The sequence below is a fragment of the Nelumbo lutea genome, chromosome 5 (genome assembly GCF_056320005.1).
Source record: "Nelumbo lutea isolate HS-2025 chromosome 5, American lotus-T2T, whole genome shotgun sequence".
Taxonomy (NCBI): Eukaryota; Viridiplantae; Streptophyta; class Magnoliopsida; order Proteales; family Nelumbonaceae; genus Nelumbo; species Nelumbo lutea.
This window is the reverse complement of record NC_142688.1, coordinates 20,867,668-21,011,846: the sequence shown is the minus strand read 5'-3', so window position 1 is coordinate 21,011,846 and position 144,179 is coordinate 20,867,668. Positions and strand designations below refer to the sequence as shown.

The 144,179-nt window shown below is 38.6% G+C and overlaps 4 protein-coding genes and 3 pseudogenes across 9 annotated transcripts; 4 read left to right on the top strand and 3 right to left on the bottom strand.

Annotated features, from left to right (window-relative positions):
* Positions 1–1,503: 1,503 nt before the first annotated feature.
* LOC148850876 (3-ketoacyl-CoA synthase 4 pseudogene) lies at positions 1,504–3,056 on the top strand (annotated as a pseudogene). Its single transcript, XR_016099528.1, has one exon. The product of XR_016099528.1 is annotated as a 3-ketoacyl-CoA synthase 4 pseudogene (transcript).
* A 9,359-nt stretch (positions 3,057–12,415) lies between these two features.
* On the top strand, positions 12,416–14,592 carry LOC148850875 (3-ketoacyl-CoA synthase 4 pseudogene; annotated as a pseudogene). The gene has a single exon (XR_016098907.1). The product of XR_016098907.1 is annotated as a 3-ketoacyl-CoA synthase 4 pseudogene (transcript).
* Positions 14,593–34,573: 19,981 nt separating this feature from the next.
* Positions 34,574–36,979, top strand: LOC148850874 (GATA transcription factor 18-like). Its single transcript, XM_088946490.1, has 2 exons — positions 34,574–36,243; positions 36,438–36,979. The coding sequence occupies exons 1-2, from the start codon at positions 35,788–35,790 to the stop codon at positions 36,738–36,740; spliced, it is 759 nt and encodes a 252-aa protein (XP_088802616.1). The 5' UTR covers positions 34,574–35,787; the 3' UTR covers positions 36,741–36,979.
* Positions 36,980–42,628: 5,649 nt separating this feature from the next.
* Positions 42,629–70,505, bottom strand: LOC148850873 (sugar transporter ERD6-like 6). Of its 2 annotated transcripts, none has more exons than XM_088944635.1 (19): positions 70,366–70,505; positions 69,118–69,373; positions 68,954–69,016; positions 68,765–68,854; positions 68,613–68,672; positions 68,452–68,517; positions 68,294–68,359; positions 68,089–68,164; positions 47,882–47,946; positions 47,699–47,791; positions 46,784–46,864; positions 46,218–46,302; positions 44,774–44,820; positions 44,594–44,656; positions 44,450–44,509; positions 44,246–44,311; positions 44,088–44,147; positions 43,099–43,213; positions 42,629–43,012 (listed from the first exon to the last, which is right to left on the bottom strand). In XM_088944635.1, the coding sequence occupies exons 2-19, from the start codon at positions 69,319–69,321 to the stop codon at positions 42,900–42,902; spliced, it is 1,473 nt and encodes a 490-aa protein (XP_088800761.1). In that variant the 5' UTR covers positions 69,322–69,373; positions 70,366–70,505; the 3' UTR covers positions 42,629–42,899. The 2 variants fall into 2 exon arrangements, with proteins under 2 accessions (XP_088800761.1, XP_088800760.1); XM_088944634.1 differs by lacking the exon at positions 70,366–70,505 and adding an exon at positions 69,604–69,746.
* Positions 70,379–70,726, bottom strand: LOC148850872 (luminal-binding protein 3-like). The gene has a single exon (XM_088945652.1). It carries the CDS (start codon positions 70,724–70,726, stop codon positions 70,379–70,381), a length of 348 nt encoding a protein of 115 aa, XP_088801778.1.
* Positions 70,727–70,887: 161 nt separating this feature from the next.
* On the bottom strand, positions 70,888–72,194 carry LOC148850871 (heat shock 70 kDa protein BIP1 pseudogene; annotated as a pseudogene). The gene is made up of 3 exons (XR_016099405.1): positions 72,147–72,194; positions 71,164–71,938; positions 70,888–71,037 (listed from the first exon to the last, which is right to left on the bottom strand). The product of XR_016099405.1 is annotated as a heat shock 70 kDa protein BIP1 pseudogene (transcript).
* A 25,775-nt stretch (positions 72,195–97,969) lies between these two features.
* On the top strand, positions 97,970–130,336 carry LOC148850870 (uncharacterized). Of its 2 annotated transcripts, none has more exons than XM_088943375.1 (2): positions 97,970–99,823; positions 129,780–130,336. In XM_088943375.1, exons 1-2 carry the CDS (start codon positions 98,529–98,531, stop codon positions 129,799–129,801), a joined length of 1,317 nt encoding a protein of 438 aa, XP_088799501.1. In that variant the 5' UTR covers positions 97,970–98,528; the 3' UTR covers positions 129,802–130,336. The 2 variants fall into 2 exon arrangements, with proteins under 2 accessions (XP_088799501.1, XP_088799499.1); XM_088943373.1 differs by lacking the exon at positions 129,780–130,336 and adding an exon at positions 114,678–114,970 and having other exon boundaries at positions 98,009–99,823.
* Positions 130,337–144,179: the final 13,843 nt, after the last annotated feature.

Below are 144,179 nucleotides of genomic sequence, written 5' to 3'. Positions count from 1 at the left end.
CAACAAACATTATGAGTACCCAAAGAAAGTGAACGAAGCAATAAAAACTTGGTAGGATCGAGTTTCATTTACATTTCAAGCTCAAAAGCAGGGTCCGGCTGAAAAGAAACCAGCACTAACCAGTTTGCTTTTGGTATCTTAAATAATCTTCAATTAAAAGTTAGGAATTGTAGATGCATAATAATAATTAGAAGATCCTTGGGAAGTTGGGATGTAGCCTCATGCTATTACGAGGTGTTACCAGGTGCTACCAGATTCGTGCATCAAATGTTTTTTTTCCCTTAAACAAAAATTATTCATTATTTTATTATTTTTGTCAAAATAATTAAAAATAAAATATAATAAAAAAATAAAATATAAATGAGTTTCAATTCTTAGGGCTGTTCATAAGAAGGCCCAACCCGATCAATCCGAGTCGGCCGCGTTTTCATCAGTATCGGTTGGTTTCGGGTTGTACAAATTCATAAACCGATGGTTCGAGTCAGTTTCGGTTTTCTTGTGTGAAAATCAAATCCGACCTGACCCGACCTAACTTAGTTCCTACTTAACTAACTTGTCTCTATCCTAATTCCTAATTACAACCTAACCTAGTCTTCTAGTTAGAAATAACATTAATGACAAGTATTGTAAGACAACTAGACAAAGATTTTTTTTGGAAAAGTTTAAAGAAAAGAATCAAAGGATCCTAGTTTCTATAGTTTTTTACACCAAATAATCAATTAAAGTTAGAATTATGTGTCATTTTTTACTTAGATTAGAACTTAGAAAGTTTATTGAAATATACAAATTTCAGTCTTCTTTCTCTAATAAAGTTTGACTTTCTATTTTCTTGATAACTTTTGTCTTCTATTCTAATTCTAACTTGGTCCACCCCCTTAGCCGAAACTGATCCAAACCGACCCAACCCAACTCAATTCAAACCGACCAAGTCGGTTTTACTTAATACTGGGTCGATTTCGATTTCCATCTCAGGTAACCTGACCAGGTTAGATCGCTTGGAAAAACCTCATTAAACCAACCCAACCTGACCATAAAAAACCCTATCGATTCCCAATATGTTTAGATTTTCCTTTTTCATTATCTTTATATTTAATTATTTTAATGGCATTGGAACATATGTCACACAGCCACTGAGTACTCACTCATTGTACTTACCTAACATGCCTACTACATACGTACCCGCAATGCTTTAGATTAAAGTGAATTTGCAAGATATCCCATGTAACTCTCGAATTCTGAATTTCGCACTAAAGGTCATATACTTCGACTACATGCCGATGGGATAACTAATTAACATTTTTTTTTGGAAGGCAATAACTAATTGACTTTCGGGTGACTGTTTACAGTACGACTATTAAATGGATTCACACTCCACGGAAGTGGTGTTCATCAAAACCATCGAAATCCAGAAGAGATCTATTAAATTTAATTTGTTAGCTAGTAATCTTGAGGTACGTGAAGCTTGGGTTATATAACTTCATTACTCACATCTTAACATTATGTGTCATCGTCCCTCTCATTCTCAATCTTGTAACTCTCAATCGTGACGAGGTAATCTCGCAAATGAACTTGGAGTTTGTTCGCCACCTTTGGCTCTACCTCCAGCACAAACCGGGGAATGCACTTGTTTACTTAGCTTTGGTTCTATTGATCAGTTACTTTATTGTTTATATGATGACTCCCCCTCGCCCTGTCTACCTTCTGGACTACTCCCTCTATAGCGCGCCTCTGGCCCAGAAAGTTGGGTTCCATCGGTTTAGGAAGCTGTTGGGGTTTTTTAGGGAGTTTCATGAATCGTCCATCGAATTCCAGGCCAAGATACTTTCGCGCTCTGGGATAGGGGAGGAGTCCTACGGCCCCGACGGACTGCTACGACTGCCACCCGCCACTACTTTAGCCTTATCCAGGGAAGAGACGGAGCAAGTTGTATTTGGCGCCTTGGACAATCTCTTTGCCAACAACTCCTCCGTCAAGGCCGAGGACATTGGAATCCTCGTCGTGAACTGCAGCCTGTTCTGTCCGTCACCTTCAATTTCCTCCATGATTGTCAGTAAGTATAAATTACGAGAGAGCATCAAGAGCTTTAGCTTTGGAGGTATGGGATGCAGCGCTGGACTTATTTCCATTAACGTCGCTCAGGAGTTGCTGAAGGTTTGTCCAAACACCTACGCCCTCGTTGTTAGTACCGAAAACCTTACACAGAACTTTTACTTTGGCAACAACAAATCTATGCTAGTGACCAACTGCTTATTCCGGGTTGGTGGGGCAGCTATTTTGCTGTCAAACAAGTCGATTGACAAGCACCGGGCCAAGTACAAACTTGATCATGTCGTCAGGACCCACTCTGGGGCCGACAATAAGGCATACCTCTGCGTGCAGCGAGACGAAGATGAAGTAGGCGGAGCTGGTATCTCCCTATCCAAGGATCTCATCGCCATCGCCGGACTATCACTCAAGGCCAACATCACCAGATTGGGCCCTCTCGTCCTACCAATCAGTGAGCAGTTTATTTTCATAGCCACTCTGCTGGCTAAGAAGGTGTTCAGAACCAAGATCAAGGCTTATGTTCCAGACTTCAAGCAGGTGTTCGACCATTTCTGCATACATGCCGGTGGAAAGGCCGTGATCGAAGGGATGGAGAAGAACCTGCAATTGCTGCCGATAAATGTAGAGGCTTCACGGATGACCCTGCATCGTTTCGGCAACACATCATCGAGCTCCGTCTGGTATGAACTAGCCTACATAGAAGCCAAGGGTAGGATGCGGGAGGGCCATCGCATCTGGCAGATTGCGTTCGGGAGTGGCTTCAAGTGTAACAGCGCTGTTTGGAAAGCTCTTCGGAATGTGACGCCCTCACGTAAGAGTCCATGGGAAGATTGCATCGGCAAATATCCTGTCCAAGTAGGTCCTTAATTAGTCTCGTCGGTTATTAGAAGCCATGAAATTAAGGTATCCATATATAGTATAATAAGGAATAATAATTCTGAATCCCATGAGGTGATTAGTTGGAGTTGTTTAATTCGTATAAATGGCTCAAAGAAGTCTATCTTTTAGATGCATATATCTTATGTTCATGTATTTTTTTTTGGAAGATGCTTTTATTCTATTTTGGCCGTAAGGGCAATTTTAGGCCCTTGTACCAATAAAATTAATATTTTTAATATAAAATTTAAAATAGTTTAATTTTTAAAAAATATATTAAATAAGGGCAAAAATACTGTTCATCTTCTTCCTCCTCCAAACCACTTCCACCCCAACTTCATGAACCTTAATGACCACTATCCATTAGCACGCCGCCGTCTCCGGCAACCTCCGACAATGCCTCCGCCCACCTCCTCCTCCGTCCAACGCTGTCTCCTCCACCAACCTTCGGCAATGCTACATCTGCCCACCTTTTCCCCAGCCCTGCAAATCTCAATGACTACCATCCACCACTGTCGCCTCTACCTCCGCCCACCTGACATGAGGTGGACGGTGGCGACAGTGCTGATGGATGGTGACCCTTGAGGTTCATGGGGCTGGGGCGGAAGTGGTTTGGAGGAGGAAGAACATGAACAATGTTTTTGCCCTTATTTGATATATTTTTTAAAAAGTTAGTCTATTTTAGAAATTATATTAAAATGCTTGCTTTTATTGATATTAAGGCCTAAAAATTACCTTTATTAGCTATACTCCCTTTTCTTTTCAATGAATGCATGGCAAGATACATGTTTCCCACCACTAAATTAGGTGTAATGCCTTATATATCTTTTAATAAAGCTTATTACGTAGGGCTGAATAAGTGAATATTAATAAAAATGTTGGTTAGTATTCTAATTTGATCCGTTTATATATAATTGGGTAAAATATGGATCACTGCTATCTATTTCATTTCTAGCCCGGCTCAGCATGGCTGTGATATAGTTACATACATACATGCATGTACGTGGTAAAAATGAGAGAAAGTAGACTTAAATGATTTGTTCACATGCATACCATCAACAATACCCATAAAAAGAAGTTATTTGTTGCAATTTGAAGGCACTAAAAGGGCCGGGTTTAGAGCAAAATAGGATTTGGATAATAGTAAAAAAACGATTTAAGCACCATTAGTTCAATAATGGATTGGATTTTTGGCTTTGACAGCCCTTGAAATTTGTACAAAAAAAGTCGCTTTAGAGTCTAAAGAATTAAAAGGGCCATTTTCACACTCAAACTATGATAAAAGGACTATTTTAAGGCAAATTTGATGACACGGGATCTCCTGCTCACGAGAACTCTGTCCACATCTACTCACATCACACTACCCCTATGAGTTATGAACATCTCCCCCTGCATAGGATGAAACATTCCCCATATGTGGTTGCGATGCTATGTGGGCAAACATGGGTAGAGTATTTGTGGGCAGGAGATCTGAACTCAAAATTGATGACATTAGAGATGTCATTGGAAAATTCACTAATTAAACAATGAATGAAATAATAACAGCATAGCAACGCTCATGTTTGAAAAGGCCACTTTAGACCCCAAAGTTTGAAAAACCCACTTTAATAAGGCTAATTAAATAAATTACTTAAATGTCTATGATGGTATAAAGTTAATTAAATAAATCACACTAATTTAGATAGTTAAGTAAATTAATCCAACTATGTAAATTATATAATTGATGAATAAGTAAACTAAATTAATTAAGGAAACTAAATTAATGAAGTAATTAAATAGACAACTCTAGTCGACCTAAATAAGAAAATTAAGACAATTAAGTGAATCAACTAATTGATTAAGTCAATTATGTAAATTGGACTAAGTAAATAGAGTAACTAAATAATCAAAGCTAATTGAGGTAAATAAGTCAATTAAGTTATTATTAATTAAGAAAATTAAAATAAGTACATAATGTAATTGTAAAAATTAAGTAATTTAGTTTAACTAAGCAAATTGAGTTACTAAATTATGGCCTAGTTGGCTCATTAGCTGATTTGTTCTAGTAGAGACGTGGGTATGATTCCCACTAAGCAGAGCAATTAGTGTGGTGTTGCGCTACTCAGTGGCCTTTCCAAGGGATTTAGACATATCACCAAATACCCAAAAAAGTTAACTAAGTTAAATAAGCAAACTGAGTGATTGTTAATTTATTATTAGTTAATTAAGCAATAATATGCTCTTAATGTTGTTAATTGTTTACTATTCAATTAATTATTGTTAAAAATCTTTAAGTAATTTTCAAGGTGTATCACACCCCTGGATCCTGTAATAGAGCAGCCCATGGGCTTGCCCAATTTGCTCTAAGACAAAACCGATCGCTTACTTGGTCCTCTATTCCAGATTGTGTCCGATCTATTATTTTAGATGAGATGTAACATTTGAGTTGAAAGTTAAATAAAACTCTTGCCTTATGGCTTAAAAAAAATCAAGGTTAATAAAATTTATTTTTTAACATCTAAAATGACTTGTTCAAACTTAAGTAGTGCCACATGAGCTTTTATTATTTTATTTTTTACGGATTCATTGACGACATCTTAACATTATCTATTTTAGCTTTAAAGTGGCCTTTTAATCATAAGGGCCTTAATGACCCTTTTAATTCTGTATAATCTAAAAAATATACATATTTTTTAATTCTGTAAAGTTCAATGATTGTGAGAACCAAAAATCCGTGATAAATTTGATTATAAATAGAATAGAATAGTGAAATAAGATTCATGTAGCCAATCCTAACACTGTTCCAACAACCATTACTAACATCTTCCCATAAATGACAAGAAAAATATTCTTAATGTGCGGCTGCATTGGCCTATTGAGACAGTGTTGGGAGTGTTTTGTTGGTAACAGATCCATACCCGACATACAGCTCATGTGCTCCTGGTATGTGGCTTCATCCTACATCCTCTAATGTGTATACATTCTTGATTTCGCATGCCAACAGGAAGGCTAACAGACTGGCCCACGTCCTGGCCCAGTATTCTATGAACCATGTTGGGCCATCTACTTGGCAATTGGACCCTCCACATTGATCCGATTTAAGACAATAACCAGAGTCCCTCAGTCCTTATGCCGGGTTGGGCTGGCTTTATCTCAGCGTTGAGGTTGAATGCCATTAATTTCTTTTTCAATCTAGCTGCTAGTGAAACAACGAATTATGCAACCCTGGAACAAGTTCTCTCCACAGGCATTGTTAGAACCATAAAAAAGGCTCTAGAAACAAAGTTGTATAATAAGAAGAGAGAAAAGACAGACTTGGAACCAAAATCTTCTTGATTAATACATGCGTCATCGTTGGACTCGTCTGCGGAGATCCTCAGTCTCTCAGACATGTACCGGTCGGTTTGGCCCAAGGGAAGTTGTATAGTGTGTTCACGGAGAGTGTAGATATAAGGTGTGGGCACAAATGTGCAAACCTGGTTAAATTATCAATTATGCTTAACTGAAAAACCGACGAACCAAAACGATAGTTAACCGAATCGATCAATTGGTTATCAATCAGCTTCGGGAAACTGGTAATATCGATTTAATTTAAAAAATAGGCCCACTGAATTATGAACACCCCTATTGAGAGAGGATCCATAACCATGGCAATACGGGTTTCAATACACTAGCTTTGGATTGTACCCATCCAAAACAAAATCAATTTTGATAAATTGTACAAACTAACAAGGCATATTGAATTGGACCAATTCAGACATAATGATCCAAAATATTTATTGAATTGGATTGGACCTGGTCCATCTATAATGGATTTATATTGGATTAAATCGGATTGAATCAATATATGGTCAATTGATAGAAGATAAGAATACATGTATCAATGGACCAGGTTTGAGTTGGAACAAATTTGAACAGATTGAGCAGTCTAAACATTAAACTGAACTGGTCCAATTCAGACATAATGATCCAAAATATTTATTGAATTGGATTGGACTTGGTCCATCTATAATGGATTTATATTGGATTGAATCGGATTGAATCAATATATGGTCAATTGATAGAAGATAAGAATACATGTATCAATGGACCAGGTTTGAGTTGGAACAAATTTGAACAGATTGAGCAGTCTAAACATTAAACTGAACTGGTCCAATTCAGACATAATGATCCAAAATATTTATTGAATTGGATTGGACCTAGTCTATCTATAATGGATTCATATTAGACTACTGGATCAAATCTGGTCCCAATAGACGCCCCCTAAAGCTCCATTTGATTTGTGGGAAGATTTGGGTGGGATGGGAAAGTGTAAAAATTTAATTTTTCATTGTTTGGTTTTACATGAGAAAACAGTAGGAAAATTACCCAATACAAAACAGATATCTCGGATGTTCAATCCGTAGAGATCAATCCGCTCTCATCACCGGTGAATGCCTACCAAGGATTGTTATCAACGGTGTTACCTCGTGGGAAACTGGAATTGCCAGCAGTGGCGATTCCCAGCATATGCATGAGGGAGGATGAAGATGAAACCATGCATATGCTTTACCAGCAGCGGCAGATTTGGATTCCTAAAACCATTTGTTGCCGATTTCCTTATACAAAAGGTAGAAGGGCAGCGACAGATCTGGTTCCTGAAACCATCAAGTTCAAACCGTCTTCATCCTCATGCATATGCTTTACCAGCAGTGGTAGATCTGGGTTCCTGAAACCATCTATTGTCGGTTTCCTTATAAAGAAGGTAGAAGGGCAGCGGCGATTACCAGCAGCGGTGGTGGTGATTACCAACAGCGGTGAGGATGAAGACGAAACTCAAGTTTTCTCAAAATTTTCCACCGGGGTTGCACGGTTTTAGTGCGACCCCGATTACACAATTTTGGAATTTCACATCCCACTTTTTTCTCATTCCATCTCCTTTTTTTCCTTGAAACAAATGAAAAAAAAAGAATATTTTTAGAATATTCCCTTTTCCTTATTTCCATTCCACAAACCAAACGGAAATGGCAAGAGTGAGAAGTAAAAGATTCAAATAAGCTCTATTTGGTTTGAAAGAAAAGGTAGGAAAAGATAGGCTTTAATGTGCTTTTACCACCACCACGACCAAGAATTAGAAAACCAGTCCTAATTTCCGATGCATGATTAATCTGTTAAACCGCTAACCACCAGTATTCCCCAACCTATAGGCAATTAAAGAAGAGACGAGACGTAAAGAGAAAGGCACATACCAAAAGAAAAACGTATTTAATTAAACGATATATATTTTTAATTACATTAATTAAACAAGATATATCTTACCCAAATAAATAAATAAATAAATAAACAAATTATACACGAAGAAGAGCTGATTGACTGACTGAATTCGTGTGGATTCTCTACCCTCAATCAAGCCTACCGGCCATTAGTTAAACAATCAAGCCTACCGGCTCAACCCTCAATTAAAAGAATAGATGGAAGGAAAAGTCACATTCGTAAGAAACCAATATATCAAGATGGGTGTGGATTCTCTAATTCCATGCAATAATGAGTGAAGTTTGGCTACCGAAATATAGCTAATTCTAACACAAACAAGGAATTAATAAATGTCCTATAGGCTGTATTTGTTTGCTGCAGTGCAAATCTGATTTGATTAATTCATCCTGACTCCGTTTTTTTCATATAAAGAGGGTATTTATTTCCTATTTTATGCAATTCCATGCATTTATGCAACTGCAAATGAAATTTGCACGGCAAATAAACTGAGCCATTTGTATAGTTTTTCTTCTTATATAATTTATTTGTTAAAAACTAGGGGGTCCAACTAAAACCCTATGAATAAACTGCCAGCGCAAGTAGTTTATGCTAAGTTTGGTTTGAGGGAAAATAAGAAAGAAATTAAAAAAAAAAAATGAGGGAAAGTTATCGAGGAATGTTGGAGAAACCAAAAACAACCTAAATGTTTCTTCTGCAATATTGAACCAGTGTTATGGAAACGATCTTATCTCCCTCTATCTCGTTGTAAATCTTCCAAATTTCCTTTTTAAATCTTTTGTTCGTTCCAATAATATATTTGATGTTTGCAACCACCAGGCAGGGTTAAAATCTCTTTGACACAATGTTGAGTTTTTAGATCCCACCTTTACTTATGAGTTGGTGCAAAACCAAAATATTGCTGCGTTTGATCTAAGTATAAACAATCGTGGTCATAAAAAAAAGGGAAAATTCTACTTTATACCCTGAATTTTGGGGGTAGTGTTAAGTTAATATCCAAACCTACCTAAATTTTTAAGAGGTGTCAAGTTAGTCCCTGCCATGAACCGGTTGAAAATGTCAAAACTATCCTTCAAAAGAAGACAGGGTTTATTGTCTTCTACCTTGAGATTAAACCAGTTATTTTCAAAGAAAAAGAGAGAAAAAACATGAAATATGATAGAAGAAAATAATAAATGAAAGCAAAGAAATAACTAGATAAGAATGTTTTTCAGATCTAAAGGTAGAAGACAATGACTTCAATAGTCATCTAAAAGTAGAAGACAATGACTTCAATAGTCTACAATCTTAAACACCTCAATCGGTCAGTCTCAAGATAGAAGACAATGAACAGTGTCTTCTTTCGAAGGGTAGTTTTGAGATAACTGATGGTCGGTTAACGGAAGAGACCAATTTTGACACTTTTTGAGAGTTTTGGTACTGCAGTGACGCAGTTGAAAATTTGGGTACTAACTTGACACTACCCCCAAAGCTTAGGTACTAAAGTGGAATTTTCCCTAAAAAATTTTAAATAATTAAGTCAAGGTATCAAAGTTCACCACAAATAGATTTCAATAATAACTATATTTATTTTTGTTACAATTTCTTTGATTTAGTAAATGAATTCCCATTGCCAACATGGAGAACACTGTAAACGAAATTGTTAGGGGACTTTTGTAAAATCAACCTAAATTTGCTTTCACAGAAACATGTAGGTGTAAATACAAATACTGATGGGAACATGTAAATCTGGACATATGCAATATAGGATAGAGCAAAAGTCCACCCTTAAAGATAGGCAAAATAATAACCTACACTAAACTAATCTATATATTATCAAAATTAGAAGTTAGAAAAGTGAATTACACTATTTATATAAAATGGTGATATTACCCTAGTCCCTATATGGTTCCTAGTAAGGCCCCATTTGCTTATTGGTAAGTTAGTTATTCGGGTAAATGCAATTACGGGTAAGTTTTTTTTGAGAAACATTTATCCGGGTAAGTGCATTTACCCATATTCTTTTATTTCCCATGTAAATAAAGTAATGACAATTTTAGTCATAAAAATCCATTATTAAAAGGGTATTTTTGTTCCATTCAAGTGTTAGAAACTTTCCCCCCAAGTGGGAAAGTCATTTACCCAAAGTCATTTACCCACCTAGGAGATGGGTATCACTTACCCGGATAAGTGATACCCAAGAAAATAAACTATCCCTAATACCCACAAAAAACTGAAAAATGAACATAGGAATCTTGGTCAATGGGAACAAAAATCCCATTGACCAACTTTCCCCCCTCTCAAAATCCAAAAAAAGAACACCCCCTAATTGTTAGTGAATTTTCGTTTAGTACCAAAAATGATATTACCCTGTATGATTTTATTTGTCTAAAAACTAGATTAATGGTATATTCAAAATGCACCAACAAGAAGGTAGGAGAGAGAGAGAGAGAGAGAGAGAGAGAGAGAGAGAGAGAGAATAAGTGGATTAAAATTTTCATATGGTGGTTTGGACAGGAAACCGGGGCAAATGCATGTCCATATTATGTAATAAAGACGTGATATGTCGTTTTCAGTTTTCAAAGATGTGTTATCGGCTATGATATAGAAAAGATATGATATTTGAAAAACTTCTAACCAGTCAACTGGAATCATAAATGTGACTTCCAATCTTGTTTTATTTATCAAAATTCATGGGTGGGTTTTGATTGGTCAAAACTCTTTCCATGCATACCATATCTTTTCCGCATCATAGATTTTCCCTTTGTTTATATGCAAATTCCAATAAGATCTTATCCACTGGATTTATATAAGATATAAATGAATTTGGATTAAAAACAAATACGGAATAGTATAAATAAATTAAATAAAAACTACTCAAAAATATTATATTTATATATTATTAATTAATAAAATTAACTACAAGTCTACAAATGTATCTGATATTGTATTTAATGAACAAAATGAAATGAAAATTACTTTTATGGCATGGCAATGTAGTAAAATGCACTTTCAAAATGCAACTATCAAATTGGATTGGATAGGGGTGGATTGATTCATTGATATTTATCATATCACCTTTAATGGGATTAAATTCAATTTCAAATTTAAATTCGGACAATCAAGATACCGGTCGTTTGCAGGCCTAATAAATTTAAAATCCCTCATTTTTTTTTTATATTCTCATATTCTGTTGTAAGGTTTTTCTTCCTCTTTCTTTATACTGATTGATTACATTGTAATGTTTCATAAAAAATGTTAAAATTCTTGAAGGAGTTAATAATTTTTCTTGGGTGGTGGGAGTTGGAAGAGGAGCATTAATTGTCAAAACGTTTCCACATTCATTTAATAAAAGATGGCTACAAGCAGTGAAGAAGATAAACAACACGCATGCACCAAACATGCAGCATATCCAAAAGTGCAGTGGCGAGGAAAGTTTTGCCAGTCCCAGTCAATTGGATCGGGGACAAAACTATAATAAAAAATGGCCGAGAACTGGAACCGTTCTGTTCACTGGTTTCCGATCGAAGGCTGATCCAAATGGAAGGCCTATTCTAACAAAATAAATTAAAAAATAAAAAATAATTAAAATTTAAAAATGATCAAGAACTGTTGAATGAGACGAATGAATCAATGACTTGATCGTTTGAATCAATGAATTATTAACTAATTGAATAGTTTTTGATGAAGAACCAGATTTAGAATAAAATTGTACCAATTATCTAAATTATTCCTAAGCCGAACAGTCGAACCCTCTGAATCAACGACAGTTCAAAAACCATAATTTTGCCTTTCCTTCTCTTGTTAGTTCTGATCGACAGATAGACAACTGAATTTATAATAATGACGAAACCAAGTTCAATATTTGGCTATGAAGTCAGAAGAATTTATAATAATGACGAAACCAAGTTCAATATTTGGCTATGAAGTCAGAAGTAGATATACCCGACAGATGAAATGAATATACTTTCAAATCATCAAATCGTATCTACAACTACAACCATCTACTACTCCAAGAGTAGATACATCTGCCTTTACCAATCGAACATCTGATCTGGACCACTCGGTGATATCTCTTTCGGATGAATGACTACTGCCGTCCTCAACACTCGCCTTGTCCACTAAAAAATCATCAAATTTAATTGTTTTTCAAGACTTCAAGTGTTTGTGTAATAGTTGCATTAACTGTTTTGCGTGCCTAATTAATGAAGATGGTTGGAAAATTGAGTATGAATTTTTGATATCTATAAATGTTTTTAAGAGACGGCGGGGATGTGATGTAGAACGTTGTGGGGGCAATCTTATTGGGACAATATCTATCAACTGTATAACTTTTTGACCACCCAAAAACACACCCTTATAAGTTGGCGTTTTCCTATTTCTTTTTCAGTTTTTTGAATGCCATTTTGAAGCTTGGAAGGCTTTTGACCTTTTGTACTCTCTCGAGTCTCGAACACTTGGGAATGTGCATAGAGGCTCGAGCCATCGTCTCTTATGGATTGCTTGGTCTTGCCATAAAATTTTATTCTTCCAAGTTTGTCTAGTCATCGTCGTTGTATCTACCCCTCCAAACCTCTCTCTCTCTCTCTCTCATTATATTATTGTTATATTATATTTCTTTCTTTCTTTAGTTTAATCTACTGAACATCCTATTTAATCCCATGCACCGTATCCCGTCTCCGCAGTTCAAGCATTAGAATTTTGTGTTAGAGCCTAAGACAATTAGGCTCATCGATCACCATTTCATCATGGAAGGAGGAGGAGCACAAGTCCAGAATGGTGGCGCCGGTGAAGGAACAGGCGGCGTTCACGTCCGGCAAAACGTAAGACGCAAATATGTGAAGTTGGGCTACCATTACTTGATGAAGCATCTAATGACCTTCTGTCTTGTTCCTATCGTGGCTATGACCGTGGTCAAGGCCGGGCAGATGAGCTCGGATGATGTCCTTCATCTGTGGCTCCACCTTCAGCATAATTTGGTGACCGTGGCAGTCTGTTCAGCTTTGCTGGTATTCGGTGCCACAGTCTACGTCATGACCCGTCCGCGTTCTGTCTATCTCGTCGACTTTTCCTGCTACCTTCCTCCATCTGATCTCAGAGTTAACTACAAGGATTTCATGGAGCACTCCAAGGCCACCGGGGACTTCGACGATTCCTCCCTCGAATTCCAACGCAGGATCCTAGAGCGCTCCGGGCTCGGCGAGGAGACTTACGTCCCTGACGCGATGCGCTACATTCCCCCACGCCCCACCATGGCCAAGGCTCGGGAAGAGGCGGAGCAGGTTATGTTTGGTGCTCTAGACAATCTCTTCACCAATACATCCCTCGATTCCAAGGACATAGGGATACTTGTCGTCAGCTGTAGCTTGTTCAATCCGACTCCCTCGCTCTCGGCCATGATCATCAACAGGTACAAGCTGAGAGGTAATATTAGGAGCTTTAACTTGAGTGGAATGGGATGCAGTGCTGGAGTGATTGCCATCGATTTGGCCAAGGACATGCTCCAGGTTCATCGCAACACTTACGCGGTTGTTGTGAGCACTGAAAACATCACCCAAAACTGGTACTTCGGTAACAAGAAATCCATGTTGATACCGAACTGCCTATTTCGCGTTGGCGGCGCAGCGATTCTTCTGTCGAACAAGTCCTCCGACAGACGCCGTGCCAAGTACAAGCTTGTCCATGTCGTGAGGACCCACTGCGGAGCGGACGACAGGGCGTTCCGCTGTGTGTACCAGGAGCAGGACGACCGTGGTAAGACAGGCGTCTCGCTGTCTAAGGATCTCATGGCGATTGCAGGAATTGCACTCAAGACCAACATCACCACACTAGGTCCACTCGTTCTCCCCATCAGCGAACAGGTTCTTTTCGTCCTCACCCTGGCGGCCAAGAAGCTGTTCAATGCCAACATCAGGCCTTACATCCCGGACTTTAAGATGGCATTCGACCACTTCTGCATCCACGCCGGAGGAAGAGCCGTGATCGATGAGCTGGAGAAAAACCTGCAGCTGCAACCGAAACATGTAGAGGCTTCAAGGATGACATTACATAGATTCGGCAACACGTCCTCGAGCTCTATCTGGTACGAGCTGGCCTACACGGAGGCGAAAGGGAGGATGCGCAAAGGCCACCGTCTCTGGCAGATTGCGTTCGGAAGTGGCTTCAAGTGCAACAGTGCCGTGTGGGAAGCACTCAGGAACGTGAAAGCATCTCCCAACAGTCCCTGGATGCAGTGCATCGACAGGTATCCGGTGGAAATAAAAGGCTAATTAATTCTTCATTGATGGTATATATAATTAGTGCTGAGAAAATATCAACCTGTGCTGCGTTTGATTTGTGATTTCATCAGGTCGTTGTTAATTTTGGGGTTTTCATGGAGGTCAAACTATTGTTTTATTACCTTGTGAAGAATTTCTGTATATGTTGGCAATATGATACGAAGAAAGTGTGCATTATTTCTTAGTTTTCAGTTGTTTCTGGGAAATCCTTATGTTTAATCCCATTAATTTGAACGATAATTCCATGTTAAATACTACTCAGATATATATGGAGATTGAGATTGAACGTCTCTCTCTCTCTAGTCCAGAGGCTGTACACGTGAAACGTAAGTCCGTAATTGAGCCATGCCTTCAGCACTTTTACTGTTGCATGGAGTTTGATCATGTTAATTAAGCGAAAGAAATTAAAACAACAGAGTTCCAACTGCTGTCTGGTGTGCCTGTGCAGACCCAAATCGAGACCTTGTTCGATGGACTAATAATTCTCTGGAGTCTGGATAGCAGGCTTCTTCAATCACTGATTTTAACTCCATTTATTGCCAGGGCACATAATCCCTGTCCAATTTCAAGCGTCGGATATAACTGCCAACAGAAATCGCCTCTTTTTCAAACTTTTCATTACGACAAGTTATTTGTTGTAATAAATGAGATGACTGAGCACTAAATCGGCGAATTTTAGACCCAAGAAATTAGACCTGTAAAGAATAAAACAAAGAAGATGGCGCGGTTGGCAGAATAAACAAAGGCCTTGTTACGTCTGCATCTCTCTGAACCAGTTCCGCCCTTGCTTTCCAATCTTTCGGGATATTTTTATTATAAAAATAAAAAACTGAAAAACCGATCAACCGATTAACCAATCGACTTTGATTCGATTTTCAATTACCGATTTTCCATAAACTAATACTATCGGTTAATGGGCACTTACCGTCATACATAACAAACCGTAGTCCAAGTTATTTGTATTTATGGGTCAGTTAATATGTAGAGTGCAAAACCTTAAATTTTATATTATTTATTTGTATTCTTACTCTTTCGCCTATATTGCAAATGATTTGGGTGCTAATTCTGATTTATTTTTATTTTAAGATTTACTTTATACTGCCTAATTACAATATAAATAAAATAAAATAAAACCTGAAATATAATAAAATAAAACTCAAAATAAAATTAAAATTTACATTTTTCATTCTCATTTAACCTTTCTTAAAGAAAAAACGATTTAAAAGGGCAATTTCGATATTTCCAAAACTTAAAATATCACATGATGCACATGACTATTGTCTATCCATTTTCTTGACAGAATGCTAATTAACAAATGTGGTTATTTAAAACTCATGCGAAAATCTGAGGGGAGGTATTTAAAATTTTTCATAGTTGAGGGACGTGGTCCTATGAACTCTTAAGGTTATGTTGGTTCTGCAGGGAAAGAAAAGTTGAGCAAAGAAACCCCAATTATGAAAAAATTTCTTAAAATGTTTTGCTACAACTACCGACTCTGAAAAAAAATCATATTTTGTTTCTCTACATTGCAATGTGCCACATGAGATGCCGTATTATCCCAAAACTCATATAGGGCTATGCTATTACAATTGTGTAATCTATTCTGATAAATAAATTAAAAAATAAAAAAATAATTAAAAATAAAAATGATAAAAAATCATTAAATAGGTCGATAGTTTGATAATTCAAATCAATGTATTATTGAGTTTTTCAACAGTTTTGACCAAAAATCCAGTTTTGAATAAAACAGAAATGATTGCTTAGACGGTTTCTGAACCGAACGGTCTGACCGTCTGGATCAATAGCGGTTCGAAAACCTTGCTCTAGGCAATACTTTGTTTTACTGTGTCAAGAAACAAGAATTTTGATACTGATGACTGATGAGACACATTATAATTATTTAAACACAATGACGAAGAAATGCACATGGATATGCCAAACACCCTCTAATAGAATTAAAAAAATACAGCAATGCTAATGCCTCTTTCTAGCTTGCTTAGTTTCTACGTTTTGCCTTGTGGAAAAAAAAGGTATTTTTTTTCTTAAAAAAATGTATGATATGAAACTGGAAGAGCATAGAACAATCAAATCTTACAGTGAATTTTGGTTAATATAGGTTGATACATCAGTTAGGCTTATTTTTTTTTTTAGTTTTTTTAGGCATATTTTTGTTTTTTTTAGTTTGTTTTTTTCAAATTGGTTCGAGGGATCGGTCAATACAGCGTGATACATATCGAAAATTTGAACCTCGATTACAAATTTTTTTTTTTTTTTTTTTTTCAGTATCACAGTCGAATTAAAATTTATTATTGACAACTTGCTGATCTCTATAACCATGGCTCATCTTTCCACTAATATTGTGTTTGGTTTGAAGCAAAAGGTAAGGAAATGAAGGAAAACCTGTACAAATCTGATATAAGTTTCACTACCTTTCCCTTCCCCTACCTTTTTCAAATCGAACACTGCCTAAGAGTGCTGCAACCATGCAAACTAGTAAAAGTTATACTTGCCATTTGCACAGAAATGTGTTATTCTTCTCCATTAGGGTTATAGATGTACTCGTTTGAACTTGGCCGAGGCCAGGTAAAGGTGGCAATTTCTCACCCAATCCGCCCATTTATTTGGTGGGTTGGAAATGGGTTGATCACCCATTGGGTCAATTTAAATGGGTTGGGTTGGGTTGGGTTGTGGATAACCATTGGGTTAACCACTAACGAAACAAGTATTAATTCTTTAGCTTTTTTTTTTTCTTCATTTGAGTGAAATAATTTATAACTAATGTATCAAATTTTTATTAATTGTTGACTAAAATTAGTTTTGTCTCGAATCAACACACTTCACCCAAATCGGCATAAATCCAAATTAATCTGACCCAAGTCCGGACTAGTTCAACTCAGTCTAAATATGATCAGACTCAATCACCTCGGTTCGCTTCATTTAGGCCAGTCAGCCCAGACCCAAACCTGATCCAGATCAAGCTATTTTGGGCTAACTTGAAGTCGAAGCAAAAACGAATGGGATGGTTCGGTCTAGACCTGACGCGATTGACCCAAAATCTGGACCAGATCATTCGAGATGACCCGTATTTGTACAAATAGACTCAATTCACTTCCATTGATCCGCTTTGGACCAGCCGGTTCGATCCCAAACCCGTGCACAACCCGATACGGCCTGATCCAAGTCAATCCGCCATTGATTGAATCGATCCAATCTGGTTCGACTAGACTAATCCGAATCCAAACGATTCAACCACTCTTGATGTGGTTAGCTCAAAGACAATCCAATTAGATAATTCAAGTTGGTCTGAACGGTTTGAAGCTACGTGATCCAATCAAACCCAAAACCCATACATAGTTAAATGGTTTCACCACTTGTGTAAAAATAACATCCATATAATGTGATTTGAACCTTCACCACTTGTGTAAAAAACAACTACTATTACCAACAAGCTATGACTAACTTATTAGTGAAATGGAAGTTAGTTGTTTTGTTTTAATTACATAAATATAAGATTAATGGGTTTGGGTATGTTGGATTAGGTCAAGACGGGTTTGGGTTGAACCAAACCCATTTAATTTATATAATTGGGTCATTAATGGGTTGACGGGTTAGATGAATTGGGTTGAAGTTAAACCCATTTAATTTTATATAACTGGGTCGTTAATGGGTTGACGGGTTAGATGAATTGGGTTGAAGTTCAACACAAACCAAACCCATCCCAACCCACCCAATTGCCACCGCTAAGGCCAAGTGTGGTTGAACATTTTTTTTCTTTTATTTTTTTTAGAATCTGACAATCCTATGTTTTCAGAACAAGGTTTTGAATTGAACGTGACGTTGTTGATGGTGGGTTGGGGTTAAATGTATACCCATTGTTTTTTCGGAGAAGTACGGATAGGCTCATTGCAGAATTCTGATTTCCACTGCAGATCTACAACACTTTGAAAGGTCAATTGCCCCCATCCTATGCACCAATGCCTGTCCGTGAATTGGCATCGATTTCGAGCTGAACCGTCATTCTCCCTTATTTTTTTAATGGTGTCATTCACCTATCTGCGATAGGGGTGAAAGTGTATGATGACAAGCATGGTTTTCAAAATCAGACCGAAAAGAAAATCATTTTGACCATTGGTTTTTGGGTCAAATGGTCCCACCGGGCACTGATCCAAAACCTGGGTTAGATGGTTTTGGGGTCCAAAAAAACCAGACCCCGACCCATGAACAGTCTTGGATCAACCTGTCCAACCATCCGGTCTGGTCGAATTTTGAAAACCATGATCAAGAGATGTGGTCATCACCTTCATTGAGCTAAAAATAAGGTAGTCAAAGACAGTTAAGCCCAATTAATCTCTTTCATGTATTTAGTCCATGTCTAAAATTTCTTCATTTTTATAAACATGATTGATGCTAATTAAAGATGAGATGGTATAAGAGTATCTATGAATACTGTTATTCCAATGTAACGAGTAATAACCCATGGTTACAACCGGTCCAAGCCCGACCTAAAAAATGGAGCTGTTTTTTAGAGATGTAAATTGGGCCGTGCTGCTCGCGGTTGTGTCAAGGCCGGTCATGTGGGCCGTGTTGGAGCTGGGGTTTTAGATCCACAGGTTGGTATGATATGGCACGACCAAGCGGACTGTGCCACCCATAGGCCATCACGGCCCATTTTACACCTTGTTCTCAATTCAAATTGGACTAGTTAGGGCCTATAAATTGGGTTTGAGATTGTTGCAATTGATTCACTTAGGTTGTGTTTTGCTTGAAAGAAAAGGTAGGGAAAGGAAAGTAAAGGTAAGGAAATTTGTATATATGGGTTCTCCTACCTTTTCCATCAAACCAAACACAGCCTTGAGGTTCATCGAGAGATCACTTTCTTAGTTATATGTTCTCCATTCTTAGGTTACCTATCTGCTAAAAAAGCAAACATAGGTGATGGTTGGTACAAATGTCGATTATTTCTCTAATGAAATTTCTCATAAATTACCGATTTATGAGATCACTGATTTCTAAAGAAATTATTTATTTGGTACCTTCGATGCCATATCATCCGATTTTAAAAAATAACAATGAATTTGTTTGGTAGTAATTATTAATAATGATTTTTATTCTATAGACATTATTTCCTTTATTCACATCAGATGCCACATTATCCAAAATAAAATCAGAATTGGATTGAAAAGAGGAGTCATAAAAAATGGTTATTCCTCTTTTACACCCAATTTAATAATCGTTTTTTGAGTGTTTTGCCAATTTCTCAAAAATTGGTCAACCAAATAGCAAATTCATCAGCGATTTTTGAATCACCGATGTAGTTTTGACGTGGTACCGGTTTCTGATAAATCAGCAATGGTACCATACATCACTATAGAACCTGTTAATTTAGAACAGAAAAATGAAATATAGATCCTCCCCCTAAATATCCCATACGTAATCCAAATGTTATTATCAGGCGTAATGACTCCAGATGTTTTACCTACGATAACTTTGTTCATGTCTACCCACAATACACTACTCCCATAAATTGGGAATATCTCCCCCTCCATAATACATTAATACTATATGTAGGAGAATGAGATATTCTCCATATGTGGCTGCAATGTTATCTAAATAGATGTAGACAAATTTTGTGTGGGCAGGAGATCTGGACTGGTTTCGGTGAAACCAAGAGACAATACTATGGGGATGTGTTTCATGAACGATTTGAATATTCTGATTAATTTTTATTGCAATTCATTTTAACTTGGTTTAAATTATAAACAAAAAGCATTTACCAACATTAAGATGGGGATAATACACAAGAAGGAACGAGAACATTTAACTCAGGCTGGAACCACAGATAACTGAACTAACAGAGTTGAAAAATTCTCTTAGATAAATAACAATAATAGGCTAAATTATTACATCTGTCTCATTAGTTAGCTTGTTTAATCAGTATTAAAAGTCATCTGACTATACCTATCTTGTTTTAGGGTAAAATACAAAAACCTCTCCTAAGTTTTATTACATTCCTATAAATCTCCTCTATGTTTTCATATGAACAGAATCATCCCTTATAGTTTTGAAAAATGAAGCATATACCTCCCTCCTATTAGTTTTTCTGGTCGAAAACCCTAATGTAATACATTAATTTTCTTAAAATACCAAATTTACCCTTGAAGTGGTAACCGAAGCAAACCACTCTCATACCCTTGTTTTTTTCCACTTCTCTGTGTCGATTGAGCTAACCAATCGTCACTCATTTTTTTCTCCTTTTGCTCTGTTTTATTTATTTTTCACATTTTCTTAATTTCTCGTCTCTTTTATTCTTCTTTATTCTTTTTTTTTTCTTTTTTTTTTCTTTTCATTTCTTATTTTTTTTCCAGGTGATAGGAAAATAGGAACCACAGTCTAGAGATTTCATGGAGATGCCTGTTAAATGGTTCTAAGTGATTCCTTTTACTATTTAAGTAATTTAACAACCATTTCTCAGAACTATTTAATCTACCCAAAAGGCTTCAACCGTACTGAACTCACCTTTATATTGCGTTCATATGATGTGCGTGACAGTACTCCAAGTGTTCAAAGAAATTCCTAACACTATCTCAAATCATAAAACAGAAAAAAAATAAAATAAAAATTCAAAGTTCTATTAAGTATTAAGCGCCAACCTATTTCTCTCAATCTTACATGGATTGTTTTATTAAATTTAACATGAACAAAGTCAAAGGCATTGCCTTCCACATGGATTGATCCCCTAGAGCAAAAATCTTGACAAACTAGAGAATCCAAATTAAGATTATCATCTGCCTGTTAAAATCTTGCTGAAACCTACGGGAATGTTGCCATATTTTAGTAAATTTCTCTTTTAGGTTAACGAAACTTTAATGGAAGGGAGGTATTTATAACTTTTTTCAAAACTACAGGAGAGGATTATGTCAAAATCAAAACATAGAGGAAGTTTATAAGATTGTCTAAAAATTAGGGGAAGTTTTTATATTTCACCTTTCTTTTAATATTCCAAATGTTTTAACTAGGATTTGTGTTGCGTCTAATGCGACGTTACTGGTAGAAGTGTAAATCGGGTTGTGCCGCCCGTGGGCCGTGCCAAGCCCAACACGATGGTTTGTGTTGTGCTGGGTTGGGGGTTTGTAGTCCACGGACCGGCATGACACGACACGATTATGTGTGCCGTGCCGCCCACGGCCCACGTGCTGGCACGACTCAGCCTCCGGAACAGCCCGCAGGGCCCATAGCGGGCAGTGCTAGTTCCATTCGAAAACTAGCAGTCTAGCTCGGTGGCCCCCTCCCCCAATGACTAGTTTCAGCTTTTTTGGGGGTTTCTTACATAAATACTCCCCTAATAGCTATAAACAACTATATAGTAGGGGTATTAATGTATTTTGCTTATGGTGGGGAGAAAAATGACACAAATGCCCCCCAACAACTATATAATAATATAACAACTACTTTAGGGGGATTTTTGGGTAAAGTTATAATAATATAATAAATAACTTTAGAATGGCCAAAATACCCCTCCCAACAACTAAAAATAGTTTTAGGGTATTTTGGGTAATTGAATTATTTTCAATTCCTATAAATAACCCTATCCTCCACCATTCTTCTCATCACACCAATTCAACATTCAAGAATTCCCTTAATCTCTTCCCTCTCTCTCATACATTCTTTGCAATCCGAGTGAACTCTAATAGTCTGATTGGTTGATTGTCTGATTCTACAAGTTAGCAATTTGGGAGGCTTGTACGTTGAAAGGCTTTAACCATTGAAATCAAGTTGGAATTCTGAACCAGCAATCCGGGTAAGTCCAATTAAATTAATTTTATTTTTTAGAATTAAAAAAATGGTCGGCTTTTCCCAAAACCCCAAGTTTAGTAGCTTGACTTGGAAAATATTTAAAATAGAGGATGTTGAGGGGAAAGTGAAAAGAGCGGTTTGTCGAAAATGTTGAAAATGACTTTAGCTATTGTAGCAAGGGAGGTACTGGCCATTTGAGAAGACATTTTCTCACACACGAGAAGGAAGAAGAAATAACCCACAATTTAAATAAATTGTTGAAATAATGGAAAATAAAGGGGAGAACATTTCTCCCCTTTATTGCTTAGCTACAATATTAGATCCTAAGATTAGGAAAGATGGTTTTGATATTTCACTTGAAACATATTGTGAAAATATGAATATTGAAATTGGAAATAAAAAGGAATAAATTAATAATTTATTATTTAAAATGTACAGTTTATATGAATCTGATCATGTGAAGCAATAGGAAATAATAAGTAGAAGGCAAAAATCTGCTACTTCTACAACAAGTTCATTTCGTGAACTTAATTTATTTACAAGCAAAATTTTCTAGTTTAGGTGAGAGAACAAATAATTTGATATTTTAGCCTGGGGGAGTGAACATTCAAAAAATTATCCAGTTCTTGCCGCCATGACACATGATCCATTAACCACTCCGTTGTCTACATGTTACAGTTCCATCAGAGTTTTATTTTAGTGCAGGTACCACTGTACAGGGTTGGGTAGATGCAGTCATGCAGAAGATAGATTACAACTTTACAAGACAAAGGAGGACATGATGCTACTATATACATCGGATATTTCACCTGAAACAGATGATGAAAGTCATGATTCATGAACAATAGCTGACTAGTTGTATAGTTTTTTTTTTTCAAATTATTGTAAATTTTGTTTTTATTTTATTTAATTTATTTGCTATTAATGTAATTTTGTATTTTCAATTTATAACTATATTGTATTTTTTTTATATTTTATTAATTTATTCCATTTTCATATTTCATTCATCCCAATATAAAGTATCCAACCAGTGTATATTTGTATGCTTTATAATTTGTATCATTTAAATTTAAATGAAATAAAATTACTATTTGAATTGTCTTATTTATTTATCTTTTGGGTAATCCATTCAGTTTAGCCCGGTTCGACCCAGGCCTAAGGCCTGCCCTGTGTCCCAACCCGGCACGACCCAAGACCATGCCATGATACAACACAACATGGGCCCGCACGAGCATGGGCCATGGGCCATGTCGGGCCAACCTCCAAAAGTTTCACTGGGGAGGGCTGCATGGCCCACACTTTGCACGGGCCGCCCGCGGGCCATACCATGCGGGCCTGGCATGGCCCACTTTACACCTCTTGCTACTGATACTTAAATTGGAATATGGGACAAGTAGCAAGTTGTGGGAGCATAGACCCAATTGCATGTTCTATGCTTTGCCCCCATACCAATTACCAAAAGTTTTAATAGTTAATCTTTGTGCATTGTAGTTAGAAATTAGGAGGTCCGTTAGTTAAATGGGAATAAGGTTTGGAATTGAAATCGCAAGGGTCTATATTGATTTTAATCATTTGGTCGGGTGGAATTAAAACTTCATTCTCATTTTTGCTAGAATAGCATTTTTCCATTTGAGAGAATGGTTATCCTTTTTCCCCTTGTCCATTACAACTTATTTCGATTCTGATTCTAATTATCATCTGCATCAAATGAGGAGGTGGAATAGATCATTTCAAGTTCAAATTCTGACAGATTTCGATTCTGATTGCAATTCGAATTCAACTACGAATCAAATGGACCCTGAATCAGGCCCAACCACTGTATTCAAGCATTTGCTTAAGTTGGCGTTAGAACAAGCAAGGGCTTAAAGCTAGCTGGTTCAATCCACTTATTGCCTGGCTCTCAGTTAACTTTACCTTAGCCCCAGAAAAGTGATGGATAATCAAGTTACCGAACATATGCTGCAATGACAGCATGTCAACTTAAAATCGACAAAAAAAGGATGAGAAGATGCCAGATGGCTTAGATGGAAACATCAGTGGCTCAAAAAGATGCCAGATGGGATTGAATTTGCCTCCGCCATCCCCGTCCCATCTACAACTTGACTAGAAAAAAAATGAAAAAATAAAAAAAAAACCTTATACCAACTACATGTGTCAAGGGGTTGCAATAGTCCAAATTAAATTGGTCACGTGTGAATTAAGGAATTTTAGGTCATGTTTGGGAGTGGTTAAATTAAAAATAAGTGTTTAGAAACAAGCGCTCATTCTAATAAACATTATTTGAATTTGACACCCAACATTTTCAAGTAATCACTCATGGGTGTTTGTTAGTCCTTTTCTCTAATAAGCACTTAAATATGCATTTGTGACTATTTTATTTTTCATTTTCATTCAAAATTTCAAAATATACCATTTGAAAGCACTTTTATTAAGTCACTTTTATAAAACCACTTTTATGAAAGTGCTTTTATAAAAGTATTTTCATAAAAGTGATTTCGTAAAAGTACTTTCATAAAAGTATTTTTATAAAAGTACTTTCACAAAAGTGCTTCTATAAAAATACTTTCTTAAAAGTGCTTTTATAGTAGTACTTTCTTAAAAGTGCTTTCATAAAGTTACTTTTTATAAAATTTAACTAGGGATACTTTTATAAGTGGTATTTTAAAATTCAAATAGGGATAATTTTGGAAGAAAAAAATTGAATAAGTGCTTATTGTATAAGCACTTAAAAAAAGCTAGAAATTTGGGCTTAAAATATAAGCCCTTATTTTTAAAATAAACACTTATTTCGGGCTTATTCCCCAAATACCAATAAGTGCTTAATGGCCAAAATAAGCACTTATTCTTAAGTACTCCCAAACATGGCCTTAATAGTCCAAGGTGGTCCCATGAAAGGTGTTTCTTTTTTTCTAAGGATTAATCTTTAATGCCGAAAAAACATGACACCGGAATAACTTTGACTAACCAAAACCCCTTATTTGCATGGAATTCGACTTAGGTCAGTGCAAAGCCTATTTGAACAACTTTTACAGCCTTGTATTGGGAATATCTCCGTACTTATTTGCTTTATTTTATTGGGAAATATTTCCAATGGAAGTTTGCGAGAGGCTATTCGAACGATGTGGAACGAAAAAACAGCCACCCTCCAGTCAATTTTGATGAATACCATGGTACCACCTAATTGATTACCACTTTTATGATACCGATTTTTTCTAAATACGTATAAGGCATTCTTATAATATTAGTTGATTGGTTAATTGGTTATAAATTATTCTTATATCATGTCTTTTCGATATCATAATTGAAAATTTTTTGAGTAAGTTTTTAATGCCTTAAAGCATGATATTGGAAGAACTTTGATGAATATGATAATGGTTGACAATAGTATTTCAAGTGTAGGGATGTGGGAACAATTTGTGAGTAGTAGATCTGAAGTGAAAGATGAATGGGCTCCCCACATAATTAAGGGGAAGCATATGTGGGGAGCGCTATGTGAGATGGCCATCCAAACTCCATCTTGTGCCCTTAGGATCTGCTATGCACGAATTGTTCCCACATTTCTACCCATGGAACACCACTATAGTGTATTGGGAATATCTCCCCATGAATGATAAGGAAGATATTTCAAGGGATTCTAACACACAAGGGCAACATTTTGCCCCGAATAGCAACAAAAATAACTTTCAAGGTAGCTTTTTCTGAAAAATATCATATAAGAGCACTGACTTACAAGGTCTTTATACGTATGGGATGCAAATTGTATTCATATCTTTTTGGACAAAATTACCCTTCTCATTGCAAAACGCTCTCCCTTTCTTAATCTTTCTTTCTCTCGATCAAAATGAGATGACCTTAGTCACCATTCAACTCTTTCTCTCTCCCTCTCTCTCTCTCTCTCTTGGAGAAAAACAAAAACACATATATTCGAGCCGGCTCGCAAGCCTCACGAGTTGAGTTCTAGTAGGCTCGTTTCATAATCGAGCCAGTGAGTTGGGCTCAAGCTCGGTTCAAACTAAGCCGAGCCGAGCTCGAGCAGCCCATAAAAAGCTTGGCTCATTGCCACCCCTCAAGGCACTCTACCCCATCCTTGGCCTATTCCTGATGGTGGGGCGGGTTCAAGGCGAGGGACCCATTCCCTATTAGGGATGAGGAATCCCCAAAATTTCCCTGCTGTGAGACAATCATCTAAAAATAATCTTATTTGTGGATATTTTACAAATAGGATTGTGGGAATTTTGGGGCATTTTATGAATTGGCTTATGACAATTTGGGGGTATTTTATATATGGAATTGAGGGAACCTAGGATTATAGGAATATGAGGAAAACTTGAAGATATTTTAAAAATCAATATTAAATCTATTGATATTTTACTAATTTACCATCGTGTTTGGGAAATTATATGCAAACCCCATCCCTGATTTGGAGCAAAAATATTTTCCCCATTCCTATTTAAAATTCAAAAAACTTACCCCATTTGGGGTGGGATGGAGTAGGGTCCTAATTTTACAATGAAAATTGCTATCCTTACAATTCTAATAATTTTCTATAATTAATTAACTTAGAGTAAATTAAATAACAATAAATTACAATATTTTCTGATAATTTTCAAAAATTATTGAAATCGTTGCTGATTAACAAAAATGTATAGTAAAACAATTATTTACAATAACAATAGATTAATGTAAATTATTTACTTTTTAAGCCTAAATTATTTACTATTAATCAAAGTGATGTAATTATAGTAAAATAATGTAATTATGGTAAATTACATTAATTTTAATTAAAAGTAAACCGTTTGTTGTTAATTAATGTAAAACCAAGTATGGTTGCAGTCAACCAAGTGGTCTAGATCGGTGTTGATAGATTTAATAATTTTCCTAATTATTTATTAAAATAATAATAATGGATTGTTATTTAAATAAATATGAAATAATTTCTAATAGATTAATTTCCTAATTTAATTTTCCTAAAACTTTTAATAATGATTTAGTTGAATATCCCTAAATTATTTGATAAATGTTAACTATAATTATCGATTTTATGGAAATTAGTAAACTACGGTAATTGGTAATATCATTTATGAATAAATAATTGTTGTAAAATTTTAATGAAAATTTACTAAAGTGCATTGATTAACGTAAATTATGCTAAACATTAAAATTTTGAACATTTATTAATTAACCAATGGTTAGTTTTCACTAATGGTTGGTTAGTTTCGAGTGACCAACTCCCTAACTCGACTAGATCAGTTTGGCTAGCCAAACAATCTCCAACTAAACTAAATTGCATAGTGAAAACTCCTAATTTCTGCTAAATTAATAGTCTAATCTCTAACAAATAATAATAGTTTAACCTCCAATAATTATTGAAAATTTATAGCAAAAATACACAATTGTTGAAAATATATTTATAATGAATAAAATAAATAACTAATAAAATGCTTTAATACCTCTAAGTTATTTAATGTAATTCCACTATATCAATAATATTTATTTATTTTTCATTTATTTATATTTTATATTCTTATTATTGAATATTAATAGATCTATTATAATTAATTTTATGTTTTTGATGATTTTTTAAAGTTACTATAGAATTGTGTTCTTTAACCTATTTTTTGTTTTTAAATAATATTTAAAATATGATTTAGTATTCAATTTTTTATATTGAAAACATTTAAAATTTATTTAAAAAGTATATAAAACATAATTAATACCCCGCCCCACCTCGAATAGGGCAAGTTTTATCAAATCATAAATAGGGATGAAGAAGAGATAGGGTGGAGGTGGGGAAAATATTTTTGCCCCAAATCAAGGACGGGGAAAGAACAGGGTTTGCATATAATTCCCCAAACCCGGTGGTTAATTATTAAAATATTAGTAGATTTAATATTGACTTTTAAAATATCCCTAAGATTTTCCTCATATTTTAATAGTCTTAGGATCCCACAATTCCATTTATAAAATACCCCCAAATTTCCATAATCTAATTCCTAAAATACCCAAAATTTCCATAATCCTATTTATAAAATATTCATAAATTAGATTATTTTTAGGTGGTTGCCTCATGGTGGGGAAAAATTGGGGATTCCCTATCCTTGATAGGGAATGGGTGCCTTGCCTCAAACCCACCACGCCTCCAAGGACTAGGCGGGGATGGGGTAGAGTGTCTTGACTACGGGGGCATAGAGTAGGGAGGGGTGCCGCATCCCGCGCATCGCACAAGGCCCCGCTAGTTATAATTACTTTAGTGCTTTTGATAATTATTTTAAAATTATAACATAAGTTTGTTATTTGATCTATATTTTGTTTTTGAAATAATAGATAGGATATGATTTAGTTATTAATATTTAAAGTATTTAAAAATTTGTTATTTAAATAATACCTTTATTTAAATTTTTCAAAATTTATTTATTTTTATTAAATTTAATAATCCATGAAATTATAATTTATATTATTATTACATAATTTCATTATTAATTTTGTAAAATATAAAATTATTATTAATTCAAAAGTTATAAAATCTATTATATTTATTATTCTATTCTTAAGATTTTTTTTAAAATTTATTACATAATTTCATTATTTTAACTATTTAAAATTTAGTTATTTTAAACATTTTATTATTTAAATATTTAAATAATATTAAAATATTTAACATTTTTTGTTATTTAAATTTAATTTTTTAAGTTATTATGTAATTTTAAATATTTTGTTATATAATTATTTAGATATTTTTAATATTTTGTTATTTAAATAATTTTTTATTTATGTTTTTAAAACATTATTTAATTATTAAATTGAATAACCTATAAAATTATAATTTATATTGTTATTACATTATGGATTTCATAAAAATATAAAATTATTAATAATATAAATATTATTAAAGCTATTATAATAATTTTTGTGTTTTTAATAAATATTTTAAAGTTATTACAAAATTTTATTATAATTTTTAAATAATTGTCAAATGCTTTAATTGAAACTTTCTTTATATATACATATATGAAAAGTGTGGGAGATGATAAATTGGAATTAGAGATAATTTAGGAAATAATGGGGTATATTTAGTTTCCTAATAAAAAGGAGAGGAAAAAAAGGTGATAAACCATGTTAGGTGGCAAATCCTAATGATTCTAGAGGGAATCTTGCACCCCATATAGAATTGCTTTGTTTGGGTAATGGAGCAAAGAGATCATTGCTGACATGGCAAGCTCTACTTTAGTGTGTATATATATATATATATATATATATAAGCCAAAAGTTCCCCTTATGGACTAGAACCCCTATTTCCAATGCACAGTTGTAATATCCTGTAGGTAGGGATGTGGAAAGAGCTTATGGGTGGCAGATCAAAGCCCCATCTGGTGTAGATCAAATGAACAAGATTGGAGTAATGTTCTCCGACCTTGGATCTCCTACCTATGCTTATCCACACGACACTACAGCTGTACATTGGAAACATCTCCGGATTCATGTTCTATCCTCTGTTGTACAACATGTAAGGGAGTGGCCGTTGGGTGTTGAGGACCAACATCTTGGGCTGTTGAGAACGTTATTAAGCATGACACATCAATCCATCAATCTGCTGCTTAGACCAGATCTGCTCCTCACAGAGCATGTCTCACACTGATCTCACAGGCACATCCCACCGTGCAGTGACAATATCTCCCATGAATAATAACATATAAGTGCGGAAGATGTTCCCGATATATGATGAGATGTGCCCATAAAATTAGTGTGAAGTGCGCTGTGTGAGGAGCAGATCCAGTCTCGTCTTATTGGTCAAAGGAATATTAAGGGCAATTACCTTACGTCCATGGTACTGTCTCATGCCCAAAAGAAAAAAAAAAAAGAAGCTTCCAACACCCAAAGTTTTACCTTTGCCGACTGAATAGTAGCTGGACCCTTTTGACTCCTCTATTGTCGTAGTTTAAATTAAATTTAATCTTATTTTTAGGCTTAAAAATATTTTCAAGAAATTTATTAAGGGTATGCGTGGTTTATAGAATATGAGAGAGAAACAGCCTTGATAAATATAAAGTTAAAGGGAAAATTCTTAAGGTTCTGTTCTATCCTATTTTCTATCATACAAAACATAGCCTAATAAAAAGAAAATTTAGCTGGACATAACCCATTTTAATGCAACTATGGATGCGGGGTAAAAGAGTAATTACAATAATATTTCTTTTAAGTTTTAACCCGTGGGCTTAGTGGGGTAACGTGCCATGCGATGGAAATAGTCCAACAGCCAAAATGTTCTTATCATCGTAGGCATTGTTTAGCCATTGCAAATGTACTCAAGTAGAGCATATACCCAAGAGGGGATTCGACAGTGGGATACCCTCTGGCTTCATGGATTCTGTCAAGAATGGTAAAGATAAAAGAGAGAACAGGAATATTAAGTTTTCAAAAAGCTGCATCCAAACATGTCCTTACCTTCTTTGTATGATTGTTTCCTGTCTTGTTTTACCTAAGAAATACATGAAAAAAGGTGAACTGAGATAGGGTTGTGGCAGAGTGTACTGAGAGGAACGCTAACCACTATATGTGTATTGTACATGTACCATGGTTCCAAAATTCTGCCCAGTTGAATTGTCCCACTCATCTAAGGAAAATAATGGGTCGCCCCTTCTGGCGTTTCAATTTGCAATAATTCCCTCTTTCACAAAATCCAAACATTCAAGAGTTGGTGCAGTCAGGAACCGTCTGTTTTCGTATGCGAGGTCGTCAGTGCTCAGTTGCTAGAACTTGGACGGTTAAAACAAATACTTCTGCTGAATTCCAAGTCTCTCAGTAGTCAGTACCAACTTTTCTGCATATTTGATCAACTTGGGAATACAGATTATTTAGCTATCCTTATTAATAACCCAAATGCATCGTTCTTAGTTAATATCTTATCATTGCCAATCCATTTGATGTTGGTTCAGTCAGGAGTTGGGCGTGTTCAAATAAGGGATGATCATGGGTTGGGCCGGGTCAGGGGTTGAATTTAGTACATAAATATTAATATTACATTGGTCCAAACTAGGTTGGGCTTTGGCTTGGCTTTGGAGCTATTAAAAAAAAAAAAGGGTATGAACCTCATTTTAATTCCCTAGATTTGGTTTGGTTTGATTTATGCCTTCTTTTATAAATTAAGGCCTTGCGTAAAACGGCAATTTTCATACATGGGTTGGCTCATGTATCAACATATCAACTTATGAATATAATATGAAATTAAATTTGTTATATAAAATAAAATAAAATAAAATATATTTGTATATATAATATATTATTATTATTATTACTATTATTATTATTATTATGAAAATTGTTCAAAATTCATCAAGTCAATCAGTTTTTAATTTTCAAAATTCACTATCCATTAGAGCACTCTTAAAGTTTATTGACCCAAGTTGTAAAATGAGTCGAACATAAAAGAAGAAAAAATAATAAATTAGCAACATCTGTTAGTGAAGTTAACATTATCTTATTGATATGGTGAGTTTTAGATGTTTTAAAAAGTTACCATAAATTTAAGAGAATTGGTAAAAAAATCATGGTAAATTTTAGATAATTTCCCTTATTATGATAAAGCAAACTCTCCACGTTATATGTCACTAGGCTCGGATTTAACAGTTACACATCATGATCCATTGTTTTATTCAAGTTGTCCTAGAGATAAAAACATATACAGTTAAGCAATTGAATAGTAAAGGGCTTGGAAAAATGGAATACATTTATAAAAGAATCCTCCCTTATTCTTTTCTTACTATACAGTAGTACATGCTTATTTATCACGTACCGGTACCGGAACCTTCTGGAATTTTTCGCATCTGTCTCTTCACGCTTATCTCTCGTAATCGTATATCCTTTTTTTTTTCCTTTTCTGGTCTTGCTTGTGATTGGTTAAAGCGCAGGATGATATAAGTTTTTGGTCTTTCAACCGCATGCCATGCTCCCTATTTATTTGCTTTTAAAAGCTGGTGTTTGAATATTTGCTTTTGCTTTTAATTTCCAAGCAAGACCAGCCAGATCACAAAACAACTATGTGCTTAGGTGTATATAATTCAATAATCATGTAAAATTACATGTTCACGATCAGCACTCAGCAGTGACTCCAACTTATTTTTATATCATCATATCACTCTTCTTTTTGGCTAATGAAAGCGATGTTAATGTTAATGCAAATGACATTTTGTAAATATACAGGTTGCAAGGGTGTACTTTAGTAATTCCAATGGTGATTAAGGATGGTCCCCACTCCCAGTCAGTATCCTAAAAATGTTTTGGGGAGATGATCCAATGGGCCGGGTAAAGAATATTGCTAAAGGGCCCCATCTCAAACCCTGATGGACCAACCTGTATGCGTGTGAAATCGGTTAGCGGTGGAATGGTGGGTGTGGGTTGGGGGGGGGGGGATTGTTTGATGGATGGGCCCTCTGTCCAAGAGAAGAAGCATGTATTGAATGGAAGAAGGGTTGGAACTTGGAAGCCTCTAACCCTTCAATTCCCAAGGCTTGTCTCTGTCCATTTCTTACCAGAACCTCTGAAAATCCATAGAAAAGTTGTCTAAGCCGATAGAAGCCCATCTGACTGAGTAGATAGATTGATGGGCCAGGTGAAGGACCCCTGAGAGAGAAAAAAAAAAATGGCTAACTGCGCTGACTAACTGCTGCTGAGTGCTGATACACACAGCCGCGGAGTGTTGATTACAGGGAAGAATCAAGAATTGGTGTTGGTGGTAGGGTGATGGCGTTGTTGAATTATTGATTCATCAGTCAATATCAATAAAAAGATTAAAGAAAGGGAAAGAATGGGGAGAGAGAAGAGAACAGCACACCGTCCCGCCACTAAAGAGGAGACAATTAGAGGTTTATAGCGTGGTAGCTAGACGTCATGATGCCAAGTGGAATATATCTTTGATTACATAGGACGGCTTGTTGGTGGGTTTTCTTTCCCCATCCGGCGCAACTTTTCTAGTCCTTAGTCCTTACTAGATCTAAGTCTAAGAAGCAGCAACGGACTGTTCAAATGTTGGCCCTGTTGGCTGTTTGGGGTCTTCGTTGCTTGCTTTATTGCCGTGTCTACTGTCTACTTGATACACCTTCATTAAAATATTATTACTTTAACATTGTCTGGCAGATAAAGATAACGGTACATAATCACTGGACCAATCCCAACCCTTTTCTTTCTTTATGTCTTCAAACAGAGCGAGAGGGACTGAGATTCTGAGAGATAAGGATTTAATAGTGAGCAACTATACACACATAACAGTATGTGTAAGTGTAACCCCATTTGGGGGCTTTTGAGGAGAAGAATGTTTATTTATAATTATTGTTTCTCACAATTATTTTAGCGTAGCCTGGTCAGGTCTTCTGCTTCTATAGGCCCCAATACATCTGCATGCATGCAGGAGGGATCCACATTATGTACACGTGGCACGTGGATTGGTACTTATTATTTTATTATTCTGTTTGTCGGTCCAAGCCGACACCATCGGCTTATCTCGGAAAGACGAGGTGTGGGCTCCACAGAATCCAACGAGCCACATAACATCATGATTAGTCAGCATGTACCGAAAAGGGTGAGGACACATGGTGGGGGTTTTGGCTTCTTTTTTTTTCTACGGATGAAACTTGAAAGAGATCAGAGATGTCTAAGCAAAGAAAATCGGCAAATCCCATAGAATTATGGATTACTTAAGATTTTCTAGACACACGAGCTATCATAATTAACAATATTTTAAAATAAACAAATGGGGTACAGTAGAGAATATGGGTGTGTTTGTCTAGGGTTTTTGTCTTGGGTAGATCGTCGTTGGTCGTAGTTTACAAAGCGAATGGTTGGAGAGCATCTTTGGGAAAGCGGTAGTATTCCCGTTTCTTTGTCGAACCAGGGACGCCAATCTCTAGACGATCTGATTCTTTGACAGACAGAGTTTTGATTTTTGAATCTTTTGGGTGGATCGAATCTGTCGACATGGGAGAAGGAGAGAGAGGAGGAGGGGGCCGGGTTTGGTTTTGGGTGGGTTACTTTTGTTTATTATTTTTTTAATTTATTGTTTTTAGCTTTTCTTTTATGAATTTTGCTTTTTTTTCTGTCTTTGACTCGAGAAGGATTTTTTTCCTTCTTTCGCTAAACCCATGAAGGGATGTTGCTTTGATGATTGCAGAGTATATTTCGTCTTGACACTTTTGTTTTTTCGTTTTCCAATCAAAATCTCCGGATCTTCGATCAATCCAGCTTGTGATGAAGTCTAGATTCGTGGTCGAGGTGGCGATGATGACGAACTGACTGGACTCTGATAATACGGGATGAGATGTAACGAGTCACGTGATTAAGCAGTACGGAAATAAGCTTAAGACTGGCCATGGGAGAAGACTGAAGACCGAAAGAGCGGCCATGGTAATGTAATGGACCAAGGAATGGTAGGGAGGACTGGAAGTGTTTGGGATTCTGGAATGCAGTCCAGAGACAGACAGAGACAGTGCAGACTCAGAGAAAAGGAGAACAGGGGAATTGCTTACTACTGGTAGATCGATAGAGATGGAGTGGAGATGGAGATACAGAGAGAGAGAGAGAGAGAGACACACACACATGGAGATGAATGCATATATTTCCCTTTTCCTTGGGAGGCTGGCAGTGACAGCAGAGCAGAGATACGGATACGGACAGCTACGCCTCGTGATCGGAGAAGGCAGATCCCTGGAAGACTGTTCCCGGGAGTCACGTGGGTTCTTTTGACTACCCAATGACCAACCCATCTGCCTCTCTGACTCGCATTGTTTGCTGCGCCTCTACTACTCCCTTCTCTCTCCATCGCCATCTCTCTCTCTCACACACACACACAAGTGTATACATTTGAACTACTTCCACAACTACAAATTAGTAATTACCTGTATTACCAGTGGCAGTGTAGCACTAGTTATAAATACTTGGCAAGCAAAACAGGGGCCGAGGGGCGGAAGAGACCTTCTCACTCATCCTCACACAGACTGTTTCACTGACTGCCCACCTGACTTGTCCTTCTCTGTATATATTTACATGTAGTCCCGGCAGTTTTCTTTCTCTATCTCTTCCTCATCACTCCCTACACATCTCCATCTATAGTTTATTCATTTGTAACCAAATCACGACAACGTGGATGACTGGGAGTGCTGACTGGTCTTTCGCCATTATATTAGCTTTTAAAGCTAACAGACAACACTGATCTCAGGCTCTCTCAGACCTCTCGTACACTCTCACTCTCTCTTCCTATCCTTTTCAAAGCTTAGATTATTACATTATTTGTCTGTCACTGTGTTGCTTTCTTGTACTCCTGCTACCGCTACCATAACTTGACTACAAACACTTGCTTCTCGTTTTTACTGGTACTACTTATTCATTCCCTCTGCTTCTTTCTTTAAATCCCTACAGCGGTTTCTATTCTCATTCTCCATCCATTTTTCATTCGAACTCTCCCTTATAATGCATACCCTTTCGACCTCCCTTTCTGTACTTTGAACTTCGAGAGAAAAAAAGGAATACCCATCAAAACCCAATACCAATATAAGAGAGAGAGAGAGAGAGAGAGAGAGAGCAGAGAGGTAAACGAGAGATGCATCGGTGCAGCAGCCCTCACTGTAATACGACGGTCGGTCCTTGCTCATGTGGTGTTTTCCACCCTCATCAGGGAAGCTCCTTCTCCATGTTATTCTCCATGGCAAACCACAATCCAATCGATGAGATGGACACATACCCGATCACTTCCTCTTCAGCTTCTGTGGACTGTACTCTCTCTTTAGGAACACCATCCACCCGCCAAACGGAAGATAAATCGATAGGTCGTCACCGACGGTCTGGCTCGTCGTGCATGTCTAATCTTTGCTGGGATATATTTCAGACCAAGCAGCCTCCTCAATCATCAGTGACCCATAAGAGCAGCCGAGGAGGTAGCAGCAACACTGGCGCTGTACTCAATAACTTGAATGGGGATCCGCTCCTGGCTCGAAGGTGCGCCAACTGCGACACGACATCTACACCACTTTGGAGGAACGGACCCAGAGGCCCCAAGGTTAGTCTTTTTCACTGGTATATCACCGATATTTAATTGTTTTCTCTTTTTTCTTTTCTTTTTCCTTGTTGATCGTGTTCATTGTCTGCTTCTTTTTCTTTTTCTTTTTTTTTTATTGTTTTATATTCGAATTGTGAATTGTGATCTTTCGGTCGTTCTCCGGGTGAATATCCAACGATTGTATTTTGGTGCAGTCGCTTTGCAATGCGTGTGGAATCCGTTACAAGAAAGAAGAAAAGCGAGCAACAACCACGACAAACAGTACTGCTGCTGCTTCTGCCCTGCTCATGGAACCACAGCAGTTCATGAGCCATCAATACCACTCATGGACTCACCACGTCCAGACCCAGAAGATAGCATCCATGTCCCCGGCACTGGGTAATGAATTCAGGTTCATCGATGACGACGATAGAGATTCCAGCACCACTGGTATTCCTTTCCTTTCATGGCGTCTCAATGTCCCGGATAGGTCAAGCCTCGTTCATGACTACACATGAAGATGATGATGCCAATGATGGTCATCGTATACTTTTCATTCTGTTTTTTTTTTCTCCGTCCTTATAGATAACAGATGGAGTGAAATAGCCATAATTCTATGATGTTGTTTAACTTCTATCAGTTCTTTAATTTCTATTGGGTCCATATTACCTTTCTTGCCTGCTGCTCTTGTTCTTCTGGATCGATAATCCTTCCATTGAGCGAAATCCTATAATATATAATATTTCTTGTTCTTGTTCTTCTGGGTATTAACGTGATAGGATTAGAATATTTATGCACACGACTACTGATCTACCAGTCGTTGCGGAGAAACTGAACTTTGTTCGTTTTGTTCATTCACTTACATGGATGCAACTTAGCTTACCTCTGTTCTTTTTTGGTCCTTTTTTTGTGGAATGGTATTGACCAAACTCTGGGCGCTGGGTCGAAAACGACTCGCAGATGTGATTGCGATCTGATCCTACTAAACTGCTTTGGTAATTGCTACAAATTGTAAATCCAGAGGCTCAAAATGATGAAAAGTCCACACCAAAATACTGCATCAACATACGACTACTCTCAGTCTCTAAGCCATCTAAAACTTTGGAAGAGTTCCACTAGATCTTCTGAACATGAACAACTGGCAAGCTAAACTTTTGCCTTTGGAGAAATGATGGTCGAGTACTGGGGTCCCTCACAGAAGGCCTTACTTTTTTGACATTGGGTTGGAACTTGGAAGCTAAATACGCCATATCCCACCTTGAATGGCCCAAGTCCAATATGAACCAATCCAATTGTTATGGGGCCTCTTAAAAGCCATCAAGTCTTTGACTCCTTTGCTTTTTCTTTTCCCAATTCTTAAGATTGGGCCTACAGCCGTGTATGGATAACGGGTTTGGGCTCCAATTACTTGTACTTCCACATGTCCCGTGCTAAAAGGCTGAAACCCAACGTTAAATAAGACCCACTGCGTCAAACGGATAGTCTCGGATCCGAGATTCACCTTGGGCTCCAATTACTTGTACTTCCACATGTCCCGTGCTAAAAGGCTGAAACCCAACGTTAAATAAGACCCACTGCGTCAAACGGATAGTCTCGGATCCGAGATTCACCCCAATTCATCTGCCAAGGATATCTTACTATAACCTCAATTCGATGCAGCATAAGAGCAACATGGACCTAGCCTTGTGTTCATACTCTGTCTGATAATCAATCAGCATGAGTAAGTTGGATTTACCAAAATAATACCCGTAGGCGATGTTTGGTTTGAAAGAAAAAGCAGGAAAAGGTAAGGACTCCATTGCAAACACAGCTTTAGGTATTCCCCAAATGGACCTCATTGCGGCCTGTATGATATAGAAACTAAGTTCGAATCGTCCGGGAGGTTGTTGAAAAACTCAGTAGCCAGTAAAGAATTGCATCCGAATAAAGAAAAGGCTTTGGTAAATGGATAGCGGAACTAAAGGTTTTTAATTGCATGAAAGCTTGGCTTTGCTCTAAAATTGTTTAATTTTTTTGGGTAAAAGAATTTGCATGAAAATTTGGCATTTGATTCAAGTTGATTTTTTTTTTCTTTTAATTTCAGAGGTTTCAGTAATCTTTAACTATGTAGTCTACTTTTTTGATAAATTATATGTATAGTCTACTTAACATATATTTATATATAACATTCAATTAAATTTGTTCCATGTGCACTAAGGGGTGTTCTAAAACATGAATATTTTGTCTTCATTTATTTTTTAAATTGCCACACTGCCCACACCGGCAAAAAGGCAAAAACACATATTTAAATGTACTTTTGTTTATTTGAAAAGCGAAAAACAAGTTCATTTTATTTCAAAAAAAAAAAACAATACATGATTTTGAAACCATCAAAATAATAGTTTTTTAAAACATAAATAAATTTTGTTGTATATAAATTATGGGGTGTATGCCTATGTGTATGATTTTGTTTTTCAAAACAAAAAAAAAAAAACAACTGCAACATCAGCAAAAACAGTCATTTTTGTTTTCAAAAAACAAATCAACCATGTTGCCAAAATATTAAATAGTTAAATGACAATATGCTTCTTAATTAAACCAATAACCAAATGCGTATTTTTTTCAAACCAAGAACATGTTTTCTGTGTCTATAGTTTTAAGAAACAATTTTTTTGAAGCCGGTTTTAAGAAGCAATTTATTTGCAAACCAATTGGTTTTGTTTTATTGTTGGAACTCGCAACTAGAAAACAATTCACATTAGAGAATACCCATCTAACATTTACTTTTATTATTTTAATATTTTAAAAATCATTTAGCTGAATTTAAAAACATGACCCACATTACCTCTGTCAAGAGTTGGCTTGGATAAACTATCAAATTTACGCTTTATTATTATATTTATTTCAAAGTCAACAAAAGGTTCTATAAAGGCAAATGGTAGTATGCGAAAATTTATGATATGAGGAGTTGAGACTGTGGTTTGGATTTTGGAGATGCAAATTCATACATATGATCAAATGAACCCTAAGATAAATCAAAACGAAGTATCTTGGGTTTGGAATTTGGGGATGCAAATTCATACATGTTGACAAAACACCTCGTAAATGATTATACTTTATCTGATCATAACTGTTAAAGAACATCTATGGTACTGAAAAGAGATAGTATTAAAAGAGTTTTGACCAATATAACCACTCCCGTGAATTTTGATGACTATAACTGGATTGGTCATCTCTTTTATGATACCGGTTGATTGACATCATGTCTTTTTGGTATATCATAGTCGAACCCAACTAGCTAACATTGTAGGCATTATGTTACGCAAGGAATAGTTTTGTGGTTGGTCCTGATCCAGGAGTTCCTCCTAATACATAACATTGTATGAAGGCCTCAAAACACATTGTTGGATTGTTTTACTTTCTTTCTTTCCTTTTTCTTTTTTAAAGAGAGAGTGGTGGTAGTCATAGGGATTTCAATACAAACCTATTAAAAATTGAGAACTCAATTGATCCATGACCTGTAAAAAACAGGATCTCCCATTAATTGTCCATTCATTATTTTCCTAGGCAATCTACCCCATGGTGCTTGATCATGATTCCCAAGAGCTTAAGGCTATGATAGGTTTAATAGAAAATGGACAAGAAACAAACAGTTGATAGAAAGTATTTTCTATCAAGCCAAACACGGCCTAAGGGGTAGGAAGTGGGATTTCCATGTCTAGATGTACAATTCCTAGAATTTTACCCTAGAAATTAGATTTCACTAAGATTTTCTCTTGAGAGTAACAAAAGATCTTTTTTTTTTTTAATTGCTCCAAATTCTCCTAATTCAAGAGAATCAGGATCCAAGACACATCACTTAATAGGTGTAGGGATGCAAACGGATTGGATCAGATTTGAATCGTGGCATATTTGAATTCAATCTGATCGGATCTCACAAATATTGATTCAAATCTGAATCTGTTAAGAATGTCGGATATCCAAATCTGATCCAATCCAATTTACTTTTTTTAAAAAATTAATCAATTATTAAAAGAAAAGGAAAATATAACAGTTTATATAAAGAAAAACAAAAAATACAAGTATTCTTTTAACTATTTCCATCATATATACATGTGTTTTTTATAAAAACAAATTTACAAAAATGAAATATAATTATATTTACAAATACATAAATCACATACACACATCAGATTCTTTTGGATTGGATAGGGGTGATCCAAACTCGATCCAATTAAAAATTGGATCTATCCGATCCAATTCAATCCAAAAATACGATAAAAGGATATTCAAATTCGACAAAATATAATCAGATTTTGGATTGGATCATTTGCATGCCTAAATAGGTTGTCCGGATTTCCTACTAACTTTAAGGGCAAATTTCATAAACTATCCCTAATGTTTAGAAAATTGACTAACTATACCCCTATTGTTTTAGTATTGTCTTAAAGTATCACTATTATTTTTGACAATTGTCGCTATCGTTAAATCGTAACAGAAAAAAAATATCGAATTTGCCCTCCATTGTTTCTCAAATTTTCAAAATAAAACCCAACTCCTTCTAACCAGTCTATTGTGGGCAACTAAAAAAAGGAGAATGTTTTGAAACTTGTAGCATGGGTAGGAATGTTTTATGGGTAACTAACAAAAAGGATTTATTTTAATGGAGGTTAAGATTTGATGAGTTGTTGGAATGTTAAATCTCATGCAACATGGGTAGGGATAGGTGGCGTATTTTAATTGGATTAACAGAGAAGAGAGCAGATTACAGTTAGTAGGAAAGGTGACCTAATACAAAAATCAACATGCTTTGGTGCTCAATTGTACAAGTTAAATTGCACCACTTCTGAAATGTACCATATACACTCGTCTTACGAACAATCGTGCAAATGTGATTGCAGGCAACTGGGCGAAATGGCTATATACTAAAGCAATAAAGAAGGTAGGTCACCTGGTTCATATGGAGTGGCCCTGTTTTTTAATTTCTATAACAGACAACTCAGAAGAGTCCTTGCCTCCGATTAAACAGATGAAACCCAAAAATGAGTGGCCACCCTATACATCTCCCATCCATCTATATCATAATTTTCAAGGCGCTAAGGTGGATTAGGGACAAAATTTTAAGTTCTTATTGGTTCAAGTTTTGAAGTCTTTAAAGGTATAATACAGCAATATAGAATGTATATATTGATTAGACCCTAATAAATAAGAAAATAATAAAAAGAAATTAGTATATAAATATACAAAAAATGAATATTTTAGTTTAGAGAAAATTTCTAATCAATACCCTAAACTAGACCCTAACAAATAAGAAAATAATAAAAAGAAATTAGTATATAAACATACAAAAAAATGAATATTTTAGTTTAGGCCGCGTTTGTTTAAGGTGTAAATGAGAACCGGGGTAAACTTTACACCCCGGTCCGCTTTTGCTAACATTTGATTGAGGTGTTGTTTTACATCAAAGATCAGTGTAAAACTCCGCTCTAGGCATGTTTTACATCAAAATTCGGTGGAAAGTTATCACCGATGAAATCGATGTAAAACTCATCTTCTCTATCAATGTAAAATTCCCTGCTCGCACCTCCTCTCGATCGCTGCAACGGTCAAATAGCACTGACGTTTCCTCTTGGCGACGACACAAGTATGATGACTCTAAAATGGCTTGCTCTACAAGATTTTGGTACTGGGTCTAAGTAAGGGATGCCTATCAGTATCAGATTTGCGCCATTGAAGAAACCATCGTGGCGATCTCCTCTTCTTCTCTAGAGAAGCCAGCAGAAGCCAAAAAAAGTAGTCGAAGAAGCCCTTGCTACCCTGACTGAACCAAAGAAGAAAGAAGTTGTCGTTGTCCCACTTCCACTACATGAGGAGGTCTCCATCTGGGGGATTTCGCAGCTCAAGGATGAGAGGAGCGATGTGATTCATGTGTGAGACAGACAAAATCTCCATTGTTTCTGTTTTTGGTTTCTCTTCATGATTTTAGCCGATCCATGCTAATCATGTTTTCCTCTCCTTTGGTCATCCCTAACAGCAATGCCTCTATCAGAAAGCCTGTTCTGGCACTCAACCTCAACCATTTTGCTGAGTCTATAGCGAAGTTCGGACACACGGCCTGAAGCATTATTTGCCTCTTCCTTCTGTCCTTAAAAACCCTTTTAAGATTGCTAAAGGTCCTCTCAGCTCTGCTGCTGGAAACCCAAATCATTTTCTCTGAAGCAAGAATACTTGTTTACTTTAACAAGATCTATGCTTTTCAATGTAGTCGATTGGTTTTGCTTTGTTATTCAATTAATCAAGGTGAGCCTCCAAGGGTGCCTTATGGCTTAGGTGTCACCTTGACAAGTGACAACTATGCTCTACATGTACTCTGCACACAAGTCTACATTTTTAGAAGTAAAGATATAGGCCAAGAAGAAGAGGAAGATGAAAAAGAACTTATTTCCATAATTTTAGTGGTCACTGTTGAATTGATTTGCATGAGTTTAATAAAAAGAAAGATTGGCCAATCTGTTATTCATGGAATACTCATCATACAAATGGATTACAGAGCTGGATTGTAATAGATCAACACTAAACGCTTGGACTTGCATACAGTGATTGATGTAAGATATACTATGCCAGATCATGAAACAAGTTTTCTTTTACACACTATGTGCAAGCACAGGTCTTCAAAACCCCGATTTTCCAACAAAAACTCACCTGAACGACCACTGGATTTCTTCCAATGTTCTCCCTTTGGTCTCAGGCACCCAGAGTACCACAAACACTACAGCGAAAGCACTCACAACTGTGTAAATGGTGAAGGTTCCTGTTCATTTCAGTTCAAATTGACAATAATGAGCAGATCAGCAAGAGAGAGAGAGAGAGAGAGAGAGAGAGAGAGAGAGAGAGAACCTCCACTGCTCCAATTTAGAAGCAAGTTTGCAGTCATTGTGATCGCCCAGGATGTGAGCCAGTTGGCCAAAGTTGCTGTACTACCAGCAAGACTCTTAATATTCACCGGAAGTATCTGTCATGTAATATTCAAGATACAGATAAATCATCGTTTGATTGCAACGTCTACTTAATCAAGAAAAGATAACAATTGTGAACAGTGAGCCAATATGGGTTAGATTAACTGGCAAAGGCTGTTAGTGCCAACACTTCATACTTGAGTACCTTTATTATAATTACCCACTAAGTGCTTGGACCCCCCTCCCAAGAACACACATACACACATGGGAACACAAAAAAGGTACAAAAAAAAAATGTAAAGAATATTGTCTGGTAATTGCAGAGGGGTTGTAGACCAAACAAGAAAAGTTTTGTCCTGATCTAACCATGTCAAAGATGTTTTGTTTTTTTTTAGGTTTACCATGTCAACAATCTTTATGGCTGGGTTCACCTTGAGTTCAAATGTGCATTATAGATAGAGGCATTCAGAGTTCCATGCTAGTTGGGCTTAAGCATAGTGTGATGGAGCATCATTGTTTTAGTAAGGTGGTTACTGGAAGGTGGCAGCACAAATACAACCTGTATAATGCATAGGAACTCCTAACTAAAATTAAATATAAGGTCCATGGTAGCCCAGAAATTCTGTTCGTTCAAAGCATGGAAGAGCAACTGTGTCAGTTCCTTGTTGATCAGGTAATATAGGACATCAAAAATGGTGAAGTATCATCATGACTGCTGATATAATTAACAAATATCCAACTTTAGCTCGGTGCTTCCCTGGCTGCACGTGGCATCCAATCTGACAATGACAACCCCACAGGCATAGAACTTGTGTTCAATTCCATTCTAAAGGTTGATTCTTGTTTCCAGAGAAAGGTTATGTGTCCCATCAAGTTACCAAGCTTATTCTTCTTGGTATGGAAAACAAGGCTTATGAACTATGCCCATACCTCAGACATAATAACCCATGGAATAGCTCCCATTCCAAGAGAAAAGAAAACCACCAACGCCTGTAGAAAAAAATGGTTAAACAAGCTCAGAATACACTAACAAAGACACATCAAAAAAGAATAAAACGTTACGATATTATTTGTAAAAGAAGACATACCACTAGTCCAACCAGTGACAATATGCCCATCAAACTATGAAGATGGGAATCTTCAGATATACCAGTCTGTTCGGTAGAAAAGGAAAATCAGAAAGCAATTTAGACACTCTCTCTTATGCAAGATCACGAAACCTCAAAAATACTAGGCAAGAAGTAGATATCCATAAATCAAATGAAACCACATGGGGCCCATGAATGAGTGACCTTTAAATAGAAGACAACTGCAACAAGGAGAAGGCTAACAGTCATTCCAGAAGAAGAGACCTGTGCAGAAAACGACAACATTTTTTATTTTTTCTATTTTAATATCAATAAGGAAAGAGACTTTCTTTTTTTGCTCAAACTTACTATAAGAAGAAGCCGACGACCAGCTTTGTCAACCAACCACGTTGTAACTCCAGTTGCAATAACCTAAGCAGAACATAACCAATTTTTTTCCTCATTAAATGGACGACATGCATTGCTCATGAACGTTAGCATATAAGTTGCTTGAAGAAACATTTTGAAATATAATGTTTCATATGGTACCTGAATTACACCAAGTCCAAGGGTTGCAAGGTTGGTTGATGAAAGACCTGTTAAAATTTGAAAAAATAAAAATAAAAATGTCTAAAATGGTTGAACATAACTTAGTAAGTATTAAGAGAAGCCTAAATCATTGCTTCAGTCAACAATTTAATAGAGTCCAAGAATAGTGTAGCAGTGTTTTAAGTTTTAAAGGCATTGGAAGCATATACCTAGAAGCATGTTCTAGGCAAGGCACCAAAAACAATGCCTGGAGGCACATAGATGCTTGAAGCATATGCCTCCAGCATAGAGGCATACACCTCTGTTGTGCTTAATGTTGGAGGTATATGCCTTATATTCTCTTACCTTTTATTTTAGAATTTCATAAATGTTATAAATTAAAGTGAGGCCACCATTTTATCATGCTCTACAGTCTCCATTATAATATTAACATACAGAGGATGAGAACCATCCAAATTTGTTTATTGTGATATTATAATAAAATGTTATGAATAGAATGGGGCACCATAGCTTGGATTTATTTTAATGCATTATGTTCATTTGAATATAAGATGACACACTTGTTGTGCAATTTATGTGAATTTTTAATTCTGAAATTTTGATTTGCAACTTTGCAAGTGATTTGTTGATGGCTAATCAAACTTGTATAATTATGGATTATGATACTTCATGCAACAATACTTCAATTCTATATTTATATGCAATGGTTTTATTATTAGAAATTGCAAATATGAAATTTTCTAATTTCTGATAAATTTTCCCATTTATGGGATATTTATTGTATTCTTATTTATTTTATCTCATTTTGGTTATTTATTAAGTAAAAAATCCATGCTCGTGAGGCTTATGCCTCTTGCATTTTACGCTTCATCCCTTAAGACAGTCGAATGCTTTGCATCATGCCTCCACACCTTAGAACATTGCACTGTAGAAAGGAGATAGTTGAAATACAAAGAATACCCATGTAGGCAAAACCAAATAACCACTAGCTTGTGTGTGTGTGTGTGTGTGTGTGTGTGTGTGTGTGTGTGTGTGAGAGAGAGAGAGAGAGAGAGAGATTATACAAAAGAATGAAATATAATCAAGAAAAAGATGATGTCATATAATAAAGAACTAGTGATTAGATAAGAATTAACACCACCAAGAACCTTATCCACATGGAAATTTTCTCCAAATAATTTCAGAACATACAACCTGAAAAAAGGATATGTTGCTTCTTGCATCTACATCTTTTATTATCTTACAGAATTGACTGTTCCTTTTTCCTTTAGGTAAATAATTGAGTATTCAAATCAATGGATTCCTAATGAAATGAACACCACAGCAGATTCCGAGTAAAATAGGCTAAACCGAGCATACAAGAAAGCGAAATAGACTAAACCAGCACTATCAAATGCTTCACTATGAGGTAAGGTGTTCAAATTTAATGAGATGCTGAGCTTACCAGCAGCTTTGAAAATGGTGCTAGAATAGAACAGAACACCATTGATTCCACTCAGTTGTTGCAGCACAAGCAATCCAATTCCTACCTGCAAGATGGTAATGATCCAGAAAACTATTACTTAAGCCCAGTTGCCCAGACACTTTAGCATTGCGTCACCTATGCATGATTTCAATATCCAATACAAGAGGTTGTATTCCATAGAATCTTCTCTTCACAAATTTTTGCCATTTTGTAGGTGACAATTGCACTTTTGAGAATAATAGAAATTCAGAGGCCAATATCATAGCCAAATTTTCTAACTTGCTATATTTTTTAACACCTATTTTGGCATGATTTAAGGGATAGTAATTCCATAACTTTTAAGTTCATACTTGCATTCATTTCCTCTCCCCATTTTAATTTATAGATTTGAGTTGATGTACAGCTGATCATGTACACTTACCTTTTACTAACTAAAGAAAAAGGAAAAGGTCAAAGAAAATACTATTTCAAGGTTGTCCACTTTCAAGATTGAGAGAACACCACCACAGAAATGAAAACCAGAAGAGTCGGTTAAATGTTAATACCATCAAAGGATACCAATATCTTTTTCGCTTAAGATCTGAAAACCGAATGGTAGTTCGACGAGTTGTTGATGCTACAGACCTCTGCAAAAAGAGAATTTGAAAGAAAAGATGGTGAATGGCCATATAAACAAACAAAAAATCAGCCATATCTTTCACATGCTTTTACTTTTAGTCTACTTGTATTTAGTCAGCTAGTAAACTGATTTAATAAAAATTGGAGGACAAATGTGAAACATTCAGGATGGATACATGTGATAGTGGTGAGCGTTGCTAATCAAGCTTTATTCAAAGGTTTAGAGGGATTGGCTAGTTGAAAAATCCATTCCCATGGCACCTGAGATTCATACAGGATTAACTCATACACCCATATTATTCAATATCAAATATACTTCTTTGCATCTCCATAGATGCCACAATCCAAAAATCATTCCTATGATACTTGAGAGACTAAGACTCAATATTCATATGGACACCACTCTTTGGCATATTCAATCAGGCTCTTTATTGAATTAATTACAACTTCCATTGAATAACTTGTTTGATTTCTCAATCTTTAACAGAAGATATAGCCTCGAATTGAGTAAACTTTCTTTCTTTTTTCATGCCAGGGCCAGGGGTTTCTAGCGAATCCAACTTGTATAGGATGGAACAGATGATGGTACTGGTGGCAGTGGTGGTGAGGAGAAGGTGGCCAATGACTAGGATTATGAAACCAGGAAGAAATATGGATGGTTTCAAGGTTATCAGATGACTTAAGTAGTCTTAAGTCTTTGGTCATTCTATTGAATTGGTTCATATGAACACAGAATTGATATATTGCCCTATCAACCAAACAATTTTCTTACAATTGATTATCTGCTTGCTTACTAGCTTGAGAGGGAACCACATTGAAGTTGAAGCAATTTAGCTTGGTACCTTTATCTCACTAACTTCAACAGAAATATCTGTATCAAATCCCCGTAAAACTTGCAAAGAAGCTTCAAAATCTTCCATCATACCCATTTTTGCCTGGATATAATGAGAAAGAGAATATTAAAGACTAAAACAAAATTTCAACTTTGATTGCTAAGGATTTATTTCATGGTAAATGATATTCACCAGCCATCTTGGAGATTCAGGGATGAAAAATAGGCCAGGAATCAATATTGTGCACGGTAAGATTCCTGCAAATGAAGGAGTCAAAGTTCCATCAATTCAGACAAGGTTCAAATTGGATTAGTAACTTCTGTTAACTATTTCTGAGTCACAGAACATGAGACCAAAAGCATCCACAGAAATGAGCTCACTTGGCACCATCAACAAGATATGCCTTAAAGCTCACTCAAATTCTTATGGTTTGTGTCAGTTTACTGGGATTCAATATTCTAAAACTTGAGAATAACTGCACTTCACCCAGAAACTGAACTGAGTAGACAAGATGATGAAAGTTTTTTTTGTTTTTTTGTTTTTTTGTTTTTTTTTTTTTTTTTTTTGGGGGGGGGGGGAAGAGAGAGAGTATATTTGCACTATTAAACTCAATCAAACCATGGCCACCGTAAGGGAGAATGAAAACTTCTTGAGTGTCTATGTAATCAAAGATAAGAGGTACTAACAGGTTAGGTAGCAGGGCTAATTTAAACTCTATTGAGGTGCTTGGCACGCTTCACTTGTATAAAGAACATTCTTTTTCAGAAATCAATAATTATTTACTAAGTCAACAAAAAAAACTTGGGGTGGTTCTCTGTCAAGATTTGATCAAGTGTATTAAAAACTTAAAGATTTGACCAAGTATTTGAGAAATCTGGCAAACCTTTTTAAATTTCAAATATCTCTATTTCTTTCATTAGATATAAAGTAGTGAATGGGGCTAAAATAAAATTCTGGACTGACCTTTGGTGGGGGGAAAACACATTAGCTAACAACTTTCCCTGCTTATTTAACCTCTCCCAAGACAAAGAAGCAACCTTAGCCTCTTGCATTTCAGACTCAACCCTTGTTTCAAGCTGGAACTTAAACCTAAGAAGACCCTTAAGGGATGTAGACATTGATGATCTAGCAGATCTATTACATGCCTTGAGAGAGGTATATCTTTCCCTTTCAAACCAAGACAGCAAGACCAACGAATCTGGAAGCTCCATCCTGCTGGTAAGTTCACAACTAATTCCTTTTTCAGAGCCTTGGTGTCGGGTGACACAAGCACAGGGTTCCCTTCTAGAAGAGTATGGATAGCTCACATCCCCTCTAGAGTTTCTTTTTTGTGTGGGAGGCTTGCCTGAAAAGAATAAACACCTGTGGTTTATTACAGAAGAAGCACAAAAGTAGGTTGTGCATCTCTCCCCATTTTGCACCCTATGCTTCAGTAATGATGAATTGGCTGAACATCTCCTTTTACATTGTCCAGTAACAAGGAAGATCTGGCTTTATTTTATTAACCTAGTTGGTTACAGCTGGGTTTTCCCAGAACATATTGAAGATTTCTTAAGACAATGGCAAGGAAGAGGATTAGGTAAAAGGGGGAGAATTTACTGGCACACGGTGGCTCAACAGTATTGTGGGATGTTTGGGAACTTGGGAAGAACAAAACAATCGCATTTTTTACAACAAAGCTAGAACCTTTGCAGACCTGATTTCTCATATAACTTACTTGTGCAATCTGTGGGTGCTGAATTCGGAGAGTTTCAAAGGAATTGCTTTGAACATGCTTCAGCAAAATATGGTGGAATTGTTATTCTCCTCTCCCAGTCCTTCAAAGAGTGAAAAGGCTCCCCCAATCAGGAGAGGAGAAAGATGTGATTCTGTACTTTGATGGAAATGCAATTGGAAACCCAGAAACGGAAGGAATTGGTGGTGTGTTTAGGAGGAGGGATGGATGCCCTATGTGGGCTTTTAGTGGACCAATTGGGACTGCAGATTCCACAATGGCTGAAATTTTAGCTGCTTTAACGGGTATCCGTATTACAAGATAGCTAGGCTTGACAGAGTTAGTAATCAAAGGGGACTCCAGCAACACAATAAAGTGGCTTGGGGAGAAGGAAGGAGGACCTTTGGAGATTGGCTCACTATTTGGATGAGGCTATAGATCACTCTGTAGAAAATAGTTTAGCAAAATCTGGTATACACAGGGATAACCTGCGTGTAGTCTGCTTTGTACATCATCTCATGTACTTTTTTTCTATCCATAAAAAGTTAACCTTTCTCTCAAAAAAATCAGCCAGCTCAAACATCTGATATTTTAAACACCAGAATATTCAATTTTTAGAGATAATGCACATGTAGACCTAGCATTAGGGTCGGGCTGGGTTCATGTCAGGTCAAGGCAATTTTGAGTCATTTCATTTTTGGGTCGTGTCAAGTTTCTTTGTTTTTACAAAAAATATGGGTTTAACCGTCTGGTTCAAACAATTCAACAATTTGGGTCAACACTGGTTTGAAAAGAGATGGCCCGGACCGACCCGACCTGAAAAGATTTCAAGTCGGGTTGGGTCAGGTGGCCTTCGAGTTCGGATCACTAGGTAGGGAACCCTAACCCGCTCTTTTCAGGTTATGCTGGGTCAGGTTCACAGGTTGAGTTAACTTTTTGCCAAGTCTATGTACATGCATTGTATTATAATAAGGGAGCATGTATAACAGGATGCAATACAGTGTAAGTATGACTATACACTTACACAGAACAACCCTCTAATGAATATATGGCTAAATAGTACAACTCTCTGAAAAAAAAAAAAAAAAAAAAAAACTCATACATATAGTTTCTGTTAGCGTAGGGGTATTTCTGTCTTTATACTTAGATTAAGGTTGCTGATCTGTAATATTGTGTTAGAATCAGTGCTCCTTACTTAAATAAGGGCACATGTCTTTTCCATTAATTTTAATAATAAAAGCACATGTCTGGCCGAATGGGAGTCAAGTTCTTTGACTTCCAGTTCGAACCAGATTTTCTTCTTTTCTCTCTCTTTCTTTCTTCCACCTTTCTACCTCTCTCTACGTGACTGATCTCAGACAAACAGAACTCCAAGGTAGGCCGAACCATAACATGGTATCAAAGCCACTCGAATCTGCCTAGATTTCTATTCTCTGCGCACCCTATCTAGGGTTTCTCTTGATTTTCCTGCATTCAACTGGAGATAAGGGAAAGGGCTGAAAAGGAGTGATCTTCCCTTGGAGGTTTCTATGCCTCCAGTCGTGTCTTGTGTGGTTGGTTGCTGTGGTTTCTAAGATCGCCCTCCCCTAATCGATGAAGAGAAGAGGGCCGATCTGTGTGGTGCAATGGTTGTCTTGTGTGGACTGATTTTCTGCTCGTGTGGTTGTTCCTTCAGTGATAAGGTAAGAGATTTCCCTATCTCATTGCTCAGCATCACAATCTGTCACCCTTGGTAATAGTTCCACATCCTCAATTTGTGGTGTTGGTAATGTTGACCTAGACCCTGTATCCCTCTCCTCAGTCTTGTATGTTCCTAAATTGCCTTTTAATCTTATGTTTGTTAGTAAGCTGACCAAATCACTTAACTGCTCCATTACTTTTTATCCCTCTATGTGTTTTTCAAGATCTCAATACGGGGACGAAGATTGGTGGAGGGCATGAAGCTGGTGGACTGTATTATCTTGACGGTGGTGGAAGAACTTCAACAGCTCTCCAGTCATCCCTTTCTCCTCTCCAGTGGCACTGCCGATTTGGTCATCCGTCGCTAAAAGTCTTGAAGTCTTTAGTTTTGTCTTTGAGCCAACTTTTTGTTTTGGATTGTGAGTCATGTTAGTTTGGGAAACACCATCGTGTTCCCTTTAGTTCTAGGGTTGATAACCGTGTGTCGAGTCCTTTTTTCTTTGATTCAGTCCGATGTTTGGGGTCCTTATAAAGTGATGTCATATAATGGATATAGATATTTTGTCATTTTTGTAGATGACTTTTCAAGGATGACGTGGCTCTATCTAATGAAAGAAAGAAGTGAATTGTTTACCATTTTTTCAGAAATTTTATGCTGACATTCGTAATCAATTTGGTATTCACATTAAAGTTTTCCGTTCTGATAATGGCTGTGAATATTTATCCTTATCATTTCAAGAATACCTGGACCAACACGGCATTATGCATTAGACCTCATGTACCTACACCCACAACAAAACGGGGTGACTGAGAGAAAGAATCGCCATCTCTTGGAAACAGCACGATCCCTCATGCATCACATAAATGTTCCCAAACCCTTTTGGAGTGATGCGGTGCTTACCTCTTGCTTTCTGATTAATCAGATGCCCACGTTCATCCTTGATGGTCATTCTCCGTTTACGATCTTATTTCCCACCTTGTCTTCGTTCCCTCTTATGCCTAGGGTATTTGGGTGTCTGCTTCGTCCATAATCTGGGTCCCGGGAACGACAAGTTCGAGGCCCATTCTCTCAAGTGTATCTTCCTTGGCTATTCTCGGACCTAGAAAGGGTATAAGTGTTACCATCCTAGTTCTCGACAGACCTTTGTGTGTGCTGATGTCACCTTCTTTGAGTCTACTCCGTTCTTTTTGGGATCCGGTGATGCTTCTTCCTCCTCATCACCTCCTCCTCTTCCACTTCCCATTGCCAACCCTCTTCCCCTTGTTCCAGTCGTGACCAAATCCTTGCCTCCGGTGCCACCACCTGTTGAATGCCCACCTATCCGTCATGTGTATACACATCGCCCACGCGTACCAGCTACTACTCCTCCGACTACATCTCCGTCGCCAAATCCGGCTCCAGATCCGAACCCAGCATCTGAGCTTGATCTCCCCATTGCCTTGCGGAAAGGTAAACACACTTGCACCCTTCATCCTATTTCTAATTATGCTTCACTTACTCACCTTTCCGCCTCCCATCGCCAGTTTGTCACCTTGTTATCATCAGTTGTTGTCCCTAAGGATGTCCAGGAAGCCCTTGCCTCTCCAGGGTGGTGCCGTGCGATGGAAGAACTTTCAGCCCTTCATCATAATCATACTTGGGATCTCACCATTCTTCCTCCTGAGAAGCAAGTTGTTGGTTGTAAATGGGTTTATACAGTTAAGTATCTACCTGATGGTAGTGTTGAACGCCTGAAAGCGCGATTGGTTGCAAAAGGGTACTCCCAAACCTATGGTATTGACTACACAGAGACCTTCTCACCAGCTGCTAAGATAGGGTTAGTTCGTGTTGTGATCTCTCTTGCAGCTATGTATGATTGGCCGCTATATCAGCTTGATATCAAGAATGCCTTTTTGCATGGTGACTTACTCGAGGAGGTCTACATGGAGCAACCTCCAGGGTTTGTTGCTCAGGGGGAGGATGGTAAGGTGTGCAGACTAAGGAAGGCTATATATGGGCTTAAATAGTCTCCTCGAGCATGGTTTGGTAGGTTCAGTGAGGTAATAAAGAAGTTTGATATGAAACAGTGCCAAGCTGATCATTCAGTATTCAGTCATGACTCTCCGAGAGGAAAAATACCGTTGGTGGTGTATGTAGATGATATTGTTATTACCGAGAATTATTAACATGGGTATTGACAGGCTGAAGACTTATCTACAGGATCATTTTTAGACAATGGATCTTGATAAACTGAAATATTTCTTGGGGATAGAGGTAGCAAGACCTAAGTATGGTATTAATCTGTGCCAGAGGAAATATGTGTTTGATTTGCTGGAAGAAACAGGCTTGTTGGGTGCTAAACCAACTGAAACACCTATGGACACAAATACTAGGCTAAGCAGTGATATGGGTGAAGTGTTTGAAGACCCTGGCAGATACCGGCGACTTGTAGGTAAACTGAACTACCTAACCGTTACTAGGCCAGACATCTCATTTGCGATTAGTGTGGTGAGTCAGTTCATGCAAAAACCTCTGATTCCTCATTGGAATGCAGTTCTGAGAATTGTGAGGTATTTAAAAGGGGCTCCAGGTCGCGGTTTGATATACAAAAGTGGCGGAAAACTTAAAATAGAAGGGTCTTTTGATGCTGACTGGGCCGGTTCTATCTGATAGGCGGTCTACCACAGGCTATTGCACTTTCTTGGGAGGTAACCTGGTGACATGGAAAAGTAAGAAGTAGACAGTCATGGCAAGAAATAGTGCAGAAGTAGAATATAGGGCTATGGCGCATACTGCTTGTGAATTAGTGTGGCTAAGGAATCTTCTACAGGAAGAAGGGTACAACATCAATACTCCAATGAAGCTCTACTGTGACAATCAGGTTGTAGTTCACATTTCTTCTAATCCGGTGTTTCATGAAAGAACCAAGCACATTGAGGTTGACTGTCACTTTGTGAGGGAGAAGGTGCTGAATGGAGAGCTAGACATTGCATATGTTAATACAGGAAACCAGTGGGCAGACTTATTTACAAAAGGCTTGAGTCGGGGAAGAGTTGACTACATATGTAACAAGCTGGGAGTATATAGCTTGAGAGGGAGTGTTAGCGTAGGGTTATTTCTGTCTTTATACTTAGATTAAGGTCGTTGATCTGTAATATTGTGTTAGAACCAGTGCTCCTTACTTAAATAAGGGCACATATGTCTTTTCCATTAATTTTAATAATAAAAGCACATGTCTGGCCGAATGGGAGTCAAGTTCTTTGACTTCCAGTTCGAACCAGATTTTCTTCTTCTTCTTCTTCTTCTTCTTCTTCTTCTTCTTTTCTCTCTCTCTCTCTCTCTCTCTCTCTCTCTCTCTCTCTCTCTCTCTCTCTCTCTCTCTTTCTTCCACCTTTCTACCTCTCTCTACGTGACTGATCTCAGACAAACAGAACTCCAAGGCAGGCCGAATCATAACAGTTTCAAAATGTTAGAAATGTCTTTTCTCCTTTGAAGAAGGTATAAATTAGTATGACTGAAACAAATATTGATCAGGACCCATGTATAATAATGTTCTATACTATAGATCTGTACTAAAAAACAGGGATGCATAGGGAGCTTCTCTGAAATGTTTCTGTAGCAACAGCTATGATCTGCGTGTCCTGAGAGCTCTCTGCTGAAATTTGTTTGGAATTTTGTCAAACATATATCAGTTTCAACTTTCAAGCCCTATTGGTCAAAGCCAATAATAAATATATTTTCTCTTTAGAAAGACAATATGTAGCGGTCATCATTTCCAGCCAGGTCTGGCCCAGCCCACAGATTCCGGTCTTGGGCCTGGGTTATGTGTTCAGGCCTGGACTGAGACTGGCCCAGCTCCTCCCAAGACCCCAGTTAGTTGGGACCAACATTGGGCAATGGCCTTGTAAAATGATACAGATAAAATATATATAATATTTTATATAAACTATAGGATACATATTATACATATTTTATATGTTGTAAAATATAAATTATTATATGTATTTAATAATATATGTGTTCCCAGCACCCTTTCTACCCACCAGCCTTAGCTAGCCCCTATCATACACAATTTACATAACCCCATCTTGGGGATTATACCCAATATAATCAATTTCTAGTTGCTCCCTGTCTAGCCAGCCCATCAGCTAAGAAGTTGGTTGATCTCAGAATCTACCTGTAAACTACATGTAGCTTCAACACACAGTTACATTCAAATCTCCTTGCAACATAATTATAAGAGGTTGTCTAATTTCTAGTAAGCCACCCTATAGTAGTCGCCTTCAACCACTAGACCCGTATGGTTTAGAGACAGCCTGACAGCCATTTTCAGACCCTGACAAACTGCAAGTAGTTCACCCTGAATAGAATCATCATGACTCATAGGTCCCAAAAACAGTGCCAGTATGTCGCCATTAGCATCTCTTAAAACTTAACTCACAGATTCATTGAACTGCAACCATCAAAATTTAACTTGATGGTTGTTTTCTTGGTGCTGAGATGGTATGATTCCAGAACAGAGAGAAGAGAAGAAGGAGAACGGAACAGAGAGAAAAGAGAGGAGAGAGACAAAAGTCAACTGGCAGCACCAGTTTATTTGGTATTTATACTAGGGTGACCATACAGAGAAAGAAAGGATAAAATTAGAAAGGTGCCCTTATGGCACTAAACTTAAAATAAACTAAGTCATTTCAACACTCCCCCTCAAGTTGGAACGTAGATGTCAATCATGCCCAACTTGTCACATAAATCATCGTTCCGCGAGTGATGTAAGCCTTTTGTAAATATATATGCCAGTTGCTCTTTGGAACTCACATATGGGGTGCACACTTCTCCATTAACAATTTTTTCTCTAATGAAGTGTTTGTCAACCTCTATATGCTTAGTTCTACCATGAAGAACTGGGTTGGCTGCAATATTGACGGCAGCCTTGTTATCACGATACAAGGACATAGGGCCATCAACAGGAAAACCCAGTTCGTTCAACAGATTCTTTATCCACATCCCTTCAGCCACCCCATGGGACATTGCTCTATATTCAGCTTCAACACTAGACTTAGCCACCACATTTAGTTTCTTGCTTCTTCATGTGACTAGGTTCCTCCCACAAAGAAACAATACCCACTAGTAGACTTTCTATCATCAACTGATCCATCCCAATAGCATCTGTATAGACTTCAATCTTCAAATGACCATTCTTTTGGTATAACAAACCAGCTCCAGGAAACCTTTTTAGGTAGCTGAGTATTCTTTCTACTACCTCTAAGTGTGTGGCTTAGGAGCGTGCATGAACTGACTAAGAACACCAACCACATAAGCAATGTCTGGCCTGGTCATGGATAAATACAGGAGCCTTCCCACAAGTCTCTAGAATTGTTTTACATCTTTGACAGCTTCACCACAACAGTCACCCAGTATGTGATTTGGATCAATGGGAGAGTCGGCTGGCTTAACCGCTAGTTTTCCTGTATCCTGTAACAGATCTAGGATATATTTCCTCTGAGAATTGAAGATCCCCTAGATCCTTCACCTCAAATTTAGTGGCTAAGAAATCTTTCAGTCTCTGAATTTCTACCTTCTAGTCACTTGTGATCACTATGTCATCAGCATACACTATCAAGGCTGAAATCTTTCCTTCCCCTCTTTTCACAAATAGAGTATGGTCAGTCTAACATTGTTTGTAGCCAATCTGCTGTATAGCCAGATGAAACTTGCTGAACCAGGCTCTCGGAGATTGCTTCAAACCATACAAAGACTTCTTTAACCTGCACACTTTCTACTCTTTGCCTTGAAGACTAAAGCCAGGAGGTTGGACCATGTACACCTCTTCCTCAAGGTCTCCATTCAGGAAGGCGTTTTTAATGTCTAGCTGATGAAGATCCCAATCAAGATTTTCCGCAAGGAAGAAAAGGACTCTAATAAGGTTCATCTTGGCTACTGTGGCAAAAATCTCTGCATAATCTACACCATATACCTGGGTAAACCCTTTTGCCACCAACCTAGCCTTGTACCTTTCTATTGTGCCATCAGCCTTGTGCTTTACTGTGAACACCTACTTGCACCCTACCGGTTCCTTACCTTCAGGAAGATCCACTAATTCCCACGTACCATTTTTATGTAGGGCATTTATCTTTTCTTTCATCGCATTTGTCCATTCAAGTACCAAGAGAGCTTCTGCCACATTTTTTGGGATAGGGACACTGTCAATGGAAGAAATGAATGCACGAAAGGAGGGTGAGATGTTCTCATAGGTAACAAAATGGGTAATAGGATACTTGGTGGTACAAGACCTAACTCCCTTCCTTTTTGCAATGGGAATGTCAAGATCATCACCAAAAGGAATATCTATGGCAAGAGGATCAAGAACATCAATAGGAATGATAGTACTTGGTTGGATATGATCTGTCCTCGGTGAATCTGATGGTGTTGGCGGTACAGTTTCAAGTTGCTCCACAGCTCTTGAATTTAGCTGGCTCTTGCGACGATGAAAAACACAGAATGGAGGAGGGTCAGGTAAAAAAGGGAGAACCTGAACCTGAACTGGTTTCTCCTCCACCTTACTCTCCCCTTGAGGAGAAACCGGGAAAAAATGGTCACTTTCAAAGAAAGGCACATCCATAGAGACATAGTACTTCTTGGAAACAAGGTCAAAAGATCGATAGCCCTTTTGGGAAGAAGGATAACCCAAGAAGACACAAGGAATGGTACGAGGATCAAGTTTTCCACAGGTAGGAGAAAGGTCCTAGACGAAACAACGACAACTAAACACATGGATAGGAATAGAGAAGAGGGGAGCCTTGGGAAAAAGGAGCTGATGTGGGGCCTTGTACCCTAACAAGCGGGATGGCATACGGTTGATGAGATAGGTAGCACACAACACAGCATCCAAGCAGAAACGTTTAGGGACATTTATGTGTATAAGTAATCCGCGAACAACTTCAAGAAAATGGCGATTCTTTCTTTCAGCAACACCATTTTGCTGGGGGGTTCTAGCGTAAGAGCTACGGTTTATGGATCCATACGAAGCAAAAAACTCCGTAAGATCACTATGGAAATATTCTTTGGCATTGTCTGATTGGAAAATTTGGATTTTCGTTTGAAACTGAGTGAATATCAAGCGTTGGAAATCTTTAATGATTTTTGGTACTTCATCTCTGGACCGCATAGGGTACACCCATGCATATTGGGAGTAGTCATCGATAAGTATAGTGAAATATTTATAGCTACACAATATGGAAAGGAAAATCAGATTTATTATTTCTTGAAGTAAAGTGATTTCAACAATGTTTGCTTAACTGACAAGTTTGACATGTGAAATCCGACACTGACACTAATTTAAATAAATATGGTAACAAAACTTTCAATGACTCAAAAGATAAATGACCCAAACGACTATGCTATAAAAGGACTTGACTCTTATTAGACGGGCTCTTAGACTCAATAGCCCCAAGACAGGCTTTATTCTCCAACATGTAAATACCATCTACCGTACGACCTCTACCAATCGTCTTCCCCGAGGCCAAATCCTGTATCACACAAGAGGAAGGAAAAAAAGTGAATGAGCAGTTCATCGAATTTGTTATACTGCTAACAGAGAACAAATTTATGGGCAGTTTAGGAACATGTAGAACATCAAAAAGGGTGAGTCCAAGTGGAAGGGAGATGGTTCCTTAATAGCTATGGTGGAGAAAGAACCATCAGCAAGTCTCACCTTGTCCCGTCTAGATAATAGATGATAAGATTGAAAACAATCGGACTTACCCGTCATATGGTTCAAGGCTCCAGAATCTATTATCCAAGGGGAGTCTGAGGGATGAGAGGACACATGGAAAGCTGTGGCAGAGTTACTGTTACCTGATGTAAATGCAAACAAAGTCGAGGGTGGAGAGGCAGAATCCATCTAGCGGATTGCCCTCCCATACAATTTCAGATGGTCATGGAAAGAATTAATGATATCTTCCCTCGGGTTAGTCCCGGAAGGACTCATAGTAGTGGTAGATGATTGAGGCTCTTGAGAGGCTAAATTTGCTACATTAAACTTTCTCTGACCTTGCTGTCCTGGCTTCTTATTCTGATTCGGCTTTTTACTCATTTCCCGAGCCCACTTTGGCTTCCTATGAAGCTCCCAACATGTCTCCCGAGTATGCGTAGTCTTCTAACAATGTGTACACCATAGCTTATCTTTGTCATCATCTTTCTTTTGGGAGTCACTCTTCTTGAAGGAATTTCCACCACCCGTAGCAACACCCCCTTTAGCTGCTAAAGAAACATTCTCCCCCTCAGGATTATTCATCACATTCCATCTACTCTCTTCTGACTGTACTAGAGCATATACTTCTTGTACTGATGGAAGGTCTTTACCCCCCAATATTCTTGTATGCTTTGGCATCTGCATCACATTTCCAACCTATATTCTGATAGTGATATAGTTCCTTCCAAACAAAAGTTAGGTCTAAATAGTAGGTGGAGAGACTCCCCTCCCCCTGTTTACAAGTTGAGGAGGCAGCCTGCAACTGATATATTTTAGCATAATGCCGTTGTTCGGAGTATGTAGGATGTACCTGTTCCCATATCTCATGAGCTGTTTCTGCCCACATGAAGGTCTTTCTCACTTGTGGCAGCATAGACAATAACAGCCATGATATCACCATGCTGTTTTCCTGGTCCCACCTATCATGTTCCACACCACTAGACTAGGGTTCTCTAATTCTGCCATTGATATACCCCGCTTTCCCCCTTGCAGTTATGTAGAGCTCGATTCCCCTTGACCATTTAGTAAACCCTAGTAGATTCTAGGGTTGAAGTAGAGAAGAAGAAAGAAAAGAGAAAGAGGAAGAAGAAGATGAAGAAGAAGAAAGAAAGGTTCAGCCAGACTAGAAGAGAGTCAAAAATCTCCCTTCCCTAGCTGACCCACTTGTATTTATTCAAAAACATAGAGTTACAGGAAAGACCATTTTGTCCCTCATAGAAGATGGGACACATAACTTAAACACAGATACAATAGACCTTTCACTCTCAAGAAAGATAATCCATAATGACCAAAATACCCCTGACTCGAGCATTCTAACACCCCCTCAAGCTGGAGAGTATATATCATATAGTCCCAACTTGTTACAAATGTAATATATTCTCCCAAGACAATCCCTTTGTGAGAAGATCTGCCCACTGATTTCCTGAGCTCACATGAGATGTGGTTATCACTCCACTTATCACTTTATCTCTTACAAAGTGACAATCAACCTCAATATGCTTAGTTCTCTCATGAAAGACGGGATTGGAAGAGATGTGAACAGCAGCTTGGTTATCACAGTATAGTTTCATGGGTTTGTCAATTGAGAATCCCATCTCTTGAAGCAAGTTCTTCAGCCATACTAGCTCACATGTGGTATGGGCCATAGCCCTGTACTCTGCTTCTACACTACTTCTTGCCACCATTATTTGTTTCTTGCTCTTCCAAGTTACAAGATTGCCACCAAGGAAGGTACAATACCCTGTAGTTGATCTCCTGCCTGATATAGAACCAGCCCAGTCAGCATCTGTGTACCCTACTATCTCAAGAGTTCCTCCACTTTGGTATAACAAACCACGACCTGGAGCACCTTTTAGGTACCTAACAATTCTCAGAACAGCTTCCCAGTGAGGAACCCGAGGATGTTGCATAAACTGGCTCACCACACTCACAGCAAATGATATATCTGGTCGGGTAATGGTCAGGTAGTTCAATTTGCCCACCAACCTTCTGTATCTTCCAGGATCATCAAACTCTTCACCCGCATCAACACTCAGCTTGGCATTGAGTTCCATATGAGTCTCTGTTGGTTTAACACCTAACAACCCTGTCTCTTCAAGTAGATCAAGAACATATTTTCTCTAACATAGGTTGATCCCATGTTTTGACCTCGCAACCTCTATTCCCAAGAAATATTTCAGCTTCCCCAAATCTTTCGTATTGAAGTGATCCTGTAAGAATTTCTTCAACCTGTTGATTCCATTGCTATCACTCTCAGTTATAACAATATCATCTACGTACACAACTAATAAGATTTTCCCATCCTTTGAGTTATAGCTGAACACAGAATGATCAACCTGACATTATTTCATCCCAAAGGTTTTCATCACTTCACTAAACCTGCCAAACCAAGCACGTGGAGATTGTTTCAGTCCATAAATTGCCTTTTTGAGCCTACACACTTTGCCAGACTCCCCCTGAGCAACAAACCCTGGTGGTTGCTCCATATACACCTCCTCAACTAGATCACCATGCAGGAAGGCATTTTTGATGTCAAGTTGTACAAGAGGCCAATTATACATGGCAACTAATGAAATCAGCACCCGAACTGAACCAATCTTAGCCACAGGAGAAAATGTCTCCATATAGTCCACACCATACATCTGAGAATAACCCTTGGCACCAACCTCGCTTTCAATCGCTCCACACTGCCATCAGGAAGAAACTTTACTGTGTAGACCCATTTACACCCAACTGTGTGCTTATCGGAAGGAAGATCGGTTAGTTCCCATGTGTGATTATGTTGTAGAGCAGAGAGTTCTTCCATGGCTTGCTGCCACCCTGGGGAGGCAAGAGCTTCCTAGACAGTCTTGGGAATGGGAACAGATGAGAGTAATGATATAAATTTGCAATGAGAAGCAGAAAGGTGAGCAGTAGAAACATAGTGTGAAATGGGGTGAGAAGTACAAGTGTGTTTACCTTTTCGCAGAGCAATAGGAAGATCAGGATCTGAAGGGGAAGGAGCAGTAGCAGGATCTGTCGACAGGGGCTGAAGTGGAGGAGGGCCCGATGCACTTCTGCGGGTATACACTTGAGTGATTGGCGGTTTCTCAGTAGTAACAGGCATAGGATGTGCATCTACAGTAGAAACAGGAGCTACTGGAAGGATGTCCACAACGGGTACCGAGGGGGAACCACAGAGGGAGAGGAAGAGACCCCAACATCTGAGAAGAATGGAACTGACTCAAAGAAGGTGACATCAGAGCACACAAACGATTTATAGGATTTTGGGTTATAACACTTATACCCTTTCTGAGTCCTTGAGTAGCCAAGAAAGATACAGTTAGTAGCTCAAGCATCTAGCTTGTCTAACCCAGGCCCCAAGTGTTGAACAAAACAAACACAACCAAAGATTCTTGGGGTAAGAGGAAATGGAGATAAAGTGGGAAACAACACAGAGAAAGGGGATTGACTTCCAAGGATAGACATGGGCATCCGATTGATCAGAAAACGGGATGTGAGAACAGCATCACTCCAAAAATGTTTTCGGACATTCATATTAATCATCAAGGATCGAGCAATTTCAAGAAGATGTCGATTTTTTCCTTCAGCTACATCGTTCTGTTGTGGGGTGTAGGCACAAGAAGTTTGATGAATGATCCCATGATGTTCTAGGTATTGCTGAAATGGTGAGGAGTTGTATTCTTTGGCATTATCGGAGCGAAGAATTTTAATATGAACACCAAATTGAGTGCGTATTTCAACATAAAATTTTTGAAAAATAGGGAACAACTCACTACGATCTTTCATAAGATAAATCCATGTCATCCTTGAAAAGTCATCAACAAAGATTACAAAATACTTATACCCATTGTATGACACCACTTTAATTGGACCCCATACATCGGAAGGACTTGAGACACGACTATCAACTCTTGGACTAAATGAGACTCTATGATGTTTACCCAATTGACATGGTTCACAGTCTAATGATGAAAGATGACTCAAGGAAGGAGCCAGTAACTTCAAGGCCTTGAGAGAAGGATGACCAAGTCTGCAGTGGCACTGAAGAGGAGTAAGAAATGACTGAAAAGCTACTGGAGGACCACCACATCAAGGTAATATAATCCACCTGTTTCATGCCCTGCACCAATCTTCCTCCCCGTCTTGAGATCCTGAAACACACAAGAAGAAGGGTAGAAGGTTACAGAACAATTAAGAGACTTGGTTAATCTGCTGACAGACATAAGGTTAAAAGGAAACTTAGGAACATATAAAACAGATGATAAAGACAAGGAGGAGAGATTAACATCACCAACACCATAGATAGAAGATGTAGAACCATTAGCAAATGTAACTGTTTGGGGTGTGGAGGAGTGGGAAAGGGAGGAAAATACATCATGAGTCCCAGACATATGGTCCGAGGCCCCAGAGTCAATGATCCAGTGTGAGTCTTTGGAAGCTAAGCAAGCCATACCTGAATGGGCAAGTGTGGCGGTGTTCTGCTAAGATGTTTGAATGAACTACTCATATACTTCACGTGGTACACTCACCATTTCCTTCTTAGAAGCACAAGTAGATGTGGAGAGGATTGGGTCAGTTTGTTGACTTTCAATAATTGTGTCACTACCCTTAGTCCTAGCATGGTTAGCCCAAGTGTTGGGTGCACCATGCAAATCATAGCAGAAATTAACTGTGTGCCCCTCTAAACCACAATGTGTACACTTTCTCTGAGTATTACTCCTTCCTCTTCCCAGACCTCCCCCTGAGTCTCGGCCTCCAGTCCGGCCACTAGCCCTGCTAAACATGTGACCACCACGGTTGCTTGGGAGTCCACTCCTGACACCGCCACTTCTATTTTCACGACCACCCCCTTTAGTCACTACCAAACCAGATCTGTTAGAGAGGGAAGAATGTTCTCCCGACTCAATAGATGTCCTCTTAAGACGAGCAAAGACTTCTTCAAGTGAGGGAAGAGCAGATAATCCCAATATTTGTGCTCTAGCAGGCTCATACTCAGCCTTCAACCCCACAAGAAACCTTGTCACATCAAGCTGCTCACGTTGCTGTTGTTGGATCTGAACATCTGATGTTAGAGGATGATACACATTAAACTCATTACGAATGTTCCTCAAACTTGCATAGTACTCTTCTAAGCTTTGACTCCCTTGCTTCAAATTGAAATACTCTTGGTACAACTGATACACCCTAGTTGTATTGTCTTGTCCAGAGTATAACTTCTTAGCATGATCCCAGATTTCCTTAGCTGTATCTAGGAACATGAAGTTCACACTAATCTTTGGTTCCATGCTGTTCCAGAGCCATGTCATTATCTGTGCATCTACTTGTTCCTAGTCACTGAACTCAGGGGTATCAGAGGGAGGTTTCTCCTCTCTTACATGTTTTACCTTCCTCTTGGCCTTCAAGAACACCTCCATAGATTTTGCCCATGGTACATAATTCTCACCATTCAACTTGATGGATGTCAGTTGAACACTTAAATAGTCTGGAGAAAGCATGGCACCTGTTTTGTTATCATCCCCATTTTCAAATGAAGCCATCTTAATTATTTCACCTTCAAATATACAGCACAATCTCACACTCTTTCACAAGACTTATCTCACTTATAACACCACCAATTCCAGCTTCTTTAAATACACATTACACACCACACACTAAGGCTGAAATCACTCAGTCTTCACATCAAACACTTGGGCTGCACATTGCAGGACCATTCACCATCAACACACTAAGACTGAAATCACTCAGCCCTCACATCAAACACTTGGGCTGCACACTGCAGAATTGATTACACACAAGGTATAGGAGATTACTTTTAAATATTTTGAAACATAGATGCACCAATCACCACGACACAACCACCACAAATCTACTGTTGTTGTGAACTTCAGCAGTCGACAACTCTTCTTTCAACATACATACGAAGAGAAATGCAGAGGAACACGACTGAGATCCATATCAGTCACACTGAGCACCACCACAACCAACTTTTGAAACAAAAGGAAGCATTCGCAGTTCCTTACTTGGACAAACAACAGTAGTGTTCATACCTGTACACATTCAGCCCTCTTCGACACTGAATAGAGGGTTTAGTATACCACTCCAACGACCACCACAGCAACAACCGGAGGCATCCTCACCTCCAGGCCCACAAAACGACAGCTCCTTTTCAGCCCCTTATCGAACCTCCACTCAGATCAGTCGAAATGGAAGAAGATGACTGTGAAAGTTGGCGGCGAACCCAGAAAGAGAACAGCAGCGAGAAAGAAATGATGATACGACCTTACGGTTCTGATACCATGTTAGTAAACCCTAGTAGATTCTAGGGTTGAAGTAGAGAAGAAGAAAGAAAAGAGAAAGAGGAAGAAGAAGATGAAGAAGAAGAAAGGTTCGGCCAGACTAGAAGAGAGTCAAAAATCTCCCTTCCCTAACTGACCCACTTGTATTTATTCAAAAACATAGAGTTACAGGAAAGACCATTTTGTCCCTCATAGAAGATGGGACACATAACTTAAACACAGATACAATAGACCTTTCACTCTCAAGAAAGATAATCCAGAATGACCAAAATACCCCTGACTCGAGCATTCTAACAAGGTAATTGAGGCCATCAAAGGGAATCACATCCATGGGAAAACTCATATCAAAACCTCCGCTCATCCCACTCTGAATAGAAGTAACACCAGACATACCAAAATCTTCAGAAGACAGAGAAGCTGAATCTGATCAGTCACAATCCAGCTAGAGAAGAAGTTTTCAATTCAGTTCAGACTCACAGTACAGTCAAAAGACAGGTTGCCGTCTCAATTCAGTCACACTTCTGGACACAAGAAACTTGTTCTCACGCAAAGAGATCAAAGCTGGTCACACACCATTACTGTTCTCAAGAGTTTTTTTTCCTTACTGAACCGTTTTAGACTGATCACACACCATTTCAAATGTGGAAGGTATATCAAAGAAACAGATCTGACCATTCCCTCTAGCAATAAACCAACTTTCACACAGTAACTTATGTTCAGTGTAAATAGAAGGAAATAAACTGTTGTCACAGCAGTTACAGATCTGCAGTCTTGAAGAAAACACACCTTTCAGGGCATAGGAAGGATCAATCGATCCACATACATTGAGAGAAGAAACTCTCACACTAGCCGCACATAACCCACTGATCTGGGTACAAAAGGATCAGTTTGATCCACAGAACTGATGAAGAAAAATAAAAAAACTCACAGTATTCGAAACTGATTCACAGCATTCGACTTTTCTCTCCCTTGATAATTTCTGGGCTCACGACCAAAAGGAAAGAACTGTCTTGCAGTGAGCTTCCTCACACGTCCACCAAAGATCTTGTTCTTTGGTTTGATCAGCAATAGACAAAAAAGGAAAGAAAAGATTGGATCTGCCGCCCTGGTCCCAAGATTGGATCTGCTGCTCTGATACCATGTTTTCTTGGTGCTAAGATGGTATGATTCCAGAACAGAGAGAAGAGAAGGAGAAGGGAGAAGAGACAAAAGAGAGGAGAGAGACAAAAGTCAACTGGCAGCACCAGTTTATTTGGTATTTATACTAGGGCGACCATACAGAAAAAGAAAGGATAAAATTACAAAGGTGCGCTTGTGGCACTAAACTTAAGATAAACTAAGTTATTTCAACAATGGTTTTACGGGCTGAGGGAAGGGATGTTTTTAATGTTCCATGTCATGGAAGAGCATGCCACGACCTTCCAATTCCTCATGGAAAAATCATTAAACACTTTAACACCAATAAACAACCTTAAGAGCAATATTATCTATAAGAGTTTGATGTAGGACCAGCTTAGTTCTAGTCGTTCGAGAATGTTGAATGGTCTTCCGATCAGAATTTTATGGCTGTTGATGGCTGTAATGGCTTCTTGAAGGAATAAGAGAGAAAGTAGAGAGAGAAAGGAGAGGGAAAATACCTGGAATCACTCACAGGGTGCCTAGAATCACTCTAGGGCATGGGAATCACTCACAATAGCTATCATAAGCTGAAGAAAACTCAATAAACTTCATTTCCTTTGTGTAAAACGTCCATACATATTTATAGACTCTAAACTCATAATAATCCTAGGAGTCAAACTGTTAGACTCATAATAGTCTTAGGAGTCAAACTGTTAGGCTCAACAATTCTAGTAGGACTCAAACTAAGCTGTCATATCCTATTTCAATTCAAAGAAGACTCAATAACTCTAATCCTACTTACGCAATGACTCTGAAATCTTAAACATAAACAAACTATAACTAGACAAATTAAACTCTATCAATGGACCCCACAGAAAATTGCTAAATAACAAAAATACCCCTACTGTCCAAAAATACAAAAAATACAATTTTTCATAAATTCAATTTTGACTCTTCTGCTCCTGCATCAAAGTTACTTCATTGTTTGACCTTTCTGAAAAGATTCTAGCATCCCTCTCTTCCCAAATACACCATGAGATTGTATCCAAAACTGGCATATTTTAGCACTTTTTCTATACAAAATTTCTGATATTTCCAACATATATCCTATTGTTAGGTGATTGACATTTCCAACAACACCAATATTTTAAACCTTGCGAAACAGAGTCTTTGGTAGCCCTATCCATGCTCAATTAACTAAATCATCTGCCATTGCATTCATCACCCTAAAATTCCACCTAACTAGTGCCGAGAGAAATGTAAAGTTTCACTTAAGGTAGTAAGCTTATCCCCATGAACTCCCTCCTCCCACCCCCATGCCCACCCAGGAAAGATAATCAAAACCTTCATTAGGGTATTTGCATCACCTACAGGGCTGCTGAAAATCCTAAGAAATGCTGCCATCCCAATTGAACACCAGTCTTAGAAGGCTTCAGGTTCCCTTATGAGCTGCCACCAAACTATAATTTGACCTTCCCATCAATCAGAAAAAAGGTGTGGGCCTCTCACAAATGGGAAATTAGGAGAAAATTGGAAATTTTCTAAACCAGAAATATCAAGACAACTCAATCCACAATTACCAGTGGCTGAAATCATCTGAACAGAATTGAATTTCAGGTACTATATATGCAATTTCTTCAGCAGTGCTATGGGAAAAGAGGCCAGAAAAGAACGATGAACACCAGTCAAGTGTGAACAAGAAAGTTTTCTGGTGCAAAATGTATCCATATGCTAATTTAAGCTAAAGATGCAATGAGTAATGACTGACATTTAGTAAATATTCTAAGACCCAACAACAGTAAGCCTGTCTCCTTACACAAATAAAAGATTACCAATTTGGATCATCAAGATACATACCTAAAACTGCAAGAACTCTCCAGTGAACAAAAAGCCCCAGAAGATAGGCGAGCATCATTCCTATTGTGACAGAGAGCTAGATAGGGGAAAAAAAGAAATGGAAAAAAAGGTTATTTTGCCGATTTTAGGGGAAAGTGAACTGGAGATTAATAACCAAAGCACTTTCTTCGGTACTGAAATTGTAAGCCAACGAAACTTAGTCAACCTGATTCACGGACCCAAGGCCCCCTCTCATGTTCTGAGGTGCTATTTCTGCTATATACACAGGAACCTATAGAATTTCAAAACGGTAAATAAATACAAAGCTTCTCATATACAGTTTGAAATTGAGCCAACAAAGACAAGGAGGAACTTCATGCTTACAGTATAAGAGATTACTCCTACACCGAATCCTTCCAACAATCTTCCCATGAACAGGAACGAAGAATCCTATAAACAAGCGAAGGGGAATGTAAGAATCCCATCAAAGACATGAATGAAAGCATTAAGCAATCTAAAGGAATACACTGCTGAAAATTACTCACTCTGGCAAAAGATATGGCGAGCCACCCGATGATATTGGGAATGGAAGCAATCATCAACGACTGCAATTTCACATTATCAGAGCATAATTAAAAAACAGAGAGACTAAACTACTGGGACAAATGGAAACAATAAAAAATGACCACTTAGATACCCCTTTTCGCCCAATGTACTCTGCAATCTGACCACTGGAAATTGCCCCAACCATTGCGCCAACATTTGATAGGGAACCAAATACAGAGAACTGCAATTAAGGGAAAGAGATTAAAAAAAAAAAAACAACAATTAAACTCAGTAAAAATATTTTCAATTTTCTTAATGAAAAAGAGACAGAAGTTTCAACCTCGGATAGTGAAAGCTTGAGATCGCTGATTATATCGGATTGCGTAGGGGAAGAATACCCACCCTAAGAGAAAGAATTAAGAAATGAACTGAATGAATGATTGAAATTCGCCAAAGAATGACGAAAAAAAAAAGAGAAGAAGTGGGAGAGGAGAAGAAACTTACGGTGAAGCCAAACTGAATAGGACCCAAGGCGACGATGAGGACGCAGAGAACAACAGAAATAGAACTATCACGAATGACGTAAGCAGAAGAGCCGAGCTTGTCCATCATACTAGATTGCCTAGAACTCATCCGGTACCAGCTCCCTGTGTGGAGGAACGGCTTGCGAAGATCCCTCCCATCATCGTTTTCTTCTCTGAAGCTCATGTCCTCGTCCTTCTCGTCACCACCACCGCCGGCGATGTCCAACAGGGAACGCCTGTAATATAATAGTGTAAGTAATTGGGGAGCTAGCTTCGGCTGAGTAGGTTAGTACGAGTGATGGAGATTAGAGACCGGAAGGGCTGAGATTGAAATTACGGTGATCGAAGAAATGGTAGATTGTGTTGACGAGTGAAGGAAAAACTAATGACGATTAAGGAAAGAAGAAGTGGATGAGGCTAGAAGAAGAAGAAGAGTATGGACGGGAAAGGAAGAAGTGAGACAAACCGAAAATAGACAGAACCAGAGCCATGGCCCATGGTAAGCGGGTCGTATCGTATCGTATCGTATCATTCGGTTCTGTGCTTTGCTGGATCTCCTAGGCACAGTTGGTCAGTATTTAGATAGGAACGCGATCTGCTACTCACACAGGAGCGCCTAATATCTCCTCTAAATAATAATTTATAAGTATGGGAAATATTCCCAATGCATGGAACGATGTGCGTGTGAGGCGCGAGTGAAGCGCGCTGTGTTCGGAGCAGATCCGGTCACACTTAGATAAGCCTTCAATCATAGAGAGAAACTTGTCCTGAAAGTGATTGAATATCATCCTACAAGCGAATTGAAGGCATTCAAAAGGACACGTGTGGCATAACTATTGATGTGTTTACTGACTGTACACTGAGTGTGCCTGGAGACTACGAGTTCGCATCTCCGCCCTACCGCCCCTCGCCCCACACGCCGAGTGTCCGCCATCTGTTCTTCCGCTCGCGGTCGGTATTCTCGCGTGTTAGCCCAAAACCGAGTCAAAACCCTCTAACCTCCCCTGACCCCGTTCTTTTCCCCCTTAATGCATTCTCTTATATAGACCAATGAGACGATACCACGTCAACTGATCAACAGGGAGATGGAGATATAAGATTTTAAAGTATTCCGAAATTTCCATTTTCTGATTTCCAGGTTTTCTACTTTACAAGAACCAGAACAAAAAAAAAACAAAAAAATGAAGAGGATGAAATCGTGAGAGACGGTAAGTGAAAGACTGTCTACTCTGTTTCTGTATCTACAACTCGTCGTTGGCTTCATCTTCATCTCCCGACCTTGAAGAGCTTCCACCACTCTTCTCGTATACTTGTTTTATGATCGGATTACACACTGCTTCTACCTCCTTCAACTTCTCTTCGTAATCGTCCTTCTCCTTACTCTGGTTATTGTCCAACCACTCCAGCGCCTCCTTCAGTGTGCTCTCGATCTTCTCCTTGTCATCGGAATCGATCTTATCAGAGAGCTTGTCCTTGTCGTTGATGGTGCTCTTCATGTTGTAGACGTACGTCTCCAGTTTGTTCCTCGCATCGATCTTCTCCTTCACCTTCCTATCCTCCTCTGCGAATTCCTCTGCTTCCTTCACCATCCTCGCTATCTCCTCCTGGCCCGGACGCCCTTTGTCATTTGTTATGGTGATTGATTCTGATTTCTTGGCCGCCTTGTCCTCCGCCCTCACATGAAGAATACCATTCGTGTCCACCTCAAACGTAACCTCAATCTGTGGAACTCCCCTGCAATTCAAATTAAAACACAAATCACTTATAATTAGTTCCTGAATTCTTCATTCCTATCCATATGTTAATCTGAGTAATGCTTTTAATCACCTTGGAGCAGGTGGAATTCCCGAGAGATCAAATCTTCCAAGCTCATGACAATCCTTGGTTAGGCTCCTCTCACCTTCATAGACCCAAAAAAAAATTTCCCGAAACAGAGATTCAATCAGTTCTGCCAAAACAACTAACAAAACCTGTTGCTCAAATGAAAAAAAAAAAAAAAAAGAAAAAAAAATCCATTTTTCCCTACCTTGATGGACACAGTCGTTTGCTGGTCTTCGTAGGTCGTAAAAACCTGAGATTTCTTGGTGGGGATAATCGTGTTCCTTGGGATCAATTTGGTCATCACCCCACCAACCGTTTCAATCCTTAGACCAAGTGGCGCAACATCGAGCGAAAGAATGTCTACAACGAACAGAACCAAAATGCTTAGGAAAAAACGACAGCGCCATAAGCAACGGCTTCACTAGGATTAACACCCTTGTTGGGTTCCTTCCCGTCGAACATCTCCTTCAGAAGCTGCTGGACCTTGGGAATACGAGTACTGCCTCCAACAAGCACAATCTCGTGAATATCCGTCTTTTTCAGACCTGCATCCTCTATACCTTTTTTCACGGGACCCATCGTCTTCTTGAACAAATCCATGTTCAGCTCTTCAAATCTCGCCCCCGTCAATGGCTCCGAGAAATCGACGCCATCAAAGAGGGATTTGATCTCGACGCGGACTTGGTGCTGGCTGCTCAGTGCTGGCTTGGCGCGTTCGCACTCCCAACGGAGCTTTCCCAGAGCTTTGTTGTCTTTGCTGATGTGAAGTGGTCCATCACTCTGTGGTCGAAGTCTTCTCCTCCCGAGTGGGTGTCTTCGCTGGTAGAGAGGACCTCGAACACACCATTGTCGATCGTCAAGATGCTGACCGGAGCGGTCGCCGGTGCCGGAGAAGGAGAGCTCGGTGAGGGGAGAAGAACGGGAGTCAAGCACGCGGGAATGTGGAAATGAGTACATGAGAGTTTTGACTCGGTTTTAGGCTAACACGCAGGAATGCCGACCGCGTGCGGAAGGACAGAAGGCGGACGCTCGGCATGTGGGGCGTTTGTGGGGCGAGAGGTGGTGGGGCGGAGATGCGAACTTGGAGACTACTCTTGAGTTCCGATTGATCAGATATTTTTTTGAGCGATTATATTTATTTCGTGAATCCGCCCAACCTGCCAATAAAACAAGTTTCCAACATCCTACCAACTTTATGTACATCTTGCTATAAAATGGGGCCATGTAACCCGTCATATATAAGATGTGCGGTGTCAATTATTATTGATAGGGTGTTGAAATGTATTTGTTAGCAGGTGACGCGGATTCGCTCGCACCCGCCGGTCGTCATACATTCTCCCGAAACTTGGCCAAGTTTGTTGGGATTCTTGCCTTGGCTTCTATGCACACATTTAATATCCTGAATTTTGGGATAATGTTAAATTAATATTCAAACTTTCAAAAACTGTCAATTTAGTCTAAAATCGTTTAGTGATGTATAAAAATTAAAATGACAAAAATGCGCTTTGAGCATTATCTAATTTCCCTTATAAGAAAGAAGACAATAAACCGCACATAAAAAAATATCTCGCACAGTCTCTCTATAAACTAAATAAATACTCTTGGAATACAATACTGTGTTTCCCGGTGAAACAGTCAGTGGCTTTCCGTTGCCCTGTTCATCCAGAGGACTAGGTCCTACTGTAATTTCCTGCTTAGCACCACATGAATGAATATGTTCAGGGCTTCACTTAATATGCGACTTATCAATCCAATTCTACTTATTAAACAGAGGAACAGATGTCAATGATACTTCTTGTTCCTGCCTAAAGAACAACAGTTTCCGTTCTACTTTATGCATGGAAGAATTCTCATACAACTTCCCTCCTCTCTATTACCTACTACAACCACCGCCCTGATTACAAAACGATTTAAGACCTTTAAAGTAATAGAAGAAATAAATCTCACCGTGCCAATGGAAGGTTTCTCCTTTGTTGCCTATGTCAGCAGCAAGCCAACAGCAGTCTGAACGATATAACCACAGATTGCAAAAATATCAGGAAATATCCAAGTGAACACTGAACAAGTATGACGATTTGTTTTGAGGAAGCCCAAGTTATTCCATTGTTAGCGTATTCTATCAAAATTAGTATCATTATCTCCTTTCTTCTAAGAGATATAGCTGTATATATCTTATCTTCTTATCTCTTATTTCTTTCCTTATTGTATCCTACTTTAGGTCGCCGACCTTATCTCCCTATTATATCCCTATTATAATTAGCTATATTAGAAATAAAGTTGTAGCCTATTGAATTGAATAGATCAAGAGAAATTATTATATTCTCCATTTGTCTTTCTTAGTTTCGTATCATGGTAGCAGAGCATTTGTTCTTTTGTTTGCCGCGGTTGGAGTTGCTGTAGGAATTTGCGAATTTTAGTTGGTGCGCAATATCTGCATCAAACCTGAAGTCAGGGTTAGCAAGAAAACCAGAACTGCAGGAATGTTGGAGAACTTTGCAAAAGGAGAGAAATATGTTGAGCATACTCTCAGGAAGTTTGTTCGCAATAGGGCCCCTGGTTGCGAGTCGTCCGCTACTTTCGTTGTCGTCCGTCCGCTCTCGTTTCTTCCTTCCTTTGTCAATCGATGGTTGAGGCCTGAGGTTTATCCTTTGTCCACCCAACCAACTGGAGCCCCACATCGTTTTGGATCGAGCACACGGCAAGTGTCTGCTCCCACTAGAGTTGCTACCCTCAGTAAATCAAACGCTGCTCAATGATCGGAATCCTGGTTATCCTTCGAATTTGCTCATGAACAGATTCAATAGAATCCCCAGAGTTGGCGTAGAAGACCAGAAGATTCATCATCGTCTTTGCCGCTAGGTGATAATCGAGTCTCATTTTCTACTCCGGAGGAATTGACGACATCAGCTTTGTCTCTCTTCATTCTTACGGAGACTAAGTCACATAAATCTTTGTCAGAAGAACCATAGTCGTCGAATTTCCTCTTGGAAGAAATTCGGTCATGTCGTTGATTGACGCAGTCGAATTTCCTCTTCGTCAGAACTTCTTGAGCTTCCTCAAGAAGTACCAAACCGGCAAAGTACCAAACTGGTGATCTCATTCGCGCACGAGACCTGCTTCCCGATGCGCTTGAAGGTGTGTTGCGTTAGGTGTCTATGTTCCTTTCTTCTGCTTAAGCCAAACTAACCCACTACTTAAACCAGTGGTTCACATCTTGTGGTCTGCGAATTAGAAAAGAAGGTTACGTAGGTGCAAAACCTTCGTCAGCATCTGCGTGTACCAGAATTGAGGCTGCCCCGACGAAGAAGACATTAGGGATTCTGTGAAGTTTTTTTTTAAGGTCAGTATTTTCCCGTGATTCGTGTTGCTCTAAAGATCTATGTTTCTTCTCATGGATTCATCCGAATCTGCTCAACATATCTCTCATCCCATCACTGTTACCTTTGATGGCTCAGACTATGATTTATGGTCCCAAGAGATGTGCAATTTTCTCAAGGGACGCCTTCTATGGCGATATGTGACTGGTGAGATTTCCAAACCTACTAAAATTGTTGATGAAACAAAAAATAAATTTGCTGAACAAATAGAAAAATTGGACAATATTGACCTGATGATGTGCATCAGTTTCAGCTCTATAGGCGTCTTCACCGTATGAAGCAGCAACCTAGACAAACCATTCACAGTTATGTCTCTGAATTACAAGTTCTTTGGGATCAGTTAGCACAGTGTGAACCTGAATGGGATAGTACTTCTGCAACTACTACTTATTCCAAGCTTCGCGATCGCCAATGTGTTTGGCATCTTCTAATGACTCTCAGTGATGAGTATGAACCTATTAGTGGTACTCTACTTCATCGTAGCCCATTGCCTTCTCTTGAAGTTGTGATCAAAGATTTGCTTTCTGAAGAAATTGGTCTAAAAACACATCGAGATGAGCAATCCTTATTATCTACTGATGTTGTTCTTGCTACTCCAGGTATGCCTGCTACTTCTTCAACTAAATCTTCAAAACGGACTTTCTGCAATTACTGCAAGAAGACTGATCACACTATTTCTGAGTGTCGCCGCTTGCAAGCCAAAAGGCGTATGGACAAAAGTTCTCATCCATGGGTTCTCAAGCTTCGAGTTCTACTGCGGCTGTTGCCACAGAGAATTCTTCTAATAATACCTCCAAAATTTTCTCTTAGAGAACTTCAAGCTCTTCTTCACCAGCTCCAACCTGATTTTGGTATGCCTTATAATTCATATTGTCCGTCATTCCAGGTACTACCTCATCGTGATATTTTGATTATGCCTGTTGCAATCATATGACATCCAATTCATCACTGTTCATTTCCAAGTCACATTCTTCTATTGCACCAATTGTTCATACTGCCCGATAGTTCCACCTTAACTGTCAAAAGTATAGGCACTATTTCAACATCTCGTTTGTCACTTCTTAACACCTTTTTGATACTTCAATTATCTCTAAATCTTATATCTGTTGGACAATTATGTGACTTGGTTTTGAAATACATTTCTTAAGTCGTGGTTGTACTGTGTAGGATCCACGTATAGGAAAGATCATTGGGACAGACCGTAAGGTTGGGAGACTATTTGAGTTATCATCTCTTCAATTACCATCTCTTGATGCTGCTGTCACCTCTAGTGTTTGGCATTCTCGCCTTGGTCACCTTTCTACCTCTAAATTAGGATATTTAATTTCCAATGGATGCTTGGGTCCTGTTAAACCAACACACTTTGATTGTGTTTCATGTCCTCTTTCAATACATCATGTTTTGCCTTTTGATATAAGTGATTCTGTTTTTTCTGCACATTTTGATCTTATTCATTCTGATACTTGGGGCTCTTCGCCTCATAATACCATGGCTGGTTCGCGTTATTTTGTGATTTTCTCTCGATATACATGGATTTATATCATGCGTAATAAATCTGAATTACCTGCAATTTATATTCAATTTTCCACCATGATCAAAACTCAATTTTCCTTTATCATCAAGATTTTTTGCACTAATAATGCCATGGAATACAGAGATTCTATCCTTATCCAATTCCTTTCACAAAATGGAACTATCATTCATAGATCTTGTCCCGGTACCTCTCAACAAAATGGGCATGCAGAACGAAAACATAGGCATATTCTTGATATTGTTCGAGCTCTTTTAATATCTTCCTCTTGTCCTGAACGTTTTTTGGGGGAAGCAGCCCTCACTGTTGTTTATACTATCAATCGCATTCCTTCTCCTATTATTGGTAACATTTCTCCTTATGAACAATTGTATGGCCATTGCCCTGATTACCAGTCTCTTCGTATATTTGGTTGTGCTTGTTTTGTTCTATTACAACCTCATGAACATACTGAATTGGAACCAAAAGCACGTTTATTTTGTTTTCTCGGGTATGGTATTAAACATAAAAGATATCGGTGTTGGGATCATCTTTCCCAACGACTTTGCATATCTCGTCATATTACCTTTTGGGAACACAAAATGTTCTCCAATCTCTCTCCATTTCAAGTTACCACGACATCTTCACATTTTTTTACTGATCCTACTATCTCGTTTTTTCTTGATGATTTACCTGCAGGTCCGACTATTTTTTCCTCTGATAGCTCTAACAGTACTGTACAACATGCAACCTCTCCTGATGCATCTACCTTGGCTATGGATCATCCAGGTCTACCTTCTTCTAAGCCCTTGATTCCTCCTGATGAATTCGACCCTGCTCATTCTGATGTTTCACTCCGTCGCTCTGATAGGTTCACTAAACCTTCAATTCTTCTTCGTGATTTTCATTGTTATTCTACCATTGTATCTTTATATGAGCCTTGTATCTATTGCAAGGCTAGTACTGACCCTCTATGGTAGAAACCAATGGTTCATTATTACAAGCACTCATACTTGGGATTTAATTGACCTGCCTCCAGATAAATCCATGATTGGTTACAAATGGGTCTACAAAATCAAGACTCGGGTAGATGATTCAATTGAAAGATATAAAGCTAGATTAAAATTCCGATACTAATTTGACACTACAAAAAATTCAAGTATTAAATTGAAATTTGAATTTTTCCCTTTTTTACTTGCCAGCGGTTATAGTACATAATAATAGAGAAACGGTCTCTGTAATTGATTTTCTAAGAAATGGACGAAGGCTAATAGTTTTTCTTCAAAACAAATAAGCAGGTGCATACGTACATAAAAATAGAGAAAAAGATGGAAATACTAAAAGGTACTTAGCTTTTCAAAAAAAAATTATTGTACCATCTTTTAAATATTTTAACACACATTCAAATATTAAAATATTTGAAAAATGACATTACATATAATGTTATTAAAATATGAATAATTACAATACATAATGTTAAAATATGAATATTTTAACACTCATTGACCCAAAAATACCTATATGGTGGATATCTCTTCTTGGCCGAGTGATTTTGTTTGTTTTGATGGCTAGTTATCTTTCCTTCCATGATCACAACATCATGGCCATCTACTTGAAGATTTACAAGGGCGAGTTCCGATGCCCTTGTTGGTTAACCCAAAGCTTATTTAGTTATTCTCCTGAACTCTTCATTTTAGACCCACTCCATTGTTGACACCATGGTCTCGATGCCACCAAACATCACATCCTATTACACAAACAAAATTAATAATTTTTTACAGAATCAGCAATATAATCGACAACAAGAAGAAGAAACGATATAAATTTTTTTGGCAAGCAAAACTTCAAACTTCAAATGGGAGAAGCATATATTCAGTGAAGTCAGATGGATTTTCTTTTTTCCAATTATTTGGCTACAAGCAGGCATGACTAACAAAATGCCCAATCATAGAACCTTCATTCTTGAAGCTTCTGTAATATGTCTCAATGTTTCGGAGATGGATACAAACCAAACTTGCATATTTGAAGTCATTACCATCGATTATTCTCTTCAGGCCTTGTTGAACAACTTGCCAATGTCCCTGTACATGTTGTGCATAATCAAAGGCTAATGAGATTCTGGTGGTGCATCTATCTTGCCCATATTCAGACTGTTCCTCACAGTTCATCTTCCAATTCCACTATTGTTAGAGCCATATCTTTTCCAACCAGCTTTTAGTTCACCAAATGTGATTGCACCGCTATTGTTAGTACCCATTGCCTTAAACATCTCTCATAAACCAGGAGAGAACTGTTTCAGGCAAAAACAATCGGATCCAATGCTCAGTTAGGAGCAACTCCATTTTGACAAATACATGGATGACATAATATTTTATGAGCAGTCAAGCGCTGAGAACAGAGCATCTTCCTAATAAGATCCTTGACACTTTCTAATATTAGAGGAAAGGGGTTTAATTCAAAGGCAACAACTCCCTTTAGAACTGCATAAAAAATTCCTTGCTTAAGTTTCTGCCCAAAAACCTAGAACACCACTAAGAAATATATACAGTACCACTCCTGCCTCTGGTTCATAATGCTCGCAAAGTACCTTCGGAGCCACATAATATGGACACTTGGCTTGGTTTAAATAAGACCGAGAGACCAAACTCAGTGGCTTTAAGAGAGAAATCATCGTCTTTGTTAACCAACAAGAAATTCTCTGGGTTCAGCAAATGCAGGCTTCAACAGCCTCAACAATAATTTTCGTCAACTCAGCTGCCTTCCTCTCGCTGTAGTGTCCTCGTTGAATGATGCCATCAAATAATTCATCGCCAGCACACAGCTCCATCACGATATGGCCATTTCAGTTTACTTTAATGGAGAAGACAATAATTAAACAGTTGAATTTTTCTTTCGGAACGCTAACAGAAGAGGGTTTTTGTCTAACTGTGAACGTTGGGTCCTTCTCACGAAAAAACAGTACAGAGGGAACTTTGTCACTGACCCCGTAGTACAAGGAGGGTCAATCTTGTAATTCACCCTAAAACACTTTGATAACTTTAATGGCTTGAGTGTAAAGTTCACGTAAGTGTATTACAACTGTAAAGTAAGATTATATCTAGTCTTTTTTTTTTTGTACGATTATGTTTAGTCATTGGTTAATTTTTTATGTAATCAGGCTTCGGTTAGTTTTTTATGATTATATCTAGTCTTTTTTATGTAATCAGGCTTCGATCAGGGCAAAGTTTCAACAGCTTTTACAGTAACCTTACGTTGGGAATATCTCCATATTCATGTGATTTATTTCAATGAGATATTCCCAATATAAGGTTGTAAGGGGCTGTTGATCAAACAGTGTGAGCATCAACTTGCCCTATCAAAAGCCGTATGTGCCATTTTCTGACCCACGGGCCCCATTTATGACCTCAACTCCCATAAAATGCAAAACAGAGGTGTATATATCCTATAGAATGAATAGGAGTAGGGATATGCTATTGATAGAATGCTCCCAATAACGTCCCAACAGACATCTATAATACCTGTATAACCGACAACCTATAAAACAGCATCACGGGTTTGATGTATGCAAGACATACATGTAGTTTTAATCATGTCAGAGTGGAGCCTAGTTTCTAAACATACATACTACACTTGTTTGGCACCACCCTACTTTTTTCATTGTTTTACTTTTAGTGTGAGCCCTAAATCATTGATTCAACATATTGCATAGTTAATCTGAATCAGGAAAAAATATCAAGACGTTGGCTCTATATGAAACATTATCTGTACCAAAAATCAGCATGGTTCAATTATTATTGGCCTAATAGCATCCTTATATTTAAAATGTTTTTCATAATTGCAATAGGTTGTTTTTTCACTTGTCTAAGATAACGACATCTAACAACTAGTCATAACTACCTGAATAAACTTTTGTCTTTAAAATGATCTTCAATGTATGCATGTATGTATACATGTAGGACATCTCTTTTATCGAGAATGTATAAGATAATAATTCAAAAGAGAGTTATTTATAGTAACGTGGAACTGATAGCGATAATCAAATAGTAAACAACAACCATTCAACTAAACACTCCACTTGGCACTAAAGAGAGAACAGATCTGCCTCGTCATACCAACCACACGCAGATCATTGCTGCTATACATTGAGAACAGTTTTCATTTATTAAGAGATGTTCTTAATGCACTTTTAATCAAGGTTTTTAAAACCGGATCAGATAGAAAACCATTTTGGGGTCAAATTCTCGGATCGAATATTTTGACCATCCAATCCGAATGGATGGCCTGTTCTAAAAAACAAAATCAAAATGGAATTTTAAAAAACCCAAAAAACGAACAAAAACCATTCATAAGTCGAACAGTTCAATGGTTTAACTATCCGAGTCAATGATTCATCGACAAAATCAATAGTTTTTTGTCAAATAACAGTTTTGGGATAAAACAAAATCAGTCAGGTGACCAGTTTCCAGTTTTTTCTAGTCCCACCATCCTGTCCAATCCATCTTTGACAACATATCTTTTAATTATATTACTAGTGGGGTGACCCCTACATTGCAGGGGCTAATGACTATAGAAAAAATAAATCTTAAAATACAATATTTTTTGCTTTGGAAGGACTACGAGAAGAGTTGGTTGAAAGGTAAATATTAACTAAACGTAGAAACTGTTGGGGAAGATGGGGTCACTGTAACTTAGGAGGAGAAGCTTTTAGGCGCGTCTGAAGACACTGTCTTTAGAATGTTATTTGCCCCCACTCAGTTTTACTGAGTTTGCTGTTGGGTTACAAGCAAATTCATTCCCAGGATACAACAGAGCCTTGGGCGAGAATCTGCAACCAGCAAAGTTGAAGAGTCTCCAAAGAAACCTTCTGTGAGACTGTAGCAGATCGGACTGAGAAAGAGAGAGAGAGATAGTGAATTTCGAAATTGTGTTTTTGGAGTCTGATTCATGCTCCTTAAATAACTTGTGAAGAGGTATGAGGAAAATGTAGGTGTTGGTTTATAGAAGGCACACTGAACAGTCACAATTTCAACCATTGTGACTGTTTTAAAAGTTGTTAAGAGTTGGTGACTGTTAACTTTGAATTGTACCTCTTGATCACACCCGATCGAATCGTGACCATTGATCTCATCAATGGTCATCAACGTACCAAAACCAGAACCGCCCATCGCAAGCCACGCGGGTGCGCACGAAGTGCGAGCAAAGTGCGCCTCTAAAGCGCCACACACACGCGTGCGCGCACGTTGCGCGGCATCGAATCCCCATACTCTCCTCTACTAATTCTAAGGAGTGTAAATCAGCTCCTATTGAAATATTGAAAACAAAACTTATAATTCTCCAATGTGGGACAAGTTCAAAACTGGGTTTTTTGTAAGAGAAAAACTGATTTTTTCAAACAAGTGTATAGGTGCAATTTCTCATGTAATTGACCAATCAAACCTATTGGATTTAATCTCTTATGAGATTAAAATCCAACAATCCCCCACATTGATTGATCAATTACATAGTTTTCTCTCAATCCAAACTACTATGACACAGTTATGCATACAAAAGGTATTTATCAACTTAAACATCTTGTTAGTATAGTTATCTCAGAGCCTTGTCAAAGTTATTGGTGGTAAGACCTTAAACCAACTACTCTCAAGACAGATCGGAGACACCTATACACATAAAAATGTTCAGTCTCTGCAAAAGTTTCAAATTTTGCTCAACACTGTTATGGCCATGTGCTTCTTTCTTGGTTTCATGAACAACCCCAAGAGCAAACCCAAACCCTCATGAGAAGCGGCACCACTTCTATGTTCACATAGGTGAAGTTCCACTATGTGCTCCGTTATTTGACACATTTCAAAACTTCATTAAGAGTTTATCTCAACCTCTCATCATAACGGACAGCATTGTTTATGTTGTGATGGGAAATTTCTCAATGTCAGTGCTAACAGTCACATTGTTGTAACTTGTTGTTACCCATTAAACCCAATACTGATGGCTTTTCAGTTCAGGTTGGGTTACCATTACAGGTGACTAAGTAAATGGTTTTAATCACATCTCTTTGGTTGTCATTCTTACTAATTCTCTAGCTAAACCCTTGGTAAGAGGATCAACAAGTTTTTACTTGACCTCACATAGGTTATAGTGATGATTCCATCTTGAATCAGTTGCCTAACAAATTCATGTCTCAGACTTATATGTCTGGACTTACCATTGTAGGTACCACTGTAGGCCCTTGACAGAGTTGCCTCACTATCATAGTAAATGAAAATTGGAGGCATAAGACTAGGCCAAAGTTTTATATCCAATAATAAATTCCTAATCCATTCAGTCTCTTTTCCAGCAGCCGCTAAGGCTATGAATTCGGATTCCATGGTCGAGTGAGATATACAAGTTTGTCTCTTGGATGCCCAAGAGATCGCACCCCCACCAATGACAAAAATCCATCCAGATGTGGATTTGTTATCTCCATTACCGGTAATCCAACTTGCATCAGTGTACCCTTCTAGTATAGCTGGATAATCACAATAAAACAAGCCAAGTTCCAGGGTTCTCCTGAGATACCCAAAAACTCTCCCAATTGCCTTCCAGTGCTCTGCACCAGGATTACTTGTAAACCGACTGAGTTTACTTACTGCAAATGCAATATCAGGTCTGGTACAAAGCATATCATACATCAAGCTCCCTACTGCACTAGCATACTCAAGTTGTGCAATTGCTCTACCAGTATTTTCTACTAATTTTATACTACAATCATATGGGGTGCTATATTCTTTAAAACCTAAATGCTTAAATTTCTCAAGTACTTTCTCAATATAATGTGATTGGCTTAGTGCATAGCCCCTACTATGCTTTTTAACTTTTATTCCCAAGATGGTATCTACTTCTCCTAAATCTTTCATCTTGAAAACAGAGGATAAGTAGTTTTTAGTTTCATTTATGCCAACCATATTTGTACCCACAATAAGCATATCATCCACATAAAGACACACAATTACTCCATAATTTTAAGTGAATTTTGAGTAGATGCATCTATCAGCACTATTATGTTTAAAACCAAAAGCTAGAATGCAAGAATCAAATTTCTCATGCCATTGTTTAGGTGCTTGTTTTAATACATATAATGATTTAACCAGTTTATAGATTTTCTTTTCGTTTCCAGGAAGAACAAATCCTTCTAGTTGTTCCATGTAAACCTCTTCATTTAAATTACCATTTAAGAAAGCGGTTTTAACATCCATTTGATGAACAAATAAGTGATGAATGGATGCTAATGCTATAAATGTTCTAATAGAAGTTGTTCTAGCCACTGGTGCATAGGTGTCAAAGTAATCAATCCCTTCCTTTTGAATAAATCCTTTGGCTACCAATGTAGCCTTAAAAGTTTGCACAGTTCCACCAGTGTTGTATTTTCTTCTAAACACCCATTTACATTTTATTGGTTTTGATCCTGGAGGCAAATCTACTAGCACCCATGTGTTATTTGACATTATTGAATCAATTTCATCATTTATAGCTTCCTTCCAAAAGGCAGCATCTCTAGAGGTCATAGCCTCACTATAGGTTTTTGGATCATTTTCAATGTTTAGGACAATGGGTATTTTATTTAAAATCTTATCTCTATCAGCCTCAACCAAAAATACAATTGACTGAGTAGAGATAAAATCTGAACCTAAGTGTTTCTCTATTCTTTGTCTTTGACTTCTTCTAAGTCCTATTGTAGGTGTTATAGTTGTATCATTTCTTCTTTCAATCTCATTATTATCAACAGGTATTGAGATCTGAGTTTCTCTGTCATTTTCTATGGATTCATTTTCTGCAGGTTCAAAACACAGTTTATTTTCAAAGAATTCAACATCTCTAGTTTCAATTATTATGTTGGACTCTAAGTCTAGAAGCCTATAGGCCTTGCTATGTTATGCATATCCAACAAACGTACTTTTCTTAGTTCTAAGTCCTAATTTGGTTCTTTTAGGATCTGCAACTCTATAATATGCTAAGCACCCCCACACTTTTAGATATGCTAAAGTAGGTTTTTTTCCTGTCCATAATTCATATGGGCATTTGTTATTAACTCTATAAACAATTCCGTTATATAAATGACAGGCCGTTAGGAGTGCTTCCCCCCACATGTTTAAGGGTGCACTAGTTTTTAACAATATGCAGTTTATCATTTCTGTAAGTGTTCTATTTTTCCTTTCAGCCAGGCCATTCTGCTGAGGGGTATAAGGACCAGAACACTGATGTATTATTCCAAATTCTTCACAGAAAGAATTAAACTCATTTTTAAAGTATTCAGCACCCCTATCACTTCTAAGGATTTTAATTTTCTTTTTTAGTTGATTTTCAAATTCAGTCTTATATAGTTTAAACATGTCAAATGCTTCATCCTTAGTTCTCATAAGGTAGACATAGGTGTACCTAGAAAAGTCATCTATAAATGTTATGAAATGTCTCTTGCCTCCTCTAGTTAATACACCATTGAGTTCACAGATGTCAGAATGAATTAGTTCTAGAAGTTGAGAATTTCTCTCAACACTAGGGAAATGTTTCTTAGCCATTTTAGATTTTACACATATTTCACATTTTCTAGTTAATTCATTACTGTAAGCAATTATACCTAGTTTGCTCATGTTCATTATGGATTTAAAATTCAAGTGTGCTAATCTATCATGCCATAAAGAGAAAGAATCAACAATATAAGCAGAAACTTTTCCTTCATTAATACTTAATTTGAACATACCATTGCAACCATATCCCTTTCCAACAAACATCTCATTCTTGGATATGATTAGTTTGTCGGATTCAAAGACAACTTTGAATCCCCTCTTACAAACAAGATTTACTGAGACCAAGTTCTTTCTAATGTCAGGAACATGGAGAACATTCAGGAGAGTCAGTGTCTTTCCGGAGGTGAAGTTCAATTCTACGTTGCCTCTTCCAACAACTTTGGCACATGTTTGGTTTCCCATCTATACCTCATTGCCATCAGTCACTTCTTCATATGTCTTGAATAAGGACTTGTCCTTACAAACATGGACTGTGGCGCCTGAATCAAACCACCATCCAGAAGACGATTCTGCCATGTTGACTTCAGTAATCATGGCCACGAAATTGTCTTCTACCATCTTTGCAGACTTGGTTCCGCCTTTTCGATATTAGCAGACTCGAGCATAATGCCATTTTATTCCACAAACATAGCAGGATCATTTCTTATTATTGCTCTTTTTGAAGTTCTCATCCTTCTTCTTTACTTGTAATGCAGGGTTAATCTTCTTCGATCCGTTTTCCACAAAATTTACCTTAGAGTTCAGCATACCGATCAGGGTCTTATCCCTACTGTCTCTAATTCGAGACTCTTCTTCAATACGAAAGTGTTGCTGAATTTGCTCCAAGGTAAGTTCTTTAGCCTTGTGCAGAAGCTTCTTCCTGTAATCCTTCCAAGAGGGTGGAAGTTTCGCAATGATTGCTCCCACTTGGAAAGATTCAGGAAGGATGATGTTAAGGGATCGAATTTTATTGACTATCACCTGTAGTTCATGAACTTGCTCCAATATAAGTTTATGGTCGTTCATGGTGAAGTCAAAGTATTCTACAATAAGATACTTATTCGTACCTGTTTCTTGCACCTTGTATTTGAATTCCAGGGCCTTCCAGATTTCTTTTGGAGATGTAAATTCCTTGTAGAAATTGTAGAGCCGGTCTGATAAAGCATTCAGAATGTGTCATCGGCACAGAAGTGAGTCATCTTCTCGTTTTGCTCTTTCCTTCTTTAGTTTCTCAGAGTCTTTGTCAGTGGGTTCAGGAAGTGATTGCAGATTCGAGTCCAACAGATATTATATCTTTAGTGTGGTCAGAAAAAAGATCATCTTGTCTTGCCATCGGCTGAAATTTGCTCCATCGAACTGGTTTGTCGAACAAGATCTTGGTTCATCATTTTGATTGAAGTCATGCTTGCTTCCGCCTCCATTGCAAAATAACGTTCTAAAATTGTTGGGGAAGATGGGGTCACTGTAACTTAGGAGGAGAAGCTTTTAGGCGCGTCTGAAGACACTGTCTTTAGAATGTTATTTGCCCCCACTCAGTTTTACTGAGTTTGCTGTTGGGTTACAGACAAATTCATTCCCAGGATACAGCAGAGCCTTGGGCGAGAATCTGTAACCAACAAAGTTGAAGAGTCTCCAAATAAACCTTCTGTGAGACTGTAGCAGATCGGACAGAGAGAGAGAGAGAGAGATAGTGAATTTCGAAATTGTGTTTTTGGAGTCTGATTCATGCTCCTTAAATAACTTGTGAAGAGGTATGAGGAAAAGGTAGGTGTTGGTTTATAGAAGGCACATTGAACAGTCACAATCAATTTCAACCATTGTGACTGTTTTAAAAGTTGTTAAGAGTTGGTGACTGTTAACTTTGAATTGTGCCTCTTGATCACACCCGATAGAATCGTGACCATTGATCTCATCAATGGTGATCAACGGTCATCAACGCACCAAAACCAAAACCACCCATCGCAAGCCACGCGGGTGCACACGAAGTGCGAGCAAAGTGCGCCTCTAAAGCGCCTCATTGCGCCACACACACGCGTGCGTGCACGTTGCGCGGCATCGAATCCCCATACTCTCCTCTACTAATTCTAAGGAGTGTAAATCAGCTCCTATTGAAATATTGAAAACAAAACTTATAATTTTCCAATGTGGGACAAGTTCAAAACTGGGTTTTTTGTAAGAGAAAAACTAATTTTTTCAAACAAGTGTACATGTGCAATTTCTCATGTAATTCACCAATCAAACCCATTGGATTTAATCTCTTATGAGATTAAAATCCAATAGAAACATATGAAAACCTTAAACTACAAACTGGACAAATTAACCAATATGAGTAATATTTAAATAAGCAAATTGATTTTTTCTTTTGTTCTTGAGAGCTCAGGGCCATTGTGCAAGATTGTTCTTGAGAGCTCAGAGCCATTGTCTCAGGGTAGGATAAACATGTTGAACAAGATGACAAACACCAATTGTTGTATTATTCAAGATTGTGCAAAAACAGATGATACATTTTAATTATTCTAGAAGATACAATCTTCCATATACTTCATGCCACGGAGAGGCTCTCTCCTTTCAAGAGCATCTATTGCCACTATTATCAATAGGAAATCAACTAAGGTTTTGCTTTTGCCTACTACGTTAACAACGTGATAACACTTTATTATAATCGTTTTAAAAAATGATTCAGAAATGGAACTGTTCTGGTCACTAGTTTTTGGGTCAACGGTTCGATTATTCAGTTTGAATGCATAATACGTTCTAACAAATAAATTAAAAAATAAAAAAATAATTAAACATAAAAATAATCAAAAACCGTTGAACAAAAAAATTAACCAATGAAAAACAAAGGATGAAAATGTATGTAAAAAAAACAAAAGATGGCAATGTATGTAATTACCCTTTTATCATGGATAGATAAAGTAAAAAGTATTTTTCTTTGGGTTAGACTTTAGATTTATTACGCAATGTTGTCAATATGGTTTTTAAAAACAAACTAGTGACTGAATCGGTCAGGGGTCTGGTTACCCGTTCGAATGGTCTGACGCGAGCGGTCGACCCATTCTAACATAAAAAATTAGAAAACGGTCAAAACCATTCAAACGGTTTAAACGGTTCGAATGATTAACCAGCCAGTTCAGCGGTTTGTAAACCAAAATCAACGGTTTGGGGAGAAAACAAAATCAATCAAGTGATCGATTCCTAGTTTTCCCAGTCTAACCGTTTAGTCCAATCCAGTTTTGAAAACCATGATTGTCAAAGGAGATTAAACAAGATTGATGCAACGAATCCTTCGTATAAAGTAAGAATAACTCACAATCTTTTATAGGACCAATAAGGTTTATGAAATTGTGCTTTCAAAGTTACAACAAACAAACAGGTCCATTTCAAAGCATCTAGAAATTGCATTCGTCATTTTTTTGTCAACATTGGAACATATCTTAACATGTCATAGTTCCAAAAATTTTCTACTGAACTCATGTCATCTTTTTTTTGTCTATTTACTTATATTTAATAGTGAAAATGTCTAAGCATCATTATCAACAAAAAGATGCCCATTTGGGTATCTGGTGTCCTATGGAAATATTTCCATTCAACTTGTCAAACTTCTTTGTTAATGCCATTTATTTAGAGGTGTAAAGTGGGCCGTGCCGAAAAGCCCACGTGCTACGGACCGCCACGAGCCATGTGTCCATGTCGTCTTCAGTGGAATAAAATTAAAAAAAATGTTTATTTTATTAATATATTATATACTATATATTATTATATAATTATATTTTATATTATATATTATATATTATATATAAATATTATGTATATAAAAATATATATAAATAGCATATATAAAATATATATGGGTTGTGCCAGCACACGAGTCATGAGCAGCACGGCCCGCTTGATCGTGATGTGCCGTATTGGTACATGGACTTCAAACCCCAGGCCCAACATGGCACGGACCATCGTGCCAGGCCTAACACCACCCATGCACTGTCATGCCATGTTGGACCGGTCCAAAATCGTGTTGGGTCGGGTTGGGCGGCCCGACCCGATTTACATATCTACATTTATTTGAACCTGGAAATCTATTACTCTACAGTACAGCACACCCATGACCTATCATCAAATATTTTAAGATGCTGATGTGTTTGTGGGAGTGGGGCCAAATTCTATGACCATATGACATGTGGCAAGTTAAGGGAGTAAGGAGGAGGTCAGTTCCAATTCCAGTCCCATATATGACGACTCCCATGCATCGATCTATCAAACAAACCATCAACCATCTCAAGGATGACCAACCACTAATAAACCCAAAAGGCCAGAACCCCACCAACTAAAGAGAAGTAGAGAACAAAAATCCAAGGATTGGTCAAGAGAAACAAATCGATCTAGAACAAGATTTATTTGTCGATAATGATGCCAGAAAAGGAGAAGAGCTTGCGTCTTTGCAAGCTGAACGTCAAGAAGACGTCTCTTCTAGTTCACAGGTTGGGTTAGATTGGTTTATTGAGGTTTTTTCAACCAATTCGACCTGGTTGAGTTACCTGAAATTGAAACCGAAATCGACCCTGTGTTAAGTAAAACCGATCTAATCGGTTTAAGTCGGGTTGGGTCGGTTTCGGCTCTAAGTTCAACCATGATAATAAATTAGTAGATTGGAGAAAGAATATTGAAATTTGATGTAAAAAATGACACCTATTCTATTAAAGAAAGAATAATGAAATTGGTAGGGGTGGACCAAGTTAGAATAAAAGTTATAAAAAAAATATAAAGTTAAATTGTATTAGAGAAAGAAGATTAAAATTTATATATTTCAAGAAATCTTCTAATCTAATTAAAAAATGACACCTAATTCTAATTGTAATTGGTTGCCTATTTAGTGTAAAAGACCATAAAAACTATGATCCTCTGATTATTTTCTTTAAACTTTTCAAAAAAAAAATTATTATCTAATTGTCTTACAATACTCCAAACTAAAAGACTAGAAATTAAGTTAGGTTGTAACTATGATAAAGACAACTTAGTTAAGTAGTAACTAAATAGGTTGTAAATACTAACTAGGAACTAACTACTAACTACTAAGTCGGTTCGGTTTTGGTTTTGTGAAAACTGAAACCGACCCGAACCATCGGTTTATGATTTTTTATAATCCAAAACTGACTGGTGTTGAAGAAAACTCGGTTGATTCGAATTGGATTGGTCTAAATTGGTCGGTTTGGTTGGGTTGAATCTTCTTATGAACAGCCCTAGTCTCTTCTGCTGCTGATCCCCACGTTCTGAAAACAATGGCTAGTCGACTTTCTGTTCTTTATCTCCTTCCTCCTTCCTCCGCCTCTCGTTCATTCGTCCACCAATTTGCGCGAGAATTGAGGGCAGACTAGACCAGACAGTGATGGGGCCGCCTGTAGACCTAACTAGACCTGTTCATGGGTCGGACCAGACTGGGTCGGGCTCGGGCCGGGCTTTGAATCTTTATTAACAGAAAAATGTTAGGCCCAAGCCTGAGCCCAGCCTGACCAACGAGCCTACAACTTGGGCCCGAAACCCAACCTAATAAAAGAAAATCGAATTTTTCTCTATTAAAATTGACATTTTCTATTTTAATTTAGATGTTTTTCCCCTATTTAAATAACAATGGCCTACAAGTGAATCAACAACATTCTCAAATCAAAAAATTTATTCAAATGGACATCACATAGGATTTTTACTTAGGTTTAAATATAGGTCGGGCCAGGTTTATTTAGATTTAGCTATAGGTCGGACCGGGCTGGGCTCGGACTAGGCTATTTTGGCAATGCCCGAGCCCAGCTCAAATTTTATGTAGGCCGGGCTTTTTGGCCTGAGGTTAAACCCGTGGACCAAAAAGCCTGTTCAAGCCCGTCTGCGAGCTGAGCTGGACCGGCCCGTCGGGCCACTTGGCCCATGAACATTCTAGACCTAACCAACTACCTTCCTCTTGACGCTTTTTATCTCCCTTTTTTTGTTTTTTGTTTTATCATCTTCCTCACGTGGATGTGGGGAGCCCGAGCTCCGAGTGAAAAAAAGAGAGAATGAGGCGAGAGAGACTCTCTGACTTTGAGTGTGACACCATGCTTCCTACTCCCACTTAAACGCCCCCTCATCATCACTATCACCTCATTTCTCTCCACGAGTCCCGATCCAACGGGTCCAGTCTCTCCACATCGCTTGCGATTAAAAGTAGTTCTACATGTCACGCATGGAAGCTGGAAACGACGTCGGCACGAAAGCCAACGTCAGTAGTCAAGACTCCTGCTCTCTCTCTACTCTACCTCCATTCTTCATCAACCCATCAGTTTGGCAGACAGAAGAAAGGAAAAGAGTGAGAAGGAAGGAGAGAGAAAGACATTCAGATTCAGTCATACGCAACAAGGAGAGAAGATTTGTCATTACTCTTTCTTTCTTTCTTTGTGATTGTTGTTTATTGGGTTCACTCAGTGAAAGAAATGAATGCAACCGAAAGAGATCCTCATCCAACTGAAACCAAACCAGAAAGTTCGTTTTGGTTCCTCATTTCACCATAATGACCAACCTGCCCTTAGTCTTTGAGTGGGGCGCATACCTGAGTGTGGCGCATCGCAGTCTCTAGAGCAGAGAGATGGTGATCGAAGGAGCCGAGAATAACGGTCATGTTGTCTGTAATGGTCTGGTTCTTCTGGAGTGTCTCTCTGGTCTAGCTCTGGAGTGTTTCTCTCAGGAAGGCCGCTCGTTTTCAGGGTTTTCTATGGGCAGAGGAACACCTATCTGATCTCTATGTTTCTCCTCCTCCTCTTCTTCTTCTTCTATCAAGACTCCATTACTTTTAGCCGAGGCAGCATGTATTACACGTGTAATACATGCTGGCCAGGATCGTCGGCTTTTGCTTCTCCACGCCGCTGAAGGTTTTGCCGCAGTAGTTTTCTGAGCGTGAAGAAGAGGATGGAGAAGGCGGGGTTTCAAAGCTAATGACACGCGTGTCATAATCTCGATGGTGTAGAGTTTGTATTGGCACGTACGCGGGAGCTTCTTGATGATATACATTATAGCTACAGTAAGATTCCGATTTACGAAAGGAGGAAGCACCATAAAAGTCAAAACGTCGGAATGTTTTTTGTTTTGTCTAATGGTTAGGAATGTTATGCCCCTTTATCACAAAAATGGGATGTATACATAATAGTGCATATGCATGAATATATGATGACCTTAGAGGGCGAGTTGGCCAATGTGATTTTATATCCCGTAATCCCTTATAACATGTGTTAAAATCATCATACTTTTTTTTCATTTTATGATTACTTTGGCCGTTTAGACAATAAGAAAGAAGGAAGGTGCCAAATCTTTTACTTGTCATGGCGGAGATTTGGGATCGAATCCCGCCTGTATCTGGGTTGGGGGGTGGGTTACCCCTGTTGCATATTTTTTCAAAAGAAATAAAAAGAAAAAAGAAAAATAAGAGAACAATTTGAGAAAAGTTTTTTTAATAATTTTTACAATTTTCCTATGATTATTTGGGTTAATTAAACTTCAAGATGTTTTTTAAGTAAAGTTAATGCACATGGTAATCTTAATTAGGAGTTCAATTTAGGCCACTTTAGCCTGAACTCAATCCAAAAAAGTCGGTTTTTGTTGGATTGAGTTGAAGGTCAGGTAATATGAATCTCACTTTGTGTTGGGTTAGGGTTGAAGTCCAACTTATATTTAATGTTTTTTGTATTTGCATATACATATATAGATAGATTGATAGAGAGAGAGAAAGAATAGGGATGCAAATGGATCGGATCAGATTCAAATTGGGTATATTTGAATTCGATCTAACAATATTCATGTCAAATATAATCCGAATATTCGATTGAATCTAATAGGACTCGATTTGAATTCGAATTCTATCGGTAAGTCGAATCTTTTTATATGATCCAATCCGACTTGTTTTTTTTTAATTAACAAATTATTAAAAGAAAATTAAAATATACTACTTTAAATAAAGTAAAAACAACAAATACAAGTATTTTTTAATTATTTTCATCATATATATACATGTTTTTTATAAAAATTAAATAATATAACAATTTATAAATAAATAACATATATATGTTATATATATATTTATAAATATATTATATACATCGGGTAGGATGTTCTCGGATCGGATAGTGGATGATCCAAATCCAATCCGATTTTCCGATCATACCATATTAGATCCGATCCAAAGATACGAATGGGGGTGATCCAAATCCAATCCAATTTTATAATATAATATATATTTATAAATATATTATATACATCGGGTAGCATGATCTGATCCATTTGCACCCCTAAGAGAGAGAGAACCCAAAGCCCTCACAACATCACGCCAAGATGATTTCGTTTTGAGAAAAGCGTCATCTTATTTTTTCAATAAAGAGTATCACAAGAATAGTTATTTCCCCACCAACCCACTTTGACAGTGACAGTGGCCCATAGAGTTGTGGGGTGTGGTTGTATTGGCAATTTGGCATAATATACCCTACTACTAATGACTCGTGCATGAGACGCTATATTTCTACATTCTTACGTGTAGAATAATAATTTTTTCTTTATTAGTTATTGAGCTTCCAACTTTCCTTTTTATAAAGCTTATATATTCTTGGAAGCACATAAACTAAGTGATGGTGGCTCAATTTATACCTTATCTAGTTAGTTGTAGCAAAGATATGGGTTGACAGGGGTGTAGGCAAGGGGTGGCAGAGGGGGCCATGCCCCCCCCCCCCTATACCTTGAAAATCCCTACAATACCCATTTTAATCTTATCAATATTTTGGTCCTCCTACCTATATTTACTAACTTTTGCCCCCCCTCAAACGAAGATCCTAGCTCTGCCCCCTGTGACTTGGGGCAATGGGCTAAAATATGCTTAGCATGAAATTAATAATCAAGTTAAACAAATCAAAATTTAACTGATGAAAACAATAAAAAACTCGCATTAAGTTATTTTTACTACATTTTATTATTAAATCAAGAACAATCAATAAAACAAATCTACATTAAAATAAATTAATATAAACGAATGGAAAACTTAAACCTAAGGAAAGAGGTAAAATGGAGGGAAAAACTTGATTACCCAAGGAAAAAAGCAATGATTTGTTTAGATTGGTTCACCCCACGAATTGGTGGGCAAATTTGGGTCTAAGCTAAGGTTCATATTTAGGTTAACCCTTAATCTAACTGAGTCCATCTGATTTACACCCTACTTTATTAGAGAGTGCTTAAAGGGATTGAAAGATATTTAAGAGGAAAATAAGGAATGGGGAGGGAAGATTTATGTGTGTGTGTGTGTGCGCGTGCGAGTGTGTGTGTGTGTGTGAGAGAGAGAGAGAGAGTAAATGTGGATTTTATGAAATACAATAAACATCCATGAGGTTTTTAATGAATTAATACAAAAACAAATATGATGTGTGTTATGGACACACCGCCTGGCAGCGCACTGCGGCGCAGTCATAGGTAGCAGCACGCACCGCCCAACAGCGCGCACAGTAGCACGCATCGCCCGACAGCGTGCGTGCACAGAAGCAGCACGCTCCACACGATAGCAGCATGCTCCTTACGGTAGCAGCACTGTGAGACGTGCACACCACCCGACAGTAGCAGTAGGGCGGGGCCCACACTTATCTTACCACATCAGATTTGCCTGCCAACTTGCCGCCAGCTACACCATTCCTTATCCCTTATCTTATCTTATCTTATCTTAAGAGTGTGTTACTATTAGGAGTAGGTAATTAGGAGTTTGAGTTTGAATTGGATTACCCTAGCCTAGTCGAATCCAACAAGGAATTCCCTTCTGTAATCTCCTATTTAAGGAGCTACGAGTTGAAATAAAGCATTCGGTTTCCAAGTCAATAAAAGAGTAAGGAGAGTTTGGGTGGTCTCTTGGACAAATCACCCCAAGGGAGAGTTCGGGTGGTATCTTGGACAAATCACCCATCTAGTTTCCGCAATAGGGTCTACACGCAAGGGAAGGCAGGGCTTTCTCACCGTGGACCGACCCGTGACAAGATCCTACGCGCGGGCCCATAACATTTGGTATGGACACACCGCCTGGTAGTGCGCACAGCAACACATACCGCCCGTTAGCGCACAGCACGCACCGCCCGACAGTGCGCAGCACGCACCGCCCGGCAGTGCGTAGCATGCACCGCACGGCAACAACACTATGCAGCAGCACGCACCGCACGATAGTAGCACGCTCCTCATGGCAGCAGCACTGCGAGACACGTGCACCACCCGACAAGCATGACAACTCATCAAGGTGGGCCCACACTTATCTTACCACATCAGCTATGCCCACCAACTCGCCGTCAGATACACCATTCTTTATCCCTTATCCCTTATCTTATCTTATCCTTATCTTATCTTAAGAGTGTGTTACTATTATGAGTAGGTAATTAGGAGTTTGAGTTTGAGTTGGATTACCCTAACCTATCCGAATCCAACAAAGAATTCCCTTTTGTAATCTCCTATTTAAGGAGCTACGAGTTGAAATAAAGCATTGAGTTTTCCCAGTAAAGAGAAGAGTAAGGAGAGTTCGGGTGGTCTCTTGGATAAATCACTCATTCGGTTTTCCACAATAGGTTCTGCATGCAAGGGAACACACAAGGGAAAGCAGGACTTTCTTCCCATGAACCGACCCATGACGAGATCCTATGCACGGGCCCATAACAATGTGTTTATTTATGTAATCAAATTTGATTTGGATTTACAATTTGCATCTGAATAATAGTGAGATTAGATTTGTGTTTAACTCAAGCTGATCCAATTAAAATCTGAATTTGATTATATCTAATATTTAATGATTTTAACATATCAAAATTTATATAATTATAATTAATATTATAAAAATATATTATATCATATATGATATATATATATATATATATATATTTGTTTGTATTCAAAAATAAAGCGGGGCTGATTAAATCAAAACCGGACCCAAAATCCACTAAAATTAAAATTCAGTTTGAGTTTTTCCGATAGGATTTCAGATGGGATTACGGTGTAAATTTTCAATAACACAATGTGATTCAGATTTTGCTGAACCCGATACGTTTATAGCCCTAATTCCAATACACAACGACAGTGTATTGTGGGCATTGTATTAAAAGGCCCGTGAGGAGAGACCAACCAAAGGCCTAAGCCTTGAGGCGAGGCTAAGAAAAAAAAGGCGAAACCTCAATAGCCTTGGACGCTACCAGCAAGGCTTAGGCCTTGAGTTGTTTGAGGCATATGCCTTTGGGAATTTGGTCTACAAATGTAAGGCTTAGACCTTAGCTATTCAAAATGCTAATATGGAATATGAAGGTTTACATATGGATATACATAAATTAAAGACAAAAAAATACTTTTTTGTATATATTCGTGTAATGAGCAAATAAATAAACATACAAATAACAAAAAACTTGCATATAAAATGTGTAAGAAAATAACTTGTTTTATTATTCATGCTTTATTCTTACCCATTTACCCATTTATCTCATATTTGATAATTTATTTATTGTATAGCACATGCGTCATATAGATTGTCACTCTTCATTAATGCATACTAGTGCAATAAAGGAAATATGAATGCATTGTTCTTAAAACAATATTCGTTCATATCCCTAAATTGAAAAGTTTGACTTCTATGGTTTTGTTATTATAAGGAAAAAAAAATAGAGAAAAATTTTAAAACTAATTTGGTAAGATTCTGATGTAACCGTTTTCGGCCACATACCAATGTTTTGTGATATAAATTTTTTTGGCAAAGTACCTCGTTATTCGACCCGGTGGTGGCATGCCTTAGTGACGAGCTACTTGGTGGCAAACTCCCTGGGAGAGAACTGCTTGGTGACTAACTGCTTGGTGGCGAACTCCCTGGTGGCGAACTGCCTGGGGGCGAACTGCCTTGGTGGCGAACTGCCTGGGGGTGAACTGCCTTGGTGGTGAACTGCCTGGGGGCGAACTGCCTGGTGGCGAACTGCTTGGTGGCGAACTCACTGGTGGCGAACTGCCTGGGGGCGAACTGCCTTGGTGGCGAACTGCCTGGGGGCAAACTGCCTTGGAGCGAACTGCCTTGGTGGTGAAATGCCTGGTGGCGAACTGCTTGGGGGCGAACTGCCTTGGTGTTGAACTGCCTGAGGGCGAACTACTTTGGTGGCGAATTGCCTGGTGGCGAACTCCCTGGTGGTGAACTGCCTGGGGGCGAATTGCCTGGGGGCGAACTGTCTTGGGGCGAACTGCCTTGGTGGTGAACTGCCTAGTGGCGAACTGACTGGGGGCGAACTGCCTTGGTGGCAAACTGCCTGGTGGCGAACTGCCTTGGGGCGAATTGCCTGGTGAACTCTCTACTAGGCGGTCGATGCCTTAGAGAATGTTGGAGCTCCCTGGTGCGGCGCAATCCAACTGCCCTCAGCATGAGGTGGTCTTCTTTCCTTTGTAGGATGCGGGAGATGAGGGACCTGCGAGAACATCATCTTTTCCTCCTCTTTGTAGGTGGCGGGAGCTGAGGGACCTCCGAGAACTCCATCTTTTCCTCCTCCTTGTAGGTGGCGGGAGCTGAGGGACCTCCGAGAACTCCATCTCTTCCTCCTCCTTGTAGGTGGGGGGAGCTGAGGGACTTCCGAGAACTACATCTTTTCCTCCTCTTCGTAGGCGGCGGGAGCTGAAGGACCTGCGAGAACTGAATCAGAGGTCCCGGGGGTACTTTCCCGATGGGGGGCTCTCCGATGCTTAAGTTAGCACTCTTATTGTAGAGAGCTTTGAAGATAATATGAGAGAGCTAGAGAGCAGGGTCACTTCTCTTTCTTTTTCATCCCCTTCCCCTTTGGGGGGTGAGGTCTTTATATGCCGGAGTCCTCGCGGGTTAGGTGGGTGAAAAGCTTCCAAACGGTAAGACTCGTCGCATCCTGTCAGAACCGGGGTATGGTGGGGAACTCCTCGAGGTCGTCAGGCTGGTGCTTGTGTCAGGCGGCCAGGTCGGCTCCTGGGCCGGGTTGTCAGAGGGGTGCCTGCGTTAGTCGGCGGGTCAGTGTCTAGGCTAGGTCGTTAGGTCGGCGGGTCAGTGTCTAGATCAGGTCGTCAAGCTGGCGCCTTGGCCGGATCATGCGCTAGGCTGGTCCAGGTCGCCGAGGTTGCGCAGGCCGTACGTAGTTCGCGCAGGCCGCATGCGTGCGCCGCGCAAGTCGTGTAGGCGCGCGTCAGGCCGCGCGCAGGTCGCGCCAGGCCGGCCAGACTGGTGCCCGGGTGGGTCACCAACTTCGTAAATTTGTTGGCCGGGTGTTTTCCTAGTTGTCACGAGGTGCCACGTGTCACAATTTTACTGGAGGGCCAAATATACAATTTTTAAAATATATTTTTAAAAATTAAATAATATACAAAATAACCTTATAAAATAAAAAAAAAATCTATAAAAAAAGGTATGCATAGTTCAAAGTGCCGATTCCTTTTCAGCATATTGGGTGTATGGCTACTTTGAAACAAAATCCATAGTATATCATACAAGCCAATATAAGATCCTAATGTTATGTTTCCTTGTTTTTATTATATAAGGATTATATCATTTTCTTTTTTAGTCAAGCCTTAATCCTCAAAACGCCTTCACGCTTACGCCTCGCCCTATGACACACCATCCTCGCCTCAGCTTTAGCTTTTTCAAACGTTGATCGTGGGTATGGATGGAGGGAAATTTGTGGGCAGGATCAGGAGATCCGGAGACCGGAGTGTCTCAAAACTGGATATTTATTCGGGGATCCGGATCCGAATTTGGAATTTTGGATTCTAACTTTTCTAACGCAGAAAGGAAAGGATTGGAAGAAGACGTCGTCGAATTTCAAACGCCGGAGAGAGCGAGCGACTCGTCACAGCCCCATCTGCAGTCAATCTCTCGTTTTCCCATCTCTCTCTCTCTGTACCTCCCTCCTTTCTTTCTCTTTCTCTCTCTTATCAGTTCGTACTCCTTTGAAGCAAGCCTGTCATTATATCTCTGTAGACAATCCAAACAAGATACTCGTTTTGTTTCTTTTTCTTTTTCTTTTCCTTTTTTTTTTTTTCCTTCTCTTTATATTTCTTTGAAAATTAAAGGAGGAAGACCAGACAGACACACAGACAGTTTAATAGAAAGAGAACCAGATTGATCGATGGTCGTCTACGTATGCTTGTTATGAACCAACAACAACAGCCATCCCAACCCTCAAACCAGACTTGTCAGGTTTCTCCGCAACCTCATCAATCTCTTATCTCGCTCTCATACATGGGGGAGCAAACTCAACCTCAAACTCAAATCCAGGCACCTCAGTCTCACGCTCAGTCGCAACCCCATCCTCCTCTTCCCCATAACACCCCCACTCCTCAAGTTGTACCAGCGGCACCACCATCTACCACAGCTGCTCATCCGTCTGCAACTATTGCCCCTCATAATTCTGCCTCATCGACTAAGATCCCATTTCGGCCACGGAAGATCAGAAAGGTGTCCTCCAACGGCCCTTCAGACAACTCAGATAACAAATCTCTTCAGATAGTCGAAGGAGATTGTAAGAACACCACCACCAACGGCGACCACAAGCCCAACATAAACAATAGCGGTGCCACCACTACCGCCAGCAGCAAAAAGAACAAAATTGTTGTGCAACAAGTCAGAGTTCTTCCAAGAGTCGTCGCAAGGACGCTATCGTGCGAAGGAGAGATTGCTTTCGCTCTTCAGTACTTACGCAACTCGGATCCGCAACTCGCTCGTTTAATCGACATTCATCAGCCGCCGACATTTGATTCGTTTCATCCCCCATTCCTTGCCCTTACTAAGAGTATTCTTTATCAGCAGCTTGCCTACAAGGCCGGCACATCAATCTACACAAGATTCGTGTCCCTTTGCGGGGGTGAGGCTGGGGTCGTTCCGGAGGCCGTTCTTGCCCTCTCCCCTCAACAACTTCGTCAGATTGGCGTTTCTGGCCGTAAAGCCAGCTACCTCCATGACCTTGCCAACAAGTATCGAAACGGGATTCTCTCCGATGCCTCAATTGTGGACATGGATGACAAGTCTCTCTTCACAATGCTGACCATGGTTAAGGGCATTGGCTCGTGGTCCGTACACATGTTCATGATTTTCTCTCTCCACCGACCGGATGTTCTCCCCGTTGGGGATATTGGAGTACGTAAGGGTGTCCAGCTCCTCTACGGCCTCGATCAATTGCCCCGACCTTCCCAGATGGAGCAACTCTGCGAGAAGTGGAGGCCTTACCGCTCAGTTGCGTCCTGGTACATGTGGAGATTTGCTGAAGCAAAGGGTGCTCCGGCTTCAGCAGCAGCTGTGGCGGTTGGAGTAAGTCAGCAACAACAATTACAACAGCACCAACTACAACAGCCACAACAGCAGCACCAGCAGCACCAACAGCACCAACAGCCACCCCAGCCACAGCTTATAGATCCCATGCATGGGATGGCAAATCTCGGGTAGTCACCTTTCTTCCGCATGTTCTTCCCCTCCTCCTCCTCCTACTTTCCACCTTGATCTCAAAGCAAGTATTCATTGTGATTAAATGTTTCTTTTTTCCCTTTAAAGTTCTTTTTATCTTATTGTCCTTTCCATAGCTTTTTGTTTCCTTTTCTTTTTGTTTTCGCTTCATTCATCCATGTGATTTTCCACTGACAAAATACTTGTAGAACATGAAGCTTACAAATTCTGATACTGGAAATTAAACTTATAAAAAGGGTTGTGATTAGCACAATCCTAGATTTATGCCTCTGTAGCTTATAACAAGTTTGAAAATGCTGATACAGGGATTTGAACTTATCAAAAAGTTGTAATGAGCATAATCCTAGAGTTATGCCTCTGTAGCTTATAACAAATATTGCCCCTGCCCAACTTGGTACCTATGATGTTTTCTGAAAATTCAGATAACAGTACTATCTAAGATGATAGACATTACCAATTTTGTTTTCCCAATATTAGGTGTTATGTTACAATAGGCAAAATTCGTTAAGGTATGACAATGTGTGAAGTATAGAAGAGATATAAACCAAACTGCAGGTTGAGTGAGCCAGTCAGTGAGTTTCTCCCTTGAAATCGAAAATGAGGAACAGTAAGACCTTTGATCAAGTCTTTAGCAATGAAGCAAAGGATTCATTCTCTGCAACATAGAGATCTCTGAAGTTGTTTCAACACACAAAATGATAATCCACCCCAATGCTTTTCTGAGGGCATGGCATGACATTCATTGACATACACTGCATAGTTGCTTTGTTCCATAATAAAATAAGCAGTTATGATTTATGAGGGAACTTTTCAAGATAACACGGGGAATGGCTTGAAAAAATAGCTTAGCAGTACTGATGTCTAAGAACCGTAGCTGCACTTGTAAGGAATTAACAATACAAAAGATTGTTTATGGGATACTACAATATGGAGTTGGGGCAAGAAAAATTTACAACCACAAGTTGTTAGCTTTGGTCTACCCAACCAATTTGCGTAGGAAAATGTGAATACACATATCTGATGGTGTTGAACTCTTAGAACCTGCTTTTTTATAAGCAGCTTGACTCTCTTTTACTTGAGGGTGATTCCAAATCTCAATTGGCTGGGCCTGGGCTAAAAAGACAAGTGCAGGTCTTGGCGGCTTGCTTATTTTTTTTTGCAAGAAATTCATGACATTTCAGACTCTATCCAATGCAGTTTCAGATATCTCCTAGGAACTTAAATTTGTTAGCAGATGCTTTAGCCAAGAATGGGGTGGGAAGGTATACTTTGTATGGTGTAAAATCTTGTCCTCAATCTTGAGTGGGCTTTTGATTTTCTGTTTTGAAGCCCTTGTTTGTATATCTCCTCTTGTACATCTTCTCTTTTGTTTTTGAATGAAAGTCACCTTCAATCCAAACATAAAAAAGAAATAGAAAAAAAGTGAAAACTAAAGAATATAAGGTTTCACAAAATATTGCCTCTTGATAAAGCCTTGCAAAGGCCAAGCTTCAATAAAAGAGTAAAGTGAATCAGGGATGGCCCACATTTGACCAAACACTTTTCCCTAGATTTCATTGGTAAAGGGACACTGGATTTTCATAAAGAAGGAAAGAAGGGATAATAGGAGCCCATGACCAATGCCAAGGGGAGGGGAGGCCTACGAAGTGAATTTAGGAAGCAAGACTTACTGGAATGTGGAAAGGTGCCATTAGGATTAGGAAACTAGATTATCCCGTCTTTGTGACCCTGCCTATATAGACTCCTTGGATGTCAGACTTCTAGCTAACTAGCACTCTAGCAGGCCAACCTCCCAATTAGTTTCCTTAAATGTGGGATCCATGCTGGAGCATTAGCCACAATCTCATAGCATTCTTCAATAACCACTGCTATGGGACCCTGATAAAAAAAATCTATCCATAATTTCTAGTGGGTCAAAGGCTGAACAGTCTTACAATCTAGGTTAACCTCTTAAGCTAAATGGATGAGAAAAGAGCAAATAGAAAGAAAATTGAGTGGGTAACTAGTTTTTTTTGATCAGCAACAGGTAACTTTCATTAAAAACAATAAGATTGAAGTACAGAAAAGGGATAAGCTCTCTTAGCTTTCCCATCAAAAAGTCCAAAATCAAAGTTACAATTGAGCCCAAAACAAAGAACCCCTATTCACCCCTTGTTTAGCTAACCCATCAACAAAGGAGTTGGCACTTCTTTTACCCAATTCAATTTTACTTCAATGTCCTTTGTTAGCCACTTAACTTTCCTCTTTTCATTACTGTAGTTCTAGAAGCCATTTATCCTTCAACCAGCCCACCACCAACTTAGAGTCTCTTTCTATGACTGATTTTCCAATGTTCAACTCCTTAGCTCTTTGTACTCCTTAATCTCAACCTAAAGAGGATTACCCACTCCAGTTGGTCCTGAAAAATGAACAACTACATTACCCTCCTCATTCCTTAGTACACCCCCAATGCCTGGAGGCCCTGGATTTCTAGCAGCACTTTTGTCGAAATTCAGCTTGATAAAGCCACTGGGAGGAGGGGTCCAAGTATGTAAAGAGGTATTTTTAGCTGGAACTGAACTTGCAATTTCCTTCAAATTTCTCAGCAGTAAGTCATCCGCTAGAAAGTCTTTAAGCAAATCCAAAGACTTGAGCCAATGCACCATTGTAATGTAGATCACCTCCAGGATAGTTTGTAGGCTTCTCTCCTTATCTGAAAAGATTCTTGAGTTCCTTTCTTCCTAAATGGTCCAACAAATAACAGCCTTTACACACCTCTACATAATCCTCCCCCTTTTCTTTGGCCAACTGAACATTATAGGGGCAAACAATCTTTGTGCATCTGGTAGAGGAGTCCACCTACACCCAAATAGAGAAAAAAACCAATCTCAAATATTTTTAGCAAAATGGTAGAAGATTAATAAGTGGTAACCATTCTCACCATCAACCTTACAAAGAACACACAATGAGGAGATAAACAATTTTAGATCTCTTTTTCTGAAGCAAACCACATGTGTTGATTCTTTCCAGGAATGCTTCCCAACAGAAATTTATAACCATGGATGGAATAGGTTTACACCAAACTTCATAAACGGGGAAAGACTATCCAAAGTTATCAATTGGTTGAGGTAAGGCTTTGAAAACAAATCAGAGGGCAAGAGAGTCCAAATCTTGTTATCAGATTTTGTAGGGCTCAAGTAGACCTCATCAAGGATGCCCAAAAGTGTTAAGGTCTTATTTAACTCAGTGTCCTTGATGGCCCCTCTCAAACCCAAGCTCCATCCAATCCCTGAACTTGTATTTGAAGGTACCGAGAAAGTGGAAATTGGCTCATTCTTAAAATCAGGCATGACAAACAAAGAAGGAAATAGTCTCATTCTTAAAATCAGGCATGACAAACAAAGAAGGAAATTGGTTCTTCAAAGGGGAATCCCCAACCTAGACCCTTTCCCAAAATTTAATGAGGTCATCATAATGCAACTCATACATGATCTAGGGCAAGAAAAGAGGCAGAATAGCTTGGATGGCTTTCCATGGTGAAGCTCTTGTAGTCCTAGCCAGAATTCCAACGTCCCATCCATTATCTGCAAGCCCATAAATACTAAATACTACCTTAGCCCAAAACTTTTCCTTCTCTAAAGGAAGTCTTCATAACCACTTCCTCAAGAGGGCAAATTCTTCTTCTGAATATTCCCAAGGTCAAGACCTCCAAAATGTCTTATTTCTGTTTTCCAATTTCTATCTAACCACATGGTCCTTTTTCTCCTCCCCTGTCTCCCAAAGAAAATCTCTCGTTAGTTGCTCTAACTTTCTAGTTACCCCCTTTGTAATTTTAAACACTGAGAAAAAATAGACAAGCAAATTGGCTAAGGTGGATCTAATTAGTGCGATTCTCCCTCCAAAAGAAAGGTAATTTCTCTTCCAAAAAGCAAATCTTTTTTAAAATCTCTCCACAATCTAGTTCCTGAAATTTCCTTCTTAGGGTATCTCCTAGAGGCAGTCCTAAGTAACTCAAAGGCCAACTGGACACCACACACCCTAAGATACCTACACACTCTACTACCTCACCCTTCCCCATATTGATTCCCGCTATACAACTTTTCTCAAAATTCACCTTTAGATTTGACATTTGCTAAAAAACATGTGCAAGTTTCAAGTTCTTGATCCAACTTAAATCACCACCATCACAAAAACATACTTTGTGATTTGCGAATTACAAGTGAGTAATTGGTACCTTGTACCCCTTCCCTACCCACTCTCCAACTGTTACTAAAGTCCTTGAATCTGCTCTTATACCCCTGAAGGACGGGAAAAATCCACCACAGTCCCATTTACCAAAGCAGAATATTGACGAGTTCTAACACACCCCATCACCCTTTTGCATCATATATCTACAAAACCAAAGCTTACCATCACCTCTAGTAGGAAAGACCAATCCATCAAATCACAAGCTTTTTCTAAATCAAGTTTGCCAACCACTCATTTCTTTCCTGACTTCTACACTTTCATTTGCTATTAGAATTTGATCAACTATTTGTCTCCCTCTCACAAGGGCTCCTTGATTCAGTGCAATAAAGGTAGGGAGAACTTTTCTAATCCTAAGAGACAACACCTTAGCTATAATCTTATACAAGCTATTCACCAGGCTTATTGGTTTGAAGTCTTTTGGATGGACACTATCTCTCTTTTTACGGATCAAAGCAATAAAAGTAGAGCTCAACCCTGAATTAATTACTCCTTGGATTAAAATTCATCAAACTAACAATATGTCCTCTTCCAATATGCTCCAACAATCTTGATAAAATGCCATTGTGAACCATTTGGCATCAGTGCTTTTGATCTATCCATAGAAAACATTGCTTCTTTAATTTCCTTGGTGCCATCGGAGAGTAAGATTAATGTTGAGGTGTGTGAGAGCAGCTTTGCCCTGGACAATGTAGGAAGAAAGGAATGCTAGAAGTTTTCAAGAGAAGGAAAGAAGCATAGAAGAATTTTTTTGATCAATAACGGCAAATTTTATTAAAACAGTGAAGCTTTAATTACAAAAGAGGGGGAGGTAAACTGTCTTAACTCTCCCAACAACATAAAAAAGAAACAAAATTAGAAATGAGCCCAAAACTATTCACCCCTTGCTTGGCTTGCCCATCAACAAGTGAATTAGCAGTTTTCTTTACCCAACTGTATTTAACCTCAATGTCCCTAGTCAGCCACTTAAGTTTTTTCTTTTCATTGCTGTAATTCCATATACCCGATTGTCTTTCCTAAGCAATCCGACCACCACTTCCAAGTCACCCTCAATAACCAGTCTTCTGATGTTCATCTCCCTTGCTCTTTGGGCACCTTCCAGGGTCGCAAGGATCTCAGCCCTAAGAGAGTCTCCTTCCCCAATAGAGCCTGAGAACATGGCTAGAATAAACCCCTCCTCATTCCTGAAAACTCCCCCGGTACCAGACAGCCCTGGGTTCCTAAAGCTGTTGCCATCAAAGTTTGGTTTTATGAACTCTTAAGTGGGAGGAGGGGTCCAAGAGGGATTAGAAACCCTTTTGACCTTGGCAGAGTTAGCTATCTCCTTCCAATTCCTCAGCAAGTCATCTAAGGAGAAATCTGAAAACAAGTCCAGGGATTTCAGCCAGTGTGACACTCTTAAGTGTATCAGTTCCAATAAGTTTTCAATGGTTCTCTCCTTTTCTGATAAAATTCGTAAATTTCTTTTTCCCACAAAGACCAACAAACTGCTACCCTAATACATATCCACATAATCCTCCCTCTTTTCAAAGGCCAGCTAAAGTAAGAAGGAGAGAAAAGGCTTTACAAATTTGAAGGGGGGGGGGTCCAACTACACCCATAGAGGGAGAATACCCATTCCCAAATAATTTCCCCTTCAAGAAACCAATAAGTGATAACCAGTTTCCCCTTCAACTTTGCAGAGAATACACCTATGCGGGGATAAATAAGAATTGGGTCTCTTTCTTTGAAGCAGGTCACATGTGTTAATTCTTTCCAGGAATGCATAGCGGAATTAAGGAATGCATCTTAGATAGGGCCATTTTGTGGCTGAAATCTTTGGACTTATTTCACCAATTCTCATTTAATAATCTTTGGAGGCATTGGGCAGCAGTGGCAAGTAGCTCCTCAAGGAAGAACAAGGTGTATTGTATATGAGTTGGGCATCCCCTTCTGAAGGATTTATGAAATAGGCAGTAGTCAAGGTAACCCAAGCCCCTGTGGAATGGGAGTGATTGGGCAGGCTAGTCATTCCTTTGGCCAGCAAATTTTGGAATGCACCCTACTTTTCCACTTATGCCACAATCTGAATGCAAGGACGTTGATTGAATCGATGACTTCACCTTGGCAGAGTAGAATGACAAAGCAGGAATTTCTGTAGCCAAAACTGGATACTAGGGTTTAGGCTTAGGTGGCATTTGGCAAGTCTTTCTGTGTGGTCTTCTGAGCTTTGGCAAGCTCCAAAGATCGAAAATTGGTCTCTTTCCGTTTGATAACCAAAAGTTGGAAAGATGAGAAGACATGTGGGCAGAAAGACCCGAAAGGACCGAAAATTGATGCAAGTTGAAGGCCCAAAAAAGACAAGGAGAAATCTTGAGGGGACTGGGCTGAAATGTGAAGAGAGGATTTTCAGGACTTGAAACTAATTGAAGGCCATGCAACTGCCATACTAAAGAGAAACATAGCTCAACTATGAGGAAAAAAATTAAAGAAGATTTTAATTGAGAATTTCCTAGTAACTAACAACTTCCATAATGATAGAATGTTCACTAATGAATATTATGCTTGTATCAACTTGACCGTATTCAAATGAGTACCCATGTACTAAATATGTGGGGTTAATTAAAGAAGTGAAGTTCACATAGAATGTCTGCCATGTAAGTTTACAAGACAAGTATTTGAAGAGAACTTGCAATGGACTGAATTAGTTATAGAAGAATCTTCCTTTTTATCAATAACAGTGGTTTTTTTTGTTCAAAAAAACTAATATGAAAGAATGAATATGTAAAATATGCTAAGGATCCCCTACATATAGACTGTCCATGGGCCACAACCCTATCTCATTGACTTTGTTTAATCTGTATTAATGAGTGAGGCTGCACCTCACGCCTCATATTGGGATGCTTTTAATGGACTATTTATCATTTGCTTCTAATGAAATCAATTGAATTTTTATCTATCAAAAAAAAAAAAAATTGTGCCCAGTACAGATCTGCCCTATTGACCCCTTATTTGGTTAATGCACCAGCCAACCCATTTGCCACTGTATGGATCCATTGAAAAATTTCCACCCTCCCATTGGCTAGCTCTCTGATTTTCCTTATGAGATTTCTATCTTTCCAAATTCCTTGTTATTTTTTAGCCATCCCATTATTATTCTTGACTCTTTGCACCAACAAATTCTCCAAATTATGTTCTTTGGCTACCCTCAGCCCTTGTAGAACTGCATTCAGCTCTCAAAGAATCACCTGTGGCCATTTGGCCTTGAGTTTATTATGGAACAGCATTCATTCCTGAGCACCTCACCAACACCTGAGAATTCTGAGTTACCTAAAAAACAACCATCAAAGTTTAGCTTAATTCGATGAGATCCAGGTGGCTTCCATATTTGTTGAGGGGTTTGTGTGGCGATGAAGAAGTTATCCATGACTAGCCTCTTAGGTATTATCTGTGAAGAATGGTTTGAACATTTTCAGTGTCTTACCCAATTAGCTACTTTAACTGGTATGTCTTCTATTAGATCTTTTTTTTTTTTTTCTTCCTTTGTGCCTTGTCTTGGAAAATTCTTGAGTTTCTTTTCTCCCACACTGTCCACATTAGAACTGCCCTTGTATTCCTCCACAAACCTTCACTCTACTAGTTGGCTTCCATATTCATTTAGGGGTTTGCCTGGCTGTTGATGAAGCTATCCATGATTAGCCTCTTAGGTATTTCCTGTGGGGAACGATTCAAAATTTTCAATGTCTTTACCCAATTAGATACTTTAATTGCGATGCTTTCTTTTTGATCTTTTTTTTTTTTTTTTGCTTTATGCCTTGTCTTGGAAAATTCTCGAGTTTCTTTCCTCCCATATTGTTCATATTAGAGCTGCCCTTGTATTCCTCCACAGAACCTTCCCTCTACTAGTTGGTAATGAAATGAAAGAGGAACTGAATAGATTCACCATCTCAGAAGGGGGTCCCACCATAACCAAAAAGAAGAAAAACCATCCCCAAATGCCAGAAACAAAAGGACATGAAATTAGCAAGTGATGAGTAGTTTTCCCATTTGCATTACACAAAACATTTATTAGGATCGTGACATTATTTTTTTTAATTTTCATAGTTGCTTATCTTCCCTTGATAGACCTCCTAACAGAATGCTCTAAAAAGTAAGCTGAGAATTGTTCCTTTTGTCCATACCTAGGTGCCTTGGTCACCTAGGTCAGAGACTATGGCATGCTTTTTCAACTTATTTTTGTAGTCCTTTTGCATTATCTTTCTCTTTTTGCAAGAAGTCCACATTGCCAGGAAGGTCTATTTCATGCATTTTTGGTGCTTTTCTGCATGACTTTGCTTTTGTTCTTTTCTACTTGCTTATTTCCTCGTCTCTTTTATTTTCTCTTTCGTAAGAACATTACCCCTTTTTCTCTTTAATGGAATATTTTTGTATATCAGAAATAAATTCATTCATTTTTTATATAGCTTTGTCACATTTTGTTCTGTTTGCATTTTTTATTATTTCTGCTCATTTCTGTCTAGGAATCCTAGTCATTTGATTAAAAATATTTGGAAGTTCTTTATAGTTGTTTTTTTAGCAACTAAAATTGTCATCCTAGATTCAAATCTTGAATACAATCTACTTTGAATGGACCCCCTCCCCCTGCACGGCACAAGCATCCCTGGAAGTAGTTCAGGATAAGAAAACTTTTTTAACTTAAAATGCTATAGGAATCATGCTGGACGCTCATGACAGATCTGTCATGATAAGAGGTAATTTTTGTTGAATTAGGTTTGAAGATAAAGAATCTTTTTTTTTGATCAATATTGAAGATAAAGAATCTTTTAGATGAGAATAGGAAGGCCTTATGACCATAGATATGCAAACAAGTTTTGGTAATGTATAGAAGAGGTTAGTTAACTGGTTTGGAAAGTTGTTCAGCAACATGATAATAGTAGGGGTGAAGAAACCATATTGCAATAGTGATAATAGATATACATAGGCGCATACAAAGGCATGGAACAATGGGTATTAGAAGATTGGTTTGTCTCAATGATAGGGAGAGTTATTGTTTGTTTTTTAATTTAATATTTTTTTTTCAGTTCCAAAAAGGACATGAATTGAAGTAGTGAGAAATGATTTAAGGGCCCATAATTTGACAATGGATATGGCACTGAACAGAATGGAATGGTGGAATCAGATTCATGTAGTGACCCATATAGCTAGGAAAAGGTTTAGATGATGATGATTATGATTTTTTTTTTCTTTTTTAACAGTGAAGCTATCTCTTTTGCTTGGGTGACTGATGGCAAATGCGGAGAAGAAATAGATCTCTAATTGCATTTGTTTGCCATGCTTTGTTTAGGAAATGGGTCTGGTAACTAGTTTATGAAAACCTGAAAGAAAAAGAGTTCCAACTGCAGGTCCACGTCAACCATTCCTGTAAATCATCATTGAATTTGTTAATGGACATTTTTACATCTTACAAGAAGGTTCCCTAATTCATTTTGTTTGCTGATGATGTTATCTGGATGACAAGACTAAAGGGGCAGATTGAAAGTTAGAGATGTTAGAAATGCTTTAAGATTGATAGCCAAGGACCTTAAAACAACACTTTATTATTCATTGGCTTCATTTTTCTGGATTGGAAGCATTTCAGGGTATCGGCTATAGAACTTATAACAAGGTTGATGAAGTAAAGAAATACTAGTAACTATGGAACACATTGAAAGGGGACAATAATGACCCTAGCCTGAATAAGAATGTTAAAGATGAAACTGGGGGTGTGCATATTTTGGTAGCAATCAATCCATTAAAGCAAATACGTTTATACAGATATTAGGTTATGCTATCTATTAAAAATAACTAGTTTTTTTTGGTGAAGAAGATGATACTTGATTTAGCTAGGTTAGGCTTCTCTATGTGAATGTGCAATCTCCTCTTGAACCTAAAAAGATATTTGATGTAGTGATTTTTGCCACCTTAAATTAAAAATAGAAGAGAGGTTTTGTTTGTTGGGTTATTAGGTGAAGAAGTCTAAAGTGACCAAGGAATCTTCCATATGGTAATTTAGTTTGGAGACCAATAGCTTAGTTTGGAATCCAAAAATATTTCTCATATTCTTCTCAGCTCTATTTTCATGGAACAAATTTCATTACCAAAGGAACTTGTCATATAGCTAGACAAAACCTGTTTTATGGATATCTTTTAAATTTAAAAACTGAGAACTGAGAACCAGGGATTCCAATTTGAACTGGTTGGATGATCCAACAAGACATTGAATTGGACCAGTCCAGACCTCATGGTCCAAAGTACTTATTGGATTTGATTGGACCCGTTCCATCTATAATGGATTTATATTGGACTGGGTCAGGTTGAACCAATGTCCGGTCCATTGAAGGTGGAGGCTAAAGATTTCCTTTTTGAAGAAATGAGGATTAAAGGAAGACTTAGCTTGAAGATAAGAGAACAGAAAAAAAGCTATGGTGCTTGTGGAAGGCTTAGAAATGATTGCCTGACTGAAAGGATTTGTATCTGATGCAGCAACTAAAGGGAAGCAGATAAGTTGGAAAAAAAACTTCTCAGAGACGGGTGGGAGGTATGTGCTGGAAAGCAAGAGGAATGCAAAATGTGCATTCATATCCCTCACTGAATATTTTGCTAAAGGAAGAAAACAAATGGTCTGTTTCCCTGCAGGGAAAAATAGTCAAGGTTGGAAAAGGGTGGCTGGTGTTTTAATAAGCTTCACAAATAGAAGGAAGATGGGGGAAGATGAAGGAATGGAATATGGAGGAAGTGATCAGAACCAGTTCATTAGCAGTCCTATTTTGTGTGAGAAAGAGGAACAAAAACAGGAATTCCTGGCCTTGGTAAATAACAGTAGGAATCCCTCCTTGGTAGTAAATGGGATAATAGGGTAATGGGAAAGAATGCTAGTGATTGAAGCTAAAAAGTTAGTGCAAGATTGGTGGAAAGTTGCAGAACTTTTGAGGTTCAAACTGGGGTTAAAGAACACTTTTATGTTAACTCCGTTTGATCAAGCTAAGGCAGTTCTGGATCCCCTTGGAAACCGGGTAGATATCGATGCCTTATGTATTCAGGATACTTTGGGGACCTTCTCAATCTTTAAATGGTCTCCATCTTCCAACTCAAAGCTCTTCTTAGCGGAGGATAATGTGAGTTCGAGTAGTTGGCTTCCTTCCCATCTTTGGAATCAAGAGACAGCAAACACTATCGTGTTACTGTGTGGTGCTCGCCTTGATGGTGTGTTCAGGGGAGACCTTCGAAGTGCAGCCATCCTACTGGGTGGAGTAAAACCAGAAGATATACCGAGGAAGGTGACTATTGGAGTGAATGGTTTATTCTTACCAGTTTGGTTAGCTTCCTCCATTGAAGGTAGAGGAGATGGAGCTACGTGGAAGCATGTGGTTGGGTAAACAAAAGGAACTGGGCAATTTCACCAAAATGGAAAGACAACCTTTAAGCAGTCCAAAAGGTTTGGGTCAGGGAGATAGTAAAAATCGTGAGCTACAAGGCAAAGGTTTGAAAACCAATAGAACTTTTGCCCAGGTAGTAGATTCTGGTGCCAAGAAAAAATCTTTGAATGGAATTAATGAATTATCTTCTGCAAGTAAGGGGAAAGGTCCGTTGTTAGTAACGGTTGATCTGGAGAAAAGGGGGGGGGGTAAACCTTGACCGGGGCCCTTGTAGCGGTGGAAAACCATGTGCCAGTTGACCCAGCGGATATTGGGCTCTGTCCAAAACTATTTTAAATGGGCCCAAACAAACTGAATGTTGCAACGTGCAGACTTAAAGGAGCGTGTGACCGCCCGGGCGGGTGGGGGGGGGGGCTCGCAGGTAGACGGGAAACAGAGCCTACCATCGTCTTCCTCGAGCTCCTCCTCTCACTCGAACAAGTCTGTAAAAGTTTCCAACTCGCTACAGTGGGTCCCTGCAAAGAAGTTGGCTCAGTCTACACAGGATCGCCGTAATCCAAGATGTGTGAAGCGAAGCGAAATAGACATCCTAGACTCAGAAATGTTGACAGACGATGAAGATAGATTTGGAATCTGGAGAAACCCTAAGTTTGGGAAGCCTTGACCTCCAAAAATCAAAAGATATTTTTGAGGAGGATAGCTTAAACACTGAGCTATTATTTCTAGAGGAGGAAATGGTACCACAAGACTGCAACAATGTGTCAAGCAAAAACCAGATGGGCTTAGTAGCGATTGCAGAGGTTCGGCAGCTTACACCTGTTTCAATAGACGAGCCTGATGTAATCTTAGTTATGTGCTGCAGGGGTACTTTTGTCATTTTCCTTTTAAGTTTTATTTAGTCGCCCTAACATATAAATACAAATCGTGGCGTCACCAGCTTATGTTTTTGGTCGAAATCCTCTCGCATCTTCCTTCTCTCTTCTTCTTCTTCCTTCTTCTTCTCTTCTCTTCCTCTCATCTCTTGATCGAGATCTTTCTTTCTTGCTGAAATCATGGTATCAGAGCAGGTCGGTGCTCTCTAATATTTTTTTTGGTTGATGACGTCCTCTGTGTTCACTTGACTGAGAATGAAGACACCAAATCAGTTCTGGACCTGAGAACTCATTGGCTGGATCTCCCTCTTCTGTTCTGGGTGGAAACTCAACTGAAGTGATTGCAGAAGATTCTTGATGACTGGTTGAGTCCTTCCAAGAGGTTGGCGGCTCCTTTTTTTCTATTCTTTTTTATTATTATCGGATTATTGGACTGGAAAATCCGGAAACCACTTCAACTGAACTCGGACAGTTTTTTAAACCTTTTTTCTTTGGTTCTTGGTGCTGGTACCAAGAACAGGTTGAGGGTTGCCTTGACCGAATGGTATAAGGGAAGTTTAACCCCTTCTTTATGGGTCGGATGATCCAGAAACCTGTGAACTTGTGGAATTAGTTGTAGGTCATGAGTGACCTGATTTGGTTGACTTTTACAGCAACAGTGTACTGATGCTCGTGGCTTATACTAGCCTTTGGAGAAGTCTGTTACACCTGTGAACTTGTTCAGATGGCTGGTACAGCAGCAGAGTACTGATGCTTGTGGCTTATATTAGTCTTGGAGAGGCCTGTTAGATCAGTGAAAGTGTGTTGCAGCAAGGGCTGTAATTGTGTTTAACTATCAGAACACTTAAAGTAAGGGCTGTGTAGTCAATTTGTGTGTATTGACTGAGGTGAAGGGACTGTTGTTGTCTTTGTAAGCATCAGTCATGAATTCTGAATATTCAGCAACCTCTGGAACTTCTTTCAACCAAGGAGGAATGAACAACAGTATTGATTCCATGAGCTTTCCAACGACCATTACTCCCTTTGATGGCAGAAATGATTTGACATGGTCTAAGGAGATGCGGCTGTACATCACAGCCCAGGGTAAAGCAGGGTATATCAATGGAAAAGTGAAGGAACCTAGGACTGGTACGGCTGAATATGATAAGTGGGACCAGGAAAACTGCATGATTATGTCATGGCTCCTGACTATTATGCTACCATCAGTGAAGCAGAACTTTATGTGGGCTGAAACAGCCAAGGAAATATGGGAACAAGCAAACTTACTCCGAACAGAGGCACTATTGCTAGAATCTATCAATTGTAAGCCGAGTCCGCAACGTGTAAACAAGGGGAAAGAAGCTTATCCACCTACTATTCTGCTCTCACATATATTTGGAAAGAGTTAGAAAGAATATTGGCTGGGAGAGTGAAAAGGATGCCAAAGCCTATAAACAGTTAGTGTCACAGCAGCGGGTGTTTGCTTTTCTGTTAGGACTTAATGTCATATATGAACCCATTCGAGTTCAAATTTTGGGCAGCAAGGATCTTCTCTCTGTCCAAGAGGTGTATGCACTGGTTTAATATGAGGAAAGTAGGAAATCTGCCATGAATCCTCCAGAGGGGGAGACCATTGCCTTAGCCACAAGAGGTAATATCAATTCAACAAGAAAGGGAGATGGTCAGAAAATGGTTGGTGATAAGGATAAACTGTGGTGCTCTCATTGTTAGAAGTCCCGACAAACATGGGAGACATGTTGGGAATTGCATGGCAAGCCGAACTAGGCATAGCACCTAAATAAGAAATCAACACAAGAATAGAACAAGAAACCAAATCAGAAAAGGTTCACCACGGCTAACTTGGCCTCTCATGAGTTGCAGAGTGGAGGAACTACTATGAACTCTCAGGATTGCCCACCTAGGTCTGATCTTAAGGAAAATATTATCATTGCCTTTTGTGACCATTTGGAGCAATATGGTAGGGCCCTCACACAAACTGATTCTAGACCCACTCCTTCAACCTCTTTTGCCTCTTCCTCAGGTAGCTTAGTTTTTACATTCCATGTGTCTACCGATACTTATGAATCCCCATGGATTATTGATTATGTGCTTCCAATCACATCACGGGTAAGTCAACCTTTTTCCAATCATACACCCTTCTTTCTGGCAAAGATAAAGTGAGGTTAGTTAATGGATCCATCTCCTCTATTGCTAGTTGAGGATCTATATGTTTGCCATTTGGCTTACCTCTATCAGATGTTTTACATGTTCCAAAACTGCTTATTAATTTACTATCTATTAGCAGCATTACACACTCTTTGAACTGCTCAGTAACCTTTTTTCCTCAATCTTGTGTCTTTCAGGATTTGGCCTCTGGGAGGACGATTGGTAAAGGGAATATGGTGAATGGCCTCTATGTGATGGAGAATAGAACTGGTCTTGCTGCCTCAGAGTCTTTGAGTCAGTCAAATAAGAGTCATGTTACTTTGTGGCACAATCGTTTGGGTCATATGTCTTTTGAGTCTTTGAAGTATTTGTTTCCAGAATTGTTTAGGTATATGTCTATTAATGATTTTTAGTGTCAAGTGTGTTAGCTAAGCAAGCATTGTAGAACTTCATTTTCTTTACATAATAAAAAATCAGATGTTTCATTTTCCATTGTGTATTCTGATGTTTGGGAACCTGTAAATATTCCAACGGAGAATGGCTACAGATACTTCATATCTTTCATTGATGACTTCTCTTGATATACATGGGTGTATCCTATGCACTCTCGAGACGAAGTTCCTAAACTTGTGAAAGCCTTCCAACGTATGGTATACACGCAATTTTAAATGGAGATTCAAACTTTCCAATCAGACAATGCCAGAGAGTACGTTCATGGTGACCTCACAGAATTTTTTGAAACTTGTGGCTCTATTCATCGTAGTTCTTGTGCTCGAACCCCTCAACAGAATGGGGTTGCAGAGAGAAAGAATCGTTATCTCTTAGAGGTTGCTCGAGGGTTGTTGATATACATGAATGCTCCAAAAAGGTGTTGGGTGGATGCTGTTATGACTCTGACTTATCTTATCAATTGGATGCCATTTCGTCTCTTGGAGTACAAGTCCCCTCATCAGTTCATCTTCCCTACAACTCCATTATTTCCTATCCCTTTGCGTGTCTTTGGGTGTAAGTGTTTTGTCCATGATCTATCACCTACCCATGGTAAGCTAGATCCCAAAGCCATTGTGTGTTTTTCTTGGTTATCCTCTTTCTCAAAAAGGTTATTATTGCTTTGACTCTATTTCCAAAAAGTACTTTGTATCTATGGATGTTTCTTTCTTTGAAGATGTGCCTTTCTTTCTTGCTTCTCCTCAGGGGGAGAGTCCAAATGAGGGAAAACAGAGACGGGTTTGGTTGCCTTGTCCTCCTGACCCTCCTCCATTTCTGGTCTTTCGTAGATAGCGGTACAAAAGTCAAGGCCACGATCAACGAAGTTCAATAGACACAGAGTATCCAGAAGCTATGCAACCTGTGCCATCGAACAATCAGGGGTTGAATCAATCACTCATCCAGGTACTATTGTTCCAGTTAACGTCCCTGAGCCCATTGATATTGATACTTCTAATTGTGATCTGGATCTTCCTATTGCAAAGAGGAAAGGTGTCAAAGCATGCACCACACATCACCCAATGGCCCTTTCCTTATCCTATGAGCATGTTTCACCCTCTTTCCGTGCTTTCCTCTCTGCTATTGATAGTGTTTCCCTTCCTAAGAGTGTTGCAGAAGCTTTACTTGTTCTTGAGTGGACATATGCAATGAAGGAGATCAATGCCCTTCACAAAAATGGCACATGGGAGCTGGTAGATCTCTCTGAAGGAAAGGAACCTATGGGGTGCAAATGGGTATTTTCTATGAAACATAAGGCAGATGGCACAGTGGAGAGGTATAAGGCCCGACTAGTTGCAAAAGGTTTTTCACAGGTGTATGGAGTTGTTTATGTGGAAACCTTTGCACCTATGGCAAAAATGAATTCTATTCAAGTCCTTTCTTTAGCAGCAAATCTAGATTGGGAACTTCATCGACTGGACATTAAAAATGCTTTTTTGAATGATGACTTAGAAGAAGTGTATATGATCCAACCTCTAGGTTTTCGTGCTAAAGGAGATGAGTAGAAAGTATATGGCTTAAAACAGTCTCCAAGGGCTTGGTTTAGTAGGTTCCACAAGGCAGTTCAACAGATGTGTTTTAGGCAGTGCCAGTCTGATCACACACTCTTTGTGAAGAGAGAGCAAGGAAGAATGGCAACTTTAATTGTGTATGTTGATGACATCATTATCATTGGTGATTGGGATTTAGAGATACAAAGATTGAAGAGATTCTTGGCCACTCAATTTGAAGTGAAGGATTTGGGGCCTTTACATTATTTACTCGGAATTGAAGTGGCCCACTCTAATCAGGGTATCATCATCTCCAGAGGAAATATGTTCTTGATCTCTTGAAAGATATGGGGAAGCTTGGGGCAAAACCTGTTGACACTTCTATAGATGTAAACCATAGGCTCGGGGATTGCAGTGATGAGCCCATAGCAGATATAAAGCAGTATCAAAGATTGGTGGGTAGACTTCTCTACCTATCTATGACAAGACCTGGCATTGCGTTTATAGTGGGAGTCCTTAGTCAGTTTATGCATGCTCTCAAGGCCACACACTTGGAGGCAGCACACAAAGTTCTTAGATATTTGAAGAAATTCCCTGGGACAGGACTCTTGTTTGAAAAGCATGGACATATGAGAGTTGAGGTTTACATTGATGCAGATTGGGTTGGTTCTATGGATGACAGAAAATCTACTAGTGGCTATTGTGCTTTTGTTGGGGGAAACCTTGTTACTTGGAGGAGTAAGAAACAAAGTGTGGTGGCCAGATTGAGTGCAGAAGCTAAATATAGAGCCATGTCTCATGGTGTGGTAGAACTTTAATGGATAAAGAACCTCTTGGGTGAATTGGGCTTTCCTCCCAGTGATCCTATGTCACTATACTGTGACAATAAGGTTGCTATTAACATTGCAACCAACCTTGTTCTCCATGATAGAACTAAACATATAGAGGTTAACAAACACTTCATCATGAAAAAATTGGAAAAAAGGAGAAGTTTGCACTCCCTACATCAGCTCTTAGGAACAATTTGCAGACATCCTTACTAAAGGATTAAATTCCATGCAACATTATAATCTTAGTCATGTGCCACATGGGCACTTTTGTCATTTTTACCTTTTAATTTTTATTTAGTCACCCAAACATATAAATACAAATCCTGGCACTGCCAGCTTATGTTTTTGGTCGAAATCCTCTCGCCTCTTCCTTATCTTCTCTCTTCTTTTTCTTCTTCTCTTCTCCTCCTCTCATCTCTTGATCAAGATCTTTCTTTCTTGTTGAAATCAGAGCCTATTCCATTAACCTGCAAATTCAAGATATTGGGCCAGAGAGACGGGAGTCTTCTTTGATGCCTTGTGTAAAGGAATACATAGAGGGAAAAACTAGTGAGGTATCTTTGATTGTAGGGGTGAAAATGTTACGTTTGAACCTAGTTCACTTCCACAGCTGAATCAGGAACAAGAAAGGGTTTGGTCTTGAACAACAATTGATACCCTTCTTCAGAGCACACAGCTCCCACCTTCATTACCTTCAGGTAAGCCTGTTCATTTGTTTTTAGATACTAACCTGGGTGCTATGCCTGTACCAGATATCTTGACATCACAATTAGAACAACCAAGCGGTAGCAGGGGAGTGGTGAAGGAGAGCGTTGGAATTGGTATTGAGAAGGGTGATCCTTTAGTAAAAAAGAAACACGATGGTGTAGGAGACAAGAAATAAAGAGTTGTCTAGGAAGTCTGTGAGTAATAAGGGCAAGAAAAAGAAGAAAAGATCTGAAGTAGAGAGACTCATTTTGGACATTGAATTTAGTGGAAGAGGGGAGAGAAAAAAGGCCTTTAAATGATGGAAGATAGTGTCTTGGAGGGTTTATATCAAGTAGGTCAATGAAGATAACCAATTGGAATGTGGGAGGTCTGGGCAGTGCTAGAAAAAGGAGAATGATTAAGGAGTTGCTTAGGAGAGAGACCTGATTTAGTGATGCTTCAGGAGACTAAGTTGGCTGAATTGGATAGGAGGTGGGTTAGAGAGACTTGGAGAGTAAGAGGAGTGAGGCGGTGCTTGGCTTCATCCTGGGGAGTCTTTGGGGGAATAGTAACTTTGTGGAGGGAAGACTTTATAGAACTAATTGAGGAGCTGATAGGAAATTTTGTTGTCTCCCTAAAATTTAGAATTGTGAAACCGTGAAAGACGGACTTATATGGGTGTTAACAAATGTGTATGGTTCAAATAACTATAGAGAAAGGAATGAGTTATGGGAAGAGCTTCATGGCATACATGGATTATGGGAAGGCCTATGGTGTTTGGGGGGGGGGTTTAATGTCATCAGGTTCACAACTGAGTCAAATAATCCCTGGTAGACCATCACAACTAGTATGAGGAGGTTTGATGAATTCATTAATTCTTGTTAGTTACGAGAGCTTCCTTTACTACAAGCTATCTTCCCTTGGTCCAACTTCTAGGAGAACCCGACTTGCTCTAAGCTTGACAGATTTCTGTTCAATGAGGATTTGGAAAGCCATTGGAGAGGTTTGGTGGCTAAGGCTTTACCTAGGGTTACCTCTGACCATTGCCCTATAGAAGTCGGACAAGAACCTTTTGGAACCGGACCTGGGCCTTTTAGGTTTGATAACATGTGGTTAACACATCCGGATTTTGTGAAAAAGGTTGAGGAATGGTGGAGTGAAGAGTTGAGGTGGGTGAAATGGAAAGGAGTAAGATTCCATAAGAAGTTAAAAAGGTTGAGAGCTAAAATAAAGGAATGGAACATGGATCATTTTGGTAGGGTGGAGAAAGGAATAGATACTCTATTGAATCAGATTGAGAATCTTGATGCCAAAGAATCCCAGAGGACAATGAGTTTGCAAGATAGAGAACTGGGATGAAAGTTGAAAAAGGAACTAGAGGAAGTTCTTCTAAGGGAGGAGATCTCGTGGAGGCAAAAATCTAGGCACAAATGGATCAAGGAAGGGGATGGGAATACTAAGTTCTTTCCTGCCATGGTTAATGGGAGAAGGAGAAATCTGATAGTAAAACTAGAGGCGGATGGAGTTGATCTAACTTCTCAGGAGTAGATTGCTAGTGGTTTTGTGTCTCACTTCAAATCAATTTTCCAATGACCTTTAGAGAATAAAGTAAGAGTGGAAGAGGAGGCTTAGCCAATTTTGAATGAGGTTGACAAGGGATGGTTAGTGTAGGTGTTCAAGACTGCTACCAGTCTTGATCACTAAGAAACTTCAGGTTTGAAGAGAAGAGAAAGTGAAGAAGAAGGAGAAAGAGTGGTGAGAGAGTAGTAGAACACAATTTGAGGAGAAGAACATAATCTCAATATTTTGTTGCCGCCACTTTAATTTAATATTTATATGTTATGCTAGTTACATGAAAGGACACATGCCCTTAGTGTTTACATCATAACACATAACAATATAAAACTGAAAAGTAAATAACAACTAGAATAACAGATCATAAATCGACCACAGCTGTGACTAGATGCATTCTACCCTACGGATAGAGTGGGACCACAGCTGTGGGGCCCACATCAATGTTCTCTACACTCCCCCTCAAGTTGGGAGTAGATGTTTATCATTCCTAACTTGGATAGATCTGCCTCCAACTTCTTTCTTGATACGGCTTTAGTGAGGATGTCCGCTAGTTTCATATTGGATGTGATGTAAGGTAGACATACTTCTTGAGATGAGACCCTCTCTCGTACAAAATGCCGGTCAACTTCAATGTGTTTGGTTCTGTCATGCTGCACTGGATTATGTGCTATATTAATGGCTGCTTGATTATCACAATACAGCATCAAGGGCTTCTCATACTCAATGCCCAACTCCTCAAGTAGAGATCTTAGCCATAGGATTTCAGCCACTCTGTTGGCCATGGACCTGTATTCTACTTTAGCACTTGACCGGGAGACAACACTTTGTTTTTTACTCCTCCAGGAAACAAGGTTTCCTCCCACAAGGGCACAATATCCTGAGGTAGACCTTTTGTCATCAACACTCCTAGCCCAATCAACATCTGTATAGACCTCCACCTTCATGTGGTTGTTCTTGAACAGTATACCCCTACCCGGGCATCTCTTCAAGTAGGCTAAGATTCTTTCTGCTGCAAGAAGATGTGTGGTTCTAGGAGAGTGCATGTACTGGTTGACAACACTAACAACATAAGTAATATCTGGCCGAGTGAGACAAGAGATATAGGAGCTTTCCTACCAATTGCTGGAACATAACTTTGTCTTCAAGAAGCTCCCCACTCTCGGCACTCTGTGGTTCTGTTCAATTGGTGTATCTGTAGGCTTGACACCTAACTTTCCAGTTTCTGCCAACAAGTCTAGGACATATTTCCTCTGAGAGATAAAGATCCCTTGTTTGGATCTAGCAACCTCAATACCCAAAAAATACCGCAGTACACCAAGGTCTTTCACCTCAAATTCTTGATGAAGGAGCTGTTTAAGGGGCTCAATCTCATGGCTATCCCTGTGACCACAATATCATCAACATATACTGCCAGTAGTGTCAAGGAGAACTCCACCCTCTTGATGATTAGGGTATGATCTGACTGGGCCTGTACATAACCAAACTTCACAAGGGCCAGTATGAATCTATCGAATCAAGCCCTAGGTGACTGTTTCAAACCATACAAAGCCTTGTTGAGCTGGCAGACCTTCTTACCTATCTTTGCATCATAGAATCCAGGAGGCAAACGCATGTAAACTTCTTCCTACAGATCTCCATTTAGAAAGGCATTTTTCACGTCCATTTGGTATAAAGGCCAAGTGTGACTTGCTGCAAGGGATAATAGGACTCGAATAGTGGTCATCTTGGTTACCGGTGCAAAGGTCTCCAAGTAATCTATGCCATAAGTCTGTGTAAACCCTCTTGCAACTAACCGAGCTTTATACCTCTCAATTGATCCATCTGCATTATGCTTCACCGTAAATACCCATCTACATCCAACTGGTTTCTTTCCTTTGGGAAAATCAACTACCTCTCAGGTGTTGTTTTTCAACAGGGCATTCATCTCAGATTGCATTGCATCTTTCCATTCCGGGACGGATAGGGCTTCTTGCACTGTTCTTGGAATAGGGACATTGGAAATGGAGCTAAGGTAGGACCTGTAGGTAAGGAGATAGGCGATCATAGGTTAAAAAATGGGAAATACAATGGGCTGTAGATGTGGTACAATGTCATTTCCCTTTATGGATTGCAATCGGAAGGTCAAGATCATCTGTAGGAGGTGAAATGGCTGGGACTGTAGTACCTGGACCTGGAGCTGGAGATGAGATTGGAGCTGGCCTGGACTGCTGATGATCAGAATCAACCTGCCTGCACAGCCTGTGATAGACCCTCAACTCTTGATCCCTTTGACCACCCTCACCATTGCAGCTCTCCCTCAACTCCTAATCCCTTTGACTACCTCAGCATTGCAGCTCTCATCACCCAATGGAATAGGTAAAGGAACTGCCCCACTCTCACTGCTCTCCCCCTGAAGACAAGGACTCAAACCCCCACTCTCACTGCTCTCTCTCTGAGGGGAAACCCGAGGATAATAGGGTGTCCCCTCAAAGAAAGTGACATCCATGGAGACAAACTTCCTCCTTGAGACAGGATCATAGCAGCGATAACCCTTTTGAGTTTGTGCATAACCAAGGAAGATGCATTTGGAGGCTTTGGGTTCGAACTTGGAGTGGTGTGGTCCAAGAAGCTGAACAAAGCATGTACAACCGAATGTCTTAAGGGGAATAGAAAACAAGTACTCACGTGGGTGTAGAAGGGAAAAAGGAGATCTCATATCAAGGACCCTGGAAGGAACCCAATTAATAAGGTATACTGTCGTGAGGATAGCATCACCCCAGAAGCGGATAGAAACATTGGAAGTAAACATGTGACTTCTAGCCACTTCCAAAATGTGCTTATTCTTTCTTTTGGCAACTCCGTTCTGCTGAGGTGTATGAGGGCAAGAGCTCTGGTGGATAACCCCATGCTGAAGAAGATAAGATGTCAATGATTTAGTAAAGTATTCCTTTGCGTTATCAGATCTGAGAACTTTGATCTTGGCATCAAACTGGGTTAGGGTCATCTGGTGAAAATTTTGGGTCAGGGAAGGTACCTCATCTCGTAAGCGCATGAGATAAACCCAAGAAAAACGGGTATGATCAACAAATAACAAGAAATATCTGTACCCACCCATGGAAGGGATATGATAAGGCCCCCAAACGTCAGTATGTACAATATCAAAAGAATTTATCACTCCTTTTATTACTCAATAAATAGGGCTTTCTATAATGCTTAGCAAACTCACAACTTTCACACTGTAACTGAGACAACTCAATAGACTCAAATAAAGCAGGAAACAACCTCTGTAAATACCGAAAAGACAAATGACCTAATCGGTTATGCCACAGCATAACCGGACTCACACTCTGAGAAATCAAAGACATCTTCTCAACCGACTCTCCCAGATGAAACCTCTCATCGAGCAGATAGATCCCATTCGTCTCACGACCAGTCCCAATCACCTTCTTCGTCTCCAAGTCCTGAAAAACACATCGGTCAGGAAAGAAGGTTACTGAGCAGTTCATATGCTTGGTAATACTACTGATTGAAAGAATGTTAGTATCAAGCTTAGGAACATGCAAGACAAATGGTAAGTAGTAAACAGTGAAGGCAAGCTAGTCATGTGATCAGATGCACCTGAGTCTATTACCCAACAAGGTTCAGTAGTACCTGGAGCTGGGGCATGATAGGCTGAAGCTCGAGTACCTGAATGTGCGAAGGCAGATGTGGCAGGTGCTGATGAAGACTGTGGTGGCTGAGCTGAATTTTCAACTTCTTTTTCTAACTGTATTAGGGCTTCCCGAATTGCTGCTAAGGTCTCTAAAGATGTTCCTTTTGTGCCAGATGAGGATGCTGAATCAGTGTTCACGGCTACATGAGCAGTGCCTTTCTTGCTTCTCAACTTCGCAGGAACCAAGTGAGGGTGTAGTTTCCAGCATGTCTCTTTTGTATGTTTGGGCTTCTTACAATGTTCACATACCACATCCTTCTTGTCTTCCTTTCTCTTGTCCTTCTCTGAATCACCCCCTGATTTGGGTGTGACCGCTACAAAGGCTGGTGTGGGGGGCTGAGGTTGCATCATAACCTTCCTTCTGGTCTCTTCACTGTGTACAAATGAGTATGCCTAAGAGAGAGTCACACTATCTCTAGTCAAAATCTGTTGCTGTACAATATCATACTCTAAATTTAGGCCCGCCAGAAACTCAAATACCCGGTTTGTCTCAACCTACTTTCTATATATCTGTGCATCTTTGGGACTCTCCCACTCAAGAGTCTCTAAGTGATCAATCTCACGCCACAGGGACTGCAATGTAGAGAAATATACTGAAATCGGTCTCTCTCCTTGTTTAAGATTCTTCACTTCACATTTCAATTCATATGCTCTGGCAACATTAAGGGGTTGGGAACAAGTTTCTTTCATAACATCCCATATCTCCTTAGCTGTCTTTGCCCACATATTCACTTGGTATATGTCGGGTCTCCCTTGGGAAGTTCCTTCATATCTCCCAAAAGGTACCCTAATTTACCTCTTCTACCAATAGCCATCATGGCTGATTGGTCCAATTCCAAATAGTTTGATCCATCAAACTTTACAGTCGTAATCTGACCACCCATCTCAGAAACATTACTATAACTGATGTTCCCAAGGCTACCTTTTGCCTGATTTTTAAACTCCATTTCTGTCAAGTCTCAAAACAACACTTGGACTACCAATCACAATCAAAAGACAATATGGGCCTGATCTGTCTTCACAGTGCATGTGCACAAAACTGGGATAATTCTGATCTGAAACCAACTAGCCAACACAACAGTAGCTGTCTGTAGAGCTCTAACTCCTTAGGACTCTGAAAAACAACTTAAAAGAGGTCTGATATGCTTGGGAGAGTTAGGGTTTTAATCAGTCCTTAAAGTGAACAATTCAGTTGCACAATCCACTCAGTACTGTATATAGACTTGTAGTAGGGTTAATAAGAAACCCTAGAATCTGTATATATAAATCTCAAGGTTCAGTCAAACACTAGGGCTTGCCGCAAGATTACTTTCAATCCTTAGAGTAGAGAGAAACATAGTTGAGACAGTTCGGCCCAGGGTTTGCTGTAAAACCCTAGTGAATCGTAGAGAGAAAAACCTAGGATGGTTCGGCCTTCCCCTCCAGATAGGTCCAACTTATCTTCTATGATCTAAATTCTCTTAGAAGGTAAATAACTTACAAGGAAAAATTGTTCGCTGCCTTCTAGGGTTATCCGAACCCTAGTCTTCTCTAATCCTTCCTGACCACCAACACTCTGCAACCCTAACAAGTTTCCAACAACTGCTAGCACTTCTGGCAATCTCCAAGAATCAGTCTGCGAACTCCTCCTTTTCAGCTCCCAGTCCTAGGAGATTCTCATGTGGTCGACTGTTATTAGACTCACATGAGAAACCCTAGTTTTGCTCTGATATCATGTAGGTGTTCAAGACTACTATCAGTCTTGATCACTAAGAAACTTTAGGTTCGAAGAGAAGAGAAAGTGAAGAAGAAGGAGAAAGAGTGGTGAGAGAGTAGTAGAACACAGTTTGAGGAGAAGAACAGAATCTCAGTATTCTGCCGCCACCACTTTAATTTAATATTTATATGTTATACTAGTTACATGAAAGGACACATCTGCCCTTGGTGTTTACATCATAACACATAACAATATAAAACTGAAAAGTAAATAACAACTAGAATAACAGAATCATAAATCAACCACAGCTATGACTAGATGCATTCTACCCTACGGACAGAGTGGGACCACAACTGTGGGGCCCCATCAATGTTCTCTACAGTTAGAAAGAAAGATTGAGGAAGAGGAAATTAGACAAGCTGTCTTCTCAATGGATAGAGCTAAGGCACCGGGACCGGATGGGTTTACAATGGCATTTTATCAGGATTGCTGGGATATAATAAAAGAGACTTAGTTGGTTATTAGAGAGTTTGACGATAAACATGTTATGAGCCCTGGAGTCAATGCCACTTTCCTAGCTCTAGTTCCTAAGAAGACCGATGCCAAACATCCCAAAGATTTTGATTAGTCTAGTGACGAGCATGTATAAGATCTTGGCATAAGTGCTTTCTAGGAGAATCAAGGTAGTTTTACCTTCTCTCATTGGCCAAGCACAAGGAGCCTTTGTACAAGACAGACAAATTATAGATAAGATCCTCATTGCTAATGAGAGTGTGGGGGAGATGAGGAGATATTGGTAGGCAAGGCTTTGTATGCAAACTAGACTTGGAAAAGGCCTATGACTTAGTGGATTGGAGTTTTTTATTGGAGGTGTTAAGAAGACGTGGTTTTGGGAGCACATGGTGTAATTGGATAAGTGGTTGCCTAAAGTCTTGTCACTACTTAGTTTGAGTCAATGGGGCAGTGAAGGACTTCTTTCCAGCCATCAGAGGCCTAAGACAAGGTGATCCACTCTCTTCGTTCCTCTTTTGTTGCTGATGTGTTCAGTAGATTGATTAGGAAGGAGAGACATTCCAGTTACCCACCTTCAGTTTGCTAATGATATTGTTATCTTCTATGAAGGGAATGAGTTAAGTGAGGTGGACAGCCTTAAAAGTTTAATAAGAGGCTTTGAGCAAGCTTCAAATTTGAGGATGAACTTGGATAAAAGCTGTGGCTAGAATAAATTTGGAGGTCTAGGAGGTAAAGTTCATTGCGGGGTGCTTTGGTTGTGACATCTCTCCTTGGCATTTGACTTAGGTCTTCCCTTAGGAGCTAACCCTAAAGAAAGCAGTTTTTGGTCCCCTATTGTGGAGAAATTTGGTAAATACTTGGCAGCCTGGAAAAAGAACCACATCTTCATAGGGGGAAGGTTGACTTTGATTAGGGCCACACTTGCCAACCTTCCTACTTACTTCCTGTCTGTCTTTAGAATCCCCCCAAGGGAGGCTACGAAACTGGAGAAGATCATGAGGGATTTCCTGTGGGAACCAGGGGAGGTGAAGAAGGATGATATAATTAGATGGGAGATATTGACCAAATCTAAGGAAGAAGGGGGCCTGGGGATAGGAAACTTAGTGCAAAAGAATGTAGCCCTTCTAGGAAAGTGGTTATGGAGATGGCCTCGGGAGAGAGAGAGACTTTGGCATGAGGTGGTGTCAAGTATTCATGGATACTCAGGAAATTGTTGGGATATTGGGATATCTCGTTGGGCTACCCTCACAACACCTTGGAAAGCCATACATGGTATTTTACCTTGCTTCCTCAGGTTTGTCAGGTATGATGCTTGTTCTAGTAATTCTATTCGGTTTTGGGAGGATATTTGGGTGGGTAACCAACCCCTCAAGGATCGGTTCCCTTCCTTATACTCCCTTTCTCTTTACAAAAATGACTAATTTCAAAATGTCTTCTGTAACCGTTGCTTCCCTTATCCTTAAATTGGGACAGGTTTCGAAGGGGTCTAAGGGACGGTGAGTTTACTTGTGTTACTGAGTTGCTTTATTTACTTGAATCAGTTTGTTTGGACCCCACAAAGCCTGATTAAAGAGTATGGACTCCCTTACCTAAATGTATCTTTGCTTGCGCTTCTTTTCTAAAATCCCTAAGGTTCAGCTTAAACCCCCGAAAGTTTCTTGTTAAAGAAGGTTGGGCAAGACCTCTTCCCCCCAAAATTGTTGTTTTCTGCTAGGAAGTTTACTATGGGAAAATCAATACTTTGGAAAACTTGCAGAAAAAGAGACATCCTCTTTGTCTTTCCCCGAATTGGTGTTCCCTTTGTAAGGCCCAAAGTGAGGACTGCTTCCATTTACTGATATCTTGTTCTCTTGCGGAATTGAAACTTTAGTTTATTTGGTTGTAGATGGATCCGGCTTGCTATTTAATCATTCTATTTAAATGGATCCCTAGAAGTGCAAATGGGCTAGCTGATGGATTAACAAAACAAGGGGCATTGAGACAACAATTATTTTGGGCTACATTTTAATGAGGGATAAATAGAGTGAGGAAAAGGGATCAACAGTCCCATCATCAAATTGTATAAAATGTTTACAATCTGAATCTGAATTTTAATAAAACACATATTTACTGATCAAAAAAAAAAAGGAGAGGTAAAATCATGTGAAAATGCCTTAGGGCAGCTACCTTATGGACTGTTTGGGAGGAAAGGAATGCTAGAATATTCCTAGAAAAGGAAAGACACTTGGCTGAGTTGAAGGACTGTGTTTTGACAAAAGCAATCCATTGGTTGAAAACCTTGGATATGTTTGCTGATTTTTCTTTTGATGACATATGGAGGAATTGGCCAGCAGTTGCTAATACCTCTACTAAGAAGAATAAAAGAATTATAGAATGGAAACCTCCCCCGGAAGGTGTCATCAAACTAAACTTTGATGGAAGCAGTCAAGGTAACCCCGGGCCTTCAGGTGTAGGGAGTGTGCTGAGGGATAAGGAAAACAACATTGTGTCCTTATTCTCAGGGCCAGTGGGAGTGGAAGATTCTACAAGGGCAGAACTACTAGCGGCTGTACAAGGTATCCAAATCACCAACCAGCTTGGGGTGGAACATTTGCTAATTGAAGGGGATTCTCAGGTGGTAATAGGCTGGCTCTCAAACCCATGATGCTGTCATTTGGGGGGGATACAGAGACCTCCTCAAAAAAGTGAAGTGACTAAGTAACTAGTAATATGGGAGTGGATGTTAAATGTGTGCGCAGGACGGCAAATACTATGGCTGATTCTCTAACCAAATTTGGGGTTTCTAGGGAAGGTTTTTTTTTGTGCTACCTTGTAACTTGTTTTAGTGTGTTGGGAAGCTGTTCTTAACTAGTATGGAGAGGTCGCATCTCGTGCCTCTCCTTGGGGAGCTTGTACCTTATCTTTTGTGATTAGTAAAATATATCATTTATCAAAAAAAGAAGAGATAGGAGTAGGGGTGTCAATGGACCAGGTTTGGGTTGGATGCAATCAGAAATAAAACCAATTTAAACAAGTTGGTGTGTTGGACGGTCTAATAAGGCATTGAATTGGACTGGTCCAGTCCAAATATTTATCAGATTGGATTAGTCCTGGTCCATCTGTAATGGACTGGATTGGATTGGACCAATATCTGGTCCTTTGACAGCCCTACTGAGAACTTGAATTCACCTCAATTTAACTTAGCCTTGTCTGAACTATATGGGGTTGGTTACAGCCAATTCTTGCCCATTTCTTGCCAAAGGAACACTATACCATGAGCACTAAATGACAATTCAGGGTCAATGTCAATAAGAAGTTGAGAAAAGTTGTTGGCTGCCAACCTGACACAACCCTTCTTTATCTGGATTTGGGACCAGCAGTGCAAGACAAGCTCAAACACAGTTGGAATTTAAAAATTGTAAACTTGAATAGCTATTATTAATTGACCTAAATTCCAGTGCAAGGTTGGTATAAAGCTGATTTGGGGAGTCAAAACATTGTTGATACATAAGTTACCCTATCTGACTGATAGCCTGCATCAGCCATAGGATTTTTCTACGTGGCAGAAATAGCCAGGGCTGTTTCATCTTGGCATACTATTTGGATGATCCAGATCAACAATCATAGTTTTTTTTGGTAACTAAGAAGATCTCATTAAAGAGGAAGGAAAGGCAAAGTTACTGTCCAAAGCACTCACACCCCAGGCCAGGGAGGCAGCAATATTGTGGACCAAAGAGTTTGCCTCACGATTTACATGGACAAAACGAACTGACCTATTTAAAGTCAACAGATTAATGTCATTCCAGATAGCAGCCAACGGGGAAAAATTTGCCATCTCTGAATCATTAATAAAGGAATAGCTTACTACACCCTTATACCCAGATGATATCAGTTGGACAACTCACATGCCCTGTTCAAATCCCCTCTGCCATGGGTCATGCAGTGCGCCACTAAAGATGGCAAATGTTTCAACTCAAGTGTTGTTCCTAACACCATTGTCAACAGTCGGTATTTTCTGGATTTGTAGTTCCTATTAGCATGGAGATGATAGTTAATATTACTGGAGTTCAACCGTTCAATATTTCAAAATACAAATGCATTAAGTTTTATTATTGGCATATTTAGACTTGGTTCTGTATTTACTTCACCGTGGGCTACTATTTAATATTGCTAGAAAGCAACTTCATCGCTCTGATCTCTGGTATTATGATCTTTGTGGTTCCTTAGATGGAGTAAGAAGTAAACGTTTTTTTACAATGTTATGAGTGCTCCATAATTTCATATTCCCCATGGAGAGGTAAGCCAAGTGCTTAGTTGCTTATACACCTGTATCCCTTTATGCTGTGTTTTAGGGCCTGTGCATGGGGACAATGATTGGGAAGGGAAGTGAGAGATTGGATGTTTCGCCACAAATATTGTCTTCTGCTGAGCTCATCGTCCTTCAATCCATTTTATGAGTACTTCAACATCATTTGAGAAAGAGACTGATGCACGGAAGAATTAGCAGACAGAAAGGTTAGACGTCTGAGATTTTGGAGGTTTTTAGATTGTGCAACAATTGGGTAGTATTCTGCCTGAGTCTAATAAAGACTCTTATTTATCAGTCGTCTAAAAGTGATGAGGTACGAATTTTGGATAGTTTGTATCTAAACTGAGTTAGCGAAGGGACTGCGTTGATTTAATTGTTCGGTTGGTGACTTTGTCCCTCCCTTTAATGAAATGAAATATTTAATTTTCTACATTCATCTTATAGGAGTTTCTGCTTGTTACTTGTTCTTAGTTCTTACATAAAAAAGGATGATGTACAGCATGTATCGAGTCTTGATTTGTTTCTAATCATAATAAAACTACTTGTAATGGAATTGAAGAATGAAGACAAGGTCAATAAATTCAAGGAATGGTTGAGCAACTATGGTGATTTTTCTATTCTTTTGGAACTTGACACCAATAAGATGTGTTTGGTTAGTCCCAAGACAGCAATTTCTTTCGTACTGAAGAGGTACTTCACTTGAAAAACTTAAGTAGGTATTTGGCATTGGATCTGGGAACATTGCATCGTTTTCTCATAAAAAGTGATGGGCATCATGTAGAGTTGTAATTTTTTTGTTTGAAACCAGTGCTGTCAGCCTGCTACGTAAGCTGTTTTCTGATTTTATTAGTGCTGGCAGTAACGTTTTTAATATGGTTTATATTATCCAACGTCCAAGATGATGTTACCTTAATGTCACATCATAGCACTATTGATAGTAATGTATCGTTAAATTTGGTGTTACAGAATTTATTTTTCTAAAAAAATGATACCAAATAAGATGATATTGTTTGAAGTACTGTTTTTCTCTGATGTGATGCCTATATGGCATCAAACGGATGTGAATTTGGATGACTCGTAATATTTATCCGACACGTCTAATATGGTGCTAATTCGCGTCAGTTATATTGGGAACGGGGTAAAGATCGGAATTGACCAGTGGAGTTGAAGTTGTGAACAAGAAGAAAAAAACAGTATTTTACGGTAAGATTAGGTTCAGGGAATTGGGGTGAATCAACCAAAGCACCTTGCTGAGATGTACAACTACAATGGCGTTCCAGCTGCATTAACTATTTAACATTAGCTTTTCAAACCAAAAGCGACTGGGTTGGTTTTTTTAAAAAATAAGAGATTAGACTCCGTCATTTGATTGCTCGGTTCCTCTACCATAATTTTGTCGGGCAAATTTAATTGAATAATTCAACAAGTGTGACGTTGTCCTAAAGAGCTGGACGAGCTAAGCTGAATCTGATTAGAGGTGTTCAAGAAAAATCGAAAACTGAATTGAACTGAGAAAACTGAACCGGAAAATGTTAATTGAATCGATCAGTTTGGTATTTTTGAAAAACTAAAGAATTGGTTCAGTTTTCATTTACCTTAGAAAAAACCGAAATATACATATATTATATTTATAATGATCTATTTGTAAATATATTATATATCACTTGTTATTTATATTATAATATTATACATATATTTATATAATATATGTTATAAATATAAAAAACTGAAAAACTAAAGAACTGAACCAATCAAAAACCGAAACCAACTGACCAGTTAACTGGTGGTACTGGTTCATTTTTGGTTAACCAAACCATGGACACCCCTATATCTGATGATCTGCAAATATAAAAGGTCAAGGTCTCCGAGGTGGTTCTCCGCAGTGGCAAAGAAGTATTCTGACCAAGGATCAAAGAATCGTTACATATCGGCCCATATCGACCAATAAGTATCATTTCAGGATCTCTCTGATACGCCCCTATAGTGGGTGTATTGGGGGTTTGACCGGTTCAGGGGGTGGAGCCCTAAACTGGGCCCCCCTGAACCGATTTTGAAAAAAAAAGTAAAAATAAAAAAAACTATCAATATTGCCCTATATACCCCTACCAGCATATCGATATTTTGAACCTTGATTCTGACACTCAAATCAGTGAAGGATATCTAGAGATCAATAGGCCAAGTTAGTGAGGACGAGTTGATCATAGGGAGCTGATCTAGAGACTTAGAATGGAGTGTGGAAAAAGAATATACCTTTGGCAGTGTGCCCTTAAATACCAGCATGGGACCATTATACTGGATCAGGGTTTTAGGATTTGGTTGTGTTCCCGTGAGAGAGGTCCGACCAAGTCCAGTGTTTGTCATGTGTCCCTCCTTGTTCGGGGTCCGTGGTGTGCAACAATCTACCTCCACAGCGAATGGTCACATGCGACATCACCGTTCTCCATGTTGGCCGTGTTGAACAGCTCAACCAGGAGTGGTCCACATCAGCACCTACATGGCGGTTCTACTGGAGTAGTTTACACCCCATCAAAGTGCATTGCAGTCGGTGGCTGAGCAGACCTAGGGCATGGAACGGGGTATGAATTATGCCGACTCAATACCAATGCCAGCTGTCAGATGGTTGGTGGTCCAGTTGGCACATTCGCATTAGATACCTGGGAACTATTTATTCCCATTGCCCCTTTGTTTAAAAATAGGGAAAAATACAAAAACTTTTCCTGAAGTTTTTGATAATCATAAAAACCTTATACTTCCTAAGCTTTTGAGAAACTCAACAAAAACTTTCCTTTCGTCAATCACCCAGACGAAAAATATTAATTGATGCATCAATTTTTTAAAATACCAATTTTACCCTTATGTTACTGAACTAGACAGATAGCGATAAGTTCCATATTGCTTACCACCATGACTGAAACAGAGCTTCTGAAGTCAAGTAGCCAAGTGCTTGAATGTTGGTTGTCTTTTCTTTTGTATGCTCTGCAGCTCCAATCATCCCATGGCAAGTTGAACTGTTTTTGTTTGAATTCCTTTTATAAATATCAGGGTGACTTGACAGAAAGAGAAATAAAAGAGATACCAGTCCTCTTTGTTTTGGGGCACGCCTGAGTCATTTATCAAGACTAGGGGTGTACAACCGGTCGGTTTGGTTTAAACTGAAGATCCAATCGACTATTTGGTTTTATCATTTTCTCTAACAAAATCGAACCAAATTATATTTTAGAACTGAATCAATCTTAACCAAATTCGGTTTGGTTTGGTTCAGTTTTCGATTCGGTTGGGCCCTGGTTCCACATAAATGATAAGCATTTAATAAGTGTTATTAATGAAAAGTTAAAATGGTCCCCAAACCCAATAGTTTTAATTAATTAATTATTAACTATTACTAATTAAAAGTTAGAATAACCCCAAAGTCCAATGGTTTTAACTAATTAGCTATTATTAATTAAAAGCTCTAAAATAGGTCCAAAGCCCTATGCCAGTGAAGAATTGGCGAATTGACCATTTTCAAAAGTAATTAATGATTAATAAATAATTAATAATGACTCTAGGTTTAATTAACTATTATTAATTATTCATTGGAAAATATAATAATTAATTAGCATAAAATATTAAATAAAGTATTAATATTAAATATACTTAACTAAATAACAACATTAATTCGATTTTCGGTTCGATTCAATTGAAAGTTTTAGTCAAACCGCACCGAAACTGAAAATTGATTTTCTTTTAAAAAAATAAATATAAAACCAAACAGATAGTCGAATTAATTGAACCGAATTAGATTATGAAGTTTGGTTCAGTTCGATTTTCGGTTTATCAAACACCCCTAATCAAAACCCAGGATTGGAGTTTAGCGTTGTGGTTGCCTGAGAGGCTGAGAATATTTGACAATGGCCAACTCCAAGTTGCTAGTTACATGTCACTTGATGTCACTGTGTTGTCTAATTGTATCCCCCCCTTCATAAATGCCAAGCATTCTTGGTAGAAACTTCAATTTCAAGCTCTAAAGTCTAAACCCCAGCTCTTTTTTGCAGTCGACAACTTCGTAACAGGGCTACCGGAAGGCACTTTAGCTTGTGTGAGTTTACTGTAGAAATTTCAATTAATGTTATCAAAACCATTGAAGTTAAAACTGAAGGCTATATGCAGAAATTAAATCTATAATTAGTTAGGATATGGGTTTCTTCTTTTGCAATTGTACTTAAAATTTATTCTTTTTGAAATGAAATTAAGAGAAGGAAAAAAGGGATATGTTTAGTTGTTAAGTTGAATAAAAGAGTTTGATTGAGTTGGGGGTAGAGCTTCAGAGATAACAGATAACAAACAAATTGCTTCGGTATGATGGGCACTTACAAATTTGATAGTAATATCTTTGTCAACATTAGTGCTCTCCATTCCATATTTCCATCCTTAGTCAGAAACAACATGGCCTGCCTCTGCCAGAGAACATAGGAGGTGGTGTGTGGCCAACGGAGTAGGAGAGGTGGTAGAAGCCTAGAAGGTGTTTGTGGGTTTGGACTCTTTATATTCAACTTTGTGGGTTTGTAAAAGGGAGAGGAGGAAGAAGAAGCAGAGAAGTGAAGCCAATACACCGTCTTTCTCTTGAGAAGATGAGAACCACTGCAAAACCCAGAACAATCTCACAAAATCATCACCTTCAATTTCTATTTATCACTTTCAAAGAAATCCCATGATGAATCAGAACTCGGTTTTGCTTCAAATCATCGTTTGCAACAACTTCTCTGAAACACCAGTCATCACAAAGGATTTGTCTGTAGACCAACAATGCACGATTATCTTTCAGTGGTGGTTCTGTTTCCTCAACAGTCCGGACCCTCCATGTCCATCTGATATGTGGAGTCCACGTGTACGAACCAATTTACTTGCCCAGTACTATGAATAGAAATGTAGACGATGGCAGCTCGTCTAGTGACATTGAAGGTGACTTTACAGGCTCCGTTTCAGTCATGGTGGTAAGTGACGGAAGGTAAAAAAACAGAGCTAGTGCAGCTCACTAATTAAGCATTGCCCCAATTCCGGTTCAGCTTATAGGTTTGTAGTGTGGTTGGTCACTAAGAGCAAGAGCCCATCATGGCCCAAATAAAATGGCAGCCCTACTTGGTCCACCAATTGGGCCGAGTGCAGTGTTGATTATTAGGTACATATTTTGGACTTTTTCTTTACCAGGTGACCACATGGCAAACTGTCAGCCTACTTGAATGGTGGTAATCATTTTTGGATGGGAAACTCAGAGAAACCTAAAACGTCTCCTCGCCTATGGTTTGGATTCATTAAGGTATGTAAACTAGCTTTATATTTACAATTCTTGTAATATCTCAAGCAAGTCTACTCAGCTGATCACTACACCTTCACACTGTTTGTATAGAAGAAAAGAGCATTATAGGCGATGTTTGGCATCAATGCCATTTTCTGAGAAAATAGTGCCATATAGGCACTACATCAGAGAAAACGTGCTTCAAACAACATCCTTTTGTTTGATATGGATTTTTTAGAAAAAAAATGTTACTCCAGATCAAACATTGAAAATCGGAAAAATATGATATGAAGTAACACCAAATTCATTATTTTCTGGAAAAACGGTGCATTCCTGACAAGGATGCAATGACATGACATCTTCTTAGACATTGAATAATATAGATCAGTGTTTAAAATGTTGCAGCTAGCACTGGTACCGAACAAAACCAGTGCTGTTTTTCTAAAAAAAAAACGCTTATATATCAGAACCGATTCCAAACAAAAAATAAACACTATACAATTTAACATACCCAACAAGCATGCAATGTTCTCACTACCGATGCTAAATACTTACATAGATTATAGATTATAGGGAGACCCTATTTTTCATCAGCATTTATCATTCGATTACTAATATAGTTATAGATTGGATGGTTGAAATCGTTTCTCTTTTCATGCTGGGCAGCCGAAGACCCTTTTAATTTCTTATTCCAACTCTAACGGTCCAACCATCCTCTCTGATCCGAGTACGACAACATTATTTGGTTAGTAAAGTCAACGGTAATGTCTCTGAGGCTTGGAGAAGAAAATAAACCCGTCTAGTGGTATTTGCCGCCATGCCTTCTTTGCAAGTTTCCTGAGTTTCTACTAAAATTTTTATGCTCTCCTTCACTGACACCATCTTAAATCTTAATGCCATTAGAATAGCACCAAACACACTCAATCGACAGGGTCAGAGTGTTCTGATCTAGATTGTTGGTAATAAGGTCGCTGGCTGGTGGTTATAAGTAGGACTTGGGATAGAATCCCACCTTCATCTAGGGTTAAGAGGGTCTTCGGGTTCAGGGATAGGAACTAGATCTCCTCACAGATCATGTAACTTATCATGAATGAATACATCAATATTCTGAATTCATGCTGCATGGGACTCACACATCTAACCTATTAATATACAGTTGTGATGAATTTGGATTCGTCTCTGTTTTCACATAGCAAGGTTTAGCTGAATGAATTGACTGTAGAATCAATTATAAGGTTTTACGTCAGTAATAAAATACATGGGCTCTTACTGGAGTGGAACCTTGTCATTGATTCCACAGTCTACTGGACAGGCAAAGCGTTCGCCTAATCCGAATTCGCTTTCACAGCCCTTGCAGCCATGCATCGAAAACATTTAGTACTTGTATTTTTTTATTAATGTGGAGATATTCTCAATGCATGGCGATAAGGACTGTGAGGACGGATTATGCACAGCAGAACCTAACTCGTGGAGAGAATTACAAAGGGTGTGTGTATTTGTGTTTTTTTATTCCAGCTAGAGGGATAGTTGCCTTAATTTTCATTAATTAATCACTATCAAAAGGGAGGAAGAAAAATTATATGACAGAGTGTTCCGATCGTTGTATGAAGGCATATATCATTCCAAATGGGGGTGTGGGTGTGGTAATGAGCAATAACACACCCAGACCCCAGTGGCAGGCGAAATGCTAATACCTGATGGGATGGGATGGGATGGGATGGGTGATGGGAGAGTGCATCTTTCTGGTGGTAGTGGACTTTGGGCCCAATACCATCACTATCAGTTCTTGCCATCCATTGTTGCGGTTTCAGATTCCGAGTTTCTGTCAGCTTCGGTTTACTGCTTCTCCATTCCCAGTTCCCCAACCCATCTCTACCTCCCATATCCCACGTCAACAGAGCATTCAAACAAAAACGTAAAGCCATGTTTATTATTGACCCAGCAAGTACCAAGCAACTCATTCTTGGGTTGGGGCCGGCTGACATTTCAACTTGGTCAGTAAACAGAGCACATTGAGAATGGCCGTGGTCTCACTTTGGACCGGTCCTACTTACTTCATCCAGACCCTGCAACCCAACCCATCACCCATCTATCTATAATCTATCCATTGTCCATTGTACTCGTAGCTTCTGTTTCTGTACAGTGTACGCTACAGAATACAGAATTGGGCGTACCTGTATGTACCATACTCTCAAATCTCAATACAATTAAGTGATGATGTGCATTGCATAGACATTGTTGTAACTTGTAAGAGTAAGCGCATGGGAATCTTGATTGATTGTTACTTGTTAGGTACCCAGCTTGGAATACTGAATATGTCCCTCCCTGTTATAATGTTCTTCCATCCAGCCATAGTTGTTGGAATATATTCTGTTTCAACTTTCAACTTTCAACTTTCAATTTTCAGCACAGAAATGAAAAGAACCCACTCATCCTCTCTCTGACTGAGTCAATCTATGGGGATTGGCCGATTGGGGACCACCCATTAACCCCAACCTAACCCATCTAAATTCTAAAGTTAGTGGCCACTGGGTACCCTCAAACCCAGTCAGTCACCTGGCTCACTGGCTGTTTGGACCAGGACTAGGGCCCAACTCATCTGGACAAAGTCAACCTGCGTCAGGTCGGACCCGACTAGCTCAGGGTCTAGGTTTTCAGTTTGGGCCCAAGGATTAATTGCAAACGCAGGGGTGACCATTGGGCCCGGCCACCAGAGTTCAAAATTCAAGATAACCGAAAGAAAGCATCCAAGGTCCCAAACACAGAAGAAAGACCGAGTCTTTGAGTTGGGTTGCAAGCTACTGAGGTTAAGCAGAAACGACAGAAAACCCATCTACCGAAGGAATGGTCCCCATCCCCACTCATCCAGGAAGGAAGATGAGTTTACGAGGCATAATTTTCATCTTTCGGCAAAGAAGGGAGCTGTCTGACCAAAGAGTGCATGTTGGCCATTGTCCAGCCACTCCCCCCCCGCCCGCCCCCCACCCCCTGTGTCTATGTCACATCTCAACTCTTGTGCCCACCTCGTGTAGTAACATATTCTTCTTCTTTTTCTGATTATGTTGGTGGGAGTGGGAGTTGAATGATCTATATAACAGGAGGAATAAATGGATTTGGAAGAGGGGGACACGTGTCAATTGATCTTTGACTCATGACCCCACCATTAGAGGAGAAAAGATCTCACATGTAGATCCAAATATGCCAATCAGACGGACGCTAAGCCCTACTATATCACCAGGTACATGTGTTTATTTGGTGAGATTCCAAATGTCAAGGTAAATAAAGTTCCCATACCTTAATGGTGGTAGTGCTCCAATAATTCAAGGGCCATGCATTAATTGATGTATGAAGCCCAAAAAGAACTTGAAAAAAAAAGGATGGCTTCCAAGTGAGTGACCAAGCAACCAACCCACAATATCGAATGTCCCTTGAGATATGCCCCACGTTCTACCGTTTTTTTTTTTTCTTTTATTGGAATGATTTACACGCTATAATGATGCGATGCAAGGTTTTGATTTTCTACTTTTTTTTTTTATAAGATTGTATAGGTTTATGTGTACAATATCAATGGTTTTATTTTCATTTAAAAATAAAAGTATTATTTTTTTTTGTTGTTGTTTTGAGAAGCAAAGTAAATTGATTTTATCTCAACAAGAATCATGGGAGCAATGACTTTTGAAACAAAAAGCAAAATTTGGAGAATAGATAGTGTTTATGATGTACCATGATATCAAATCTCTACACAAAAACATGTTTTTTGAAAACCAGAAACTCAAGCACAAGATTTTGGTTTATTTAAGAAACAAAAAAAGAAACAGGTACAATCAACAACATAATTTCGAGGGCTAATTTGTCTTCAAATCAGGAAGTTTTGATTTGACTAATCTATAAATTCAGCCGACATCTTTTTCTCATCCAGCAGGCAAAGTTTCGGACTTATTGATCCTAGTTAGCTAGGGCCAAAAGGCCAATCTTGCTAGTTAGCAACCTTGATCAAAGTTATCGAGCTTTGAAACGCTGTTATAGATGGTCAAAAGCAATTAGAACGATGATCTAATAATGAATGAATCCTAGTGAAACTTTGAGAGTTTATAAATTATAATAAGGAGGTGGATATACAGCATAACGCATACTTGAGTAAAATAAGAAATAAGAAATTTAATGATACTTTCGTGATCGAGTAGGATGAGAAAAAATTCTTACCTTTGCTTTTACAAATGCTCATGTCAAAGGGGTTTTGCTTGTGTACATGTTTTCATCTTTTTACGTTAGTTGAAGGTGGTTTAGTTAATGGTAATTATATATATATATATATATATATATATATATTCATGACCTCGGTGACAGTGGGATTTGATCATAAGTCTCCATTACAAGTCTGAGAATCTACCATTAACTGGTAAATGTCAGTTTCTCTCCAGATAGAATTATTATTTTTCAATAAGAAAAAGGCACTTCTTCAATACTCTAGTTTTGTTGTTTGCAATTTTGCATCGCTAAAATGAGAGGGAAGTGAATTTTCTGTTAGGGCATCTACACACAAGAACCTTTAGGCTATGTTTGGTTTGAAGGAAAAGGTAGGGAAAAGAAGGAAAAGACAGGGAAACCAATACAAGATTTGTAAAGATCTCCCTACCTTTCCTTTCCCTACAACTTACTTCAAAGGAAACATAGCCTTAAGGTGGCATATATGATGGTTGGGTATCTGAATGGCTATATATGATGTTTTTCTCACTCTATTAGACAGTAAAAAGCCATTTAGGGTTGAAGTTGAACCTTCGCCAATATTGTTGGTCCCAACTATTTGGAATTGAAGTTGAACCTCTTTTTTATTTGATTTTTGAATATCCTGCCAACACCCCCAACATGATCTAACACCACACATCTCATAGATGGCAGGTTCCACTTTTATGGTGGACCCCGGTCTGATAGTGAGATATGCGGTGCCAAATCATGTTGGAACATATTTTGGTGGTAGGAAATCCCAACTCCTTTTATTCATACTTCAAAGTGAGATCATATGCGTGTCCTACATGCACATCTCAACGTGCATTGGGAACATCTTCCATACTTATCATTGTGAGGTGCACTAAGGTACCATCATCCCTGGATGAATTATTTAATTTGTTGACTACACAATAGTCCACTATAACCCTATACCTTTAATTTTTGGGGGTGCCAACTGAGGAGTGGGCATATATTGACCATTTTTAAACTAAACAATTAGGGAATTTGGATTTAGTCCTGAAAAATTTTGTCCTCGCAGCATCCTCACAAGATTTGCAATCATGCATTGGGAACATCTCCCCATAAATAAAAAAAATACAAGTACTGAGATGTTTCAAATGAACGGCTATAAGTGCATTGAGAATATCTCCCCATATATAAAAAATATAAGTACTGAGATGTTTCAAATGAATGACTATAAGTGTTGTGAGGAACAAATTTTACGAGGACTAAATCTGGTCTTATATCTATGAGTGTTCAACAACAATGTTTTAAAGACCAACCCAGAATCGGAATCACTTTGGCCATTGGTTTCCAGGTCAATGGTTTGATCGTCTAATCCAAATGAAAGGCTCGTTGTAATTAAATAAATAAAAAATAATTAAAACATAAAAGACCAAAAACTATTTATCTAGGTTGAATGGATCAACAATTCAACCACCCAGATAAGTGGAATTTTGTTTGGGGGTAAAATGAACCAAATGCCTAGATGAATTTTTGCAGGGATGCAAACGTCGAATCTGATAGGATTCGATTTGAATTCGAATCCTATTGGTAAGTCGGATCTTCGGATCTAATTCAATCCGACTTGTTTTCTTTTAAAAATTAATAAATTATTAAAAGAAAATTAAAATATACTAATTTAAATAAAGTAAAAACAAAAAAATAAGTATTTTTTAGTTATTTTCATCATATATATACATGTTTTTTATAAAAAATAAATAATATAACAAATTTATAAAAATATAATATAAAATATATTTATAAATAAATAAATAACAATATATATATATATATTTATTTATTTATAAATATATAATACACATCGGATCAAATAGAGGTAATTTGAATCCGATCTAAAAATCCGAACAAGAGTGATCTAAATTCGACCAAATAAAATTGGATCTCAGATTGAATCGAATCATGATCCAATCCAAACGGTCAAACCATCTAGATCAATGACGATTCAAAAACCATTTCAACAACTTGCATGCATGTATGTTGTGCTTCTGATAACAAATTTTATTTATGCAATTAATCACATCTTGTGTGTATGACTGTACATGGAGAGTTCCTAATCGGTTTGAGTCCCTATCTCATGGTCATGCAGTCATGCTTGATCCATCTAAAGAGGGACATGGCCACTTCCTTCTCGCAAATGGGCGCCTCAGCGATGCATGGGTAACATCTTCCGTGACTAATAATTAATAAATACCGGAAATGTTTCCAATGCATACGCAAGGTGTGAGGAGCAGATTCGTTCAGCTATCATTTCATGGGGTTGAAAACTTAAAATCAGAGGAATTTTCCAAGGAAAGTTTCACTTTGGAATCCTGGACTTTGAGAGTAGTGTATACCTAAAAAGTTTCAAACGTATCATTGCAATACTCGAATTTTCAAAAACTCTCGCTTTGGTCTCGAAGTGTTAATCGACGTTAACGGGCAAGTGGAATGACACAAATACACCTCCTGTTCGAAGTTGCAGCGGTCGCCGCCGGCGAGTGTGTCTTAGAAAGAGTTGCCGGAGAGAAATACCGGTGTATTCAGTCGCCGCCGACGATCAGGGGGGAGTAATCAGAATAAACATAGATAGACACCCGTTGCATCAAATGTCCAAAACAAGAGGAGAGCAATGGGTTATATCGTACATTGCATCAAGTATGGAGAGTTGTCAAAAGGGGAGATTTCATTAACTAAAACAAAAAATTGTTTCAAGAAGGAAAGGAATGAAATGATCTACGAATAGGAACTACATTGATGTGCTTCTTCTTCTTTGTATTCTATATAAGAAGAAATGTTTATGATTTTTTGGGGGATTGAGGCCAGAAGCTGATTCTTTCCTTCTCGTAATTGACAGAGACTATAGAGCGTCGAAACAGGCGTATGATACTGTCATTGGGAGATGTTTCCAATACACGACAGAATGTTCTGTGAGGCGGAGATGTGATCTATCTTATCAGGAGTCAGCTCCACCAGTAACAGTGCCGCCATACTTAGAGTCGCGAGCCTTCCATTTATCCGCTTCTGTACCTGTACCGGACCTGTGCCAACCGGCTCTCGAACTTGTCATTGACGTTTGCTTCGGTTGCCATGCTTCTTCGGTTGTGTCAGACGAAGCATTTGTTTCAGGGTCGACAGCTCTAGTGGAGAAAGAAAGAAGAGGCCTGAATTGTTGTTGTCTGGCAGTGAAGATGACATTGGGAGAGAAAGTGGCAGGAAACGGCTTCGAGAAATGCTGCAGCGACGATAACATCGCCATTCTTGTTCCCTTTGATCTATATTATATCCCTCTGCTGCTGATGCTGCTCACTACTGCTCACTTGCTCAGTTTCAGACTTTTACGAAACCCTTACCGTAAGAAACCAGTTCAACGCCACCGTGGTCGCCGGAGAAGAAAGGTAACTTCGGACCTTGGGACTAATTCATTGGGAGAAGATAGCCATGCATTTTTCAGATGTGTTTGGTTCCATGTTTATGTTTATTGAACATAAATGTAATAATTGTAACCGTTTATGACAACTAGGCGCCATTAGGTGCCACTAGACACCACTTCAGCCTAATAGTGAATAAATGCTTGGCCGTTTGTGGAAGCTTCATAAAATAACTTCTACAAACGGCTGACATGCACATAAACCAAAATTCACTTTTTACATTTTCGATGTATGTAGAAGAGTAAGAGAAAAAATGATGAAATGGTGCGTATGTGGCACCATCAATAAACGTTTACCAAATAAATGTAAACAGAACCAAACACCCTCGATCATATTTGGGTTTATTTCTGTCTTATCACTATCTCTTTCTCGCTCTCTCTTTCCCTGCCACACTTGGTTGAAAGAAACCAAGGATTAAGGTATTGATACGATACTTCTGATATAGGGAGTATCGTATCTGTATCCATGATCATGGATACAGAATGCACTACAATTGGATACCTATCTTACGAGTCGTGCATATCGATACAATATGCCTCCATATCAGGTTGTATCACATGTATCGGTAGATATGGTCCGATACACACTGATATGAAAATGTATTCGTGCCTAGTTTGACAAAATTATACATTGGGTACTTTTGGATTGTTTTTCTTCTTTAATACAAGTTAAAAAATAGTACTATAAAAACTAAAATAAATAATTTAAGATTTATTTTTCTCAAAAAAATTAATAAAACTAAAAATTATAAAAATAATATATTTAATCTACCTTAAATGATTTATATATTTTATTCTACACATAATTATATGTTAAAAATGAAAACATAGTTATTATTTGAAAAAATAGTTATTATATAAAAATACTAAATAAATAAAATTTTCTAACAAAATTAATGGAAAATAGAAAATTATAATTATAAAAACTGAAACGAATAATTTAAGATTTAATTTTCCCAAAAAATTTAATAAAAACTGAAAATTAAATATAACTTATTTTATCTACCTTAAATGATTTATTTGTTTTATTTTACAATTATGTGTAAAATAAAAACATTCTATGTTAAAAATGAAAACATATTTATTATTTAAAAAATGGTTGTTATTTAAATAAAATACTAAATTAATAAATATTCCCAAAAATTAATACAAATTAAAAATTATAATTATAAAATTGAACGAGTAATAATTATTGTACAATGTTTAAATATTCTAGAGTCTCGGTATTATTTATTGTAGTATTTCTCTTCTTATAACCTATTGAAATATGCATTTCTCATGTGTTCATATATTATTCATAGATAATTCAACTTTTGGTTTAGTATGATTAATGTATTTATGTGATTTGTATGCATTTCACTAGCATATCCAAGCATTTTTATATCTTTTGTTCCATGAACGCTATCCATATCCAAGTTATTTGATATAATACCCAATATCGATATTTTAATCCTTGGGTGAAACCACTACAAATTTTCCCTCAAAACCCTCGTTTTTCTCCCACTTCTTCA

Bases quoted from the DNA above. Each gene is read 5' to 3' on its own strand.
- LOC148850874 (XM_088946490.1), top strand. From the start codon at position 35,788: ATGCATCGGTGCAGCAGCCCTCACTGTAATACGACGGTCGGTCCTTGC. The intron at 36,244-36,437 runs GTTAGTCTTTTT...ATTTTGGTGCAG, and splicing joins ACGGACCCAGAGGCCCCAAG to TCGCTTTGCAATGCGTGTGG.
- LOC148850873 (XM_088944634.1), bottom strand. From the start codon at position 69,635: ATGGGCCATGGCTCTGGTTCTGTCTATTTTCG. The intron at 69,017-69,117 runs GTAAGTTTCTTC...TCTTTCTCTTAG, and splicing joins CTATTCAGTTTGGCTTCACC to GGTGGGTATTCTTCCCCTAC. The intron at 44,510-44,593 runs GTAAGTTTGAGC...TTTTCTGCACAG, and splicing joins GTCGTCGGCTTCTTCTTATA to GTCTCTTCTTCTGGAATGAC.
- LOC148850872 (XM_088945652.1), bottom strand. From the start codon at position 70,726: ATGGTGAAGGAAGCAGAGGAATTCGCAGAGGAGGATAGGAAGGTGAAG.
- LOC148850870 (XM_088943373.1), top strand. From the start codon at position 98,529: ATGCTTGTTATGAACCAACAACAACAGCCATCCCAACCCTCAAACCAG. The intron at 99,824-114,677 runs GTAGTCACCTTT...TGTGTCTTTCAG, and splicing joins CATGGGATGGCAAATCTCGG to GATTTGGCCTCTGGGAGGAC.